Source organism: Schistocerca serialis, chromosome 10 (genome assembly GCF_023864345.2).
Source record: "Schistocerca serialis cubense isolate TAMUIC-IGC-003099 chromosome 10, iqSchSeri2.2, whole genome shotgun sequence".
Classification (NCBI taxonomy): domain Eukaryota; kingdom Metazoa; phylum Arthropoda; class Insecta; order Orthoptera; family Acrididae; genus Schistocerca; species Schistocerca serialis.
Window position 1 is genome coordinate 55,208,102 of NC_064647.1, and position 144,179 is coordinate 55,352,280.

The 144,179-nt window shown below is 43.3% G+C and overlaps 1 protein-coding gene across 1 annotated transcript; it reads right to left on the bottom strand.

Moving 5' to 3' along the window:
* Window positions 1-13,771: 13,771 nt before the first annotated feature.
* On the bottom strand, window positions 13,772-96,513 carry LOC126425229 (interferon regulatory factor 2-binding protein 2-B). Its single transcript, XM_050088185.1, has 4 exons — window positions 95,357-96,513; window positions 22,487-22,747; window positions 21,221-21,564; window positions 13,772-18,980 (listed from the first exon to the last, which is right to left on the bottom strand). The coding sequence occupies exons 1-4, from the start codon at window positions 96,228-96,230 to the stop codon at window positions 18,861-18,863; spliced, it is 1,599 nt and encodes a 532-aa protein (XP_049944142.1). The 5' UTR covers window positions 96,231-96,513; the 3' UTR covers window positions 13,772-18,860.
* Window positions 96,514-144,179: the final 47,666 nt, after the last annotated feature.

A 144,179-nucleotide genomic window follows, 5' to 3' on the forward strand; every position in this document is an offset into this window, starting at 1 on the left:
CCTGCTCCCAAAATTATCCCGGTCTAAGTCTATGATAACATACTGTCCTCACACCTTCCACCCAACAATTTCCACCTCCATTGTCCTATAATCTCCTCCCCATTCTTATCTCCCACCCTCTTTGTGTGCTGCCCTCTGCCAATGCAGCTGTCTGTCTTTCCCCACTCTTCCCTTTTTTTGCTCCCTGCTCCCCTTCCCCCTCCCAAGCTCCCTGCCCAACAACCTACCGACATTGCACCTTTCGGCAGTCGAGTCTCCGTACACTCCACCAAACACGTCTTCTCTCCCTACCACCCATACACTGTTATCCCCGCCACCTCCAGACTGCTGCTTCCATTCTATTCGACAGTCGCATTCTGGGCCAAGCTGCAGGAGATGGTAGTCATGTGTGTGTGAGATGTGCTTGCTTGTGTGTGTGTGTGTGTGTGTGTGTGTGTGTGTGTGTGTGTGTGTGTGTGTGTGTGTTTCTTTTACTGATGAAGGCTTTGCCTGAAAGCTAACATGTAATAATATTTCAGCCTGGAGTCACATTGTTTGAAAATGATGCTCCAGCATTTCCAGCACAGAAAAAAAGCCATTCTTACAGAAAAAGAATGGTATGAGTACAGGATGGCTACTGGACATGTCTACTGTCACTGCAACTTTTCAAATGGAGATCACAACAGATAATGCCAAGAGAACATGCAGATAGAGCTTATCACTAACTTTCGACTTCGAGAAAGGCTGAAACACTGGCCATGAAGACATGGTGGCATCATACTGACAGACAGTGGCTGCAGAATGAGTGGTGACAAGATGGAATCAGGGCAACAGTGTGCCAAGAGAAGATAGCAAGATTGTTTGCATGGCTATGACAAACAGATGGCTGACAACAGCTGAAATCTGGGTAGAGATTACATAATGGATGGGTGCCACCACAAACCACCACGAAACGGTTAGTGGATGCTGGGGTGAGACCTCGAGTTGCCACGCATCATTTATCGCTGATGCTAAGCCACAGACAATAGACATTTGCACGGCTTAGAGACAGAGTCAACAGAGACACTGAATGGCAGTCTGCAGTTTCGGCGACAAGTCTGACTTGTGTTTGTCGTTGTCTGATTGATGCCAATATAACTGGTGAAGGGTCACAGGATCTAGCAATTCTCTAGTACTATACCTATATGATTACTGGAATTGTGGAGTGTGGAAAGCAATTGTATATGATAGCAGGACTGGTTTACTAATCGTTAAAAGAGAGATTGAATACTCGGGGTGGCACAGGAATGGCAACCTTTTTTCATATCGTTCATGTGCCAGGTACCAACCGGCATATTCCAGCAGCATATTGCAAAACGTCATGCTGTTTTTCACACCATAAACCACTTTCAGAAATGTACAGATCCTTGACTGACTAGCTCGGTCCCTCAATTTGTCACTCGTAGAACGTGTCTCAGATATGATGGGAGGGTATATACTTTCATGTTATATATACTTCCATGTCAGGCTCCAGCCTGCAAGCTAAATGAAATGACACAGATGTGTTTCAGGCATGGCAAGAAATTCAAGGTAACATTCAAACACTGTTGGCTTCCCTATCACAATGACTACATATTTTTCTGATTGTGCCCATGGGAGTCACACCTCATACTGATGTTGACAATGGACATCAGTTACAAATTAAATGAAGGTTTAATCACTTAATTCTCATTATTTGACTGACAGCTCGACGAAGTTGGATAAATATGTGATTGTTACTTCATGATGTAACACTTTTCATTTCCATCAGTCAACACACTCCATATGTAAATGAACTCCCACATCATTGTGCCTGTAGACGGCATTTACACAGGAAAACAAAACAGCTGAGCACATGAAGAAAATAAAATAAAAAGAGGGAAATAAAGAGTACTTATTTTCTTCGACAAAGTTCATCTCGGGTGATGTCCCCACCATATTCCATCACTATGGAAACTGCAAGATTAAACTTGCATAGTGCTAGGAGGAAAGTAACTGAAGATGCAAGAGAAAGAAAGATAAAGCAGGCCATGATTAGGAAGGAAATCGTAAATGAAATTCCTGAAACTGAGTAGATTAGAAAATATGAAAACTTTTACATGAGTGAGAAGACAGTTATAAATGAAGAAGAGGCAAGCAGTACAAGCATACATAAATGAAGAGCATTAAAAGATGTTCCATCATTGATAAGTATGGCTTTTTGAAAAGAATCCTCCTGGCATTTCCCTTTGTGAGATTTAGGTAAACAATAGAGAATTTGTTTCATTCAATTGCAGGGTTCAGATGCATTAAACTTGACATCATCTTACACGGTGAGTTTATATAAAGTGAAAAAAAGTCAGCAACTTTTTCCAGTAACTAATCCTAAAAAAAAAAAAACCTTGTCTGCACCTACACCTACATCCATACACTGGCAAACCACTGTGAAGTGAATGGAAGAGGATAAGTCCCACTGTACTAGTTATTTAGTCTCTTCCTGTTCCACTCACACACACAGTGCAGGAAGAATGATTATTTAAATGCTTCTGTGGCAGTGGTACATAGGGAGTTGTAGTGATTCCTAGTCACCATCTATAGCTCAATCTTGAAACACTGTTAGTAGGCTTACTCAGGGTAGTTTGCACCTATCATCAAGTATCTGTCAGTTCAGTTCCTTTGTGCGTCAAAACAAACCTGTGACAATTCGTGCTGTTCTTCTCCAAACACATTCAGCATTCCCCATTAGTACTATTTGGTACACAGTTCCACATACTTGAGCAATATTCTATGATGGGTCGAACGGGTGATTTGTACACTGATTGCATTTCCCCAGTATTCCAACAATAAACCGAAGTCTATTACTGGCTTTACTTATGACAGACTATGTAACCATTCGATTTTGTATCTCTACAAAGTGTTACACCCAGATATTTTTATGAGTTGTCGTGGAGTCATCGGACATCACATTTTTCACTTTCTGAAGTGCACAGTTTTACATTTTTTAACATTTAAAGGAAGTTGCCATCTTTGCACCAGTTTGAAATTGTGGTGTCATCGCCAGACACCACACTTGCTAGGTGGTAGCCTTTAAATCGGCCGCGGTCCGTTAGTATACGTTGGACCCGCGTGTCGCCACTATCAGTGGTTGCAGACCGAGCACTGCCACATGGCAGGTCTAGTCTAGAGAGACTCCCTAGCACTCGCCCCAGTTGTACAGCTGACTTTGCTAGCGGTGGTTCACTGTCTACATATGCTCTCATTTGCCGAGACGACAGTTTAGCATAGCCTTCAGCTATGTCATTTGCTACGACCTAGCAAGGCGCCATATTCAGTAATTAGAATCAATTCTGAGCAGACAATATTGTAATCATGTACCGTCAAGAGCGACGTTTATTATTAATGGATTAAAGTTAAGTATCAAATTAGCTACGTCCGCTTTCTGAATTTTAATTCCTTGTCATGTTCCAGACCTCACGTCAGTATAGTCCTTCCCTCCTCACACCAGCCTGGGTCAGCAAAACGCGTGCATTTCGGCCTCCTCTAGTAACACGGTGTTGGCTCTTCTGCCAACACAACAGAAATCTTATTAAAACCTGACTGAATATTTGTGCAGCTTTTCTCAGCTCTACTTTATAGATAACTGCATCATCTGCAAAATGTCTGAGTTACTATTAATACTGTCTGCAAGGTCATTAACAAACAACATGGACAAGGCAGCCAACACACAACTCTAGGGCACTCCCGAAGGTACTTCTATATCTATTGATGACTCCCTATCCAAGTTAATATGCTCCGTCTGCCTTCCCAAAATGTCATTAATCTGGTCACAAATATCACTTGATACAAAGTTCGGTGGCAGGAAGAACAGAACTTCTGATAAGATGAATACAGGGTTGTAAACACAAAATCAAATCAAGGGAATGCAGGGGTAGGATTAATAATGAATAAGAAACCAGGTATCCAGGTAAGCTACTATGAAGAGCATACACTAACACGACACCCACACCCACAACAGTATTTCAAGTTTATATGCCAATAGGTCCACAGATGAAGAGATTTAAGAAATGTATGATGAGATGTTGTTGTTGTTGTTGTTGTTGTTGTGGTCTTCAGTCCTGAGACTGGTTTGATGCAGCTCTCCATGCTACTCTATCCTGTGCAAGCTTCTTCATCTCCCAGTACCTACTGCAACCTACATCCTTCTGAATCTGCTTAGTGTATTCATCTCTTGGTCTCCCTCTACGATTTTTACCCTCCACGCTGCCCTCCAATGCTAAATTTATGATCCCTTGATGCCTCAAAACATGTCCTACCAACCGATCCCTTCTTCTAGTCAAGTTGTGCCACAAACTTCTCTTCTCCTCAATCCTATTCAATACCTCCTCATTAGTTACATGATCTACCCACCTTATCTTTAGCATTCTTCTGTAGCACCACATTTCAAAAGGTTCTATTCTCTTCTTGTCCATACTAGTTATCGTCCATGTTTCACTTCCATACATAGCTACACTCCATACAAATACTTTCAGAAACGACTTCCTGATGATGAGATAAAAGAACTTATTCAGGTAGTTAACAGAGAAGAAAATTTCACTGTGATGGGAGACTGCGATTTAGTAGTAGGAAAAGGAAGAAAATGGGAAAATAGTATGTTAATATGGATCCCTTGATGCCTCAAAACATGTCCTACCAACCGATCCCTTCTTCTAGTCAAGTTGTGCCACAAACTTCTCTTCTCCTCAATCCAATGAAGAAGCTTGCACAGGATAGAGTAGCATGGAGAGCTGCATCAAACCAGTCTCAGGACTGAAGACCACAACAACAACATGGAGTGGGGAAAAGTCATGAAAGAGGTCACCGCCTGCTGAAATCTTGCACAGAGCATAATTTAATCATCGCTCACACTTGGTTTAAGAATCATGAAAGCAGGTTGCATACGTAGAAGAGACATGGATGGAAACACAGGAAGGTTCCAGATTGATTGTATAATGGTAAGATAGATATTTCGGAAGTAGATTTTAAATTGTAAGACATTTCCAGGGGCAGATGTGGACTCCATCTACAATTTATTTCTTATGAATTGTAGATTGAAATTGAATAAATAGCAAAAAGGTATGAAGTTAAGGAGATGGAGCCTGGATAAGTTGAAAGAACAAGAGGTTATTGAGAATTTCAGACGGACTACTAGCCAACAAGTGACTATAACAGGGGAAAGGAATACAGTAGAAGATGAATGAGTAGCTTTGAGAGATGAAATAATGAAGGCAGTAGAGGATCAATTAAGTAAAAAGACAGAAGCCTAGCAGAAATCCTTGGATAACACAGGAGAGAGTGAATTTAATTGATGAAAGGTGAACACATAAAAATGTAGCAACTAACAGAGGCAAAAGGAAATAAAAAAAGTAAAAAAAAAGTGCAAAATGGCTAGAGGACAAATATCGCTAGGGGAAAGATACAGGGTGTCAATTATTGAACTATATGAAAAAAATGTAAATTAGTTACCAGCTATGACATGTACACACTTTATTCAACATGTAAACATCACTATAGATATTCAGATTTAGGTTATGACATGTTTGAGATGCCTGCCATCCTTGGCGATGATGAGGCACAGACGAATTGTGAAATTCTGCACGATCAGCTAAAGTGTCAGAACATCAGTGCTGTCAATGACCTCCTAAATAGCTGAATTCAGCCCCACAATGGTTTTAAGGCTATTGCTGTACACCTTGTCTTTATAATAGTCCCACGAAAAGGAGTTGCATGTGCTAAGATCCGGAGAATATGGCAGCCAATCATGGTCCATGCCTGTGGCCTCTGGGTACCCCAGAGTGAGAATACAATCCCCAAAATGCTCCTCCAGGACATCAAACACTCTCCTGCTTCGATGAGATCGAATTCCGTATTGCGTGAACCACATCTTGTCGAAATCAGGGTCACTTTGGATAATGGGGAGGAAATCATTTTCCAAAATCTTCATTTACCATTCAGTAGTCATTGTGCCATCAAGGAATATCACACTAATTATTCTGTGACGTTGCACACCACACAGTCACCCGTTTAGGGAGAAGTTTCTCGATCATGAAATGTGGATTGCTCAGTTCCCCAATGTGCCAAGTTTGCTTATTAACAAACCCATCTCATTAAACCAAACCATTCATGCCCATACTATTTCCCATCCTGAACCATGGCCAACTGTGCGCTTTAAACATCCTAATGCAAGCCATTCAGAAGTTATGATGATTTTATTTCATTTAGTTCAATAACTGTCACCCTACATATTCACAGCCTACAGGAAAATAGAGAAGGCCATTGGAGAAAAGAGAAGCAACTGCATGAATATCAAGAGCTCACATGGAAAACCTGTCCTGAGCAAAGGAGGGAAAGCTGAAAGTTGGAAGGAGTATATAGAGGATCTATACAAGGCAGATGAACTTCAAGACAATATTATAGAAATGGAAGAGGACGTAGATGAACATGAGATTGCAGATGTGGTACTGCCAGAAGAATATGACAGATCACTGAAAGACCTAAATCAAAACAACATTCCACGTGAAATATCGATAAGCCTTGGGGGAGCCAGCCATTATAAAACTCTTCCATCTAGTGATCAAGATGTATTGGATTAGGAAATGAGACTTTGAAAGTAACAGTATTTGTTATTTGGGCAGCAAAATAACTGATCACAGCCAAAGCACAGAGGCTTAAAATGCAGACTGGCAGTGGCAAGGAAAACATTTCTGAAGAAGAGATATTTTTATCATCGAATATTTATTTAAGTGTTAGGAATTTTTTTCTGAAGATAATTATTTGGAGTGTAGCCATGTGTGGAAGTCAAATATAGATGATAAACAGTTTAGAAAAGAGGAGAATAGAAGCATTTCAAATGTGGTACTGCAGAAGAATGCTGAAAGTTAGATGGGTAGATCACATGACTAGTGAGGAGGTACTGAAAATAATTGAAGAGAAAAAAATTGTGGGACAACCTGACTAGAAGAAGGGATATGTTGACAGGACATGTTCTGAGACAGAAAGGGATCACCAGTTCAGTATTGGAGGTAAGTGTGGGGGGTAAAATTGTAAGGGGAGACCAAGAGATAAATGCAGTAAGAAGTTTCAGAAGGATGTAGGTTGCAGTCCGTAATTAGAGATGATGAGGTTTGCGCAGGATACAGTAGCAAGGACAGCTGCATCACACAAGTCTTCGGACTGAAGACAACACTAAATCCCCAATTACTGTAATTCTGATAATAAGGATAAATGTGGTAGTGTATCAATCACTTCTTGGAAATCCAGAAATACTGCATCTATCCAACTGCCTTGAGCCATAGTTTTCAGGATATCACGTGAGAAAACTTGGGTTTCATATGATCGATGTTTTCAGATTTTAGACTGATTGGCGTTGTGCAGTTCAATCTGTTCGACATACTTCATTGCATTTGCGATCGGAATATGTTCTGAGATTCTGCAACAAATGGATATAGGAATACTGGACAGTACTTCTGGTACACACACTGTAATGTGGGACCTAAGCCCCACTACATCAGCATTATGATGGCTAACATACTATACAAGGGTAAATTTTATTCAAGGATTTACTCACAGGCCAAGGTGACCACAAATGCCTGGTTGTAGTGAACTTTCTGCAACACCCAAGCAGCAGCACTTGTGTCCCTTCCCCACCACATGGGTTTAAATAAGCCCAACTGCACTAGCACATGGACACTTGTGGTGCAGCATTGCCTCAGGTATAGCCCCCCACTTGACATTAACTTTGGAACTTGGCTATGTCCTGCTCTTCTCTCTTACACCTTCCAGTGTTTTTCTTCCACTCCTTCACATCTACCTGTCTATTCATATAATCCTCTTTAGCTTTTCTCAATTTCAAATATTTTACAGGTTTTGTGACAATATGAATGTAAAGACTGACACGAGTGACATTGCATTTTATCCATTTATAATATTTTCGACATTCACTAAAACTTCACTGTCATCTGGTTTCTCCTCGTACACTTCTTTACTTCCATAAATCTAGGGCCTGGAAAGTTTGCCTCTATAACCTCTGAAAAGACTTCAGCCCTTAACTCTGAGGTATTCAATTTGATCAAAGCTAGTGAATCTGTCAGCTTTCGTGTCTTTCAAGTTGATGACTGCCTGGTAAGCAGACTTTAGTTTCCATTATCCATAATTGGAAGTACTTCCATTTAGGACTGTTGTCCTCTTCACAGACTCAAAGCGACATTTCTGACACACTGTGCTGTCTGTGAAACAGCTGGTCACACACCTGATTAATTAGTTATCTACTGATCTTTGGTGATGGTGGTGGTGGTGGTGATGATGAGGTTGGTTCGTGGACGCTCAACAGCATGGTGATCAGTGCCCATACAAATTCCAAATCTTTTCATTTGCACTCTCAGCACTTCCCAAATGATGATGAGGACAACACAAACACCCAGTCCCCAGGCAGAGAAAATCCATGACCCAGCTGCAAATTGAACCGGGGAACCTGTGATCCAGAGGCAGCAACATTAGCCACTAGACCACATGCTGCGGACTGATTTTTGGTGCTTCAATGGCCCTGGATAGCCATAAGCGACAGTGCCGGTATAACGAAACTGTGTTTTTGTGCTATTTTCCGCAGGGCACTGTCTGGTATCTCAACTACTAGATCCAAATCTTGTTTTAACATGTCTGTCTACAGCTTAATCATATATTTCAATGAGGAACATTTACGATGAATAGCCCGACTGCACTAGCAGATATGCACTAGCACGTGCACGAATTATATATTGATGTCCATGAAGATAGGATTTTAAAGCAGTGTTATCCCATCTTCAAGAATATTGTAAGTCAAGACACAAAGAATGATTGTGTAAGTCATGTAGGAAGTAAAGTAGACACATCTCACAAATCAGATCCTCCAGCAACGTTTACTTTTCTGTTACTTTATTTATTGTGATGTTCTGCAGCCTTTGTTCCTCCTTGCTAGCCCAATAATAAATTTAAAACATGGCTAAGATGGTTGGTTTGCATTTTATCAAGAAAACCTTAAGTTTCTAAGTGCAGACTGTATGCTCACAACCATTTTAACTCCAATAGTTATTTATAATGCTGCTGCTTCTTATTACATTTAACAGTTTGTAAGTTAGAACATTAATATTAGATACTGTTATAGAATGATCAGCTAGAACATTATGACCACCGACCTACTATCGACATAAGCCTGTCCACGCGATAGCAGTGTCACCTGGTGAGGAATGACTGCTAGTCCAGCACACGCATGGTGCATGTAGTATCAGTGAGCATGCTGTCCGTAAACAGAATGGGGACTGCACTCGCTCTATCCGAGTTTGACCGAGGGCAGATTGTGGTCGCCCAGAAACAAGGCACGAGCATTTCGGAAACTGCATAACTTGTTGAGTGTTAAAGGAGTGCTGTGGTGTGTGTGATGAAACAAAAGGGAACCCACATCCAGATGTTGTGAGGTTGGGCAACCGCCCCTCATTACCGATGTCAGATGTCACACACAGGCTAGGCAGACTGGTAAACAGGACAGGCAGTGGACTGTGGCTAAACTAACATCAGATTTTAATGCTTGGCAGAGTACAAGTGTGTGAGTGCACACAGTGCACCAAACGCTCCTAACGATGGGCCTCTGCAGTCACTGATCCGAGCCTGTGTCAATGTTAACACAACAACATCAGTAACCATGACTGGAATGAGGGCACTGGACACTACTGCTGTGGCAAAGCTGGTGCTGTGGCAAAGTATTGGATGGTCTGGTGAATCCCAATACCTCCTCCATCAAGCTGATGGGAGGGCGTGAATCCGTCATTTTCCAGGGGAACAACTCCTTGACATCTGTACTGCAGTACGGAGACAAGCTGGCGGTGGCTCCATTATGCTCTGGGGAACATTCGTGTGGGCATCCGTGGGTCCAGTCGAGCTCGTGCAAGGCAACGTGATGGTCAAGGAGTATGATACACTGGTTTAGACTACGTGCACCACTTCACAAGGACCATGTTTCCACATGGCAGTGATATTTTTCAACAAGATAATGCACCGTGTCACAAAGCCAGGAGTGTGATAGAGTGGCTTGAGGACTACAGTGGCAAATTCCAACTCGCCAGATCTGAACCTGATCGAACACATATGAATGTTGTGTCAAAGCTATCACCCCCTGGAATTGGGTGACTTCTGTGTGCACATGTGGTGGTAGCTCCATCCAGTGACCTACCAAGGCCTCATTACGTCCACACCTTGATGTGTCACCACTGTTATCCCAGCTAAAAGTGGACATACCGGCTATTGCATACGTCATAATGTTCTGGTTGATCAATGTAGACGTCCTTCAACAAACCCACAAACAATCTTAATTATGAACATTGAAAATGAAGCCATTGCTCTTCTAATAATTCTGAGATCGGAATGACAATTATAGCAGCCTATTTAACCACAGTCCTTCAGATTTGGGTTGTCAGCATAAGAAACCAATCACTGTGCCAACTAGATAATTCCACATTTCATTGGACATAGTTTCAAAACACACAACTCTGCTGTAAATCCATATAATTTTAGTTGGTTTTCTTTTTTGTTCCCCCCCCCCCCCCCCCCCAAATAACTGGGTGTAGTTGCTATCCAACACCAATTTTCCTTGTTTACTTTGTCTCAATGCCTGTTCCAACAACATCTCCACCAATATTAATTAATCAACAGAAGCAATGTTCTTGCCATTCTGATACAGTACAAACTTGCCAACAAATGCAACTGCGTGATAACTACATCCCGCCATCCCCATATAAAAATTATGAGTTTTTCATTGTTACCACTTTAACACATTTACATCACCTTGGCACAAAACATAACATACTTGCTTCCCTTTTACCTCTTATGACATTTTTCAAGATAGTAAAAGTTCACAAAGTCTATATAATCTTAAGAAATACGTCCAGTGTTGTTATTGTCTTTGTAACCTTATTAACCACAATACACTCTATCTACCTTATATAACCACAATACACTATCTCTCTTTTTTTTTCCTTCACTGAACAAATTTTCTTTTTCCCATCCCTTAACACAACCATGTGGAGTCTCCTTTCCATTTGATTGACACACAACAAAAGCTGTACACCATTATCATTCATCTCGAGTTCTATATTTCTTGCTTAAAACTGCTCACAAATAAAATTCAAAATATACACAAATTTTGAAGAAAGCACATGTCATCAAAATTCACTAAACCAAGAGACACATCCCTGTGCGAAATGAAATGCTGGGAAATATGAGATACAGTAACAACACAGTTCAAGATAAATTACTAATAAAACAGCAGACAGGCATGTTTACCTGCTGGATGTTTCATTTCAAGTGAAGAAACACACACACACACACACACACACACACACACACACACACACACACACACACACAGGGCCACTATCATTTCCAGGTGCTGTGGTCTAGGGATTGCAAGAGCTGCTGTGTGTGACCAATGACTCTGCCCAACAGCTAAAAAAACTGTTTAACTTCTACTTTTAAATGGGCCTGTCTTCTGTTTAACACTTTCTCCACGTGGTGAGTAGCAATTTATACTAATTCGTATTGTTAAACAAATTACCATGTTCACAAGTTTGTGTGATTTGTAACAGTCTTTCTTCTCTTTCCTTTTATTGCAATAACATGTTGAGTTAGCAAATTATTTACATGATTTAGCAAATTTAATATAACTGATTCTGTCACTGAAAAATCAAAACTGCAAACAAGAATCACAAAACAATTTTATCTTAAATTATACACTATTTATCCACAATGTCAAGCAGCACAATTTAAAGACAGCTGTTTTATGGATCACAGTGATATTTGGACATACAATTCATTTTAGTTTCCACAATTATAGGTCAGTTTCATATTACTGGAAATAATGCTAAACTGTGTATGTAAGACTCATTCCTTAAAATACAGTTTTGGGTAATGCGTTTTAAAATACTTGACTGCTCATGTAGTGTTAATTGCACTCAACATACAGATAAAAATAAGTTAAGTTTGTTCATTGACTGTTTTCCATTCGAAACTTTGTTTTGATGTAAGCCACACTTCCTAACCTCAAAATAGTGTAAACAGTTCAATGTCTTATAACATTTGTTCAAAGTACTTCATAGGTATAATAAATAATAGTTCTGCTCACAGCCAAAACAGAGAAAATGTTGTGTGTGGCGTATGTCCTTCAAGTAAAATTACAAGGTGACAAACTATTAGTTCCTTTATTAGGCAGGAAAGAGTGATAATATTCGTAAACGATGTGAATCAGCCACAGATTTCCTGTACCCGGAAGGCAAAAGACCTATCAGATGTGAAGACAAGTGAACACAAACACTTTTTCATGTTTTTGTCACCATTTTGTTGTTGGTATTGCATCTGCCAGTGGTGCTGACCTTTCACACCCCAAAGCAAGTACTGGCCAGACCACCACAGTAATACACTGCTGCAGGCTTGATGTATGGTATCCATCTGTTGGATTAAAAATGGGGCCTGCTGTGCCAACCAGCCTGAGTGTGCTGTTTAGGTGTAACTAGAAGAATAGCATGTAACTATTACATGATTCAAAAACATTTAGAAAAATTAAAAACATTTTTTGCACAGGATAACACCAGATGCACACACACAGTATAAACAAATTCTGTCCTGAGGATGAGAAAGAGCTGGTGAAAGCTCTACCATTACTAAACCCAAAAAATAATGTGCCAACCCCATGTGGTTACAGGAAAAGCTAAGGAAAAAGAAAGGGCGTACTGATCAGCACACCTCCAAAATAATCAGCACGACCAAACAAATTCTGTTTACCACCATAAAAATAACATCTGTGTATCAGTTAAAAAAAATAATAATAGCTTAAAGCCGACAATTTGTAGCAAAGAGAAAACATCATACGAAGTTATAATGGTACCTATAATTTGTAAGCCAAAGAATTCTTAAACAGAGTACAAAAAAGTTGCAAAAATGCATCAAAAACAGCAATCTCAAGTCTACTTTAAAATAACATTGCGCATTGTAAAGCTTCAGTGTATAATGAACTGGTCAATTCTCAACACACTAGAATCTGTTATCAAAGCTGAGGAAAACCTCTGCCATAGCTGACAGTCTGGTTGTCTTTGCTATTCAATTTTTGTCTCCATACATATTAGAATATTGCACGGTTTCATGTATACTGAAGTTCTATAACAGTGAGTCCAATACATACACGAATGAATTAGCACTGAAAGACTGGTATCAGTCCTTTTTACTAATGTAGTCAAATTAGTGCAGGCCAATTTTCACCTGCAGCAAACCTTTAATAAAAAGACAAAAGGAAAACAATTACGAACGTTATCCACATGGAAATAAGCTCTGTATTAATAGAACTGCAACTGCTCTTAACAGTTAAGATGACCAAGCAATACAATAGCACACAAAAATATTTTCTGGGAAATGTTCACATTGTAACACCCCCCCCCCCCCCCCCCCAAATACCCACACACACTCACACAAAGGTACAGTAGGAGCCCCCCCCCCCCCAATCACACACACACACACACACACACACACACACACACACACACACACAAAGGTACAGTAGGAATAAAGGAAGGGTGGTCATTTACATATAAGGGAAAAATAAATCAAGCCTCACAGCAATTGGTGACTTTAGCATACAAGATTTTTTATCACCATCTTTCTTTGTCGAATAATCCAGAAGTAAAATTGCTTCGAGATTAACACACACCAGACATGGATGGGGAAACACAAATAATGCAAATCATTATTGTAAACACCAAAAAATATTTTATTTCATGAGCATATAATTTCTTCTGCAGCATGTCAAGTATGGTTACAAGCATCAAAAAACAATAAACACAGGCTTCATGTGTACACAACTTCTCTACCGTACTGTACTAATATTACATTTTAGACATTATTCCCTAATGCAGCCTTCTAAAGCAAACAGATTGTCTAAGATAAAAATCAGCACATTCAGACCGAGAAACAGGCTTGCAGATCCTGTCTCTCAAATGGTGTTTCAGGTTCATCACAGCTGAGTCTACCACATACGACAATGAATTTTATGTACATAGCCTACTCTTATGAAACTGGCCTACAAATAACTTGTATCTTCAAACCTTAGAGAATCTCATTTGCTTTCAAATAAGTAATACTACCAGTGCCCCACCAGGAAACCTCAGCTACTGTGTTCAGTACTTTTTTTACTACGCAGTATGGCCAGCAGAAGTTTAATAACTAAAGACAAAGTAGACGTGATACACAGGTTCCAGAGAAGCAGTACAGCAAGCAATGCCCCGACTGACCACCTGCAACAATTCTGCCCGCCATCTATGCTACTGGTATCAGAAAATGAGTTTCTGGCATGGAAGTAATAACCTTACTTCCACTGCATGCACATTTCAACCACTCTTCAGCACAATCTAATAAGCTCAGGACATATGAGCTTCACTTCAGTGTCACACTTTCGTGAAATTGGGGAGGAGGGATCTATTCCAATGCCATCCTGGCACAGAAGTGGCTAATGTAATAGGATATCCAAGTAGAAAGGAAACTTAGTACCAGCAGGCAAAAATGAGGAGTTTCATGATTTTGAATGCCACTAACCCCAAAGGCACAGGGCAACAAAAGGAACCGGATGTGTAGGATCGAAATTGAACACCGGAGTGTTTTTTGTAGCAAAGGGCATACAGTAAAAAGTTACAAAGGAAGGAGGATACCACAATTTCTTTAGACTATACTTCTTTCATAATTTTTTTTAGGAAAGTGCTGCATAACACCACCACCTGAACAGTAGTTCATTGTCTTTTTTTTTCACTTTCAGCACAGTAATATGCCATACTGTGACTACACACTAGTGTCTTACTCTCTCCTGCAATTTGGCACAATCAATTTCCAAGTTAGTCTCCTGATGATAAGTTAAGGTTTCAATGCAAATCACTTCTCCTTCCACAGTCTCCTTCTGCTAAATAGCTTCTAGGTCATTTGAAGTAGAGTACAGTACTCTCACACAGATTCCTAACCCAGTTCAGAAATAAATTTAGAATTATAAATTATTCGTAGCAATTCATGCTGCACATACTGTAATAACATCATTTAACAGCACTGAAACAATTTCTTGGACTTCAGTCATTGTGTCAGTCAACTGTAGTGTGTACCATTATAGTGATGGAAGGACTACTAAATCATTTACTGCTTGCAATGATCACTGTCCACAGAGTGAATAGAACAGTGAGCGCTGTTTCTAATTGGTTCCAAAATTCATGCAGCAGAATATATTCCTAAAGTTAATCCTCTACTGCTACTGAATTTGTGTGTGTGTGTGTGTGTGTGTGTGTGTGTGTGTGTGTGTGTGTGTGTGTGTGTGTGATCTTTTAGAAGGTGTAGTTCGCACAAGTCTGCCAGAGCCAAATCACATTTTTCACTACCATTTTTCAAAACCCACAAAAGATGGTTATTGCTGTCTTGATTTCAAACAGATCAACACTGCGTGCAGAAAAATGGAATTGTCAACCCAGCCCAAAAAAGAACTACAGGCCCTGAAGATTCCGCCACGTGAACAGGCTAACATGTCATCCTCTGGCTGTGACATCATTTAAATGCAGTATGGAGGGTCCTATGGTAAGCACACCACTCTCCTCGCCATTGTCAACTTCCTGAGCCACTACTTTTCTATCAAACGGCACCTCAGCTCGCTTCACGTGGCTGAGTGCTCTCATTCCAGTTCTCCCATCCTGGAAACCATCCCTGTCAGAACTGGAACCTGAACCCAGGCCCTCTGCATAGCAGAATGACCCAACGTAACTGCTCAGGTATGGAGGCTGATTGACCCAGCGTAACAATGTGTGATTACCACAAGTTTCCAAAGTAGCGAATGAAAGGATAAATTGTGTGTGTGTGTGTGTGTGTGTGTGTGTGTGTGTGTGTGTTTTTGTTTTTCACAAGCTGTTAGTGAATTAGATGGCTATGCTTTAGAAGCTAGAAGTCATATTTATCACACCATTTATATACTTCAACTCAAGCTGTATTACAGCAAACATATTTATTTGTACAAGGCAAAAAGGAACATCTAAGTTAATTCATCATTTCAGTAACAATTATAATTAAAAATAGTCCATCTGAGCTATCACTGACCAAAAAAAACTTTACCTTTTTACAAAGATACTTGTTATACAATAGAGATAGTTTTGCTGCAAAACTACCTTTCATTAGAGACACTATTAGTACTAAGTTTTGCTAGTAAAATTTGTCTTACTACACAAGGGTTTTAATCAAATTCTGATTAATTGTTAAAACACACCAGCGAGTTTTGGAGTTCCTTTATAGGACATTGCAGTCCAGGCATTGACTAGGGTAAGAAGGTTATCTACTACACAATAAAGGGTGGCTGATGACTGCAAAAGCTACAGGAAGTTAAAAACAAAACAAATCATTGCTGCAGAAAAAAAAGCAAAATACTCCTGATAATGTGGCAGCAATGGTCTGCCATATTGTGAGAAAACTTATCATATAAGCAGTCAGTGACTGCCTGCGATCAAACAGCAAAAAATTCTATTAAGCTGCCAGACTCATTTTCTGATGCTTCTGGTCCACTGTACTGCAGCAAAGAAAGAGAATACTGGGCTAACACAGCTGTAGAACTCGAGATAACCTCAGGATCTATTCCCTTCATCAACTGGCTCATTTGACCAACCAAAGATTGTGGAATTGCCTCAAACAACTAATCTCTTTATTTCAACATTTGAAACATATTGATGTACACTGGCTATTTAAGTCTGGTGTGAAAGATACCTACATTTTGCATGTGATAATTACTTTTAGTCTACAGTACTTCACTGTACAGTCTGGCAATGACTATTTTTTATTGTGAAAAGGTTATACAAAACAAAACAACGTGATAATATGTATTATGTAAAAAACTGAACCTCTCCACATAAAATGTGCAGCACATATTAGTAACAACAGAAAACAGGAGTTTCTTATCCATTCATACACATACATCACTGAAGACAATTTTAAAAGCATTTGAAAACTCATCTATAAAATTAATTATCTGCAGCCATTATCAGAACTGCATAAAATTGCCATCCTTTCCTATACGTAAATATTTTAGAACATTCTCTTATTAACAGCAGTAGAGTTATTCTGATTCTATAGGTAACATGATCATCACAATAACAGGCCTGCAAGCGGTGAAGAGACAAGAGTACTGAAGCCATAAATGGAGACATAACATAATATAAAAATCATTCGAAATGGGCAGCCTCACATGTCAAATGAACATCAACAGCACATCACAATCCACATATGATACACAATCGACAAAAGTAAAACAAGGTATGTAGCTGAGACTTCACGAAGATCAGACAATAAAACAAGGCTTGACACACATGCATTCAACCACAGTCAATTCAACAAAATTACTCTCAAATGCTACAACATCCACACACAAAAAAAAAACCACAAAAATATTGTGCAACCCTGTTTTGAACACTGTCACTCTTTATTTCAGTCCTTCAAATCCAAAAGAGTAGCTGAACTAATACATTTGTCCAGCACATATTAGTTTGTATACAAAAAGATGAATACACACCTAATTTGTAAACAAGTTAAAAAATCACTCCTAAACTTAGTAAGTAGCTTAGTGCTAAAAACTAAGAGTCAAAAAGAGTTTATCACTGTTTGTACCTAGGAATCATTTCGGGAAAAAACAAACTTTCCAGTCCTTTTTCATGAAATGTTACAGTTAAAATTTAACTGTGTAAGATCTACAAGTTAGCCTTAATTTTAAAAAAGTCTACAACAGTTCAATGCAACACTATATAAAGGGAAATTAATATATACTATGTACAGTTCATTTATTTACAATAAATGATATATTTATAAACACTGTAACGACTCCCCATGATGTGTACTTTTGTGCACAGAAAAACTCCGTAATGCGGCTAGCACAATTACGCAGCTCAATATAAAGATCAATAAAAGTGGAACAGATTCTGCGAGGGGTAAAACAGTCCCCTCTACCTGGTACTGCACGAGCAGTGAATCCGTGGCATGTCCCTCGCATAAATACATCACATTAAGTGTAATGTGTAATACACAAAGCACTGTAAACTGCGTATTTACATTCAGAAAAAGGTATCAGTTGTTATTCTTATTATTATGAATATTAATATGTTTATTAATGACTGATTTTTATACTATATACATAATATTTGTTTGTTGTCCCTACTAGATACAAGCGCTGCTAATACAGTCAGTCCGACTAAAAACAATTCTGACAAAAGTCTCAGAGGACGTAATTCTCACCGTGCAAATTAAATCAAAAACTGCTATCAAAACTTCTGAACAGCAGTACAATTTCAGGAAAATTCTTAATACCTTCCCAAGAAGACTCCAAATACACCCTTCCGCACCGTGGAAGGTTATTCTATATACACAAAATGGTCACTGAGAACAGCTAAATGGCAAGACAGTTTGACAAACGGTCTCAGAGAATATATCACCAACATTGTTTCCATCAGCAGATTTACTTGTTTGTTGCTTTTAGAAAAGGTCTCAGCTTCGGGGTTAAGTATGACACACTGCCATTCTGTGACAGCCCATTATTTCTCCAGTGACCAGACAAACAATAGAGGTGTACCCCCTCCACTCTCTCAGGGAAGGGGGGCCGCAGCGTTAGACCAAAAAGACAAGGGAGGGCTCTCCTCAGGCCCCTTCTGGCCAGCCGCAGTAAGAAGGCAGCGGGGGTGTTCTCCGCAGGCACAGGCGCTGCCGCCCCCCCTTCGTGCCCCTGCCGAGGCTAACGACTAGCGACGACTCGTTCTGACCCTCTGCATCTGGACGTACCCCTAGGTCTCCTTCTTCGTCTTGAACTCCTCACCCAGGATTGTAGCAATCTCTCCTTGCATGAATGCCCACGGCACATTCGAGTTAGCCAGTGGGCACTTTTCACCACTCGGGCAGTATACCTGTGAACACAGATGCCAATTAAGTGAATTTTAAGAGGTCTTTCCATTCGGACATGTGTCGCATCAACTGATATCAGTTATGGATATATCACCAAATTTTATTCTAATGTACCAGTATGTAACACATGTTGTTACAAGTATGACAAAGTTGTTATAATGGGCAGCTAATTGTTTTATAGTGCACCCAAGGAAGTGTGTGAGGAAGAGTGCATAGCACAGATAGACGAGTGACAGTCACTTTTCGTAGTCCGAATTTCATTCTTGCACAGAGAAGGAATACATACATACATACATACAGGGCCGAGCACCACAAACAATTTTCACTGGCCAAAATGTTATACATTACTAATATTGAAGTTATAATAGAGGGAAACATTCCACGTAGGAAATATATATCTAAAAACAAAGATGATGTGACTTACCAAATGAAAGTGCTGGCAGGTCGACAGGCACACAAACAAACACAAACATACACACAAAATTCAAGCTTTCGCAACAAACTGTTGCCTCATCCTTTCCTGATGAGGCAACACTTTGTTGCGAAAGCTTGAATTTTGTGTGTATGTTTGTGTTTGTTTGTGTGTCTGTCGACCTGCCAGCACTTTCATTTGGTAATATTGAAGTTATGGTTTTTTGTTCTTTCATGGTTTGTTCTGTTGTGTGAAGGCAATTTTGATTTTTCAACAAAACATTCTGAGCTGACTACACTTAATTTAAAAGAAAATCTGCCATGAGAGTGAGTATAATGAAAATACATTGTGTCACCTCAGAAGTCTACGAGCAATGAGCACAGACAAATTACAAAATTTTCAACAAATACAGGTAGCTCAGAGTTGTAGACAGACACAGAAAGAAGAAGATAAAAAATGGTTACCTCACCTAGCTGCTATACACTTCCTTTACAAGATGAGTGGTTGTCTTTATTAACGACAATGTTTTTTTTTACAATCAAGAACTGAGCAGTATGTCATTGCAAACACAATCCTAACAAGTCTCCTTCCTTTAATTTTAATGAAGCCTTTACTGAGACAGTCAATGTGGCTTCTCCAGTTGTTACATATCCGAGATTAAATAACAGCACAAGAAAGGGGTCAAGTTGAATATTTGATAGTAGTTGTCAGCTTCATCTAGTGACATAATGTTAATGGCCTCTGTAACATAACATTTTGGTGCATATATTAACAGTTTTGCTGTGATTTGGCAAAACCAATGAACATGAAACTAAAACAAAACCTGGCTGTGTGCCAGACTGAGCTGTGGCTTAGCTATCTGTAGGGGGAAAAATCACAACTAATCATGAACTACAGTTGCCCCATTGTTTACAGGGTTTGTCAAAAGTTTCCCACATAACTGATCAAAGCCTTTGACTTAACTCTTATCACAAGAAAGTACAAGAAATAACGAGGGAAATAAAGAATAGAGTGAGGCATAAAATGTCAGTTTGATGAACTGAATGTTCACACCCCTTCCCAAAATTTTCTAATGTGATAAATATCGCATGTCTGTTAAGCTGTGATTGAAATATTGGGAAACTGTATTTATGTGGCATAGCAAATTGGGTGGATCCCATTTCATGAGAGCAGAACCATATACCATCATTGAAAGAAAAATATCTGACATCTGAATTTTGTCAATTTTACTGTTTCAGTTGGCTGTGGGATACCATGTTCAGTACAAATGAAATCAAATTTTACTTGTAATATTGTGAAAGTTTTCAACAGTATTATACGTATCCTGTAAACAAACTTTTGAAATTGGAAAACTGCAAGTAATAAGTGCACTTTCAACAGAAATATGCAAAAAATTATCACATTCATTGAAAGTCAGTGTCTTTGAAGCCATACAATAACAATTCAATACACATCTCTCAGGTCTGTTGACGAATCTCGCTTTCTAAATCCCACAACAGTTCACCAAAGCACCCGCTCAACACCACCAGGTGGTGGCTGCCACATATTGCCGGTTCGGTAGCAAGAGTGAGTTGTTACTTACTAGCAGTAACCGGCAGTCACCACCTGAGAATGCCTCAGAGCTGCTTTGATGAAATATTGTGAGGATTTACAAAACTTGATCTGGCAGCAGACCCAGGAAACACTGAATACATCCACTGGGCAAGCCTAAAGGGTCATAATATTAAATATGTTAAGCCAAGCTACAGCAAGGTCTGAGCATATAAATACAAGCAATAAGCTGTTCCACGTACATATAAATGGGCACTGCTGGGAAGTACTAGCACTTACCTCAGCACCTGCACCCTGCCTCTTGATGGACTCTCTGCTGCACGGGAAACAGAACTTGTGCTGTGGAACAGAAGGACACTGCACAAAGTGCGTGTCTTCAAGCCTCTCCTGACACAGCGTACACTTCAGTGTCGTGGCAGAGCTGCCGCCGGTCCCCGCCGCACTGCCGCCGGTCCCCGCCGGCGTCTGTCCGGGTCCCGAGGCCGCGGCAGAATTTCCGTCGTGCCCTGTAGCGGCTCCGCCACTACCCGTGCCGGCACCCGCACCGTCCGCTTCGCTGGACGTGGTCACTGTGGTCGAGCTCACCGTCCGGCTGCCAGAGCTACGGCGACTCCCCGTGGAACCTGAGACATCCGTTGGAGGGCCTATTTTACAAGAAAAATCGAAACTAGGTGAAGGCAGCTATATACTTCCAAAACTCAATCTTAAATGTACCTCCTGATGCGTGCACACGAGAGAGAGAACTTATCTTCCTTCTCGAACCTATAGAGGGATGGGATGGGATGGAGCAATGACTGGGCTCTTGTGGAAAAATGAATTAAGTTTTCGATATCCCACAGATTGCACCTGTCCATGCTACTAGATTATGATCGTTTCTTTCATGTATGTAAGTGTCGTGTCAGTTGTGGCCACACTTTAAAGTCAACAGAACTAACGAGAATGAAGTGTCACTAGTAGAGCTCGGATGTTTACTCTTCAGATTGCCACCATATAAGCAGTGTCGCAGCTCGGTGGTTTAAGACGTGAGGCTGAACGTAGAACTGCCAGAGCATCTGACGGGCGAGTAACGTGCCACCAGAGTGGAGATAAGACTGACAGTAAGAATAATGTATGCGTAGTAACTTTATTGCCAGGGTGAGTAATAAATGTAGTCAAAGTTAACATTTGAAATGGTAGGCAGCTTGGTGACACTGACCAGCAAGACACTACATTGGAATATTATGGAAACTGTTGACATATGGACAAAAACCCATATAAAAATAATGAAAAGCAGCACAACTGAACAAAAACTTAGTGAAGTGCAACACAATATTCAGAACTGCGATCAATTGAAGTATTACCACACAAGGATTGACCAGTGGAACTCTAAACTGCACTGGGATCAAGACATCGAGTAGCAAAGAAGTTACAAGAGGAATTTGACACGGCCTAACAACTCTGACGGTTTTATCACCAATTCTCTCTGAAGTTCAATAGTAAAAATGAGGACATTGTCTCAGTGGTACAGGTTGTACATATGTTACAAAGAAAGAAATGACAACTTACCTGAGGAGTTGGGAGAATGCTGGGAACCCCTGGAAGCAGAGCGTGGTGGCCCCGGAGGGCTGCCTCCTGCAGAGCGCGGAGATCCGGGTGGCAAGTTGTCTGCCACTGACATGAGAGCAGCCATGGGGGACTGTCCAGGGGCAGCGGCTCCAGCACCACTGCCCGCCGTGGCAGCTGCAGACTCTGGAGGAGTGTTGGTGCGTGGACCCAGCGGAGAGCCCGCTCCACCTGCACTCACGCTCATCGCCACACCTGGGTATCCTGCAACAGCAGAAACACTACTTTGTCAGAAAACACTGTCACAAACGAATCACTGAGGAAATAGCTGCTGAAGGCATAAACATTGTTTGAAAACAACTTATCATACCAAAGTAATAATCAAAAACTAAAGGTTTGAGGGTTTAAAATTTAGCACTCTCAATTCGCTTCCAACAGGTTTATTTGGTTTGGGCCAGAAGCAGGATGTGTACAGATACTTCTCTGCTATTTTCAGGTTACATCAATAACTGAAAGATTGCAAACTATTCTGTTTACTTCCAGCACGGCACAAGAATCTTATATATACTTTTCATTATGTTATTAGATTTAAAGTGTGTGTGTGTGTGTGTGTGTGTGTGTGTGTGTGTAAGACAGACAGACAAAAGCTGTCCGTTAATGAAACAGTTTTCACAATTGGTGCATGCAAACTTACTCTGTCTCCTCTTGCGAACTACCTGAATGCTATGGTGATGAAGGCTATGTCGAACAATTTAACTGTACGTGACTAATTGTATTCTAGTAATGTGGATATGTCAAAAGACAATAGTGAAAATTTAATCAGCCGTTACAGTGCATCATGTGAAAAGTCACAGAGGTACTGAAATGTTTTGTAACAGAAGCTGAAACAAAATCCATACATTCTGTCTCTAAATAATGAAGGGGGTTGACAGCTACTACAGATGCACTCTAAGAAGAATTCTGGCATATTCTCTGAATCCCCCATCCCTTTTTCCCACAGCCACCATGAGGGAAGTTCGGTACAATTTTCTTTTTATTTGACACCAGACTAGCCACTTCAGCTGCAATAATCAACAGTTTTCTTATCTGCACAATGCCCAAGATGTTAAAATGGATCCACTGACTGGCGCAAGTAACACAGCAATCATACCTCACACACTGTGTTTTACGTACATAACTTTTTTTGTTGGAAACTTGTCTATTGTGTAATACAGAACTTTTTGAACATGCCTAATAGTTTTTGTTTCAAGTGCATCAAACAGACTGTAATTACACAACAGGCTACACTACAGATGAATCTGTTGCCATTAACTTTACTTCACATTGCCATTGTTGACTTCGACAACTACCCTCCTAATCAAATTTTTACCTTCGAACCTAACCCTGACCACAGACTACGCTACAGACGATCTCGGCACAGCCAACATATATCTGGGTTTTTTTCGTTTTTGTTTTTTTTTTTTGTGGGGGTGGGGGACGGTGTTTGCTGGATTATCACGCTCTAGGCCTGCATATATGACACATTCCCAACATACACGGAAATGTAATTCTCTTTTTTTTTCTTATTTTTGTATACTGAAATAACACAACATTTCACTAATTAATATTATACCCCTGATAGCTGGTATTTTGTTCCGGTCACGACCAACATTACGCTAGCAAACTTATGTACTTAGTCACGCCGTAGACGCCCTGGTTCTGAAAACGACACGTAATTTTAAGTAACAGATACCGCTACTGAAGAGTTAGTAATGTGATTCGATTAACTCTTATGCCTTGGTTAATTTAAAATGCAATTTCTACCTCCGTAAACGCTTGATACGAAGGTACGTATCGTATGTTGGAGGCACTGCCCGAGGAAAGCGTTAAATATTCAAGGCTACTGTCATATTTCAGTAACTTTCACTTTTTATCTGTCAATAATAAGATTAGCTGAGGTGCAGGGTAAATGTCGGGCATTATTGAAAACCACATCTGAATACACGTATCGGTTAGTACAACGGATGCACGTGAGCGCTCCCGGCCGCTAGAATGCTGTGCAGGTGGCCACGGTGACGTCACAAGCCGTGACCCCGGGCAAGGTCGTGGAGGGCTAATAATACGGCTGGGCCAGCACCGCTGCCGCTGCCGACTGCTATCGCAGACACGTCGCGCCTACGTGCTCTTGCGCAACGCGTCGTGCAGGCTCGTCTTATCTGACGGGGCACAGTTCACCGCCTCCCCCTCGCCTACGTAAGACGTCCCCACGCACACAACCACCAACCCAACCGCTAATGCAAATAACAAATCTGGTCGTTTGCACAGATGACATTGATATCTCTGCCAGAATGCCGGTGTGATACAATACTTTGTATTTGGAACCATGTCGCAATACAGTTGTCCGGTAGCAAAACGGATGCACTGAGCGCCCGCGACCGCTGGGCTGCTGTGCAGGCGTCGCGGTGACGTCACAAGCCGTACTCGTTGTTGTTGTTGTTGTTGTTGTCTTCAGTCCTGAGACTGGTTTGATGCAGCTCTCCATGCTACTCTATCCTGTGCAAGCTTCTTCATTTCCCAGTACTTACTGCAACCTACATCCTTCAGAATCTGCTTAGTGTATTCATCTCTTGGTCTCCCTGTACGATTTTTACCCTCCACGCTGCCCTCCAATGCTAAATTGGTGATATCTTGATGCCTCAGAACGTGTCCTACGAACCGATCCCTTCTTCTAGTTAAGTTGTGCCACAAACTTCTCCCCAATCCTATTCAATACTTCCTCATTAGTTATGTGATCTATCCATCTAATCTTCAGCATTCTTCTGTAGCACCACATTTCAAAAGCTTCTATTCTCTTCTTGTCCAAACTATTTATCGTCCATGTTTCACTTCCATACATGGCTACTCTCCATACAAATACTTTCGGAAACGACTTCCTGACACTTAAATCAATACTCGATGTTAACAAATTTCTCTTCTTCAGAAACTCTTTCCTTGCCATTGCCAATCTACATTTGATATCCTCTCTACTTCGACCATCATCAGTTATTTTGCTCCCCAAATAGCAAAACTCCTTTACCACTTTAAGTGTCTCATTTCCTAATCTAATTCCTTCAGCATCACCCGACTTAATTCGACTACATTCCATTATCCTCGTATTGCTTTTGATGATGTTCATCTTATATCCTCCTTTCAAGATACTATGCATTCCGTTCAACTGCTTTTCCAAGTCCTTTGCTGTCTCTGAACGGAAATGGACAGTGTCTTGAAAGGAGGATATGAGATGAACATCAACAAAAGCAAAACGAGGGTAATGGAATGAAGCCGTACCCACATACCAGAAAATACACACATCAAAAAAAGGTCTGCATCGTCCCAGTTCCCCGAACTCCTGAAGATCGACGTCGACTGTGGATATTGTATCAGACACAGTCCCTTTGACTATTCAGAAACGTCACTAAACCCGCCCGAAGATGTAAACAACCATGCATGAGCAGCGCCATTAGACGGAGGGGGTCCGACAGCCGATCAGTTCCAGTCGGGAAGGAGTTACACGGCTCGTGTTGTCTCTAGTTTAACCTTGCCTAGACGGTCAATACCGCGGTTCGATCGCGATTGTTAGTTTGTGCCAGGAAGGGCTCTCAACAAGGGAAGTGTCCAGGTTATCTAGGAGTGAACCAACGCGATATTGTTGGACATGGGGGAGATACAGAGAGACAGGAACTGTCGATGACATGCCCCGCTCAGGCCGCCCACGGGCTACTACTGCAGTGATGATCGCTACCTACGGATTATGGCTGCTCGGTGGAACCCTCACAACTCCACCATATTGAATAATGCTTTTCGTGCAGCCACAGGACGTCGTGTTGCGATTCAAACTATGCGCAATAGTCTGTGTGATGCACAGCTTCACTCCCGACGTCCATGGCGAGATCCATCTTTGCAACCAGCGCGGTATAGATGGGCCCAACAACATTTCGAATGGACCGCTCAGGGCTGGCATCATGTTCTCTTCACCTATGAGTGTCGCAGATGCCTTCAATCAAAAAATCGTCGGAGACGTGTTTGGAGGCAACCCGGTCAGGCTGAACGCCTTAGACACAATGTCCGGCGAGTGCAGCAACGTGGAGGTTCCCTGCTAGTTTCGGGTGGCATTATGTGGGGCCGACGTACGCCGCTGGTTGTCATGGAAGGCGCCGTAATGGCTGTACGATGCTTGAATGCCATCCTCCGACAGATAGTGCAACCATATCGGCAGCATATTGGCGAGGCATTCGTCTTCATGGACGACAATTCGCGGCCCATCGTGCACACGTTGTGAATGATTCCCTTCAGGATGACGACCTCACTCGACTAGAGTGGTCAGCATGTCTGAGATAGATTGAAAATGGCTGTCTATGGGCGACGTGATCCACCAACCACTCTGAGAAATCTAGGCCGCTGAGGAGTGGAACCATCTGCACCAACTGTGTGCCTTGATGAATTTGTGGACAGTATGCCACGACGAATACAGGTATGCATCAATGCAAGCGGACGTGCTACTGTGTATTATAGGTACCGATGTGTACTGCAATCTGGACCACCACCTCTGAAGGTCTCGCTGTATGGTGGTACAACATGAAATGCGTCGTTTTCATGAGCAATAAAAGGGCCGAAATGATGTTTATGTTGATCTTTATTCCAATTTTCTGCACAGTTTCCTGAACTCTCGGAACCGAGATGATGCAAACCTTTTTTTTATGTGAATATTTACGTTCCGTGCCAATGTATAGAGTGGATAATATACTCCTGCGCTGCTGCTCCGCAAGGACATGCGGAATCATTCTGTAGAGTATATACACGGAAGCTTTTCATGGCGTGTTTCGTACATCCTACTGAGAACGTTTTCATGTGTACCAATGCACTCTGTGTTATCCTAGGTATCTCAACTTACCAACATAACAATAATGGAAATTAAAACATTTCTTAACAGCAGCTGAAGCGACGTTTTACATACATCTTAGTCAATTTTATTTACAGGTGAAACACTTTTTTGGGCCAAATAGATACGCCTGCACTGTATTTCGGTATAATTCTCGCCACCTGTGGCACACTGAAGGTGAGTGTGACAGTAGCTATATTATGAGGGAGACTACAAATCAATAAAAAACTGAACCACGTCCCACCACCACATCTAACAGCAGTCCCGCTTCCGCACAATAGCCTACGAGCAAATAGCAAACTTTCTGAGCGAAGTTAAGATTACAAATTCAGATCTACAGATGGCAGTTCATCGGTTCGTGTACTCTTGCCGATCATGCGTCTTTTCGTGCGGACACGTCAGATTCGAGTGGAAGTGGTAGAAATAATATTCAGATTATTTCGCAGGCAAGGCGAAAAGAGGTTGTCATTTTCCGTGGGTTCACTGCCTGGTTTACAAATTTTCCTATTTTGGTGCCACTTCGGCGGCTGGAGTGTAGCGCACAATAGTGATAATGTTGCAGTTCAGGAAATACATGACACCCTGCGACAAGACATCTCGACTGTTACTGAATTCGAATCGGCGATCTTCAGATCAAGTGTCTTATCACAGGTGTGTGTTTTGGCGAGCTATATACTTTTCTAACAAGTTTGATGCGCCCGCTCCGAATCTCGACAGCGCATTACTGACAAAACAAAATACAGCAATTTGTCACCCTAGTCTTAGACAATTTTCTCCACATATAATAAACACGCCCTTAACTGTTCGAACGCCGCTGCGCCACAGAATGACATACTTTAGAGCTCATGCGGATCTAACGTTTCACAGAGAAAATAACACGACACAGCAGTTCAGAGTCCACACTGCGATTCAATGACAGCAGGCGTTGTAGCGTAATGCCCCGCCAACGCCAGCAGAGCTTTGGCAGTCTTCTGCCAAGGAGGCAAAGTCCTCAGATTACATCCTCAAATACAGCTTACCTCGGAATCACATTCAACAACTCGTGGTGTTAGCTTAACAATGGAATGTCCCGGCATTTCTACAGCCCTTGAATGTGGAGTTTCTCGTGTCGTCTAGGTGGCCTCGTCGTCGATTGACGAACGCCCACTGGTGTACGAAAAAAGAAAAAAAATCTGAACCCTATGGAAACACCCGAAACAGTGCACGACATCAGTGGCACATTACTGACGACACCAGTATTCATTTCATATGTTAGCATATTTCGGTGGTTGATCTGGCAGTAATATCAACAAGTAAGTGCCTGGGGTACACGACCAGGCATTATGAAACCTAAGCTCTGCTAAGGCACCTGCAGAACCGTGTCAGGCGGAAGCCACTGACGCCCACGCAGCCTAAAATCCCCTGAGCCGTCGCTATTTCTGAGCCGCCGTGCGTCAAACTGCTTTGCGGCAGCTCGCTGGGTAGCGTGGAAACTTGGGCTGTTGCTGTTCGTTCAGCTTGCATCTTCTTCGACGCCGACAATTCTTCCACTGTCACTGAATTCAATGTGTAACTGACGTTGAAAGTACATACTTTAGTAAACCTGTGAACTACATCGGAGGTTGGGAATCTTCGTAAAAGCTGTTTATGATCGTCTTCCTCTCACACGTCATGTAGAATCACAGAGTGCTAAAATACTTAAAGGGTGTCGTCGGGGCTTTAAAAATCTCCATTTGTCAGTAGGATCGTCAACAGAGTCACATACCTTCCGCTGGATGAGACACGAGGGATAGGTTTTCCAATATAAACCGCAACACTGCCACTATCGGTCTTCCCATCACCAGTGGCGACGAAAATTTCTGCGAGCACCATGGTTCGAACAAGCTGCCTCCAGATAGAGTGCCGCTACACTATGTGAGTTTGCGAGTTGTGTAGTAACGTAATAGAACGACATAACTCCCTCCTTAACCTTTGTTCACGTGTGTGCACTTCAGTGCTAATGGCAAGGACCTTTAGTTACGGTGTATTTTAGAAGACGGAGCTACCTTTAATCTTCTAAGCGCACTCTCAGACTTTCGGCCACGAGGATGGTCGGAGTAGCTTAACTTCAGCTACAGTACATGTTATCTCGGGGTAACACGGCGATTAAAAGTATTATTTAGATTACACAGGCAGAATTTCGGTGAACGATAGTTCCGCGTTTTGCTTCTGCTTCTGTACAAGACGCACTGAGCAGAATTGTCTACCATTAACGCTGCCAGTGCTCAGGAGTTAAGACAATACTGATCGACACTATTCCATTTTTATAAGTGAATGTATTCCCACCAACCACCTCGCCTAGGCTAATAGTGCGCTTACAGCAGTCAAATTGGGTCTCATTACGGCTCTGTCTGACGGCGAATCTTACCGTCAAATGGGGACGTTACGCTCCACCTTTATGTAACAGCACAGTTTATATGAAGCAAGATGGTGAAGGACTTCTCCTCCGGCCTTGATACGGTCATCATAGTGAGGTATTGATTGCAAGAGGGCGGAGAGGGGCGTGAAGGCTACGTCAGAATGGTCTGACCCGTACCACATCTGTCGCCTCATTGTCAGTATTTTACTGTTACTGGTCGCTATTCTGTAGCGGGAACATCAGCAATCGCGATCGAACGTCATCGACAATTATGACGCACATCTAGTTAACAAGGATGTAGTGTGGATGCGGTCGGTTAGATGGAAGCACTGGTGCGGTGTACTTGGAGTTGGGGGCTAGGGACCGGGGATTTTCCTGGCGCGTTGAGAGGGGGAACCTCACCGGTCCAGGTCCGGGCGACCTCAGGGGAACCGGCCGCTAAAGGTCGCTATATGCTAATTCAGGACCCGGCCAAACCTGCACCGTTACCAACTGCTGCTTTCCGCGGGTGTGCACAGTCGAAATAGTAGCTGATGCCATGCTACGTCCCATCTCAGCAACGCCATACTGCGGATAAACGTGTATTTCACTCTTCAAATCTTGACAACGGCTGTTTCTGTGATGGTATGGTGTTGGACAGTTATAAACGATTCTATACAGTAGTTAATTTTGAATAGCTTCTCAAGTTCTTTACCAGAAGGATTTTCCCCACTTCTATTTCACAAATATAGCAATCTGCCGCTTCCCTGTTTAGCCTGCACATGAGCAATACCTTTATTGACAGCGCCGAAATCCTGCACTTCCAACACATGCAGCAGCAGTAGGCCTACGCACACAGCAGTAAACGCACGCACGAGCGACCACGTCAGCGCTGGCGTGGTGCCAGCGCAGCTATCAGACACTCCCGGAAACTACTCAGCAGCTTCGACCAACATACGCACGCTTTTAGCTTCTCACCTGGCGATTTGTTAGCAGTCAACGCGCAACAGAAATGGCTCTGAGCACTATTGGACTTATCAACTGAGGTCATCAGTCCCCTAGAACTTAGAACTACTTAAACCGAACTAACCTAAGGACATCACACACATCCATGCCCGAGGCAGGATTCGAACCTGCGACCGTAGCGGTCGCTCGGTTCCAGACTGCAGCGCCTAGAACCGCACAGCCACCACGGCCGGCGCCGCGCAACAGATACAGCGCTTAGGAAAGATACGAGTTATTTTGGGGAAAAAAAATACCTACAACAGAAAATATTCCTGAATCAACTATTTACGTGAATTCTGAGGTTTTCCCAGCGTTTCGATGGACGGGGCATGTTTTCGGATATATTTGTTAAGTATGTTTTCGGCGGTTGGCCTAGGTGAGTGGACTTTTCGCTTCGTAGCGTATGGGGAATGATGAGTTGTAAGTACTGACGAATGAAACCTCACAGACGATTTATACGGGGGGCACGTATGCGGAAGAACAGTATCTGTGTCTAATAATGAAGATCATATAGTAAGATGAAAACTATTAATGTACAACTACTTCCAAACATGCAAGGCAACTGATCTTTAACTGCGTAATAAACGTAAAAAAAAAAAAAAGTTAACTCCCCATGAAGGTATAGAGATTGGACTGTGTCAGTTTCGTGTACTACATGGAGAACAATATATATATATATATATATATATATATATATATATATATATATATATATATATATATATATATATTTAATAACTTGTTCTACAGCCGAACCTGCTAGTTGCTATAGCTCTTTAGTAGTACATAATTGCTTCACTATTTCCTTTTGTAATTCATATTATTCATTTGCACTCTTTTGGATGGACGGATCAAGCCGATAGATTCCGCTGTTTCTACCGAGATTGGAACATTAGCAAATGTCAACCGCAGAAAGTGCTTTAATTGGATTCTAATTTTACATATTAGGAATTTTAAGCAGTCTTTAGCAATTATGTACATATTTTGCACGTTTGCTCTAAATTCATTCGCCCGATTTGGCATCAACTAATCAGCACGTTCTACTTTGCCACGTTCGCTCAACGTGTAGCGTTGCTGTGACATGTGCGTCAGGTTTGTTCGACCTACGAAAAAAAACATTGGATACAAATCTAGCAATAGCGTTGGTTAATACATCTATATACCCTTTTGCTACCTCCCTCTGGTCCAACTGGACCTCTCATTGACTGAAAATTGTTATGTTCGACTACTCTGATACCATTTGGAGCCATTGATTAATGATTGCGCCATACTACCCGTACACGACTGCTAGCGATTGATTTGTAGAATATTCTGGACAATTCGAGCCAATGATCTGACCGATCAGATAGCCCGACATGAATCCAACTGACCGCTTGACGGGCACAATAGAGTTCAGTTCGTGCACAAAATCGTGGACCGGCAACACTTTCGGAATTGTGGACGGCTATAGAGCCAGCATGTCTCAATATTTCTGCAGGAGACATCCAACGACTTGTCGAGTTGCTGCGCAACACCGGGCAAAATGAGGTATTAGGAGGTGTCACACGACTTGCCACCATGTACATCGCGAACGCTCGGCTACGTCAGGGGCCAAGCGGAAAACAATATATTTTTAAAAATATGAACAGTCCTACCAGGCACTCCGCTGTTTGGTGTTGACAATGTAGCATGTTGCATTTCGCTCGCCGCCCTCCCTTAGCACCCAGGAGTATCGGAACAACGGCGCTGTTAGGTGAAAGTTATACGTGGCGGCACCCCTCAGCTTCTCAGTGGGTCTGCCACGCGCGCGTTGTTCAGGCCGCTGTCGTGTCGTGCGGTAGGTCGCGGCAGCTACCCTGCACACTGCATTTTATTGCTCCGCAGTTAAGTTTAACGACTGCGGTTAAGAACAACGGCGCGTGACCCGAGCTGGCAGGAAAGGTCGCAGTGCACAGAGGCTAGCAAGAGCTGACGCGATGGTTTGAAAAGGAAACAGCCGTTGGAAGTCTCGTACGGCGATTCAAAATGGTTCAAATGGATCTGAGCACTATGGGACTTAACATCTGAGGTCATCAGTCCCCTAGAACTTAGAACTACTTAAACCTAACTAACCTAAGGGCATCACACACATCCATGCCCGAGGCAGGATTCGAACCTGCGACCGTAGCGGTCGCGCGGTTCCAGACTACGGCGATTCAGATTTAGGTTTTGCGTCGTATGATTTAACAGACGTTGAAGCATCTACTGAAAAACTTTATACGCCCAAGGTAGAAGGGTGACTACTGTGTTAGCTTTCGCCAGCCGGGGAGGCCGAGCGGTTCTAGGCGCTACAGTCTGGAACCGCGCGACCGCTACGGCCGCAGGTTCGAATCCTGCCTCGTGCATGGATGTGTGTGATGTCCTTAGGTTAAGTTAGGTTTAAGTAGTTCTAAGATCTAGGGGACTGATGACCTTAGAAATTAAGTCCCATAGTGCTCAGAGCCATTTGAACCAAGTCCCATAGGGCTCAGAGCCATTTGAACCTTTTTTTTGTGTTAGCTTTCATCGCTTTAAAGCAAATCCCACGAGCTATTTTTTCCCGTAACCTTGTCCAATATTTTAGAGGGAGAATTTTCTTTGGGTTACAGCTGGACAACTTGGCTGACTACATGAACTGAGAATGGGCCTCCGCTCGCGAAACTACTCGTAAAGAAAGAAATGTAAATAAGTATAATGGAATAGAAAATGCAGTGGTGGAACTAATATTTCCAGAGATGCGCCGGGGCAGTCATAATCGAAAGGGTCGATTTCCTTCCCCAATGCGACCGTTGTTCCTTTGCTTTGTCGGCAATGGAGCGTAAAAACTGATCACTCATCATTCTTATAAGCAGCAAACCTATTACCTGATTGTGATGGTGCATGTCCGAGTATTAATGCGGTTCAATCTTCAGTTTGTTCAAACAAAGAAATGGCGACTTCGCTTCCGTGCACTACGGTGACTGATAGTTGTTCTCACTTATTGGCTTCTATCTTTACCCAGTCCGCCCCGAAAGCTGAATGGTCAGCGTGACGGACTACCGTCCTAAGGGACCCGGGTTCGATTCCCGGGTGGGTCGGGGATTTTCTCCGCTCAGGGCCTCGGTGTTGTGCTGTCTTCATCATCGTTTCATCCCCATCCGGCGCGCAGTTCGCCCAATGTGGCGTCGAATGTAAGAAGACATACACCAAGGCAGCCGGACCTGCCCGTAAGGGGCCTCCCGGCCAATGACGTCAAACGCTCATTTCCATCTCTACCTACACAGCTATCTTCACACAGTTTTTTAGCATTTAACTCTTCCAGTTTTTTAGCTAGTTTATGTAAGTTGGATACAATATTTTCAATTAAGTACATGGTGATATATATCTAGTTATAATGAAGGTTCATAATTAGATACTATTTGTAATTGCATTTCGTCAATTAAAACAAGTTGAGAATAAAATAGTGAGATAAAGTCGTGATGGGAAGTACACACTACACAACTGTATAGCTAAATACATTTACGTTACTGATACAAATATTGCCAATGTATTTCCTGCACAAGTCTTACGTAAGTCAGTTGCACTTCACTGCATTGTGTACACTAACAAGCAAATTCAAATTTACAAATTTGTTGCACCTTGATTCAACAGAGATTTATCTGATTGTCTATGTCTATACTACTATTTAATTTTTCTGCACACAAGAAGCGAAAGTGTTCCTTGTACATCCTGTAGTCTCCTGACGCCTGGAGCGTCAGTGGAGGTGTTGGAACAGAACATTTTAACGTCACCAGAGGCGAAAACTGTTGTCTTCGATTACCAAAGAAAAATTGGTCGTCATCTCTGTGATTCCACATTCGCAAAGCGCTGAGTTTGAAGAAAGCCAGAATGTGTAATGGATACTCACTCACAGCACTTGTACCCAGACAAAAAAATGGCTCTGAGCACTATGGGACTCAACTGCTGTGGTCATAAGTCCCCTAGAACTTAGAACTACTTAAACCTAACTAACCTAAGGACAGCACACAACACCCAGCCATCACGAGGCAGAGAAAATCCCTGACCCCGCCGGGAATCGAACCCGGGAACCCGGGCGTGGGAAGCGAGAACGCTACCGCACGACCACGAGATGCGGGCTGTACCCAGACACATTTCGCTATCAACAGTGAAACAAACACTTCCTCATGCAAACATTCTCAACGATGAAGTGCATATGTGCTACGTCGCCGTGAGGATTTCGTTTATTTCATGATGGCTCCTGTATCTGTGTAGCAACAGTTTTAGTACTCGGCTCTTAAAAGTCTGGACGCATTCGTTATGCAGTGCATACATTACACAAGACGTTAGGTCGTTTCTACCAGAACTGAAAAGAGATTGGCATCGACAGGGGAAAACCAAGATAACGCTGCAGCAGAAGGTATTTTTCTAAAATCGAATAACGAATGTTCCGTATCCACTGTACAGTGGACGCTACTTGGGCGACTTGGGTGTCCCTAAACCAAACCTGTCGGGGAAAGAGTATCGACAGTTTAACGGGTAATCGGAACAGCGTGTTGCTTCCATTTTTCACCAGAGACGACTGGTTACATTACAATTACGACGTTTTAAAGAAGAATTTGATTATACCTCACAATGCCATTTCTATGTGCAAAATTTCGACAGCTGCGAACGGCCCGACAAGAAGACTGAGCTCGGCAGTAATCTGTGTGATCCACTGCGATGGACGCAGAGGAACAGCTAAACGAAGCTTCCAGACGTCAGAACGCCGACGACCTGGCAACATCGCACGCGACTACGCCCGCCGCGCTCTTGCCATCGCCTTTAGTACTCAAGCCATACAGCATTCTATCGTGTTCTGGAGGGAAAATTTGTCCCTTCTGCGGTACTTTGTGAAACAAGGGATTGTTATTGACGGTCTTCTCCACTACACGTGGAGCGTCAGATTAACTTCGAACAAAATACACCAGTGATGGATGTGAAGTTGTGACAGAACGTGAACTTCCCATGATCCCACTGGAGGTGATGCGCCGTGAATTTAGGAAGTCACGTCCCCAAAGTCGCAACAACTGAACTTGTTGGAAATACTCCGCAATGAAATTGCAAAGAAACTGGAAAACTTTATATTCAAATAATGACCTGTACTCTTAAGCAAACATCAATGGATGTGACGTTTGAATGTTTACGAAAAAATATGAGGAAACACGATGAACTGTTGACGTTTGAAAGAAAAATTACCAAGAAATATTTAGGAAATGTAATCGACGATGATACAAGCGAATGTAGGCTCAGACAAAAATTGTACAAACTGCTGAAGGGGGGAAGGTTGAGCTGTATAGTAAGAGTGTGAGGAGATAACTTAATATATCACAGTTTGCAGAAACAGTTGTTGGCCAGTGGAGAAAAGGAGAACCCAGAAGCCGATACGGGTTAACATCAAGGTGACGTAGCAAAAATAGATCGAATAGTCATCAACGCATTAGATAGAAATAACTGAATGAGGCTTATGGAGTAGCCATAAGATCGATAATGCCCTAGTCAAGTGAATAACCAATAAATAAATAACTTAAACTATATATTTGAGATACACTTGTTCGCCCACGCAGGAGCAAGAAATCAACTGGAATAAGCAAGGGCAGAGTTCCTGCGAAGTTAAAACTGTATACGAAAGCGCCTGATACCCGCCGTTGTTTGGTTTCCCCCTCCCTTTTTTTCGCGCTACCCTTATGTCATGTTACTACACACATCAAGATGGTGCAACAAAAATCAAGCTTGTTTTATGCTTTCTGTGAGATAGGGAACACTCGATTCCGCCGTTTAGCAGTTTAAAATACTGACTACGCATCACTGCAAACAGCGCACAGTCTTCAAGAATGAAGCAAACATTGAGGGGAAATACTGATTATGGGGCTCTAATCTTATCGGAGCCAGTGATGCGAGTCACAGCAGCAAGTTGTAAATAGCACTATCACAGAAAGAAAAAGCTGGCCGTTATGTCAGACAGCATAGCTCTTAATGAATGGCCGAGACAGCAAAACACCGTCTATGTCTGACCTGGTCTCCGTTATCATACCTACCGTTTAGCAGAGCAGGTTTAAACCACAGTGGAAATATACTTTTAATATCTTTTAAAATAGATTTTTTATTCCTTCGCAGCTAATCGAACTATAGAATGGTAATCCAAAAGACAATTACGGTAGTTACACGATTCCAAAGTAAAGCAACAGAAGTTACTCGCACCCTGACTTAATCAAGTCTAGTTACTGTCCAGCGTGTGCATAATTCACGGACGATCGATAAGCAATTAATTGAGTTTTTAAACATACCGACAGCAGCGAGTCGCTTATACCTAATAATTTATCGATCTAATGTTCGTTATGGCAACCCGAAATACACACGGGAGAGTCAATAAACAATGCGACTGTGTGAATGCGCGGAATACTGGCCGAAGAGTCTGTTCTCACCGGTCGTGCGATCAGAATTCACTCTCGTCTTGTCTTTTCGACGAGCGTCCCACTCATTAGAATTCTGTTCAGCCTTGACAAACATCTGACACAGAAAATTATACTTTTAAACATGTATCAATATTAAACGCCGGCCGGAGTGGACGAGCGGTTCTAGGCGCTAGTCTGGAACCGCGCTATCGCAACGGTCGCAGGTTCGAATCCTGCCTCGGGCATGGATGTGTCTGATGTCCTTAGGTTAGTTAGGTTTAAGTAGTTCTAAGTTCTAGGGGACTGATAACCTCAGCAGTTAAGTCCCATAGTGCTCAGAGCCATTTGAACCAATTTTAAACACGCAATTTCAAGCGTAGTACTTTCACCAGAAATAGCTTTTTATAACTGAAAAATCGTTTAGCAACCCTCTTCCAACTTTTATTCCTAAACGGCTTAAGATGACAACCGTAAAGAAATCGAGATCAGCTATAAACATTACGTTCTCGCTCACGACACTGCGAGTAAAGCATTTAATATTAACATCAATTTCCAAAATTGCTAAATTAAGATCAGCAAAAACAACGTCTTTGAAGGTACTGCACGGTCAACATTTGAAAATAGCAAAAGAAAAACCAACTCTAGATGTCAACTTACAACACTAAGTTAATTTTATGAGACAGCAACGCTCTTGCGAAGGAAATATTCGTCAACGGAACACATTTCACATGTAGACCTATTTCAAAACACACGGGAGTAAATTTGATGCAAATGCAACAAGCATGTTTCCCAGTAACATAAAGGGCGACTCCGATGTAATGTTCTGAACTGCTTCAACTACTTTCGAACTTACATGTGATATGTAGATTTACTGACTGATGTTCGGATATAATAAACTACACCGTGTTGCGTTCCGATCAATGCTGACATCGAACCCCTGTTAGTTAACGAAATATTACGCAATTTCATGACAAAAAACTGAACTTTGGACAAAAGAATTATTACACCTTCGTAGCTGTGTAGTTCAGATTGCGTAAGCTGAAAGGAGTGGGGGACGTAGCGCGCTTGGCGTGAGAAACGGAGCCGTATCACGCCATGAATTATCCCACTCACGCCACGCAAGCAGCCAGGCACGCACGCTCGCACACACAAAGGCCTGCTGTCGCGTCGGCTCGCCGCTACCTAACGTGGCAACGCCGCCGGCGCGATCGCGCAACACCGCATGACGCGTCCGTTGGCTACGTGCCCTGCCGCTGTCGCTGCAGGCCAGACGGAGGGGGAAGCCGGGAACGTTCGTTACGCGCGGCGCAGGGACACGAAAGGACGTGGAGGAAAGGAAGGGGGCACGAAAAAAAAGAAAGAACCCGACGACCGGGGGAGGGGAGGAGAAAACGAGTGGCACGCTGCTACGTCGGCCGCGGCGGGCAGGCTGCCAGGCGTGGCGAGCCATGAGAAACGAAACGGGCTGGCTGGCGGCGCATTCCAGGCGCCGAGGCGCGGCGGAGGCAGCCGAGCGTGACGTCACGCGCGACGCCAGCGACCGCGTGACTCACATTGCGCCGCCGCAGCCGCCATCTTGCGCGTTACGTGAGGGCCTTCTCGCGGCTCTACATCTGCACTCGAGCATGTCATCGTACAGTACGTGGCAAAGGGCACAAACATGGTGTAATGGTGTACAATTATGGTTTTACGCTATACACAGCAATCATGTTTGTTCATTAAACTATGAGAATCGGGCGCACCTATTACGCAAGCAACTGTTCTTGTCAATGCCCAATGCTTCAGCACTCAATGTCTTCAGTGGACACTTTAAGTCGGTTCTGTAAAATGCACCCATGTTTAACGTGATTACTGGGCTGAAATTGCGACTAAAAACTTTTATGCCTTCTGCAATTATTAGAACTACTTGACATTCTAAAAAGTACTGAAATCATCTCAACAGGCATAAAAATATTTGGAGATAAATGTCGTTCTTTACATATGTTTACACTGTAAGAAACTGAATAAAAGCATTTACTAATGTTGGCACAAATGTGCTAAAATATATCTGAGCATTACATAAAAGTTAGCTCCGTAATAAGTGAGCATGAATTCCCATAATGAACTGCCAGTTTCAATTGCAACCTACTGTTCCAGAGGCGGGCCGGGAGAGAGAAGAAAATTTCGTATTACTCTACTTTATAAACCAGAATTTCTGTAATTTCACCCTCGTGGTCCTCACCTGATATAAGTTCGAGAAACTGATATTTCTCTACTCGCACTGGAACACGAGCTCTGCGTTTTTTGAGTACGCGTCTCCACACTGCCATTAAGCAGGTTTCATTTCCAATACGCTACCAGTTTAAGTGGAAAACATAGTGTGGTTGTCTACAATGTCTTCAAATCGAAGTTAAAATTTTTCCTTTTGGCACACTCCTATACTTTAGTTCCTAGCAGTAGTTGATAACATTTTTGCTGTAATGTGTCATTAATTCCCGTAAAGCCTCATTTTTTCGTGCTTCATCTTCAATTTATAAATTTTCTAATCATCCTGTGACCTTGTACTGATTCGTTTCATGACTGAGTAGCTTTGGCTCACTTGGAACTTATTAAAATCAATAGTGAACTTGCCGTTAAACCATTGACTTTACTTAACACCAGTTAATATTTGTGTTATATTCTAATAGCTGTACTTCCGTAAACAATAAAAATTGGACACATGTTATAACGGATGATTTATCCGAATTAGTCTGTACTACAAACTAGTATCGTCATTTGTGCAAGTTGAGGTACAGCTGCGCCCCTGGAAGGCTTCTTTGTCCTCGGGCAGTGCGCGTAGCTCCGGGTCGGCCTTTAAATTTAGCGCGGAGATACTGACCAGCGCCGTATTTTTGGCCCCAACGGACAAGTCCATCCCGTTGCGGGGCACGCCGTTCTAGTATTATGCCGGGGGTTTCCTTCACCGTGGGTGCATCATACCACCAATACAAGGACAAGTCGCAGCCCCCTTCCAGTAGCACAGTGTCCTCCGCACTTTCGAGGCCATGCATCGCTAATCGCAAGGCAGGTCTTGGAAATGTGAGAGTGGATTCTTGTGTTCTGGAGCCTCCAGAAAGATTACTTTTTCATAATACTATCAGTGCTGTAGCTGAAAAAGTAACAGGCCATTAAAATGAACGCACTGCAGAAACCTGTGTCAGACTTAATTTTTCAATTTGCCGGTTGGGCTGAATGTCTGGGAGGGAGTGCAATTACCTTATGATACGCTGACATATTAAAAAGCAGTGGCGCCGGAAGTACTAGACTAAATGAGGAAATATGTCTACGGAACTTCCGGGAACATTAAAACTGCACTATGCCAATGATCTTACAGACAGAGTTCTGGCTCACAGCTTTACCTCTGCCAATACCTCTCTCATTCCTTCCAATCCCCACACTTCTCCTGCATATCCTTTGTTACAGGAGTGGTAGTCCTGCTGGGTATATACAACTTTGAAGTTACGATTGAGATATACTACACAATAACCAATACTGCCATGTATGCAACACTTCACCTCAGGAAACTTCCTGTATGCACGAATATGAGTACCGTTACAAATGAAAACCTATCTTCGCCAATGCATTAATCTTTAATTTCGAACTCTTCAATGCAACACTGTGCTAAAATAGGGCTACCGCTGGCAGAATGTGCGTCCACTGCTCGTTTTGTTGTTATCAGTTGGATGCAGTGACGTAGCCTCTCCAGCTACTGTTGTCCCATGCCTTTCAGGCACCTGGTTTGTTGTTTACACAATGCGTCTGTACCTTTGTAGCATTCAATTCCACAGGTACAAAAGTCTTCTAATATATGTTTATGCAACCTACGAATCTTACACCGAGAGTTCACTCACTATACGTGACCCGTTAATATTCTAGGCTTGTTTCATCACTGTGCCTGATGTCATTTTATAATTCTTCACGGACTTTTAAGAATTTTCATATTAAAAATTCTGAGCTGTTACCTTTCAGGAAGCGCTCTTAATTAAAAAAATACTATGTCGGACCAATGGAAAGATTTTACGTCGTCATATGACTTAATGCCAATGTGTAGATTATTTTATGCTTCCCTCCATCTGGGAGTCGATGCGGAGCAGATTCGATTGATTCGTCACCGCAAATCAGGAAAATGGGTTAAAATGGGGCCCAGCGATGGTTGCTTCGGTAACTAAAAAAAATATATGGTAATGATCAATAAGAAGACAGTTTTAACCCCAAGGGGGGATTCACTTGATCCAGTGGACCCAGTGGTCATCCAGCACATTACTAGGAAGGGTATGATGCACATGAGGTATGCTGTTCCAGTCACTGTCCTACTCAGTATTTTGCCAACATTACAGCTCCAAATAATAACATGCACCAGAAATACATTGGAGAATTTTTTTAATCACTATTTCTGACAAGTCAGATTCTTCTTCATTTTCAGGCGGTGCCTCAGTGAAAACTCGTCTTTTGCTTGGCATTTTGAAATAGACAACTGGAGTGTGTAACATCCTGACGACATCCGAGACCATTAACAGACTGAATAACAGCTCAGTTGGGCAAGGCTGGGGACAGAGAATGGTCGTGACCTTGCAGAAACTGCGGGAAATTCCGTTTATTTGGTACTGCAAAATTACCTAGAAAGTGAAACTGGATGACTTTTAAGGGGACTAAATACCGTTACAACAAAATACTAGTACAACGTCTTAACCACGAAGCATTTGGAATTCAGCCTTCGGCTACTTTCGTCACTACCTCTCCCGAATTGCAGAAACTAAAGTGTGTGGGCAGTATTAAACTACGTCTTCATACTAAACACCGTGAAAACTTGTGATAACTACCGAGAAAGAGGCTTACTGAACTCGGCATATTCCAATTTTAGCAACATCGTCAACAATAAATTGTACTCATTATGAACCGATCATGGATGATGGGTATTTTTCATTGAATCTACTTAATACATGACATAAAAACAGATTTCAACCTAGAAACACACATTGCCTTTATCGACTTCAAAACTGCTGTCAACAGAAACTAATTATACATATTCTGGCATATGATTTGTGTTTTCCAGCCATTTATCAATAATATATACAAAATTTGCAGAACAAATTTAATCTGTGTCAAGACAGAGGGATGATTATCAGAATGGGGCAGAATGCACACAGGAGTACCTCTGATCAATCTTCTTTATTATTTATACGAATACAATCATTAAAAAGGGGTAGACAAATGCCATACTACTGTTATCAAATAAAAAATACAAACCTACGTGCTTTACTTTTGGCAGATAATTAAAATCTTATACAATCTTCTGAAGATGACCTGCGGTGTTCTGTACGCAGGTGTTACATCTAGAAATACGGCGTGGACATCAACACAGAAAAAAAAGTATGACCCTCTGCGTAAAATACCGAGTACAAACAAAATTATGTTTGTAAAAATAAAACTCAAGAATGACTGAAGGCATTCACATATTTAACCCATACACTATCCGTCCGGATGAAATAATACCTAGCTGAAAAAGCCATCAGGTACACAAAAACGTTGAGAATCATTGAAAATGCAATGAAACCACCTACAGTAAAGTAGCACACCATAGAACGACTTTACCAGACCATTTCAAGACCTCTTCTGTACTGTGCTTTGGCAGAGAAGCTGGGACAACAGAGACAAAAGGTGTGGAAAGACACAACCTGAGAAATGAAATTCAGACTGATAGCTGGTTGCACAGAATGGGATCACAAAAGGAATGAATATGCGTCTAAGGACCTACAAGTAGAACCCATCACACATTATACACGAACTACGAAAACAATTGGAGAAGACGTGTTACGAAAACAATTCGAGAAAACTTATCACGCATGAGTCCAAAGAGGATTCCAAAACCCATGGTATACTACCATGCCAACAGTGGAAGATCTCTAGACCGAACAATAAAAAGAAAAAAATTGCACGAGACAGTATCGACGGCTTAATTTTTGGAAGGATGATGACGATGATAATGACGAATCATCCTGCCGGTGGACGAAGGAAACAGACTATTCACAGTCCACTACGTAACGACTGAGGAGCAGTGGTTGGCACCTCTGAATGTTTGTGACATGAGTAAGAACTTATATCCGCAGCGAGCAATTACAATTACGATGTACTCTGGCAGCAACAGGAAAACCCACCCCGACTGCAATAGCCCAATGGCTGGAAAGTTCGCCCGCACACCCTACGCGGGCCCCAAGCGTCAAGTTCAAGTATACCAGCCGCTTAGAGAGAGAGAGAGAGAGAGAGAGAGAGAGAGAGAGCATGTACGCTCAACGGGCGTGGGCAGCGGACGGGATACAGCTGCGCGCTGGCGATCTGCCAAAGGCTTGCTGCGAAATTGTTGGGCAACCTCAACAGCTCACTGAAAGCTATACTCTCAACTGTTCACCGCGTTACAGCCGATGACACAAGAAAACGCATCAACACACACAGTTGCGTGGGAGTGAACAGCAAATGGGATATCAGTTAATCCCTTAAGCCTTAAGGCGTTAGACATCGCTAAATCATATTGGGTGAGAGCTTACAAATGCTGCACAGAGACGTCGCTGAGAGAAGAATTCTCCACTCCACTACTTGACGCAGTATTGGTATATAACGTAAGACATAACTACCTGCAAATTCGACACGTAAAGGGTAATTTCGCGTTCTGAATTTAGCTATGTGATTGCATCGCCTTTTATCTCCAGGATACGCCTGCTTTAATCTTTACCCCTACTGTCGTGTCACCGCTAGACACCACACTTGCTAGGTGGTAGCCTTTATATCGGCCGCGGTCCATTAGTATACGCCGGACCCGCGTGTTGCCACTGTCAGTAATTGCAGACCGAGCGCCACCACACGGCAGGTCTAAAGAGACTTCCTAGCATTCGCCCCAGTTGTACAGCCGACGTTGCTAGGAATGGTTCACTGACAAATACGCTCTCATTTGCCGAGACGACAGTTAGCATAGCCTTCAGCTACGTCATTTGCTACGACCTAGCAAGACGCCATTATCAATAGATATTTAACTTGTGATGCCTGTACCGTCATACCGATGTTCTCCAATTGTGGATTAAAGTTAAGTATTCCAAGAACTACGTTCTTTTCTTTATAGGATAATTTCTTTACCTTGTTCCAGACCTCACTCCAGTTTGCGTGAGCTTAAACGCGTGTATTTCGGCCTCCTCTAGCAACACGGTGTTGGCTCTTCTGCCAACACTACACCTACAACGTGCCTTCATTGTGCCGCACAGGGTAAGAGGAAAACAAAGACGCGACGTACTTAATTTCGAAAGATGATCTAACTGCGTTTGTAAGTATCCTCGTCTGGGAGGTGCCAGAAGCGTAGAAAAACGCCATCATTACACCGAAATTAAACTACGGCCAAATTAGTTCCGTTTTTTTTTCTACTCTTTTAAAAAGTACTGTGACCAACCATACTCTCCTGTAAAAGTCAGTACTGTCATAAGTCTATTTTAAAAAGCGCCACTGACAATATCCGCTACATCGTTTAGGTCAACAGAATTCTATTGCGCTTTCTTACGGCATTCTGGTCTTGTTTTCGTTTCTGTTGAGTCTAGGGTTGGCAAATGAGTTCTACAGGTCCAGAATTCAAATAGTTCAAATGGCTCTGAGCACTATGGGACTTAACATCTGAGGTCATCAGTCCCCTAGACCTTAGTTGAACCTAACTAAGGACATCACACACAGCCATGCCTGAGGCAGGATTCGAACCTGCAACCGCAGCGGTCGCGCGGTTCCAGACTGAAGCGCCTAGAACCGCTCGGACACACCGGCCGGCAGGTCCACAATTCTGTTCGGAAAAAAATGTATCTCCGAAAGTACTTTGTGTGATAATCTCGGGTACCAGTCGACAAAGTGGGGGTCGTTAATCAATGTCCTACGTTCCACCAAACTCGAAGTGAACTGCCGCTTAGCGCCTTTGCCCACGTGTCGGTCACTACGTGGCGCTCCCCACACACGTGCTCTCACAGCTGGTTGGCGCCGCTACCTGCTCATTCCGCCTTGCCGCCCGGAATAGTCGCCCGAGCCTATTACCCAACGACTTGGAATGAAAGGGGCCCCGGGAGGAAATACATAAAAAACGGAGCGCAGCCAACGCAGCAGAGGCAGTGGGCCTGGCGCGCATGCGCGAGCGGCCGCCATGTTGTCCACTGACGTCACATCCCGGACGTGACAGCCGCGTCCATTGGCTGTGGCCGTAGGTAAGGAAGCCAGTGCCGCCTCATCTGCCTTCCTCGGCACGAAATAACAAGCGATTACCCGTGACTTCAAATTTGGAATGAAATTTCCGTATTTATCATTGCGTGACATACTGACTGCCAAATCTCGTCTCCATGAAGAAAACTTACAGCGGGAAACCGATGGAAGTCTCTTACAGAGACTGATGGTTCAGTTCATTTCCTGACTACTGATCTTTTTACAATGAAGCCTTATGCATGAAGAGTTCTCCACACCCATAATTGTATGTAATATAAAACATAGCATTAACCACAACGGCTGCTGAACGTTCTGGGCAATTTTCATATGCTGTGCTATGACACCTACCTGACTATACGCATTCATTCACATTGAAATTGCAGACTATGCCTCAAACAAACAAAACATTAACATTTGGACTGTTGATCGACGTCTGACGCTAGAAAATACCCTATGCTGTGCGTTCTTTACCCACACAATTCAGAAAATACGAAATAATCTAGAAAGTCTGGAGCCTGATACATTTGAAGGCATTTGAACGGCATTGACTGAGCTTGTTCCTACAAACATCCCTGTATTAAAGTAGTAAACATTTGTTTAATGGAATTACTACGAGGGCGTATATCTGGCCATAAACTAGCAGGTGCAGCCACAAACTCACATTAACGAAAAAGTAAATACCGAATGTTGCGAAAAGTGTCTTATTTTGTTGAAGGTGGCCGAGAGAGAGAACCAGAAACGCTATATCCAAGTTAAATGGTAAATCCAATAACAAGGCTGAAATAGTCAAGCTTACATATGTCAAGTCACAAGAGGATTAAGTGATAACTGACATATCTTTTAGCTTTCCTTTTTAAAAGTCAGTAATAAATAATAAAGTTTCCCAACGATTTCATTTTCAATGTAAACTAAGATACAAATAACAACCACATACGTTATGCTTATCAAACAGCTCAGCTCACCGAGACGAAAAGCTATTTATTGGGCAGTGGAGTAAGAAGTCCCGCGAAGGGTCAACTAATAGCAGCTGGAGTCCAATGGAAATTCTGTTGCTATCGATCTCCATGGCCGTGTGGTTTCTCTCAATTTCTTTGAATCACGGCGCAAAAAGAAAGTAACAGAGGATATTTCTTGTAAAACAGTTTGTAACAAAATGAGAAAGAGAGAGAGATGTGGCAAGAGGGGAGACGCGGAATTTGTGGGATTTCTCACGCCAGAGGTTCACACGCAGACTTAGTCCCGTGGGATAGCACAAAGGCGCCCGCCCAGCACTGGCAAAGCCCACACAGATGCTCCCCGCGGTAAAACCTGCTTTATGTGAACCCTTGGCATTAATTTCCGTTAGCCACCCCTCTGCTCCATTTACGTTCTTGTCAATACTGACACACTTCGTCTTCCCTCGGTGCAAAATGCTAACTCTATTTATTATTGTACACGTTAAACACGTTTGAAAATTCGAAGAATGAAGAATTGAACTGGCATAATTTTTATAACTCCTAAATGCAATCAAACTACCAGGAGCTTTTCTCCTGAATTGCCAGAAAATGTGTTGATAAGTAAGATGGCAAAGTATTGGGAAATGTTTACAGCTGCGGTGAGAATCGAATTCTTTCTGACGACGCTAGCATTCGTCTGAACTGATTTACTAAAAGTGTAAATTGCATGGCACCTAGTCCAGGAGACAGGCGATTTGAATACACAATTTTTCTGGTCAACCTATGAGAATAATCTTCCAATGGTCTTAGGCCACTTTTCCAAATTGTGTTTCACTTGGATAGACCTTTTCCGTGTGTTTATAGAAGAAATGTGTAATATGTATACCATTTAGAAAAGTCATTCTGTTACCTCCAAAGCACAAGCCACAGGATGCCAGAAGAAAACCGTATGCATCTCGTTGGTTTATGACGATACTGGTAAACGTAACGGCGAATCCCATCGTCAGATCCGTAGAATGAAATTAGGATATATTGGGCCACTATGTTGTGACAGAGAACAACCTATTAAAATCAACACAATTACCGGTAACGACCAATGGTCTCTATATGTTTAGGATAACCTGCAACTGGGCTATAAATGTCAGTGGTTCCCCGTAATGAATATCCCTGCTCAAATCCTATCGCATTTTGTAAGGCTTTATATCTATTGATCGATTTATAATCTTCATTACGTTTTTATTTTAAATTTTTTGTTGAAATTTACAAGCTCAGATATTATCGAATGTATATGCCGCTTTCCTATGTTCGAATTATAGTAGCTTGGGAATTGTGCTGCTCCAGCTTTAGGAGTTGGAACAAATATCTCTTATTAACAATGTTTTATATATGGAATTAAAATACTGAATGTACATGTTAACGAGTTTTGCCATACAACCATTATGGCCGATTTCCGGTGTGGCTACACAATCTGTATTAATACTAATATGTACGTTCTCTGCTTTTACTATATTGTTGCAATATAACCCATAACTCCTGCAATACCAAGAAGCGGGGGGACACTTTATGTCCATCTTTTGGTAATATTGCGATCTAGTCAGTTACTTTATATTTTAAAATTTTGAAAAATATTTATCTTTTAATGAATTCTTCTATCAGATTCCGAACATGCTTTGTAGGTTCGGAACCCTAATTACATATCAGTACCTCTTTAAAGCGGCATTTTGTTAATATAAAACAAAAATTAGCGCATTTTGCTTTTTAAAATTATTTTTTGGGTGAACGTAAAGTATCGCCGCCCCCTTAGTAATTTACGTTTGGAAAACGCCTTGGTATTGCCAGGATTGATATCTTTTCATAAAATCCGTATTTGAAGTCACAGAGATCTGATGACATAATTATCAAGAAATGTGTCATGCAATAAAATTATGTTGCCGATCAAGACCATTCAGTGCCAATGTGGTCACAGATCTCCTACGGGCACATTTCCCTCAAGTGATAAAACGAGGAAGACTACGTCACAAAACAGCTGTAGGACCGGAATACGTCACTTAACCGCAGTTCGGCGGAAGGTTATGTGTGAGCCATAAATATATTCTTGGGAGTACGATAAAAGCGTCGCGTGGAAAAATTTCTCACTGCTGCAGCATTTCTCAGGTTCCGTAGGCGCGTTATTCTGCGTTGAAGCCTTTCAGGAACTGTGTCTCGGAATGTTTCAGCTGTGCCAACGGAGGATGGTCGTAATAAGTAACATACGTAGCAGAGAGAACGAATCTGACACTGGAATGCATTGCACTGATTCGTGCATTAGCTTCTTTACAACAACGTGCATCTGCTGAGCAATGGCTACAAGCCACAGTCCCAATGAGAAGTTTGAAGAGTCCGACGCGAACGCAACCTTTTAGCACAATCGTCGCTAACCAGCTTATACGCAACTGCAGCAGCCTGCACCGGACCAGACCTCGCCAAACAGGCTTAGGGCAATCTCGTTTGGACCGCTAACTCCTTCCACAAATAACTGGCTTTCTTAAGGTTCCTACCTCCAATACAGCCGTTGTTTCGACATGTGAATGTCACATGCAAACCAGTCTAACCATCAGATTGGGTTCTGGACGCAGCATGACGCCGTCGGACAGCGCAGGTGAAATTTGCAATTCCATTGACGTATACATGATTAGTGGCAACCTCAACTAACGAAGGACGTGGAACGAAATCGGCCGTGCTCCTGTAGAATCTTTCCAACATTACGCGGGGGGTTTTAGAGGCGCCCAGGAAAATTTAAATTACGATGCCACGAAGTGGGGACTACTCTGCGTAATGAGTCAATTTAGTCAATTGTCGATTATGGTCCCTCCTTTCTTAATTAAAAATCCGAAAAGCTCCTGTAGCCAGTCCAGTATCAAAAAATATTATCAACACAGCGATTCGACGCAACGAGAACTTATTGTACACGCACTAACACTAGGAGAAGGCCTCAGGTTCAGTCAACCGATAAGACTTATATTTGCCAATTGCTTGCGTACAACCTAAAGTGAAAGACTAAAATATTTTGGCACGATAGACTAAAATCCCCAGTTTTTGAAGTTGTACACAAGCGATCTGCCAAATATGAGCCCAATCGGTTGGCTGTATACGACTCCTTCGCCTTGTAAGAAAGCTTTAGGCAAAATGACATCTGCGTCAACAAAAACTAAACAACGTCGGAGGAACTGCTATCCTGTAGCTGCCACTTTAGTTAGCAGAAAACACAACGCGTGGTTCATCTATTTCTACTAAAACTGACAAGGACAAGTGGAGTTATGGTGCTCCAACGATATCATCTCATTTATCTATTTATTTATCGCGTTAAAATACACCATTGTCTGCTAGCTAAAGTGGGTAGCTACGGAAAAGCGGTCAATGGCATTCTATTTCTATCGATTTAGCTACTCCAATATGAGAAATTTCCAAGGGCCTCTTCGAGTGTGCATATCGCATAAATGTTGGCACATACATCTTTGGTTTCTGTTAAGTCGGAAGAAAACACTTGCGACCTTTGCTACACAAATTCTATCGAAAGCACTTCACTATATAAGTTAGAGTGTGTGTGTGTGTGTGTCCGGGGAAGGGGGTTAACTGGAGGGTACCTGAACACTAGGGTTGCTGCTAAGGTGGGTTGAGGGTATGTGGGAATACTGGTGAATTGGTAAGCTGTCAGTTTTTATAACGATTAGGGGAGTGAGCGAGTAGTCTTCCTGAAATAACAAGGGGTCACAACCGGTCTCACATTAGCGTGGGAAGCGTGTCTTCAATGGCGGGTGGGAAAGGGATTGGGGGGGGGGGGGGGGGGGTGCGGGAGAGATGCGGAAAGGAAGAGAGAAACCACTTCCTCTTCGTTCGCCTCCAAGTTCCCACACATACTTTAACGGTTATTGTTTGCGTTGACCCCAGTCTTACAGTAGTAAGCCTGTAATATAAACATCATGTGTCTTTCGAACAACTGTTTTAATTTTCACAGAATCAGCAAAGTCCCACGAAAATCTGCCCCGAAAGGTTGTGATCGTGAGCGACTGGAAGTGTTTGCGCCATATTGTGTTGGCTGATTTACGGTATTTGAATAAGACTGGACTATTTCCGTGAGCACGACGGCAAATTCGGGCTATGGAAACAGCGGAAAAGGAAGAGGCGTTTTGTGATGTTATAAAAGGATACCGAAAGATAACGAGGACTGATACTGGTATGCTATAAAAACGAAAAGGTTCTCGACAGAATCACAACACGAAGGAATACGTAGAAAAAACTTAACTGAAAGTATGACAGGAGATCTATAAGACTTCAGGGAGTAACTGGCACGGCAGTAGGAGGGGGTGTAGAGAGTAAAAGGTGTAGATTAAGAAAGAAGTGGGAATATATCCAACAAATAACGGTCTCTGGGAGATGATGAAATGAACACAGAGCGATTCGTGGCTTCCGTCAAGACATAAAAAAGAAAAACGTACTGCTGTCAAATAGTTCGCTCTCGTACAATCTCCCCCCCCCCCCACCCGTGTGTGTATGTGTGTGTGTGTGTGTGTGTGTGAGAGAGAGAGAGAGAGAGAGAGAGAGAGAGAGAGAGAGAGAGAGAGACGGGCGGATATTAATTGTGGTATCTAAATTCAGTCTGTTACAGTTTAGTATTACATCGTTTCTATTTTCTGGGGCCAATGCCCATGACCCCATAAAGAAAAACACCACCAGCCCCATCTGTTTATCAGCAATGGAATAAGCTAATACTGAAAGTTTGAAAGACTTTACGGGTCACAATTACTCAGTTCGAGATGGCACTATGTCAGGTCTCTGAAAGTCAATAGCAACATGTTCCATAACTTAAAACACAAGGAATCAGTTGACTTAGCAGAAACAGAGTTGCAAATTTTCCAAACCACCCCACAAAGAACACGGAGTCACGTCCTCTTTAGTGTGCTGCGACAGGCTTCGACAAATACCAACGTGGATCCTAAAAAACATTGCCCCTCTACCACATTTACACACAATGCGGCCCACGCGTGTTTACTGCGTTTTTGTTACTGTGTGTCCCCGGCCTCTCCAGCACCACCAGAGAAACACGAATCACATCTTAAGGTGGCTCGAAGGTTCCAGAAAGCTCGGAATAGCATCTTTCAGGAACACAATGTTTACCTGTGATTATATACAGGTACAACAGTATACGTTTAACGGTATTGCTTTTGCGCACACGTTAAAGCCCAATTTTTTCCGACGACTTATGAAAGCGTCTTCCAGAGATAAATTCCGAAACATGCCTGCGTGTGGCTTTCATTTATCATCTTGCTAAAACCGAAGTCAAATGTTTCAACTATAATAATCTTCAACTTCCTTTCCATGACGATATCCCCGAGTTGACAACAGACTTCATTCCAGAAATCCACCAGTGCGAGTGGCCCAACAGCATCTTATTGACCCTCCGGTCTACAAAGAGCGGTCGCGCGGTTCCAGACTGCAGCGCCTAGAACCGCTCGGCCACCCAAGCCGGCACTTAAACAGGTGGCAGGAAAAAGAAATCTAAAGACCGCCCTGACGATTGGAAGAAAAACACCAACACAACTCTGAGAATGCGCTTAGAAGCACATATCGGATATAAATGAAGTCGAAGCGTCAAAAATACTCGTCATAATCCAAGAGAGGCATGGTAATTGGATCCGATGTGTACTTCAAAGATGTGTCAGAAATCCGTTCACAGGAAATGTCATCAAATTTCTGCTGGTGACAGGCAGGCAATTCGCAACGCTGTCTGGGAAACAATGTTTTGGAATCACAGGAAAATTTACGAAATCAATCTTCCCGACGTAATTCAACCAAACGCCCTGGGAAAATCACTGGTGAATCCAGGACAAAAGGCAAGCTGGTTTATTATCTAAGAAATGATCCGGGAAAAAATCATGTCTGAAATGAAAATGTTTTTCAATACTCTTGGCGCTGAAGAACGGACCAAGAGATATTGGCTGGATAATTCCACATACAGGATGAGCCATGATTCAGGATCGTTAGGTTCTCGAGTAAAACCTAAAGCAAAAGAAAAAATTCGTAAAGGAACTCCTGGACTGTCTTCCGAAACTGCCATCAAACTACTGCAGGAAGTCATCCTCCAAGAAGCTGTACAAAGCAAACAGCTGCATGGACTCGTGCCGAAAAAGTGGTAAGAAACAGGTTTCACCACTGAGTCAGGTCATCTGTAACTTGATCTTCAAAAAGGGTAACCTTAGCTCATTTTCCCCCAAGAACGACCAATGCAACATGTGTTGTAGTTACGGGCTCCGAAACTTGAATGAAGACATGTGGAAGCAGCACATACCACAGAACGAGCAGCCAAGATTGCAGAAAGATCTAGATAAGAAACATGTCCGGCGGAAACTCTGCACTGTCTACACTATGGACTAGCAGACCATGAAGTAGCAGAACTTTTACTGACAAGTGGAGTTTATTATAAAACAAAATTGGTTGTCCATTGCTTTACAATGCATAACTTAAAAAAGTTATGGTGTAGTGTACTACTGGTTCGATGACACGCAAGGTGAATTGACTGCATCAAGTTTCGATTTGTGTATCGTGACCACAATGTCGAAGGGTATTAAGGAAAATCCTGTCCCAGTCATTTTGGGTTCTAATGGCTGTACATATCAGAATAGAAACGTGATATTATCAAACGCTCTTCTACGATTAGCGCTTGATTCAAGACTATTTATTACGCAAAAGTTTTCGCACAAAGGTCACTCAGATGGAAGTTTTCGCTAACTATGCATAGAAACGTTTGTGGCTGTATGACTCAACTGAGCCTGGAAGAGCTGCAAAGAATGTGCCCGTTAGGGGCCTGACGGCGATACTGTACCGCCCAAACGCTATTATTTACTACAAGTGCACTTTCAACGAAGTGTGGCAAGAAATATCAAGACGTCCGAGAAAAATTTCCAAAAACGTTTGCTTCCCGAAACTATACAAAGAAAGGCTGAAAATCAAGAAAGAGGAATGGGACCATTTACTACAATTTGAAGCCGCACTTTCTAACGATTGTCACTGCTATTATAGCCAACACTCCTTACGAACGATAATCATCTTGGATGTTACTGTTTCAGTAAAGACAGTGCGATGTAGTTCTTTCTTCGGCAGTTTTTCCTTGAAGAAATTTACAGACATTATCAGACTTGTATGAACAGTGTGCATATTTGCAGTCGTTTCCATTAAGTCTTTCAATAAAGTCTTTCCAAAACGTTGTTTTTACTGTTTTTCAGCGCCACAAACACGTGAAGGCGGTTAAGTCGTACAGAAGACTCAACTATCGCGTAAATAACATTCCTCTTTCATAAATACCCTGACAAGTCTGGGTATCCGCCGCGATTAAGCTTTCTAAAAAGTACTTTCTTTGTTTCACTTTTTTGTTATGATCTGGAATATCAGTGTAGTGCAGCAATGCAATTGTCATGATTTTAAAACATAGTAGGTAGTCTAGACAGTATTTTTTTGTCTCTTCTGTACAACTAGTGTTTTGTTACTTACGCGCTATTTTTTCTTCACCGACGATTTCTTCCCGGTGAAGCCAGTCTTGCCTGAGCTGCGTGCAGCGTACGAGCGGCCTGATAGGGGGGGGGGGGGGGGGGGGGACCGTTGACTGGTGTCTGGACGCGACCTACCTGTCTGTAGCTACTCCCCCCCCCCCCCCCCCTTAAAAGCGGTCACGTCAGACCGGTTCTACTGGGGAGCGGTGAGACTGGAGGGAACAGGCTCCAGTAGCCAGCCAGACTACTTCAAAAGCGAGCAAAAGGTCTGCAAGCCAAGAAAAACAACTGGGCGAGTGGCTGTGCAGCGCGTGAGTCAAGTGCGCCGCCCAGGGCTGTCCAAGCCACTGCAACCGGAAAGTCCAGATGTCAAAGGTCGCTCACACTACGCTCTCCATACGTCACTCGTGCCCTATCACTTGCAGGACGGCAGGGGTTATTCCCTTACACCTATTTCTGTGGTCTGCCACAATGACACGGTTTGGAGGCAAACATATTTTTCAACAACTGTATGCATTCACAAGTCTGTTGGGTATCAGACCGTGTTAAAGCAACTATGAAACAAAACCGAAGTTTCACTATGAGTTTGCAGCGTTCCTCTTCAGGGTGACGAAATTCTTATTGGTTGGTCTCTCACCCCATCAGTTATATTGCGCTGGAACATTTATACGTGAAAACGTATTAAACGGCTTGTCAAGGATTCTCTGATACTGTAGCCTTTTATACCGTTGTTTCCAAGGTGTCAAAACAGTCTCTTCACTACTTCACTAGCACTACTTAGAATGTCTAAACGAGCATTTTATCACTAAACACAAGAATTTTGTTGTCAGTTTTATAGTGTTTATGATCATAAAATCACAACACCCAAGCTTGACGGAGAAATCTTTATTTTGTAATAAAAATTTATGTATTATACTTAAAAACAACCGGAGTGAAGTAAATAAGTGTTTTAATACTGCTAACAAAACGGCGAACACATGTATTACATATAAAATACCAAGCATACCAAAGACAAGATGTCTAATACCAAAACGGATTTAACAAGTTTCTTATTTTTATCTAATTCGCTCAGCACTTGTGAAACTCAGTAGCTGCTTCAACTGGCGCCGAAATGGCCATTGTGATGAATTCCGAATATGTACGCCACCTGACAAGTCTCGGTTCGCCTTAACACCCTAACAGTGAAAAGAGAGAGGTGACGCAGATGGCATCACAAGCCAAGTAAGCATAATACGGAAATGAAACATGACAGATCACGCCAAAAACTGTAACAATGAATGATAGCCAATTAAATTAAAGAATTGATTAGAGACAACAGTGACTGTCAAAGCAAATCGAGTAAGGAAGGTGGAAAAATTTGTACAAAAATTAATGTTTAGTTCTTTGAATTATTGCAGATCTTGGTCTACTAGACCAAAACTCAAGAACATCTACCAGGAATTCACCTAACGTAAAGCGTATTCTATACCGCACAATGTGAAATAGTTTTCACGAGAGCGTGGCCACGACGTTGCACGACCTGTGCGTCCGACGGTGAAAGGAAAGCTAGCTCGGATGGCAGCTAAGCTCGGCAGCGCTGGAAAAAGGAATGATACGAAAAGGAGAGAACGGGCAGAAAAAATGGCCCCAACCTGCCGAGCTGGCCACCACCTGGCTTCCATTCAAGCAGGCCGGGACGGGGCCGCATTCCGCGGTTGCGGCAACACCGCCGGCGCCCGGCAACAAGCCCGGCCTGGCGTGACGTCACGGCGCGCGGTTGCCGCCTCGCGCCACTGCGCATGCGTGACTGGAACGCCGGCGCTCCCTTGTTTCCGTGCTCAGAATGCGGTCGGCCGTTGGGAGGAGCGGACGTAGCGCGCTGGTCTGCTGCACGCCCTCACCGCTGCCTCACTCCACCGCGTGACCTCATACGAAACACAATGCAAAACTCTCTCTCTATAAGCAGTGGCGTACCTGAGGAGCTGCGGAGCGACTTGCGGCCAGCACCGGGTATCAGCTCTTTGGGGGGTGACAAAACTTAAGTCCGCGGCAAGAGTTGTAAAACGAATTTTTCATAAACTCATACTGGCAGCGGGCGGGCAAGACTGGCCTGACACTTCTGTATTCACAGCGTGTAAACAAGTCGAGTTCTCCCTCAGCACTTCAGACAGTGATATCGATTAAATAGATACGCTGACATCACCAGAAAGATCGATGTTGAAGAGTGCATTGACAAGTTGACACGAGTTGGCAGAACTTTGTCATGCGCATTAGAGCATTTCGCTGTTTTAGAACACAGCAATCTGCTTAAAATCTCAGAAATGGTACTTCCAATTGCTGTTTGGAGTTCAGTTGACAGTTATAACGTTTCTTAACATGGTATCCTTGTAGAAATTCCATGCCTAAGACGATTCTGCAACTTGCCCGAGTTGGACATCTTTAAGATTCTTAGCGCTCATGGATGAATATATATTTCCTGAAGCTGTTCCCACCTTAATTTCGGGGTTGTACATTTTTTTCAGCTTTGTTTTGTTTCGGTAGCGTCATGTGAGAACTGTTTTTCAAAACTCTTAAGACCTGTCTTAGGTCCTTTGTCAATCAAACCTCGCTCGCGAAAGAAACGATTTTTATGACGCAATTTCAACTTTTGCACCACGCAAACTTTGAAGGATGGGATTCTAAGCAACATTTTGTCACCCACCTCTAACAAGATTTTGATTATTTGCACCGTTTCATTAATAATCAAAGAGTGTTACATATAAGATAGAACTGTTTACAAAATAGCTAACGTATTATGACTACCTAACCGTTGCTGTATCAAATATGCTCCGCCAAGAACCATTTTACGTTTGTATGGGACAGGAGATGGCGTGACAAGCTTATTCTCCCAAATTACGCCCGGACGTTCGTTGGATAAACTACCATGATTTGTTGCTTCGTTATGTAACCCAAACCATTACTTTAGAAGCAAAAATGACACGCAAATGAAGCAGTGACAAAATATGCATCCACCAACTTCACGCTGAGTATCACATAACGAATGACGGTACAATATTACCGAAAATTGACACTATGATAGTTGATGAGGACCAAAACCGGTTCGTAAGGCCATGAAGGCTTGTAACAAATTTGTGATATGGAAAACGCAACTATAGTATACAGTTCATAGCCAGCACCCGCTACGTCGTTCACTCAGATTTCTTTGAGTGAGACCAGGGGGGCTACAGAAGGTATACTCACGAATGTTAAAAAAATACTAAGAGGCCTATATTCCACACTATTCAATTTAAACTGCTTGCCACAAGAGTACCTGGGAGTTTTGGGAAAGCTTACATGTATGAGCAGGTAAGTTATAACATATGATAAACAATCGCCATTACGCCCACTCCACTGAAATGTTTTCGCTCCGAACAAAGGATCACATTTTCGATATTACACGCCATCCACTGTGTTCAGCATTTATAATAATGCGTATAGGTAGACATCACAAATATGCAATTGAATAAACCTATCATGTACAAGTTGGGTGGGAAATTTGTTCACCAATACTTCCACCACCAACTGGTCCCACAGAACTGGCCCACATGAGCGGTTATTGCTGCACGAAATCCTTAAATCTTAATGTTACAGTATCATGAAAATCTTCTCACATTCCTCCGTCCGCGCTGTGTTATCACTAACACACTATCTTAAGTTTTATCTGTGTGGTTCTTCGCCTTGATGATACGGAAGAAAGCATATGTGACCAATTATCAGTTATAAAGCAAATTAATTCATCACCGATAGTGACACAGCCGTTTGACCAGTGATAAGAAAGGTTCACTAAACTGAGCAAACATTGGCATGAAGTAACTGGCCTATAATAGATAACGGATTAGAAGCCTGAAGACACGTGACAGTATGTCTTTTACGCAATACTCGGGATAATATCACTGAAGAACAGCTCATGTAACCACATTTAAACTCAACTCCAAAAGTAACACCGCCATTTTGATACCTAACACACTTCCTATAAATTCAATTCCACCTGATACAAACTGATACGTAAAACCTGAAGAAATATGTAGCTGAACTTGTGATTTTCTAAAATATATAAGATATTAATTAGAAGAGGAAATAATGAAGCATATTTATAGACGCACAAATGGAGAATGAAAATTAAATTATTATAGGCTATGACGTGGAGTTACTGAAAAACGTCAATACCATGTACAAACAAGTACTGTAATAATATGAAGAATACACTTTAAGCTAAAAAGTTATAAAGCACTTTTTAAGTGAAAACTATTTTCACCTAAGACCAAGTGAAAACTATTTTCACCGGAATTAAAGCATCGTGCAATTGACAAGTGAAGCTACAAATGAATTGGTTCCTTGTTCGTGCCTGTGCTACGCCAACATGGCAAGGCGTATCTTCTGGGAGTCCCTACAGTTGGGTACGAGATACACTCCTGGAAATTGAAATAAGAACACCGTGAATTCATTGTCCCAGGAAGGGGAAACTTTATTGACACATTCCTGGGGTCAGATACATCACATGATCACACTGACAGAACCACAGGAACATAGACACAGGTAACAGAGCATGCACAATGTCGGCACTAGTGCGGTGTATATCCACCTTTCGCAGCAATGCAGGCTGCTATTCTCCCATGGAGACGATCGTAGAGATGCTGGATGTAGTCCTGTGGAACGGCTTGCCATGCCATTTCCACCTGGCTCCTCAGTTGGACCAGCGTTCGTGCTGGACGTGCAGACCGCGTGAGACGACGCTTCATCCAGTCCCAAACATGCTCAATGGGGGACAGATCCGGAGATCTTGCTGGCCAGGGTAGTTGACTTACACCTTCTAGAGCACGTTGGGTGGCACGGGATACATGCGGACGTGCATTGTCCTGTTGGAACAGCAAGTTCCCTTGCCGGTCTAGCAATGGTAGAACGATGGGTTCGATGACGGTTTGGATGTACCGTGCACTATTCAGTGTCCCCTCGACGATCACCAGTGGTGTACGGCCAGTGTAGGAGATCGCTCCCCACACCATGATGCCGGGTGTTGGCCCTGTGTGCCTCGGTCGTATGCAGTCCTGATTGTGGCGCTCACCTGCACGGCGCCAAACACGCATACGACCATCATTGGCACCAAGGCAGAAGCGACTCTCATCGCTGAAGACGACACGTCTCCATTCGTCCCTCCATTCACGCCTGTCGCGACACCACTGGAGGCGGGCTGCACGATGTTGGGGCGTGAGCGGAAGACGGCCTAACGGTGTGCGGGACCGTAGCCCAGCTTCATGGAGACGGTTGCGAATGGTCCTCGCCGATACCCCAGGAGCAACAGTGTCCCTAATTTGCTGGGAAGTGGCGGTGCGGTCCCCTACGGCACTGCGTAGGATCCTACGGTCTTGGCGTGCATCCGTGCGTCGCTGCGGTCCGGTCCCAGGTCGACGGGCACGTGCACCTTCCGCCGACCACTGGCGACAACATCGATGTACTGTGGAGACCTCACGCCCCACGTGTTGAGCAATTCGGCGGTACGTCCACCCGGCTTCCCGCATGCCCACTATACGCCCTCGCTCAAAGTCCGTCAACTGCACATACGGTTCACGTCCACGCTGTCGCGGCATGCTACCAGTGTTAAAGACTGCGATTGAGCTCCGTATGCCACGGCAAACTGGCTGACACTGACGGCGGCGGTGCACAAATGCTGCGCAGCTAGCGCCATTCGACGGCCAACACCGCGGTTCCTGGTGTGTCCGCTGTGCCGTGCGTGTGATCATTGCTTGTACAGCCCTCTCGCAGTGTCCTGAGCAAGTATGGTGGGTCTGACACACCGGTGTCAATGTGTTCTTTTTTCCATTTCCAGGAGTGTAGTATTAGATAGCGTATTTAAAATATTATACATGTGATCAGAATGAGCAAAACTGTCTTGGAAAGTTTCATAGATCGCGGTGCACGAGGGCACAAAGACAAGCGATTTTTTCCTTAGCTCCGTTCGTGGACTGAAGAGGGCTGAGACCTGCTATCACTTGGACGCAGTGCAGTCTGCCGTATATACAGTAACTCGCTACTACGGACGTAGACATTTACTGCGCACATCGATGGCTGATGGCACACAGAGTTGAACAACATAGCGTACAGAATGAAATAATTGAGACTAAATTAAAATTAGGCTGTCATCAAGCCTTAGGTTAGTTTGAACACCACAGTGTTTTGTTTGACACGGTCCTACCAAGTTGGTATGACGCCCTCTGGCTTTCACCGACATATGAAATGGTCAGTTGTATAGGTACCTACAGTTTAACGCTGACTCCAAACACCGATGCAACTTAGCATGTTGGCTGTTAACAAGTAATTGTTAGATAATAGCCGAGTGACAAAAAAATATTATGACCCACTGAAGATTGAAACCCAAATCCAGAAGAGGAAAATCGCGTTGCCATTCAGTCTGCAGGTTGATAACATACATAGTGCCGCGCTTTATGCGAACACCTGTGCCAATGTTCGCACGTGCGACTTGACAACCTGGGCCGGCCGCGTGTATCTACCAGGTGGTTCCAACGCGGCACGTAAGCAGACTCGGGTAGGCGGTTGAATAGCGGGACAGGAAACCTGGGTGCCAGTGAGAGCCTGAAAAAGTAACGGCGCATTTTTTGGCCGCGGGAGCGGCTGTGGAGACCGTTAGGCAGCCGTTAGCTATGACCGGGCCAACCGCTGGACACGAGTCGCCACACACGTGTCCGAGCCAGCCTTATAGCCCTGCTGCACTCGTCAGCTGTCCGATGTCTCACCCAAACCTCGGCCTAATTTAGGGTCCAGAGTATCAAAATGATACTTATAATTTGAAGCAACGAGGTGTATGAAAAAACTTAAAATAGACTGTACTTCTTTGACAAAAAACCCAAAATCACAAACGTCAAGGTTTACAGAAATTACGTAAGATCTACAAGAGTTTGAAGCAACAGACACATAGTGAGCAGGTATAGTCAGAGAAAAGTTACAGAAAAGTCACGGGTTTCCAGACTAAAACGAAGAGACGAGGGAGATGGACAGATCAAAAAAGAGAACAGAGATCAACAATGAAGTACTGGGAAGCCAAAGAATTGGAAAAGAACGTAATAAATCAGCTGTTTCGTGTGGTCTTGAGTTGGCCAAGTTCGAATGATAACAGTAATAATAATAATAATAATAAATTAATGAGCATTTCAATGCGATGATACATATAGAATTCAAATAAAAGTAAAAAGAAGTTGCGTGAGGCTTGAACCTCGTTGATTACAAAATTGGAACGCTGCGAAAGGCTCTATTGAAATGCTGGAAATTTTATATACATGGACGTTAAAAGACGTTTATTTCGTGTGTTTTAGGAAAGTGCATCATATTTATTTAGACAAGTCATGTCCACGCACTGACCTTCGAAGCCTATGACGAAAGTCGACGACGCCCGTCCGTTACATGCCCTTCTCAGATCGAAAATCAAAGCATAAGAAACATTTAATTATTGACGATGGTCGTTATCAAATCCCACGAATAAAATTCCACCTCTGACAATACCCTCTATTAAATGCTACTATTTTTGGTGGATTACTTTATCTTCGCGCATTTTAACTTTGGTAGAATAAACTTCTCTCGTCAAACTTGCACTACCGGTTTCCGTCAGCAATGACAATCTTCAGCTCTGTTTTATAAAAGCATGTCCTAATACAGTGGAGCCATAGCGGCACCTTCAAATGCTAAACACGATGCCATTATGGCACCAGTATATTAGGACATGCTTTTATGAAACAGATCGGAAGATGGTCATTGCTGACCAAAGCCAGTAGTCTGAGGACATACGAGTGCGTGAACTCAGACGTGAAACAAAGGAATTTATTCTAAATTTTTGGGTCACTGTTCCATTCGCGACCATGTCGCAGCTTGTGTTAACTTTGATAATTACAGCAAATTGTAAGCTATCAGTCAATTATATTTGAACCGTGACGCTAGAAACTAAGCACCATGTGAAAACTGACACTGTATGTGACGGCAAACAGCGCTATCGACATACGTTCAGGAAGAAATTCTTGCATGGACCTTTTTGCAGCAAACGTTATGTGAATGCTGGCTGCATTCGTTGCCTTACGGCTGTAACCGTCCACGTCGAAATGCCTGAAGCAGCAGCATCAATCTTGCTAAGCTGGGAGCCTCAACAAACGGGTTTTGGCCAGTATTTGAAACAACAGCACTGCCTAAATTCTCATCCCGAAATAAAATCATTGGACAGTGGTTTTCTAACTCTATAGCGCCCAGACAAACGGTATTCACAAGATATCATATTTTAATTTGAACAGTTCTCGGGTATCCGACCGGGTGGCGTCGTAATCGCTACCAGGTCGGATATCCGAGAACTGTTCAAATTGGAAATACGCCGGGAAAACTTAAGACCGCATACATCATATTTGCTCCGCATTCCTCTGTGACGAACGGTTGCTTCTGTGTACCATCTCAAATAACGAACGGCACAGATAAATGTTTAAGAGGGCACTGAAAGGAAGACATCCTTGAAGATGTGTGTGTGTCAGACCGGTTACGAACGGCACAGATAAATGTTTAAGAGGGCACTGAAAGGAAGACATCCTTGAAGATGTGTGTGTGTCAGACCGGTTCTACACTGGAAGAGCCCACTATTAAGTGAACATATCTGGTAAGTACAAAATATCTACATCAGCTGTAGTTAATTTTGTGTCACCCCCTCGCGCTGGATATTGTATTCTAAGAGCGCAAGAGTATGCCTCCAGCAAACGCTCACCCACAGTCAATGAGTTGGTCGTTTTAGATTAAACTCTTAACGACGTAAGGTCAGAACTGCAGATCTTAAGGGTTAATCCTCTGCAATTAATAGACCCTTGGTATTGTTATTCATCCGCGTACAAGAGTGCGCTGCGAACGGTAAGTATTGGAGGTACTCAAAAGACATTGGGTGGGGGGGGGGGGGGGGGGTGAGTCACAAATGGCACGGAAAGTAGAAAAGCGCCGTTGCTGGAGAGGGTAACGGCTGCGTGCATGACGTACTTTGCGGAAGTCTCTTAGGCAGATTCGGTTACTCGGGCTCACAGTTAGCGAGCGGTGTCGAGTAACGGAGGGCAACGTTCTACCGCTCGCTGCCTGCTGGCCGCGGGACACAGCCGGTTTCAGTCCACCCCTACAACACACTCGCAGCTCACAACACACCTGTTCTGCTTCCTGCTGTAGGGTCTAAACGGGAGGGGGCGGTTCTGTGCTCGTCAAAACGAAGAATCCAGTTGTCTATTGGTCATAGCACAAATTTTAAATCAAAAGTTACAATATTACTTATAGTCTCGGAAGGTACATGACAAAAACGTATAGTCAGGGGTTCGAATCTCGGCAGGTCCTATAACATTTTCTGTCATATATCACTTCTTTCGTCTCTGGAAATCGTCTGTGTATGTCAAAAATGCCAAGCAGCACTGTGGTTCAGAGACTAAATGTAACTGTAGGTACCCTACAAGTAGCTAAGTAATTCGGTTCAAAGGCAAGGGTACACCATTTCCAATAGGACCATACACATAGTAAGGCACTATTACATTCATAGCGACTTTTGGATTCAGGGTAGCTTTGCTTTTTTCTGTAAGGAAACACACCTGAACCGCCTTGAATGTCATAATAATTAAATGTTGCATGACAAATGTATGTAGAGTTGGACTGGAGGATACCACGCAATCACTTAGTGAAAAGTACGCCTACCTGTTCAGTTAATCAGCTGCCATATGACTCTCTAGATACTTCTGCTCAACAGGACCTTAAAGGTGGGAATCCAGAGTCATACCCAGAGAGTATAAAAGAATTTAATCCAGCAGATCCATTCCAATATTCGCGACATTTACTAGCCCAAGACATGATGAAACGCGCCATCATCAATCTGGCTCAGAAATGTTGATAAAGCATCCAGAACAAACGTGTGTGGGCACGATTTTCGATGCACGTGCGACAGTCAATCTGAGCAGGGAAGCATGGATATGGAACGGAATTATCACAGTTGGAGATGAGGTACATGGCAGGCTTCGGTTTCTTTGGTAGGATCTACATCTGGTTACATATTCCGCAAACCACCGTACGTTGCTTGGCGGAGGGACTTGCACCACTAGTAGTCCATTTCCCTTCCTGTTGCACTTGCAGAGTATGGGACACAAAGACTGACTATATGGCTCCGTACAAGCCCCAATTTCTCTTACGTTCATGGTCCTTCCGCGGAATGTATGTTAGCGGCAATAGGATCGCTCTGCAAAAAGCTCAATTCTCTGAATTTTCTCAATAGCGTCCCTCGAAAAAGAACTTCGCAATTCACTCCAGGGACCCCAATTGAGTTCCGGAGACATTTCCGTAATATTTGCCTTGTTTATCAAAGCTATTGGCAACAAATCTAGCATCTCGTCTCAGAACTGCTTCGACGTCTCCCACAATCCGACCTGGTGGGGGATCCCAAACACACAAGCAACACTCAAGAATGGATCGTATTGGTGTTCTATATATGGTCTCCTCAATCGCCTTTCCCACTACAATCCTTACATAATAATAGGATTCAGTCTATGTACAAGAGATCACTTACGAAACCCTTATGCCTCCCTTGTTAGAACACTGCTGAAATGTGACTCATATCAAATAGTTGTAATGTGGGATATCGAACATACACAAATATGGGCAGCACGGGTGGTCGTAAGTTAGCCTGAGCCATGGGACATAATCACTGATACTATGTGAAAGATGAACTGACGGATGCTTGAAGATGAACGTCAAGTATTCCATGCAAGTTTACTTACAAAGTACCAGTATTGAGTGGTCAATGTAGAAACACACTTGAGTCCCCGGAGTCTAGAAACACGTGTCCCCTTAGTATGTTTTCCGTAGTGGCAGAGAAGACAAGATTTGACAAATGCATTTCACAAGCACAGATGCATATCAGCGGCCATTCTTCTCGCGTTCCATACGCGACTCGAACGGGAAGAACCCTCTAACGTTAAGTCCATGCATTTTACAGCTGTTTACAGAACATGTATGTAACTTTTTACGTACTAGACTGAAATGTAATAGGCCATTACAGTTACAATGAAAAACGGGTGCCGGCCGCGGTGGTCTAGCTGCTCTAGGCGCGCAGTCCGGAACCGCGCGACTGCTACGGTCGCAGGTTCGAATCCTGCTTCGGGCATGGATGTGCGTGATGTCCTTAGGTTAGTTAGGTTTAACTAGTTCTAAGTTCTAGGGGACTGATGACCACAGTAGTTAAGTCCCATAGTGCTCAGAGCCATTTTAACCATTTGAAAAATGGGTGGTAGTGGCGTAAGTAGCGAAGTGAATGGTTGATGGATTAACATCGTTCTCTGCTGGTTTCCTGTAGATAAATCCGGGACGATCGTAATGGAAGGTGGATAGATGATCAGAAAGCAATTTTAGTGACTGATAAGGGTAGCTAAAGACCGTTTTGGATGTAAAAGTCTACGGAGAGCCATAATGGAGTGACGGTCACCAAGACCTACTTTGTCACTTAACCTCAAACCAGTGCCTCGTTGCGCGCCGTGGCGTGACTTTCCCTCGACACACCTGCGTTCAGTGCAAGAGCGATGACGAATGTGGCGGGAGCGGACTGCGCTGGCGCGGCCTCAGCTGGGCCGCTTTCTCCGGCCTGAATGCCACGCCTGGCCTGTCCTGTCCTCTGACGTCACGCGCCCACAGCGCCATATGAGCGCGTGTGACGTAACGACGAGACGCGGCCGTCGACCTCGCGCAGGTACTGCCCGACGCACTCGGCGGTTCGCCCGTCTCCAGGAGGCGAACTATGACTAGTCGCTGCCGGGGAAGGTCAAACACAATGAATTACAAGTCTGTCGCAACGTTAACGGGATACTTCAGCCGGATTACTGTGTGGCGGTTTGTAAATTATAGATCGCAGCGATCATTTGTCGTTTTTAAATTTTATTGTGCAGATCTAGATTTCGGCACTAATATTTTCGCTCAATGCATGTAATTCCCTGTTGGTCGGGCTTCATCCACATCTTATTGAATACATGCGTATTCAATGAACTGCGGATGAAGCCCGACCAACATTGACTATTCAATGAACTGTGGATGAAGCCCGACCAACAGGGAAATACATGATGCATTGAGCGAAAATAATAGTGCATTGAGAATGGCTAGCTTCCAGCCGAAATGTAGATCTTCACAATAAAATTCAAAAAGGACGACTGATCGCTGCAATCTATAAAAGTCAACATAACAGTCGCTGAGTGCAACAGCTTTCTGAATGGAAGGTAACCTGACACACCTCGTTTTTTTATCGCACCTGCTTAAACAAGCTGCTAGTTGTTTCCAAAATAGGATTTTTAAAGGTTCGGCAATTCTTTCTTAGCTATCAATTCGCGCACTGAGGGATGAGGGAGCGGAATCCCTGTATTCGCACTGAAAACGGCCTAATATATATATCATCGCTACCCGGCATATTCGAAGGTGACAACATATTAGTCTGAGTTCCTCAACCGTTTGCGTTACTTTCGTACGACCTATACACCGGCCGTCCTGTTCCTAACGATCCGAGCTGGGTCTCTCTCAACACACTGGGACAATACAGTGGACGCACTAGCGTTTCGTTGTACGCCGTCCCTTATATATCCATTGCACTGTTCTATCTTAACAAACAAATCTACGTCCGTCATACGTCTTCCCAATACTGACTTCAAGTGTTCATCCCATTGTTATCAATTCGTAACATTAACCCTAACTGCGTTTAAAAGTGCACGATGGGTCACGGATGTATTTACTGCGTGAATGCATAGCTCTCAACACGGTGTATTTCATATAATTTTACGCTGACGGCAACCGAAGTTTAAGTAATCCATGTTTCTGAAATAAACCGGTTTCAGCTGTAGATGAACTTTTACAGGAACAAGGACGGTTTCGTGGTGTTAAATCACATCTTCAGGTGTACATCTACATGATAGGGAACGTACCATCAACGTTATGACAAAAAGCAGGTACGTATTCTAAAAACCTATTCGCAGAAAACGTCCACTCGCTACGACCAATTGAAAAGGACGCAGTGCTAAGAGGATGTATTCCAGAGGACGGTGGTTCAATTCCCCATCATGCCATAGAGAATTAGAGTTATCTCTGGTTTTCCGACATCGCGTAAAGCAAATGCCGAGATTGTTCTTTGATTTCGTAACGGGCTCGCTTTTTGCGTTCTTTGTGTGAACTAGGGCCAAGGTGAACTATTTACAAAGAATAAAGAGAACTGTAATGGAACCATAGGGAGTATTTCCAACACAATTCAAGATCACAAGGGGGTCACCCAATAAAAAATAAATTTTACACCCACCTCCTTAGATTTTCATGAAATTTGGCTCAAATGGTTCTAATACCATCCTGACAACACCTGCAAATTTTTTTTGCTGTATCTCTTATAGTTTTTTTTAATAAATTTTTAAATTTTTTGTGTTTTGCATTTTCAGAACCTTCGGAAATGGTAAATTTAATTCGTATTCAAAACTTTAAAATTGCTTATCTTAAAAACTGTTTTAGATAACATCATGAATTTTTGCAGCAAGTTTATTTATTAATACATAATTGAAGATAAAAATCATACTATTAAAATGTATTAATATTTTCTATGAAAAAAAATATGTCTTTTTTTTAACGGATGTTTTGTTTTATAAGAATTGCAATATCTAGAGTCTCAGACCTGATAGAATGCTCAAATTTGTTTTAATTTACTCTTAAACATATAGGCTACTTGATAAAACAAAAATAATGATGGCTTTTTAACATGTTTATTAATTATAGTAGATTACATTAGAATTATGTACAAAGATAGTGTACTTACTACACTTATGTATAACCCAACTGATTGCTTGAAACATTGAATTTTTTGAGTAATTTTGTCTTTTTGATAAACATTAATGCTGATTCAAACTGTTTTTCCACTTCATCCAAGAGCTTTCAGTTCTTTTGATACAGTCTTTTTTGAAGTAATACATTCTTCCAGTGCTGCTTGATTGAGGTGCGTCTACTATACAGACTATGTACTCCAAAGGCACTATGCAAGAATCTTCTCTTTCAGGCCAATAAAATGATGCAACTGGTCCTAAAGTATGTAGAAACAGAATTTCTGCATCTTCTTCATCATTGAATATTGTTTTTACCAGTTCAAAGTACCAGTTACCATCATAATTTGCAGCCACATAGCTATTTATGGATGGTTCAACACAAACCCAATCAGAAGAAGAATGGAAAGAAAAGACTAAGGAAGGTTTTACACTATCTGTAGTCCTTCTAATTTCAAGGTTGTTTGTTTGGAAGTGGTTTGAAGTTATGAAAACTTCTTGTTCCAGGAATGGTCCGGGTTGCTGAAAAACGTTTTTCTAGTTTTAACCGTAGCAAATAAGCTTCTTTTTTGTCAATAAAGTGAAAATGAATGTTTTCAATATTTTTTTCACAAAACTTGTACACATCGATTGCTGTCATTATTTGTTCTTCGTCTGAAAGCTGTAGACTGGCTTTCCTTAAAATTCTTTTAATAATTCCTCCTAGGCCATCACAAATTGACTTCCCATGACTTGTTGCAAAAAAAGAGTGTTGGGCCTTCAAATTAAAGTCTCTCAAGTGTTCAGTCAAATTTTTAAAACTGTTTCTATTTTTGTACTGCCCAGCACAACCATCTGTAAAGTAGTGAAGTGAGTCAATGTCAGTATGATGTAATGACAGCCACTTTGTAATTTCTTTTTGTACAAAGTTAACAAAACCAGTGTCATGTTCTTGGTCATCACTAATAAAACAGTGGTTGGAAACAAAAACATTGTTTTCCTCATTTCTTAGAAAAACTCCAACTGGGAGTAGAGTACAACCACCTCTATTCCAGTGTTAACTTTGGATCTCATTTTGTGTAACAAAGGAATAATTTTCACTTAAATCCATCACAATAATTGCTGTTTTGGGTGGTGGGTCTTCTTTCAATCTTTTAAAGGCTGCTGATTGGGATTTTGCTATTAACAAGTGCGGGGTGAGCTTTTCCAATGACCTAACCAATAAAGAAATGTAGTCTTCAGCACTGATAGACTGTTTGAGCATTTCTGCCCTGTCTGTGTTAACCCACTGACTGATTACAATTTCTTCTTCTAAATCATAATCTTCACTTAGTTTTTCAGTTAAGTACTCAGTTAGTGCAGTATTTGCAGGACAGCTGTCATAATGATGTAGCATGCAGTTTTGGTATTCCGTGTTGCACACAAGCATCTTAATTAGGTCTTTATAAGATTCTTCAATTTTCACAGCATCCAGTAATAGTTTAACATTCTGGTGGATCCTGCATACACATACAGTGTGTGTGCCTGCAGCACCAGCAAGGATACACCATTTAGGTCTCAAGAAGCAAAATTTTGAAAATCCTACTTCTACCTCGGGATTCTCCCATTTGAAAGAATAATAGAGTTCTCTCAAGTTACACAAAATGAGTCTTTTTTGCATGTACACATTTTTTTGAACACTTACTTTGTCTTTTGTTCCAGGTAGCACTCTGGAACTTTCATCCTTTTCATAAAAATCTGTTACAAGTCTTACTGTATTTTCAGAAAAAGTTTTACCTTTTTTTGGACCAGGAGTTTCCAAAATACCCTTATCAGATTTTAGCTTTCTAGCTTGTCGCACCATGTACTCACTTACATTAAATTCTTTCATCATCACTTTATTTCGACTGCAAGAATCTGGAGCCAAGGTCAGAATCTGGATTTTTCTAGACCTCCCAACAGACGAAATCTTCTCTTTCATAAGAGAAATCATTACGTCAAAAACTTTTGCTTTCTCAACCACACTTGTATCTTCTTCGTCATCATGAGAACTTGGTGCATCATATTTTAATGCTTTTGAAACTGTCTTTTTTGGAGTCTTTTCAATACTGCTAACCTTCCTTTAAAAAAAAGACCCTTTACTTTGTTCTCACAAGCCATGAAGCTTTATCGGTGTTAAACCTAAATTATCAAGAGCAATGTTTGTTTGTACGAGGGATTCATTTCTGGATTCCAATGATACTAATTCAACCATGACTTCATCATCTGTTTCACTTTCATTGACTTCAACTCTTAATTTTTCCTCACAAAAGTTACGGCATGTTGAGCAAAGCTTTTGTCCAGGTTTTATGCTAATATTTTTTGTCAGTAATTGTTTAGAAAGATCCAAGCCTACACTTCTCAACGATTTTTTGATGGGCTTTTTGTGTTTTTTTAGTGGGTCTACACATGTTGTTTGATACTTTTCAAAAACATTTAAAAATTAGTAGCTGTGGTGTGAACATATACTCTTAAATTCACACAGATTAATTCCAGATCGTAAGTGGATCAATTCTTTTTCTTCCTCACTCAATTCAGATACCAGTTGTAACTTTTTTGTAGGTGTGTAGGTTGTTTGGAAACAGTCAGATTTTTTAAATAACCCTACGCTACATGTTTCAATATCTGACATACTGATTTCACTTTTGGTCTGATTACCGTTCTGGTTACTTTTATAGGATATTGGAAAAGAATCTCTGTAAACTAAGTAACAGGACTTACTGAAAGTTCGAATAAACTTAATGAAATACTATCCAAGCACTATTTAACAGTGTAATAATTTTTTACTTCAAAACACAGGAGTAACAAAACAAAATCCAAGCGTACATTGTTACTCCAAGAAGACAAAAACTTATTTTCGGTGCTAAAGTCACTTGGTACTTTTTATTTTTAAAATATAATTAATATTATTTTAAAAATTATATAACTATTAAACAGGTTAAAAAGCCAACATAATTTTTCTTTTATCTAATAGCCTATACAAATAAGAGTATTTTAAAACAAATTTGAGCTCTCTATCAGGTCTGAGACTCTAGATATTGCAGTTTTTGTAAAACTAAACATCCGTTAGCTAAAAAAAATAAATAAATAAATAACTTGTAAATTTTTTTTCATTTGGAAGATTTTAATATATCTTTATGGTAATTTTTTTAACATTTAGGTATAATACAGAAACTTATTCCAAAATTTCATACTGATATCTTGAGTATTCTTTAATATACAAATTTTTTTAGTTGTGAGGACACGTTTAAATTACGATTTCCGACTGCTGAAACAACGCCAAATCTAACAACTTTAAAAATTTATTAAAAAAACTATAAGAGATAGAGCAAAAAAATTTACAAGTGCTTTCAGGATGATAAAAGAAGTAATTGTACCAAGTTTCATCAAAATCTGACATGGTTGGTGTCAAGGCCTGGGTGACTTGACATGGAATGACCCAAGGAGTACCAACACTGGAGCGCCCAGCACCGTCATTTGTAGAATTTTACACGCTACACAGTTTAAGGTGTTTACCCCATAACGTAAAACCAACAGTTATCTAATTTTTATTATTTTAACAGAAACTTAATATCTCTAGCATACTTGGGCATCTTAAGAAGAGACCTTCCAAAAAATAAAACCCCATTTATATCAGGTTCAGCACTGATAGTTCCGTATTCAGCCGCTAGAAAGCATTTGGTACTACATTTGTAGCCTGGTTGTCGTGTATTGGTTGCGGTGGTTGCCACTGGATATCGTTTTCACTGTGTGCTGCTACGGATATTAGACAACAAAGCGCGTGCCTTCAGCCTCTATATGACAATTCGTCAGCCGAATGACAAGTACACGCCACTTGGTACGAGATAAATACATCCACTGTAATTCCAGTCAGTTCCTCTAAGATTTATGTTCACAGGAAACCGTTGTGTAATACAGGGTTGGACTTCACAGCTACACAGAAACTAAAAATTACTTCAAATTTCAGGATATTTTCGTCAAAGTCCAGTGCATAATCATACTCGGTATTTTATCATTGGTAATTTTCAAATTTTGTAACTCATTATTTTTGCTTTAAAAGCATTCTTTGTGTGTATGTTATATCATACATTATAGGATGTTTTTCACTGTCAAAATTTTTTTGGAACATTATTTGAAAAAAAGTCAAAGGGTGAAAGAAGAATATCAATTACAGCTGTAGCTGTTATAGAACGGGTGCAATATATCAGAAATTCAGAATGGGGTCAAAACAACAATGGAATGAGCAATTGCTGTACAGTCGAAATTGCAACATAAGTGATTCTTATCTGACTGATGTAAAGATCTTATCTGACTGATGTAAAGATCGTTTTGTTGTGAACTCCAATCTGGTTTCCTTATGCAGATCTTCATCCAGTGCAGCCTACCCAACAGGAGTTTTTCCCAATTCTTAATAGACATTCTTGTATTTTACAGCACTGATTTAAATGTCATCGGTACCAAGCTTCTGTGGTCTTCTTCAATTTTAACTTAAAACTTTCGTTTCGCTATCTTTTTCATCCAGTTCTGCAACCAACTCAGATTCCAATAGGATATGGCCGTTCTGACTAAACCACAGATTCGCGTTTTTTAAGTGCGAAAATATGTTTTGCGTGTTTTCTACGATTGTCATTCTGCCATGCCGCCAAGAGCAAGTTTCTGACGCTACAATGCGTCCTTGTCCTCTTTCAGGAATTTCCTCTTCTGAGGTATCCTGCAGAATTATCAGCTACAGTGAACAAAGATCACGCCCACTAACCTAACCGCTTCCCGCTGTCGTTAAATAGTGTGTCAGAATCTAATACGAGGTTCTTCAGAAATACTCTCGTCGCCATAGTATCAGGATACATGATTCTGGTATTAGGGTTCACGTCCGAGGTCTGTGAATGTTCTTTCCAGATGTCTTGTGATTGGGATACTACAATACGCGATGCGAATACTTTTCTCAAGACTGCACAGATATCTACTTTATATCTTCTCCCTCCTTTTACGTCGTGATTATGAAATAGGTAACTCAAATACATAGTTTAATGTTCCAAACATAATGACCTAGTTCTCTTAGTCCGAGAACGAGAAATAGGTTGTCTGGCACTTTTCTTTAGCAAGCATTCGAAGTGACACAGCCAACATGTGGGTACCGCTCACAGAGTGCAGCTTGCAGATTAGAAGCGTCTGAAAACAATGAGTTTCATGTGTATCCCCAGAAAATCCGAAACACCTTTAACAAATTGCTGACTAACAGATTTATGTTTAAACTCATTATTCATAACTTTTGGCTCTGAAATTCTATTAAGCTGATAAAACATTCAAGAGTTGCTCCATCCTTCATGTACTCTTCCAAACTGAGCTCTATGAATAGTAAATCCTGTTACAGTAGGCGGCGCATACACGAATCTTAACTTTATCGTTTTCGGAATAGCTATTAATCATGACTTCAAATTCACTACACCGCACTATCGTCGTCCAATGTTTAAATGTCAGTGAATTTCCTTAATAGGAGATTTCTCAAGCTGAGTTTAAGTAACAGCATCTTATTTACATGCCCATATGGACCTCTCAATTACGTACGTACACTGCAGAGTACTGTTCACGTCAGCTTTGTAAAAAACCTAGACGAACTTACATCCCGATCATAGAGTACACCAGCTCCTTCATAGTGATTTCATATGCTTCCAAAGGCGTTACTATGCAGCTAGTGGACCATAGACGAAACAATTGACTGACCCATACTTGTAAAGATAGTTGATTAACACATTTTGTAATTCGGTACCAGAAAACCAATCGATGATCTAGCGACAAGAGTCCGGACATAAGAAGTGCTCGGTTCCAAGCATCAAATCTGTTGAAATGAATGTGCAACCAAGGGCTATATTGGTACGTCGACCATTCGACGGAGACGCCGCTACCTGCTGGATCTCTTCAAAGTACTGACAGTCATGCCATGGTAATAAAAGGAAACAATTTTTGTACCATGTTTGCATATAAAAGGAAGTGATTTTTCAAGTGTTCAAGTTAATGTGAACAACAACGCAATGTTATATCACTTTCTTGTAGCTACACTCACAGAGGGCACTTCCATATCAGTAATCAAAGTACAGAGCGGCGATGCTCCAAGACGCAGCGCTTGCGTCAACAGGCACAGCTGTGTACGTGACGTGTCGTGCTTCTCCCAAACAAACAGGAGCCAACAATCTCCGATCACAAGCAAACAACGAGGCCAAGATAACGGCAGACACTCCCAGCTCTCCAATCGGCACGGAAACTTCCGGAACGGGAACGCGACAGCAGCGCCACGAGCGGTGGCGGGCGGAAACTAGTCAAGGACAGTAACTGTCGGCGCTGAGCTTTCTGCGGATGCAGCTTGTTGCCGCTGCGTATGTAACGAAATAAAATCACACGTAATGAGGCGGCACGTGGGGCTAACAGGTAATAATTAATTGGCAGCTCAACATTCTACATTACGTAGAAACATTCGTATCCGGTGAATCTCAGGTCAAATGGCAGTTGTCGGATTCTCTTCGAATAGCTGACGCGAACAAGGCCAGGCAGAACTGCCCATATCATTCTGATCACGACAATTCTCTCTCTCCAGATTCCCTTGAACTCTTCGAAAAATGAACGCCGGCTGGAGTGGCCGAGCGGTTCTAGGCGCTTCAGTCTGGAACCGCGCGATCGCTACGGTCGCAGGTTCGAATCCTGCCCCGGGCATGGATGTGTGTTATGTCCTTAGGTTAGTTAGGTTTAAGTAGTTCTAAGTTCTAGGGGGCTGATGACCTCAGAAGTTAAGTCCCACAGTGCTCAGAACCATTTGAAAAACGAACAAATAAGAAAGGGCTTCTAATTAACATCACCTGTAACTTATTTCCTGCAATATTACGAATTTTTTGTGTATTTTAACCGTACAATCACGCCAACTACGGCATTCCTGATCGCTTCTGCACTTTTCCAATCAACTAAAATAACCATAATTCAACGCATTTGTTGCATCTGATACCGGTTTCAATAAGTAAAATCATCGATAGTTCGCGATTGTTTCCTATTATTACTACTACTTCGGCTGTTCCAGCACCAGTCGCCAAGTTCTGCCCAGGCTTATAACAATATTTTGAAATTATTTGTAACGTACAACAACAAAGACCGCTTTACATCATAATTATTCGTAAGCTACAAAAATTAGGCGTACCTACTGCCGGTAAAACGGCCACGTCTATTGTAGAAATCACTGTCGTGTTGAAACCAACCTTACGATTTGCCTTTGTAGTGGTGGTGTAAGCGTCTGAGCATGTTGTGTGAGAATGTTCGGAAACCGTCGTTGCGTTATTATTCGTATTGAATTACTTAGGAAGGAAAATACAAACACTGAGAATGGATGCAGTTCTAATACTTCAGAAACTTACGCAAATTAAGATAGCTATAATTTTATAAGTTCTCTAGTAAAGTTAGTTTCGTTTTTTCTTAATAGACGATAAGCTATATGTAAATCATGTGAAATACGACGTGAAAGATGGCTTAGTGACTATTTGCTCTGGTGACCGCTCCTCGTATATTGATAAGAGGGCTTTCACGTTTTTTTTCTCAAACTTAACAGAATCTGTAGACCAGAACTCTGATAGCAGTTACCTAATGCAGTATTATGATATTCTAAGAAATCACCTTCGAAGATATCCGACAGCCAATTAAGTACACAATATTTCTAGCATTTTAACACGCTAGGTGAGTGCGTACCGAATGCATACCATATTTGAGAAATTCTTAGTTCGCACGACTTATAATTCTTTCTGTTCCTTTTTTGAAGTTCTATATTTCTCATCAAATGGAAATATCAATTTACAAGTATTTAATCATGCTATTTAATAAAAATAACATGCTTTAATTACGAACTGCATATAAACACGAATACAAACAGAGAGTTAAAATTTGTTACAAAACTGGGAAACTTCAACTAGAGAACAAAATGCTTTTTATTTCCTGGGACTGAACAGCATTAGTGATTAGTGATGTGTGTATTTTCATTTCGTGTTTTAATATGAATTTTTAACACATTTTCATTCGATTATTACGTGAAGTTTTTTAAAATAAAACTGCTTTCATTTGATAACATATAATTTAAATAATATTACCAAAGATACTACATGCTGCAATTGGAACTGGGACTTCATGGTTACAAGACCTACGGAAGCATTCACCTGCCGCTTACTATTTTAATCGGTTTAAGATATTTTGTACTTAACTACGCTCAGAAATGTAACGTTCAATGACGATTTTTAGGGTGTTACTAGGAATTGGTAGTAGTGTTTAAAAAAACTGATGTCCGGACACTGACTGTACGTACGGAGAAAAGGGAAGAATGTAAGTCAGAAAGATCCGCTACTGTGGCTAATAAAAGTGCTCCTCCGTCCTTAAGACTAGTTTAAGTGACGCCGTTAACGACAGCTGTATCAGAGGAAGGAAAGCCGTGACGTTGCTGGCCAGCAACAGCAGCGCAGGATCAATAAATTCAGAGCCTGCACTTCAACTGCAGCGTTGCCAGCTCTCACCGAAAATCCGCTGCCGTCCTCTTCCAAAGCATCTTTGCGTTTCTCTTCCTGCAAAGGCGAAGACGTAGCATAAACTGCGCGTCTAGAGGTGCCAGAAGATTACTCCAAACGGAATAATGCACGTTGCAAGAGAGCAAAATTTTATAACCAGTCGAACATAATGTAGCGTCAAATGATAGCACTCAAAACGAGCATCCTGTTTGCGTGGACAAATTCTTGTTTTGAGACGAACGCAGATATTTTCTCCGTTGGCACGAAGTGACTACTTCTGCATTTTTATAAATGAAAAGCACAAAAACATAGATATTCTACCGATAATGTGAAGTACATTCTTGTGCTCTATTTTTTGCTATGAAATTGTTCTACCATGTAGCGGGTGAAAAAAACTGTTGAAGATAACATCACATTCACTTAAGCCAGACGTTTAAAGATTCTTCCAGTATAGCTTCAGAAGTTATATTTCAAGTTACTGAAGCCGTCCTATTCGTGGGAGATTAGTGGTAATGATAACGTAATGTTCCAAAACGTCAAAACAAGTATCCAAATTGTATATTTCAAGCTTTTTTCTGGCGAGGTTATACACACATACAAATGAACTTTTTTAATAGTCAATATGCTGGGCTGATACATGTAACGGTAGTAAAATATTGTAATCTGTGTAGGGCAGGTGTCTCTTCTTAAGCGAAATCAGATAACCTATGAGACTTTCTTCGAAAGCACACTTTACTGAGAAGCGATGAGACATTATATGAAAAGTGTCGCAAATCGTAATTGATAAATTGCCTCCAGAAAAGTGGAAGTTGGAAACGGCTTCGTCTCCCGAGTAATTATGTAGTCTACTGGCTCTTTAAGAACGCACTACTATGTGCTGGACCTTGAAGCAATCTGGAAATTTAGGGCACTGACGCGTTATACCGGTAAAGCTAGGTGATGTATACTATCGGACTATAAATGCAATAGTCGCGCGAAGTAACGCTGGACACACATTTAGCAGATCCTTTAAGACTGTACAATTTCAGACCAACATGGCGCAACACCACGCCTTATGGAAAACGAATTAACAAAGCGGCATCGCTAGCTTAAAGCGGCGAGAATGGGTCATGAGCGTGAAATAGATGTCTTACTTGCAACTGGCGTGTTAAGATTGCCTAAGGAGTCTAGTAGAAGCGATATCGCTTTCCCGTTCCTGTAAGTTTGCTCTCAGAAGTATTATCAGTGCTCTCCGTCGTCGTGTACGTTCCGTATGTAGTGTAAAGATAGCCAACGTTGCTTACCTGTCCAACTAGCAACTTCCACCTCAACAGTAGTAAGGAAGTCCTCCGTCCTTTAAGTTCAATTGCAATACGCGTAAATTCACAATAACATGCTTTCGAAGGTAAGGTACTGAAATGACATTTCCGAATTCAAAGTTTCATTTTTGAAATGCCTTGTATTCATTACCTGTAATTATGTTCCTTATATGCCTGATGTTTCGGTCTATGGCACCACATGGATACCACTTTGCAACGCTATTTGGCAGTCTTACAGTGAATCTCTCTTGTGCTTTCGTCTATGTTGGCAATATTGTACCTGCAAGCGCACCCCCCGGCCCCCACCACACAAAAAAGCATTTGGCACACAGGCAATAACCGGTTCTTCCTTTCCGTAAAGACAGACGCACGCCACTGTGTTCGTCCTTGCTCCGTCCTTTGCACGAGCTGTTTCCAAACTAGCCACCTGCAACTGCCACAACTTCTGAATGACGATACACTTAGTAATCGTCGCCTGCCTAATACACTTCAAATGGTCGCTAATGTCTATGTTTACTTTTCTTCCAGTTCGGAATCTAATGATGCAGTTCTATCATGCCATACGCTCTACAGCTATAACTCAAGTGACACAAATGTATAGTTTCCTACATGACCGCTACACAGTATTGTATACGAAACCCCCTGCGACATGGGAAAGCTCCCAGTTGTTAGTAAGTGACGTTACCGTCGCGGCTCCTCTCTCCTCCTGCTTCTTCTGGAATTAATCGGACTTATTCCAGCTCGGCGAACTTATTTCCCGTAGTACTGGTAGCAGCAATGGCAGAACACTGCATGCGTGATGATGTGCTGGACGAGGCAACTCTAAAACAGGCGAAACATCAAAGACAACGTCTAGCAGACGTCCTTTCAGGGCGAACAGCTGCTGCGACGCGTCACGTGTCAGTAGTTTGGGCCGGGCGTTACGTAACAAAGGCCTGTGAACGAAGCGCGTAACCTTGGGACCCTGCTAGGCGCGGCACGACAGGACGGACTGCGCGCGCAGCCGTGACGTCACGCACTTCCTGGCTGCGCGCGCAGCTATGCCGCCACCAGCCAGATGTGGGTTACCCGACCGACGCGCCGCCATTTTGTGCCCTTGCCCGGCTCCGTCAGGAGATAATATACCAGCCACGCGACGCGAGGCGTGCAGTCAGGACACCATTATTACTAATGCGGCCAGCACCTCGCCTGCGGCGCTCATTATGAAGCTCTGTAGGTCGCCCAGGCTACGTCACAATGTCAGCGGTGACTAGTACGACGGGGAAGGAGGAAAGCGCGGGAGGGAAGGAGAAGAGAGGCCGCGAATCGGTTGCCAGAAGACCCCTCCCTTGGGCTTCAGTGGCCTTTACGCGAGGCAAAATTAAAATTGCCCTGGCTCGTAGCCCAAGAACGGCAGAGTAGAGAGGCAGAGAAGGGCTGCTTCGACAACATCAGAGTACACCAGGGCACTCCCACCCGCTGGCTGAGTTCCATCTGTCGATTTCCGTTCTGAAAAGCCCAGTCCTTTCATTTTATGCCTAATACATCCAATGAGTTATCTACATCAGACGGTTACCTGCCCATTTTCCGTCCTTTCCTACACTATTTTAATAATGCCACTGGGTTACTGCTCAGCCTTTTTTCCGGGTGTGGGAGTGGTCGGTATGACAAGAAATATCACAACGCCACCGGCATTGTAGTCCTATTTGAGTTCCTCAGGTCTCCAACACCACGCTTCGTACTATGTTATATTCGGAACGTTTGTCTCTCATTATCGACTGTTATAATGACTGGACAAGTCAGCAAAACCCAAGATGACGAAAGCGCTGCTCTGATTGTAATCAGTGGTACAGTTTATCCACCTATTACTACCAGCGAGGTCTGCTTTTGGCTTTTGGTCAAGTCTTCGGTAGTAAACACTTCCAAAATATGTGAAATAATACTAAGACGACGACGTAAAAAGCTACCATACTGTTCCAACGCACGTCACCCTTATTGGCTACACTATACAATTGCTGCATATAACTTCTGTAAACTCTTACCTGACATCGGTCCTCTTCAACGTACAAAACACCTTTAATTTTAACTGAAGTACATACATCCTTCACAGGACCGACCACGGATATTGATATTACTTCACACAAATGTTGGAATCTGCACTTCAACCAACGACAGAGCACTAATTTGTGCGCGGAAAATTTTACAGTTGTGAACGTATAAAAGTAAGAACTTTAACATTACTAGTAAACATAAATTAGTCTTCGCTTTCAAACGAAATATGCTCTCTCAGACAGTGGTAAAGCACAAGAACGCTTCTTCGCTGTTGCACGATGATACGACTTAACTTCAGATACTGATTTCTAACGCATCTTTCTGAAACATATTTCCAACATATCTGAATATACGGATTCACGAACAGTCCAGTTTCAAATACTGTAAGCACATTGCGAATGTACAGCAATGAGAAAACCTTTGTTTATTTTCATGTCCAAAGTATAGAGGTCGCATGCGGGCATAACTAAAGACTCCGGGAAAGGTGCAGCTGTGATGTACACAATGATGTCAAAATGGTTCAAATGGCTTTGAGCACTATGGGACTTAACATCTGAGGTCATCAGTTCCCTAGAACTTAGGACTACTTAAACCTAACTAACTTAAGGACATCACACACATCCATGCCCGAGGCAGGATTCGAACCTGCGACCGTAACGGTCGCGCGGTTCCAGACTGAACCGCCTAGAACCGCTCGGCCACACCGGCCGGCACAATGGAGTCAGCACCTACTGTGACGTTACGAGGAGATCCACTATATCGCATATTTGCCAAACACAAAATTTTAAAAATTGGAAATAAATATAACTTTTATGCTCAAGGGCGTATTTTTCCCTGGACTGGTACTACCTGTGACCATAATTCAAATCGAGTCTAAATTTCATTTGGCAGGCTTGTCAAGGTGTCGATCTCTTTTGTAACATTGACACGGAGTAACAGCAGTAATTCATTCAGAAGACTGCCGTTTCGCCCGCATCTCGTGGCCGTGCGGTAGCGTTCTCGCTTCCCACGTCCGGGTTCCCGGGTACGATTCCCGGCGGGGTCAGGGATTTTCTCTGCCTCGTGATGGCTGGGTGTTGTGTGCTGTCCTTAGGTTAGTTAGGTTTAAGTAGTTCTAAGTTCTAGGGGACTTATGACCACAGCAGTTGAGTCCCATAGTGCTCAGAGCCATTTGAACTGCCGTTTCCTCACGTAAATTAATGACTACTACTTTGTTCTCTTTTAAAGTATCTCCATTAGTCTATTCATACCAACTCCTCTGGATGTGGAGTTCATTGCCATCTGTGTAGATAATTCAGAATGAAACATTTTGTGGGCAGAGGGAAAATGTAATCTGTAAATAATAACATTCTATCCGATTGGCGTGTGTTTGTAGAAAGTTTTCAATGTACTATAACCTATATTTGTGCATGTGTTTTTATTTCTGTTTTTGAAACTTTTTGTCAAGTACAAGAATGTATTACGCAGTAATTCGAGATCAAAGACTAAATAAAAATTCTGGACGTAGTACGAACTTTATATTTCTAGTTTATTCAAACTTTACTCGTCCAAGTTTCGACCACTGTTGCTTTTACCAGAGAAAACTACTATACCAACTTTAACACGTTTGGGACAGCTTTTCCAAACATTACGTGTTTAGTTAAAATGTCACTGATTACTTTTAAACTTATCTCACACTGGAAACACAATCCTTTAATACATATTACAAGATTTATTGCCTATTCTATCACAGGCAAATTTTGCCCCCAGTTGAAACTTCCTGGCAGATTAAAACTGTGTGCCGGACAGACTCGAACTCGGGACCTTAGACTTTCGCGGGCAAGTGCTCTACCAACTGAGCTACCCAAGCACGACTCACGCCCCGTCCTCACAGCTTTAATTCCGCCAGTACCTCGTCTCCTACCTTCCAAACTATACTGAAGCTCTCCTGCGAACCTTGCAGGACTAGCACTCCTAAAAGAAAGGATATAGTTCTGCATGGTTCGCAGGAGAGCTTCAGTATAGTTTGGAAGGTAGGAGACGAGGTACTGGCGGAATTAAAGCTGTGAGGACGGGGCGTGAGTCGTGCTTGGGTAGCTCAGTTGGTAGAGCACTTGCCCGCGAAAGGCAAAGGTCCCGAGTTCGAGTCTCGGTCCGGCACACTGTTTTAATCTGCCAGGAAGTTTCATATCAGCGCACACTCCGCTGTAGAGTGAAAGTTTCATTCTTGGCCCCTAATTGGTGCCCCATATAACGTAAAATAACCTTGTGCTCCTAAAGAGATAAAAGTTCGCACAAACATGGGTGGGGCTGTAATTCTTCCTCACTGATGAATGAAACGTACAAAACATAACTAGTGTTGATTAAAAAGGTATCTTCTGCCAACACATACTGTGCGAGATCCACATGCAGAATTCGTCACGCCGCCGAAGTAGGGCAACTTTGGTTGGCAATGCGCTCCGCAACTTAACCTTTCCCTCGTTTCTAATTAAACTGTGGTGATTGAGCGCACTGAAAAGAACAGACACGGCAAAAAAGTAGAACCAGGTCACGTTTGTTTCTCGAGTGCCAGGTTGTTGCGTCCCTGAGAGTAGTTTAACGTCTCGTCACAGCCAATTAAAGTGAAGGAAGGAGACAAAGATGCACAGCTATTCTTTGTCCGGTTTGACTAGACAGCGAAACGCTGGACTACTCTTGCTCCTACCAAGCCGTCGCCGTTTGAGCTAAATTATTTATTATACATGCCTATTTCTCACTTTCATTCACTTTTATAATCACTTATTTATTAGCACGCCTATGTTGTTATACACAACTGATATATATTTAATGAGTAACATTCCGACTATAGCAAATCAAAGGAAAAAATCTCGTCATTTCACATGCACTGGGAATCAATCTTTATATATATCTAATACCAAGTGATGACAGCATGCTACCGAAACGTGTAGCGTCAACATTTGATTATTTGACATCCAAAAATCTAGGGCTTGTCAATATTACATTACTCATTTCCAAGCTAATATTGGAACTATACGAATTGTACAACTGAACTGTAGCACGCCTGTTAAAATACGAGGAACAACTATATCAGTAAACGGTAAGGAATCATGTAATGGAGGTATCTGACATAAGCTTATTTTGAAATCCTTGAAATATAAATCAATCATGCCTGGCTCTCAGATTTACGAAATTAGTTTCCTGTACAGCTTTCGCCGGTTCACTAAGCTAAAGCGACGTGGCATTTCTTTTATGTACAGATCGTGAAACGACCGTTAAACGTGTCTCGGTTATGTCGTGTAGCAAGACGTCTTTTAAAAGACAGGCGAGTTGTGAGTCACACCGTTGCTCGCAGCCAATAGTCGGTGAAAACTGTGTTATTTGCTTTTGTCAGCTTATGCTGAGACAAAAACAAATGTCAGCTGACGCTGTGGCGTAACCTCTCAGCGCACTTAAGGTAACTGGAATTTTTTCCCCCTAAAGGCATTACTGCTGCGTTAATGTCTTTGCTTGTCTTGGATAAGACAAACACAGAGACCGGCTGAGAACGCCTGCTCAAGTTTCCGTTCTCATAGGAATAAACTGACGTGTCCGAGCGCTTGTGTAACACCGCTAAGTACATCCGAAACAAAGGATAAACATGATCACCTACTACGGGTATTCTCGTTATTAATGAAACGTGTTTATTTGATAGTAATTAACAATTCAACCATTACTCGGGAGTGTAATAACTGAACACCTAAAGCTGCAAAGAATGCACATCATGATTACATATATAAACTGCCAAAATGAATTCCGGCAAAAGCAAATCTTTGTTTCGAACCTGAACGACCAAACACAGGTGAAATTTACAAACAATTAACGTTAAATTCTTACAAAGGACCCAATAAAAAAAGCTGTCATTCGACGTAACTATCTCTTATAACGATTACCGCTTCCATTATGGGTCTCAAATGGCCAGTATTTTCATTTTTCACTCATTTGACAAAATGGTCACTTTAAGTGATGTAACGTCGTAGAAAAACATCCAGACACAAATTTTTTCATACCGGGAATTACCACTACCGATAATTTTAACCTTCCCCCCCCCTCGCCCCCCCCCCCCCCCCCAAAAAAACCTAATCAAGCTCAGAACCTCTAGCTCGGTTCTGTGGCCTTTCACAACGGGTATCCTTCTTCGGTTTGCTTCTGCAGTTTATCCAAATACACAGAAATAAATAAAATAAAAGCAACTAGTAACGGATGATAACCGCGCTCCTATGTTCAACAGTTCTAAAATTGTGGTTTGGCGTTGTGTCGTGTAAGGAGATGCAATATAGGGGCCCAAACTTCACACGGGAGAAGGCGCTGTGGCTTTTATGACTTGTTTACCAGTCAGGAATAGCTCGCCAGAGGCTAGCACTGCGATTGTTTATATGCCTCGCGCGTTTGTGTTTATGTGAATGCGTGATCCTGTTGGCGTGATGCGACCCGGTGAAAAGATACTCCGATAAACATGAGAGTGAGAACAGCTGTTCTCCACACTGCATTTCGGGTCTCGAATCGTTCGGTAGTATCGTTATCTTTTTATTTTTTCTAGAAACATGCCTGGCAAAGTATTTTCCCCCCACCCCCTTTCCATTGCTCAATGCACAGGATGCGTGTCATATCTTACCAATCTGTAACTCAAATTGTCCTTCTGCTTCTTCGTGCGGGATTCTAGTCTGCCTTGACCATTCAAACAGTGGCCTGGATAGGATTCTTGTGTGACATTACCCTCCAGCGCAAGTGATTAAAACATCCACGACGCATCGGGCAAACTGTGGTTTGTATTTGCATTACACAAGGAGTTTCCATTTGTTACCAACCCTACTTTCTCATGAACGGTGCACTTTGGGGAAACACTGGATTCGACATAAAATACAGCGTAAATTGCAGTTTACTCGGCGGTAACCATTTTTTTATCTTTAATTTTTATAGTAAGATTGTAGCCTATCGCTACTATTATTCAATCTGTACAATGAACAATAGAAACCAAAAGAAAATGTGGCGCAGGAATAAAAGTCCAGAGAGAAGAAACAAAAAATTAGAGGTTTTCTCGTTGACATTGTAGTTCTGTCAGCGACAGCGAAGGGCTTGGAAGAGCAGTTAAACAGAATGGACAGTGTCTTGAGAGGTCGCTGACTGGATTGGATTAGTAAACGAGACTGAAAGTAGTAGATGAGTTCTGTTATACGGGCGAAAAAGAAAAACTGATGACAGCCGAAATAAAGGAGAAAAAAAATGTATCCTGGCAATGGCAAGAAAAGCGTTTCTGAAGAAAAATTTGTTAACACCGAATATAGATTTAAGTGACAGGAAGTCTTTTCTGAAGGTAGTTGTCTGGAGTGTAGCCATGTTTAGAAGAGAAACAAGCAGAATAAACAGTTTCGACAAGAAGAGAATAAAAACTATTGAAAATTGGTGCTACAGAAGAATACTGAAGATCAGATGGGTAGATCACGGGTCTAAAGAGAGGATACGAAAATTGAAACACGACTTGGTTAAGGGAAGGGGTAGGTCGACTGGACACATTCTGAGACATCAAGGTATCACCAATTTAGTAAGAGAGAGAACTTGGGGGGGGGGGGAAGGGGGGGAGGGAGGGGGGAGTAAAAATTGTAAAGGGAGAAGAGATGAATACAGTATGCAGGTGCAGGATATAAGTTGCAGTAGGTATTTGGTGATGAGGCTTGCACAGGATTGAGTAGAATGGAAAGCTACATCAAACCATTCCTCAGACTAAAGACAACTACGTTAATAGTTGCATATAGAATTTATATTCGTTGTCTCAGTCACAAAATGTCAACAAACAGTCCAAAGATATCATTGTACACACATGACTGCTCATATCTCAAGAAAAACTTTACGGTCGATTTTCTCATGAAATAGTTTTAGTTCCTGCCTTAACGACAAAAGTGGATTGCTGTTCGACCATTACGTAACTCTACTGGGCATTATCATAAAGAAAGTAGTAGCCTTTTCCCAAACTGAAGACTGCCAAATCTACAGTTCGATGTAGAATGCTATATAAGATGCTATTTTACTTTTCCCTGCAGACAAATCAAGGCCAGATGTGATCGTCACGCTAACAAGAAAAGGCATCATTACCAAAGGGGATACCATCATTGGCTTATTTATTAATAATTCGACGTCTGCACTATCATTAAGCCAAGGCATAAATATTTTCCAATTGGGTGTCAGCACACACATCTCATGGTTTGGACAATGACTTGTCTTCCAAGCGAAATTTCTACGATTCCCCACCAATACACATCCACAGATTCTGCAGAATGTCAGGAGTGCATGTCGACTAGTATGCGATCCGTATGAATTTAAGTGTGCAGGCAACAAGACGAAAAAGAAAAGGTGGAAACTTGAGGTCATAGAAGGTTATACAGCTTAATAAATTAAGGAGCCACCGAATATCCTAAACCAATGCAAGACATCGTTCGGTTTTGCTAATATTTGTTCCCTCATTGGCCTGTAGTTGCAGCTCACGTCACGTGGCGTATAGTTCTTCACTATCTTTACTGCGTCCGTTACAATACGTAAGTCCAGTTCAATCACATACAGCGCTTCAACCTAAGGGCTTTCACAGAGTACATCGGTTTCTTCTGGTTTAACTCGAGAATGCCAGGAAACATTGTGCAGGAAGCAGACACACATCCATTATGCAACGGCAGTATGGCAAACTGAAATACGCCGCATGCAACGCTTACACGCGAATGGGGACCGTCGGAGCCTAACTCAATACAGGTGCTCCACCGCGTTTCATGTTACCGGATTTGGGAACAGAATTACGTCGGAGCGTTCGTTTTAAACAAGGATGTGCAAAACCTGGGTATACAGCCGTCACAGGAGACCGGAAGTGCCTATTATCTTACCCACCCCGCTGCAATAGTGTCACATGACCTATCACTCAGGAGTGTAATTTATATTTCCCGCATGTTGCGCGTATCTCCTGCGGTTAACCCAGCCTGTCGAGCCGCAACGCTTAGTCGGCTGTCCCACTCAGCTCTCCATACTATTTTTCTAATAATGGAACTCTTCTGTTCTAATACGCCTCAATGCCATGCCATAATACATTCTACTAGCTGGGGTACATCTGAAAGACACAAGCTTACGAAAGAGAAGGAATTGTTTTCGCACCTCTTTAACGACGAAATCATTTGAGACGAACTCAACCTCAGACTGGAGAAGGGATGCGGCGGGTACTTGGCCGTATACATTTCAAACGAATTTATGCGATTTAGGGAGGCCTTGGAAAACAGATGCGGATGGCCAGAAGAGAATTTGAAGCGTCGTCAGCCCGAATGCTAGTCCAACGTGCAAACTTCTGACCTATCTTGGCCTTTTTTTTTACTTCAATCCACTCAGGGGACTGCTTTTTGTTCACTGTTTAGAAATGGTGAAATCGAGAAAGAAGTACTTACCCTATCCACTTAACAAACTCTCTGAAGAATATATCTGTCCTTTAATGCATCCAAGACAGTTTTAGAACTATTTATGTTCCAACCACAGTAGATTCTGTATATGATTTTAAAGCATGGTTATCTGTACTCAAATGTAATTAGACAATATTTTGGTAACCACAACGGCCGATTAAGTGACCTGAAAAAGTTTTACGGTGAAACTAATATCCAACTCTAAACCAATTGTAAGAAGCTCAACATGAGCCCTTAATAATGAAATTCCTGCCTCATAAAACATCTGCAGCTTCGACCAGATGTGACAGTTACCATCTATAGCTTCATGTTACCTCTACACACTTTACATTAAAGTAGTGGATGGCTCTTTTTTCTTTAAAAAAACGGATTTGTAAACTGCTTCAGCGATGTAACAATGGCTGATAATTTACTTCCATCCCGCAAGGATAAATAAATAAAAATAGCCAAGAACAAATTAAGTACTCTCGTTTACTGTAAACGAATTTTGCCCATTTGTCTCTAACGTTTTTATCCAATTCCCCGTTCCGAAGCTTGCAGACGTAACAGTGCAATGTGATATCGTGAAGAGTGAACTACGATGTTATTACTGACAAACTGAGTTTTGTACAGCTACAATATTAACAAAATAATTAACCAAACGGATTTTTACACTTTATGCTATTGTAATGGTAATGAAAAAGTAACTGATTCACCGGATTTCCTGCCTTCCTCCATACGAGTGGAATCAATCTTTCTTGGATGTCGTGCTCTTGGCAACCTAGCATCTGCGATAGTTTCTGCATCAACGGAGTTCTTCACCTTTGTGAACTTCGCTACAGCTTGTTTTTCCAACTCCATAAACGTTTTAAACCCTTGTTCAATGAGTTATTAATCTGGACTCTATAAGGCAAAAACATTCCATCATCACATAAGAGTCGTATAAATCTCACGAACATTTGTCTAAATAGCTCCCTGGGTTTGAACCAAGATTTTAGTCGCCGACAGAAAAGTAACGACACCGACTGCTTCGGAATACCGCAAAGTTGTAAACACTGCCTGAAGAAATTTCTGCCTAGCAACTGTTTATAAAGTCCACCTCGTAGCGGAAGGAAAACAAGTGCCCAGCGTGTTATCGCTTTGGTGACGTCACACGCTGTGGAAGCGGAGGCACTGTTCGCCTGACAGCAGTGTTGCACACGGCACATGGCTGTCGTCACCGCTCGCTTGCAAACATCCTGCCGTTACTTCACGGAAGTTCACACCTTGGCTACAACAGTTTACACATGCCCTGTACATCCTATTCCACTTCCCGTACATGAATTCCTACAGCGAAAGCCGATTCCAGGAAGCGCTTTCGTCGCATCATATATCTCACCTAGAAACTCTAATAACAGTCGGGATTCCCGGTCGAGGTACACAAACAAGCAAACACGCTGGAGTGACGAATGACTGTCTTCTACATGGCTGTCAATTGTAGTACCCGAATATTTCCCCTTCTTAAGTCATCAATCGGCATAAATCTTCCAAACAAACCGCCTGCCATCGTCTTCCGGGAAAAACAACCTTTTAAATTTGTTTTACACTAAGAAAAAACTGCTTTACGCTCGTCTAGACTGCTGCAGCGAAGTACGCGTGACGTTTAAACGAGCAAAAACGCACGAAACCTTTCCGGAGACATTTCTCAGACATTTCCAAAGCATCTACCTTGTCCATACGGGGTTTCGACGCTCGTTCAGTAGACAGTAGCGATTGCTGCCACTCTTACTTTCGGAATACGTTAACTACAGTTTATAATTTTCAATGCGATAGGATCTGCAGCTGCGATACATTTTTTGAAAGATTTCGTGATGCCTTCAGCTGCCATTCTCTTTTTCATGTACGGTTGTATAATTCCGGTCTTAGGCCATTTTCAAGTATTTTATGGATGGGCTTCTGGTATGAAACTATGCACTGTGTGTCGTTGCTCCTATGACTATGTTATGCTCGTAAAATAAATCCGAGATGTTTTACGCTCGAAACATACATGGCACAATAACGCGTAAAACACTTCGGAGTTATTTTATGAGCGTGACATGGGAGTCATAGGAGCAACGATATACGTGGCATAATTCACTACTAAAAACCATTGATAAATACTTGAAAATGGCCTACAGCCGGAATTGTACAACCGTACTTGAAGGAGAGAATGGCAGCTGAAGGTTTCACGAAATCTATCAAAAATTTATTAGATTGCTTCCAAAAGTAAGTTTCTGCTTTACATACAAATAAATGTCTCTTTAATACAAGACAAAAGATGAGAGGGAGGTTCAAACCACAATAATACTACAGCTCAATAACAGGCTAGTAGAACGATGTCCAAACTTCTTTTCATAAAGGAAATTGTTGTGGGTCCGTAGTTAATGTATCAGGAACAATTCTTCTAGCGATACACTTCATATAAATTTTTTAGTCACACTCGATTCAAGACCGACTTCTGTGGGATGGAACATGAATGGCCATGTTATTATCCGGTAAATACTGATGCCACATAATGAGGGTTGTCTTGAAACAAAGACTGGAAAAAAAACTAGCTAGAAGAGGTGTTTCATGGTTCAACTACGAGAGAAGAAGTATTCCTGAAGCCTCACCTGACCAGCACAGAATTCGTTCCCTCTGAAACTGTGAAACAAATGTACAGTTGCTCTGCATGCCAGTTTCAACATTAACTGGTCGATATGAAGCACACAGTACTTGGTAACAGAACTGTAGTCATTTACGATGGAGGTGCTTACTGCTCTAGTTTACGGTACAAATAATGAGGTTGAATAGCTACTGATCGTTCAAAGACACACATCGTTGTTGCGGGATAAAGCTTTATTTGAGCTGATTGAATCTGTCGACGTAAAGAACAGTCAATTATGTGACATTGCTACATTCTTGTAGAATGCATAAATGGTACCTTGCAATACACCCCTGAACACGTCAATACGAATAATGACACCATGCAAAAACACAAAAAGAAAATCGAATCGAAATGTGGAACACATGCCATCATGTGACGTAAAAATATCACCCCCCCCCCCCCCCCCCCCCCGAGCATTTAACAAGACATCCAATCTGGCTACTAAAGGTAGGTACAAACCCGCAGAAGTCGTGGCTGTGATGTACTTCTGTGGATTATCCGTGAACGATGGATTTACTAACGTATAGCTGATGAAAATCACGGCAGTAATGCAGTTATGAAACATAAAATAGGACAGCGGCAAATCACTAACAGAGTGTTACGGTCAAACTATCTTGCTGCATTCAGATTAAATACTGGATGACTGTGTAAAGAGTTACCGAGCTGTATACTATGAATGTGGAACGATCAATGATGCATAAATGACTGTTCAAATTTATACCATCGCCGGTAATTTCCAAGAATGACTGCCTATCGAAGTCGCGAGGTCCAAATGATACAAATCGAATGTGCGATCGCAGTTCGATCATGCGACTCTGGTGGCGGGCGTTGTGATCAATTATTTGTGATTGTCATTTTTATCTGTTTTCTGTCGTTCCCTTGGTTGCTCTAAATTACATGCCGCCGCGAATTATTTGTGAGTTGCTAGGGTATCCCAGACGATTTATGTCGTTAGCGAGTGGGATGTCTGGAAGAATACATGGTTCAACTCTTCCAAATTATCCATCCAGACCGCTGTAATGGACTTTCACATGATAACAACATCGACGACGAGCAAGGTAAGTCGTCTCCTTTTCAATTATAAGTATTTTTGTAACGCTCTTCTTTTGTCGTTGCTGTAGCGACCACCGTAAATATTATGCCCGCCACCAGAGTCGTATGATCGATTTACAATCGCACGTTCGATATGTATCGTCTGGACCCCGTGACTACGATAGGCAATCATTCTTGCAAATTACCCCATCGCCACATTAAAAATCCGTTAATTCCACGGGAATAAAATGTATATACAAACAATGGATGTGAACTACAGGCGAATGGAGTAATGTTACCATTTGAAGAAATTGGTATGTGACAAGTGAGACAACCTCTAAGAACTGAAAAAACTTTCAAAATGAGATCGACACATAGGTCATATACATAACGTTTTAGTTCCTTCGTCATACAGTTTCGTGGGGTTTTTCTGCGTTATGTACGTCGTCTACAGTTCATAAAATGGCTCTGCTAAACAACGTCGTTGCATAAATCTACCACATGGTTTGATTGTAAGCTCTGTATGCTGTGTTGCGTAAGACTTTGTGAAGATAAGCGTCCCTAGGATTAAGAGATCAAAAATTATCTCGCTAGAGAGAGCGACACAACTGATAAGTCAATTAAGTGCTGTGGCAAATGCGTCACCACTTTCCTCTTCCAAGTAGTAAGCATCAATAAAACCATCGCCGATAAGACATAGAGCTTGTTTCTGATTTCACGCTCGATTACGGCTAGTCACAGGGATCAGATGTTCTAGACAAAAAAAAACTGTAAGCAAATAGCAGTGAGCACTAAACCGCACGTCTCCCGTCAAGAATCTCCGATCCAAATATAGACAGCAACTAAATACTAATTAAATTCCATCTTGTTTCTTAGGCGAGTGCAGAGAATTTACATTCATAAACTTAAAACCCAACACGCAAGCAATTTACATACCACTGCCATCTGCAACATACTCCGTCGAGAACAGAAAATGTGTACTGCGTATCATTTGCCATGACTGGACACAATACCCTGCCAGCAAATAAAATAATTAGCTTTCAATCGCAACTATTACGTCCACAACAACAATCAGTTACGCTAATCTTCAACCAAAGAACTTCGCAGTAAATATTGCGTACACGAAGAACAACGATCCCAATACGCGAAACCAAAGAACGTCGGAACAAACATTTTACTCCTGGAACGAAAAATAATAACACTTAATAAAATAAAAAAAACCTTACAGACCTGAATGATTCATTGTCAACTTATGCCAGAAAATATGTTAAACAAATCATTGCTACCAGTGCGATTATTTAAAAACCATGTAAATGTATTAAGCCATTAATCAGTAAATAACTATATCGCTGACTCCATACAGGAACAGAAAATAATATAATAGAGCAAAAAAAAAAAAAAAATAATTTGACACCTAGTGGTGCGTTTTGCCAATATTAAGTGAATATAGCTACCAATATGCAAAAAAAAAAAAAATTAAAGTTTGGAAGCAGTGTGTAATCTTACGTAAATTTTAGATTTAGAGCAATTCGTTAATTATGATAAGCACACAAAAAATATTGAGCAATGGAGACCTCATAAGAATTACTTGTTGAGATACGACAACAAACCAATTGATTAGCACAAAGCCTAGAGTGGAACACTTAAAATCACAAATGAAATCAAATGTAAGTGGGCAGGGGTATGTAAAGCCAAGAAAGTTGATGGTGATTTATTGAGGAGTTCTTTGCTGGGCTCCGAACGACAATTTCATGAACAGTGGGTAGATGACATCAGAAAACATGAAAGATGGAAACTTACCGTCTCTTTTTTCGAAGGAACGTCCAGAATTCGCCCAAAGCGATCTACGGAAATGTCTGGAAAATTAAATTTGATGGCCGAACGGTGATCTGAACCGTCATCTTCTCGAATAATGAGTCAAGTGTCAACCACTCGCCACCTCGACCGATGATAATATTTAGGAGTGTGGCACAACAGATCTCTTATTTCTGTAATTGTGCTTTGGAGAGACACGAACAGGTAGCGCTTACTAATCCCCTTTCAAACATTCGTCCACGACCAGCTATATAGTGTTTGTAAAATATAAAATGGTCCATCTCTACATTTCGCTCTGTTCGACATGTTACAAGGAAATATTTAAATAAACATTTGCATAACTAGCACGCCACAAAGTCACATTCTACTGCTAATGATACTCACATAACAACATGACACCCATAAGCGCCAAAACTATTCTGGGGTAGGCATGGTCTGACAGATGAAGCCGCAGTCAATCGGGAATTTTCGTTTTAAATCGTTTAATTCCGCTATCCATCTCTTGAAATTATATTTTCATATGGTTACACACCTAACGCCTTCCACGATCCCTTTAAATTATGCTAATCCATTACTTCTGCTGCCAGTGCTATCTTTTATAGTTATCTTTCCCTGGGGGTCTGAGATAAAATTAATGGCAAGTCATTTTCCTTCGTAACAGTCTTTGGACCAATTGTTTAACTGACCAGTGCTACTGAGCATTTCATCTTAAATAAACAGCACAATATACCTTTGATTTAATTCCACACTCGTGGGACTCACAAACTAGTCATGGAGACGTGTCAACTGCAGTTTGTGATGGTAGCGCCCCTTGAAATACTATGGCGACACACTGATCCGTAGTGTAGCCCGAGACTTCGGTGATATTGAAAATGACAGTTTCGGTTGTGACGTGGTGAAGTGAATGTGAACTGAAGACAGTGTCATGTGAAGCTAAAACTGCAAGGTAAATTCAGAGTACCTATATTTTATATCACATAGTGGGCAGCGACCGAGTCCTTTAGTATATGTAATACACACGAAAAATTGCAAGGTGTGTGAGAAGTTCACTACGCAACTTTTTCCAGCGTTTTGACCCGATCTTACCAGTGACAACTATTATAGCCACCCAACTTCTATCTAACGCGATCGGCCAAAACCGTGAACCCCCAATAAAACGTACAGACGGTGCTCAATTCGTGAAGTGTCCAGGTGTCCCGTACCGCTCATTGCTAACCTTCTCTTGGATGTCCCATACCTAGCAGCGTGCACCATGTATGTCGCCTTGCACCCGGATCAGAACAACGAAAGTGGTTTAACAACTAGTCGCTACCCTAACAACAACGGAAAACTTCGTAAATAAAATCGTTCTGATCCATCTATACACATTACGCTGTTTCGGCTACTGTAATCTTGTGATCTTTAACGTTAAAGGAACACAGAATTAAAGGTACTTGCTGTATACCACCATGCAAATGTGTAACAGTTTCTAAATCTTAGTGAGTTAACTTCTTAAAATTTGTTTTAAATTTTAATTTCTCCATCTTTTGTTGCCACATAATTCGTTAAAAACTTTTCACTGTGTGTGCCATTAATCTCAATTGCAGATCTGTTGGTGGCAGTAGCCGAAACTATGCAACAAATGTATTGAGCGACCTAGGTCTTTATTCGCGAAGTACTCACAATGTCGCTAGCTCATTTGTGAAATTTAGTTCCTTTATTAACAACTGCACAGGCTTGACCGTGCCTTCTGTCACAGTTGTGAACCGTCCGCGCCATTGCTTTTGGTTCTTACTGCCGATTTCTTATACACACAAAAGAATCTGTTCGCGAATGGCGATAGTTAGCAGCAAAATGATACAGCTACAACGAAACTGCTAGGCGAACTCAGTATTCCAGATTAACACAAGTATTCAGTACAGCTGTTACTGCGGCGGCCATATTGGGCGTTCTGGTACACGTGAACCGGCAACACGACTTGTACTCTTCATCTGTCTCGATTTATGTGGGTATAGTAAGCAAACCAGTCGCTGTTTCAAGTTTTCATACGGATTGATGCACGATTAAACAGTCTTTGCAGCCTAATCAGATGGAGTTGTTACATGAATAGCTTTGTTGGAACGTGTGCAGGCGCTGGGGGAAATAACGGAAATTAGCTATCGAAAAGGTTATGAAACGACACGATTTACATGTTTTAGCTTACTTACACTGTACTGCCTTGCGATTTCAGTGTGTCATGGATATCAAAGAACAGTGCAATGTAAATAATCTAGAAAAATGATTATTCAGATTCATAAACCTTCCATAAACTCAATATTTATTTAACCATACTTGTAGCTGGTTGCTGCTTAAATTATAATTCTTCAAATTGTAAAGCAGGCGCAGTGTCCTGTATGTCAGCATTCGACAAGATTGCGAGGAAACAAAAGTACTTCCGCCAGCATCACGACCATAAGGTCTACATGCAGCTGTAATGTTCGTGCAACAACTCAACGTGACAACGAGCCTCCGGTGATTTGAAAACTAGTTACTAATGAAATAAATCGTATCCAAATTCAGGAAAGTGCCTGAGTGCGTCCGCAGCTCGTAGTCGTGCGGTAGCGTTCTCGCTTCCCGCGCCCGGGTTCGATTCCCGGCGGAGTCAGGGATTTTCTCTGCCTCGTGATGACTGGGTGTTGTGTGATGTCCTTAGGTTAGTTAGGTTTAAGTAGTTCTAAGTTCTAGGGGACTGATGACCTCAGATGTTAAGTCCCATAGTGTTCAGAGACAAGCCAAGCCTGAGTGCATAATTATAACACCCACGTAATTCACAGATTTAAATAATTGCGGTTGGCTATCGGCAGTGGATACAGTGAGGCGATCACTTTGCTACTCTGATCCAGGTGGGTTGGGCGTCGGAGCTTACCGTTGCTCTTGAAGGCGGTGGCCGTGTCGAAGGAAGGCGCCCTCATGGGGTGCTTGTCCTTGAAGGACCTCTCGAGGAAGGGCGGCGTGCTGATGGAGACGGCGGGCAGGGACTCCCCCCTGGTGAGCGGCGGCCGGCCCACCCCCGCGGGCCCGTGGTCGTCGGCCAGCAGCCGCTTCGAGTCGGCGCCGTGGTCGTCGTCGCCCGGGTCGGCCGACGCGGACAGGCCGCGCTTGAGGCCCCCCGGGGGCCGGTGGGAGGCGACCGCCGCCGCCAGCGCGTGATGCGTCGCCGACAGGTGCGGCAGCCGCACGCGCACCATGTCGTGCTCGGGGGCGGAGGATCGGCCGCCGCCCCCGGCGCCGGCCGTCGCGCCGCCCGGCGGGGGCGGCACCGGCTGGTACTCGGCCAGCAGCCCGCCCGTCGCCCCCGCCGCCACCGCTGCCGCGGCCGCCGCCGCCGCGCTGCTGCGCGAGTGGTGCATCGCGTACCCCTGCGGAGGCGGCGGGGGCGGCCCGGGCGCCACCTGCTGCTGCTGCTGCTGCTGGGACTGCGCCTGCCGGCCGCCGCCCCCGCCGCCGCCCCCGGAGCCGCCACCGACCCCGTGGGCGCCGGGCGCCAGCTCGACCAGCCCCGCCGTGCCGTTCTCGTGCACGCCGGCGCGCGCGTGCATCTGCTGCGGGGGCGGCTTGCCCTGGTGGGCGCGCTTCATCTGCCGCGCCGCCTCCAGCACCAGCTCGATGCGGTCGGCGCCCTCGTAGTTGACGCAGCCGCGGCACACCGCCTCTGTGAAGTCGTGCAGCATGGCCCACGGCATGCGCGGCAAGTCGCACAGGTAGCAGTGCTGTCTCTTCCCTAGCACCGACATCCTCATCGAAATTGTTCCAGTCCCTCCTCCGCGTCGGGGGAGGACGCGCGTACTGACCACCTAACGACAACAACAACAAACACACACGCCCGCAGTACCTGTCCGTGACGCACTACCTGGCGCACTATAATATCATTTCGCCCGCGAGAACGCCCCGTGCATCCCGAGAAAACACTTTTATTCGTTCCCCCCACTTTCACACGTGAGACGTATGACAGGGACCTCTGTCTCTCTCTCTGACTTCCACTGGCAGTGACGTGCAGCACAGAACTGGACGCCTCCGCCCAGCCGCAGCTAGTCGCGCCCCCCACCCCTCGGCGCCCGGCTGTGACGTGGCAGGCTGCGCCGCGCTACGGCGCATGCGCTACAACGAACTACTGCCGGTTTGTCTGTTTTAAAGCCGACGGACGGGTCTACAGTATTAGGCACGGCGCAGCGTTGCCGTTACTCGGATGTAGGCCGGCGCAGTTGCTTCTGGTGCAAAACACGAAACACTGCGACTGTCCGATGTGCACATAGTAAACACGTTATTTGGTAACACCACTACAAGCAAATATCTGAACCGAGAAGCTATTCCTACAGAAACACGGATTTTACTGTAAGAAAATGTGGCAAATAGCTCACAGAACAAACAACCACTGTACTTGTACACCGAAGCTCTTCATGTGATAGGTTCGCAACGTAAACATCTCTCAAGGCTAGGCCTGTTCCACCTGGCCGAATGCTGCCGCCCCTTTTACACAACCGACTTTCCTGTCCCAGCTGACTACTGGAGACAAGTCACACACCACACACACACACACACACTCACACACATCACTAGACCGGCAATAGTAAATCATTGGTGTCACAGTAGTCAGCACCTTAGAATCGCACTATGATGCCAGGCGCAAAAGGACGTGTAAATAGCTGTTTGTTCACTGAGAAAATTGTAAAACGGAGGTAAAATGATACAGCTACGTTACCTTTAGAGTTTCAACACAAAGGTCAATACTTGTGTCGTGTTTCGCTATAATTTTTCGTACAGCAGACGGAAGATGCAATGAAATGAACATGTGTCACTGCAAGCATAACTAGAGACATGTTACGTATCTTCGAGCATCAAAACGGATAAAGGGATTAGTGAACATAGGGTTGGCGTGACGAGATTGAATACTGTGACTCCCAAATCCTCCAAAAACAAACGAAAATATACCTGTTCAAAAAAGCAGTAAAAAATTCACCTGACGCCTTCTTGAGAGACAGTCTCCACTCATTCCAAATTAATAATATAAGTGTAGAGCAGATGTGGCTTGAACTCAAAGAAATAGTATCGGCAGCAATTCAGAGATTTATACCAAATAAGTTAAAAAACAACCGAGCTAATCCTCCTTGGTACACAAAACGGATCAGAACACTGTTGCGGAAACAACGAAACAAATATGCCAAATTTAAACAGACGCAAACTCTCCCAGATACGCGATCTATTACAGAACCTCGAAATTTAGCGATGATTTCAATGCGAGAGATGGCTATAATAGTTTCCACAACGAAATTTTGTCTCGAAATCTGGCAGAAAATCCAAAGAGATTCTGGTCGTATGTGAAGTATGTTAGCGGAAATACACAGTCAATGTCTTCTCTGCGCGATAGCAATGGGATAGTATCGAAGACGGTACCGCCAAAGCGGAGTTACTAAACATAGCCTTCCGGAATGCCTTCACAAAACAAGACGAAGTAAATATTCCAGAATTCGAATCAAGAACAGCTGCCAGCATGAGTAACGTAGAATTAAATATCCTCAGAGAATTGAGGCAACTTAAATCACTTAATAAAAGCAGGTCCAGACTGTATACCAATTAGCTTCCTTTCAAAGTATGCTGATGAATTAGCTCCATACTTAACAATCATATACCGCCGTTCGCTCGACGAAAGATCAGTAAGACTGGAAAGTTGTACAGGTCACACCAATATTCAAGAAAGGTAGTAGGAGTAATCCACTTTATTACAGGCCCATATCATTAACGTCGATATACAGCAGGATTCTGGAACATATATTGTGTTCGAACATTATCTATATAAACGATTTGGGAGACAATCTGAGCAGCCGTCTTAGGCTGTTTGCAGAAGACGCTGTCGTTTATGGACTAGTAAAGTCATCAGAAGATCAAAACAAATTGCAAAACGATTTAGACTAGATATCTGCAGGATGCGGAAACTGGCAATTGACTCTCAATAATGAAAAGTGTGAGGTCATCCACATGAGAGCTAAAAGGAATCCGTTAAACTTCGGTTACACCTTAAGTCAGTGAAATCTAAAGGCCGTAAATTCAACTAAATACTTTGGAATTACAATTACGAACGGCGAAAATGGGATGGAATACATAGAAAATGTTAGGGGGAAGGCTAACCAGAGACTGCTTGGTTCAAATGGTTCAAATGGCTCTGAGCACTATGGGACTTAACATCTATGGTCATCAGTCCCCTAGAACTTAGAACTACTTAAACCTAACTAACCTAAGGACAGCACACAACACCCCGTCATCACGAGGCAAAGAAAATCCCTGACCCCGCCGGGAATCGAACGCGGGCGTGGGAAGCGAGAACGCTACCAGAGACTGCGTTTTATTGGGAGGAAACTTAGAAAATGTAACAGATCTACTAAGGAGACTGCCTACACTATGTTTGTCCGTCCTTTTTTAGAATACTGCTGCGCGGTGTGGGATTCTTACTAGATAGGATTGACGGAGTACGTCGAAAAAGTTCAAGGAAGGGCAGCACATTTTGTATTCTCGTGAAATGAGGGAGAGAGTGACACTGAAACGATACAGTGTTTGGGATGGACATCATTAACACAAAGGTGTTTTTCGTTGCGGATTAATCTTCTCAAGAAATTCCAATCACCAACTTTCTCCTCCGAATGGGAAAATATTTTTTGATGCCGACCTAGATAGAGAGAAACGAGAACCTACTTAGAGAGAAACGATCACCATGATGAAATAGGGAAATCAGAGCTCGTACGGAAAGATATAGGTGCTCGTTCTTTCCGCGCGCTGTTCAAGAATGGAATAATGGAGAGTAATTGGGAAGGTGGTTCGATGTACCCGCTGCCAGGCACTTAAATGTGATTTGCAGAGTATCCATATAGATGCAGATGCACTATAGGCAACCCTAAATAATTAAAATAAAGATTGTCTTACTTGAAAAACCGGCAGTTTTATACTAGTTCACCTGTACATTAAGGGGTTTAATCATTGTAGTATTTTCAGACGTAGCTTAATGATGCGGCTTTAACCAGTTTTGATCAACTTCGGCTTTTCTTCGAATAGTATATTCGTTATGTAAGTGCTCCTATAAGTAGAACGTGTTTTTGTGGTTGACGACAAGTGTCTTATTTATTTGAGTGTTATTACAAAAACTAAGTCTGTTTTATACGTGTGCATATGCAACCTGATGTTCTTCTCATAACACGGTTCTTGTATGTGGTAAACTCAACTAGTACGCAAATATTTGCTCGACTGCAGAACTTATTTAGACCACCTCGTAAAGCTTATGCCATTTCGTTTCAGAAAATCATAGTAATGTCATTCACAAACTCCCTGACACCGGAATTTTATCTCACCAAACGTCGGGCTTCAGTAAAAGATACGTCTTTGCAAGTCTAGTAATGTACACTCATGCTCATAAATTAAGGATAATTGCAGAATGTGGTGCCACACAACAAGGCACTACACAAAACTGGCGCTGATAGCATAGGCACACAGATCTGTAACTCCTCGGTACTGGTGATAAGTTGAGAAAACCGCCCCGAAACACATGTGCTACAAAACTCCACTGTTTCCTGCGCATGTACCCCACATCAGTATGGGATATGATCACCATGCACACATGCACAAGCCGCACAATGGGTTGGCATACTCTGGATCAGGTGGTCGAGCAGTTGCTGGGGCATAGCCTCCCATTCTTGCACCAGTGCCTGTCGGAGCTCCTGAAGTGTCGTAGGGGTTTGAAGACGTGCAGCGATACGTCGACCGAGAGCATCCCAGACGTGCCCGGATGGGTTTAGGTCTGGAGCACAGGCAGGCCACTCCATTCGCCTGATATATTCTGTTTCTAGGTACTCCTCCACGATGGTAGCTCGGTGGGGCCGTGCGTTATCATCCATCAGGAGGAAGGTGGAACCCACTGCACCCCTGAAAAGGCGGACATACTGGTGCAAAATGACGTCCCGATACACCTGACCTGTTACAGTTACTCTGTCAAAGACATGCAGGAGTGTACGTGCACCAATCATAATCCCACCCACACCGTCAAACCACGACCTCCATACAGGTCCCTTTCGAGGACATTAAGGGATTAGTATCTGGTTCCTGGTTCACGCCAGATGAAAACCCGCCGAGTATCACTGTTCAGACTATACCTGGACTCGTCCGTGAACATAACCCGAGACCAATGTTCCAATGACCATGTACTGTGTTCTTGACACCAGGCTTTACGGGCTCTCCTGTGACCAGGTTTCAGTGGAATGCACCTTGCAGAATAAACCGCGTCTGTTCAGTCATCTGTAGACTGTGTGTCTGGAGACAACTGTTCCAGTGGCTGCGGTAAGGTCCCGAGCAAGGCTACCTGCAGTACTCCGTGGCCGTCTGCGGGCACTGATGGTGAGATATCGGTCTTCTTGTGGTGTTGTCCACTGTGTACGTCCCGTACTGTAGCGCCTGGACGCGTTTCCAGTCTGCTGGAATCGTTGCCATAATCTTGAGATCACACTTTGTGGCACACGGAGGGCCTGTGCTACTACTGTTGTGTTTGACCAGCCTCCAGTCGCCTTAGTATTCTACCCCCAATAACGTCATCAGTGTGTGGTCTTTGAGCCATTTTAAACAAACAGTCACCATTAGAACGTCTGAAAACGTCTGCACACTTACCCGCTGCAGCGTACTCTGTCATGCTCCAGCACACCCCTGCGTATGTGGACTGCTGCCAGCGCCACCGTGCGACGACCGCAGGTCATAACCCGAGGTGATTTAAAGCCGCAACCCGTCCTCCAGAGCGTTGTTTCACCATGTATCAGCATTATCCTTAATGCATGAGCATGAGTGTATGTCTGTGAGGCAGGTGCGTCTACTGCAGTTCCCCTGGCGCCTTATTCGCATACTGTCTCACCTGTTTTGGACACTCGTTATCGTTTGACGCCAGAACCAAAATTGCCGGTGCTGCGAGACTTGCCTGCTGGGTAGTTTGGCACATGATGGTGAAAGTGAGATTATGAAGGAATAATCTATTTTAAGAAAAAACGAAATCTCGTAACAAAATGTTGGAACAAGTAATGACAATGGAATTTATTAATGACCAAAACAGAATTCATAGTCGAAGTTCTTGTCAACGGTCGGGTGGTAAAATGTTCACACTCGTGATTGAGAACTGAAAGATTAGGAAAAGTTCCATCCAAACATTTCAGGACATATGCACTTATTTGCTCGAAAAATTATGGACTTCCAAACACATCATACGATGTGTGGAACGCAGTAAATAGCGTCTTTTTACTTTATCTTTGTCTGTATGTAAATGCTTTTTGCTTCCAAATACTTCGTCTCTCTAGTGGAACACTAGTGGGGGGGGGGGGGGCGAAACAGAACCTTGCGTAACTTTTCAGTGTTCTACGAAAACAAAGGAAACAACATAACAACGATTAAGAAGACATGAAAGCTCAAAACCCATTTCTACACTAGGAGTGAGCCCAACTAGAATAGAGTGGCTTCCGATGCTATTAGCAGACGCCGCCGTAGGCCCTCGTCTGTGCGCATGAGCAGTGAGCAGTATACCCGGATGATTGATGACGATGATCGTTTTGTGGGGCGCTTAACTGCGCAGTCATCAGCGCCCGTACAAAGTCCCAATTTTTACACAGTCGAGTTTGTACAGAATCCAATCTATCCACTGTGACGAATGATGGCGGTGATGATGATGAAATGATGAGGACAACACGAACACGCAGTCCCCGGGCAGAGAAAAATTCCCCCCCCCCCCCCGTCCCTCCCGGGAATCGAACCTGTGACCCCGTGATTCAGAGGCAGCAACGCTAGCCACTAGACATTGAGCTGCGGACCGCAGCATACTCGGAAATTCAGAACTCGGCACTATCTACAGATCATTGACGTTGATAGACACATTCGCGTCACGATTGCTTGCTGGTTTACAGGCAGGCACGAACTTCTAGTAGTCAGCTTTTGAACAGAAAGTCATTCGTGTAAAACGGACTTACAGGGCAATACGAGGAGCGATCCATGCTCGTGGGACACGAGATTAGCACGCCGCCAATCTCTCCAGCCGTTATTGCTAGTGCCTGTGTATGAATCCTGGACACGCTCGATTCCCGGCGGGGTCAGGGATTTTCACCTACCTCGAGGTGACTGGGTGTTTGTGTTGTCCTCATCATTTCATCGTCATTCCTGAAAGTGGCGAGTTTGGACGGAGCAAAGGTTGGGACTGTGTACGGGCGCTGATAGCCGCGCAGTTGAGCGCCCCACAGACCAAACATCGTGGATCCTGGCGATGCCGCTGCTTCTTTGTTACAGCGCCTCCTCATTTGCCTTCACGAGGCTGAATGGATCCCGGTCCATGCCTCCGTACCTCGTGAAAAAAATCGGAGGAAGTATCGGGAATGAAACCTAGGTCCTTCCACACTGAAGACAGCGAGACTTACCGGTTTTTTCTGTTAAATGTGAATAGTATCGGATATGGTTTTGTTCCAGCAAAATATTCTGTTACAAAAAACCGAAAATCACACATGGAAGACGTCACGGACCGAGGTGGTGCGGTGGTCAGTGCACTGGATTCGCACCTCGGAGGACTGCGGATAAAACACGCGTCTGGCCATCCAGCTTTAGGTTTTCCGTGATTTCCCTAAATCGCCCCTGGCAAATACCGCTTTGAAAGGGCACGGCCGATTTCCTTCCACACAGTTGACACAATCAGAGGTTGACCTCGGCGTCGACGGGACACTAAAGCCAATATTCCTTCCTTCCTTCTTACGAAAGACCTCATCAGCAGTAACTACAAACAAAAAAAAATAAAAATAAAAATAACGTTGAAGGAGGAAAACTGGAGCCTACTAGCATAATTTTACCTTATAACAAATACTGAACTGCTGCAATTCTGTCTCCATCCATTCGACTGCGGAGGCAGCCGTCCTTGAAGCGTGTCTGCAGAAAAGCAGTCTGGGACTGACGAATTCACTTCGATGTCCCCAAAACCACGCGCCGATCTATGAATCGCCTCCGGTGTAGGGTCATAGTTCGCCAGTTCGTCACTACCTACTCCCCATCTTCAAAACTAACTTGTCGCCTCCCTCACTTATAAGTAGCCACATATGCATAGCTTTTTAAAAATAATAACGCTATAGTATAATTGTTGAACTACACATTTTAAATAAATTCTTTATATCTGTACTTAGTATATAGCTTCAGCGTAACTTTCAAGAAATTGCAGTACAGATAAATATATTATCTGAAAAAGATTTGCACAAAAATTTGAAAAGCATCTGTAGCTTTCTTCTTCTTCTTTCGTTTCACCCTCTTTGGGGTACGCTGGATCAATCATTTTTTTGTGCGTTGTTCTTTTCTTAGGGCCCAGTATTTCTTCATTCTTTCTGATCTTCTTCTCCTCTCTTCTTCCGAGATGAAGGATTTGGACTTTTCTGTGGATTTGTCTTGGATCCTTATGTTTTCATCTTTAGTAATTAATTTAGCAGTTCGATCAATAAGTGAACTTTCTGAAATATTTAATTCCACTAGGTCTTTCTCAGTTTCTTTAAACCAGTTGGGCTTCTTTTTTCGGTTACGGAAGAAGTCAAAGATTTGTTTAGTTAATCTGTTGGAATTAATTCTGAGAAGATGACCATAAAAATTTATTCTCCTTTTTCGCATAGAATGTGAAAGTGTTTCAATTTTCTTGCAGAGAGTTTCATTTTTGATGTATATAATCTTATTGTTTTGAAATTTTGGCCCAATGATTTTTCTTAAAATGTTTCTTTCCTTTACCTCAAGTTTTTCCATTTGGCCTCTGAAATTCATGTTACGTGTTTCTGCTGCATACAGTGCTTCTGGCTTAATCACTGTCTTGTAATGTGTAATTTTGGACCCCCATGAAAGGGATTTTTTGTTGTATGTATTTTTTGCTAGTTGGAAGGCCAATTCAAGTTTATTTTTTCTAGATTCCATTGTTTTGCTTTCCCCAGCATTCCAACTAATCCATTCTGAGAGATATTTGAATTCTTTTACTATTTCAATCTTCTGTTCTTGAACTTTGAGGTATTTACATGAGTGCTTGATGTTTGTCAATATCTTAGTTTTTTCAGAGGAGATTTGAAGACCAATTTTAGCTACTTGTTTCTTTAGTTCAAGGATTTGCTCCCTTGCTTCTTCCATTGTTTCAGCAAACAGGGCCATATCATCTGCAAAAGCAATGCAATTTACTTTAAGGTTCTTCTTTTTGCAACCCAATCTTATACCACTCTTAATATTTGTGTTCCATTCTCTGACTACTTTCTCAAGCGCACAATTGAACAGCAACGGTGAGAGCCCATCGCCCTGTCGCACACCCGTTTTTATTTCAAAGGGTTCCGATAGTTCGCCCATAAATTTAACTTTTGAAAATGTATTTGTAAGGGTCGCTTTTATAATATTAGTTGTTTTCTTATCCAAACCCCTTTCTTCCAGGACTGATAACAGAGATTCTCTATCAATCGAATCATATGCTTTTTTGAAATCAATGAAGGAGATTACGTATGTCTTTGCCCTTGATTTTTGGTATGCCTAAATGTTTTTGAGGTTTAGTATTTGTTCCGAACATGATCTACCCTTTCTAAAACCTCCCTGGTATTCCCCGATTTGCGGATCCAATTGCGGCTCTGCCCTGTTCAAAAGGACTTTAGAAAGAATCTTGTACGTTATATCCAGCAGTGATATTCCTCTGTAATTGTTGGGGTCTGTCTTCAAACCTTTCTTGTGGATAGGGTGGATGAGAGCTGTTCTCCATTCTGCGGGGATCTCTTCTTCTTTCCAGATTTGATCGAAAACACACTTTAGGGATGTAACTGCATTTTTGTCAGCCTGTTTCCATAGTTCGGCCACTATTTGATTTTCTCCGGACGCCTTGTTGTTTTTAGGTTCTGAAATGACCTTCTGTAGTTCTTCAGTCGTCGGTGGTTCTGAATCCGGCTTCTCACGGTTGTTTGGAATGGATTCAAATTTTTCAAGGATGGGTTCACAATTCAAGAGTTTCTCAAAGTAGCCTGCTTGTATTTTGCAGTTTTCCGTGTTGTTGTGAGCGATGGTCCCATTTACATCTCGAAATTGGAGGGTAGGTGCTTTGTATCTTGATAACCTTTGTTTGAAAGTTCTGTAAAAGCTCCTTGTGTTGTTTTTAGCAAATTCTTCATCAATTTGGAGGAGAGTTTTGTTTTCATGTGTCTTCTTAATCCTTTTTATATTTTTATCTACCAGTTTTCTAACTGTAATGAAATTCATTCTACTTTCTTCTGTTTTCTGTGATTGCCAATTTTGCCATGCCTGTTTTCTTGTTTCAATGAGCATTATTAAAGCAACAAAAATGGTATGTGTTACTTACGTCTCATATTCTATACTTGTCAGCATTTTTTCCTGTCGTTCACCGCTTGGTGACGCAGTGGTTAGCACGCTGGACTCGCACTCTGGAGGACAACGGTTCAAAACCGCGTCTGGCCATCCTGATTTAGGTTTTCTGTGATTTCCCCAAATCGCTCCAGGCAAACGCCGGGATGGTTCCTTTGAAAGGCCACGGCCGGTTTCCTTCCTCGTCCTTCCCTCATACGATGGGACCGATGACGTCACTATTTGGTCCCCTCCACAAAATCAACCGAGCAACCAATCCGTCGCTCATCCTTCACTTTCACCTCCGACAATCTTTTCTAATGTGAAAACTGCCAGATTTTCGCTGTGGTCCGGACTCCACGTTATACTGCAGGCTTCCCAATATCTGTGTGGGTGAGTCAGTTCAGCGGTCAGGAGAAGGCAGCGGTATGCTACCTGCACTTGAACTACGGTACTCAAACCTACCTTCCGGTTGGTCACAGCTTTTCACACACGCTGACTTATATACCGTGTGATTCCGTGACGATGTTACCAATTTTCAGGGCTAATGGACGAGGGTAAACACTTTAGTTTGAAATAAGGGACCCTCCCCGGAAACGAACGAGTCGAAATTGTAAGCGAAAATCGTTCTGACAGTGGAATACATTCTGTTTTTAAGCTTGCAGGCTAGGAGGCTTTCACATGTATAGACGAACAAGAAAAAATGTGTCTGGTGAACATGTGTTCTAAAATGCACACCTCAAGAGCTGTAAACACTTGTTCATCTTCTCTAATGCGAAAACCATCTCTCCTACGCGACAATACGGTGGCAAGTGGCGTATACTGCTTAAGTCGTTTAATTTATGTGAAAGTGATGGTATTCAGTTATCTATTATTGTTTTTAATCTTTACTCAACATAACACTACCACGTAAACAAAATTACCGCTACGCCAGGAAAGTCGTGCGAAGCCGCTACCAATTAGATTTTTTCTTCTCCCGCGTTAGTGAAGCTCCTTTCAGAGCTATAGCTTTATTCTCAAGGCCTGTGTTCACATGTTACACTGAAGAGACAAAGAAAGTCGCACACCTGCCTAATGTCATGTAGGGACCCAGCGAGCACGCAGAAGTGCCGCAGCACTGGACTCGACTAATGTCTGAAGTAGTGCTGGAGGGAAGTGACACCATGAATCTGGCAGGGCTGCCCATAAATCCGCAAGAGTGCGACAGGATCTGAGATCTTTTCTTGACAGCACGTTGCAAGGCATCCTAGATATGCTCAATAGTGTTCATGTCTGGCGATTTTGGTGGCTAGCGGAAGTGTTTAAACTCAGAAGAGTTTTCCTGGAGCCACTCTGTAATAATACTTGACATGTGGGGTGTTGCATTGTCCTTGGGAATGCACAATGGACATCAATGGATCAAGGTGATCAGACAGGACTCGTATCTAGACGTATCAGGGGTCCCATGTCACTCCAACTGCTACCGCCCCACACCGTTTCAGAGTCTCCACCAGCTTGGACAGTACCCTGCTGACGTGCAGGGTCCATGGTTCAAATGGCTCTGAGCACTATGGGACTTAACATCTGAGGTCATCAGTCCCCTAGAACTTAGAACTACTTAAACCTAACCTAACCTAAGAACATCACACACATCCGTGCTCGAGGTAGGATTAGAACCTGCGACCGTAGCGGTCGCGCGGTTCCAGACTGAAGCGCCTAGAACCGCTCGGCCACACTGGCCGGCGCAGGGTCCATGGAATCATGAAATGGTCTCCATACCCGTACGCGTCGATCCGCTCGACATAATTTGGAACGAGACTCGTCCGACCTGGCAGTATGTTTGCAGTCATGAACAGTCCAATGTCGAAGTTAGCGACTCCAAGGAAGGCGTGAAGCTTTGTGTCGGGCAGTCATCAAGGGTACACGACTGAGCCTTCGCGTCCAAAAGCTCATCTCGCTGATGTTTTGTTGAATGCTTCGCACGCTAACACTTGTTGATGGTCCAGCATAACCATCTGCTGGAATTTCCGGAAGGGCTGCACTTCTGTCACGTTGAACGATTCTCTTCAGTCGCCGTTGGTCCCCCTTTCTTGCAGGATGTTTTTTCCGGCCGCAGCGACTTCGGAGATTTGATTTTTTTACCGGATTCCTTACATTCACGGTACACTCGTGAAATGGTCGTACGGGAAAACTGGAACTTCGTTGGAGATGCTGTGTCCCATCGCTCGTTGCCGGTTATAACACCACGTTCAAACTCACTTAAATCTTGATAACCTGCCGTTGTAGCAGAAGTAACCGATCTAACAACTACGCCAGACACTCGTTGTCTTACATAGGCGTTGTCGACCGCAGCGCCGTATTCTGCATGTTTACATACCTCTGTTTGAATACGCATGTATGTCGCTTCAGTGTATTTGCATTGGAGTCGCTTCATTTTACCGTATTCTTTTGACTACGGTACACGTATCTTCTGTATCTGAGAAAATCTGACACATTTGCACATAAACTTCAAATAGAGTTGAAAATGTTACACGTTTCCTCGTACACTTCAAATAATGTAACATGTTTTTGGCTGTGCTACACGGTTCAAATGACACATTTCGTGGGCAAATGAAGGCGATAAACTGAACCATATGTAACACAAATTAAGTCAGTGTATTGTTTTAAAGAAATGGAACTAGTTTCCTCCTGTAGTGTTCTTTATGTTTGTAAAATACACTCCTGGAAATTGAAATAAGAACACCGTGAATTCATTGTCCCAGGAAGGGGAAACTTTATTGACACATTCCTGGGGTCAGATACATCACATGATCACACTGACAGAACCACAGGCACATAGACACAGGCAACAGAGCATGCACAATGTCGGCACTAGTACAGTGTATATCCACCTTTCGCAGCAATGCAGGCTGCTATTCTCCCATGGAGACGATCGTAGAGATGCTGGATGTAGTCCTGTGGAACGGCTTGCCATGCCATTTCCACCTGGCGCCTCAGTTGGACCAGCGTTCGTGCTGGACGTGCAGACCGCGTGAGACGACGCTTCATCTAGTCCCAAACATGCTCAATGGGGGACAGATCCGGAGATCTTGCTGGCCAGGGTAGTTGACTTACACCTTCTAGAGCACGTTGGGTGGCACGGGATACATGCGGAAGTGCATTGTCCTGTTGCAACAGCAAGTTCCCTTGCCGGTCTAGGAATGGTAGAACGATGGGTTCGATGACGGTTTGGATGTACCGTGCACTATTCAGTGTCCCCTCGACGATCACCAGTGGTGTACGGCCAGTGTAGGAGATCGCTCCCCACACCATGATGCCGGGTGTTGGCCCTGTGTGCCTCGGTCGTATGCAGTCCTGATTGTGGCGCTCACCTGCACGGCGCCAAACACGCATACGACCATCATTGGCACCAAGGCAGAAGCGACTCTCATCGCTGAAGACGACACGTCTCCATTCGTCCCTCCATTCACGCCTGTCGCGACACCACTGGAGGCGGGCTGCACGATGTTGGGGCGTGAGCGGAAGACGGCCTAACGGTGTGCGGGACCGTAGCCCAGCTTCATGGAGACGGTTGCGAATGGTCCTCGCCGATACCCCAGGAGCAACAGTGTCCCTAATTTGCTGGGAAGTGGCGGTGCGGTCCCCTACGGCACTGCGTAGGATCCTACGGTCTTGGCGTGCATCCGTGCGTCGCTGCGGTCCGGTCCCAGGTCGACGGGCACGTGCACCTTCCGCCGACCACTGGCGACAACATCGATGTACTGTGGAGACTTCACGCCCCACGTGTTGAGCAATTCGGCGGTACGTCCACCCGGCCTCCCGCATGCCCACTATACGCCCTCGCTCAAAGTCCGTCAACTGCACATACGGTTCACGTCCACGCTGTCGCGGCATGCTACCAGTGTTAAAGACTGCGATGGAGCTCCGTATGCCACGGCAAACTGGCTGACACTGACGGCGGCGGTGCACAAATGCTGCGCAGCTAGCGCCATTCGACGGCCAACACCGCAGTTCCTGGTGTGTCCGCTGTGCCGTGCGTGTGATCATTGCTTGTACAGCCCTCTCGCAGTGTCCGGAGCAAGTATGGTGGGTCTGACACACCGGTGTCAATGTGTTCTTTTTTCCATTTCCAGGAGTGTATTTATTATAACATCATCTTCACATCTGATTAATCACAATTTATGAGAGGTCAAAATTCTTAAAGAAAAATGAATGACAGGGTTGTAAGCTACGACATAAAGAAACAGAAGTACAGTACATTTGTGTTAACATTCCGTGGCATCAAGCATTTTACTTCATGGACTAGTTATTGGTTGCCGCCTGAGTAATAAACCTATCAGGCACATCTGAATTCTTCGAAAGTTGGCCTAGGCGAGTGTTGGGGATGTCACTGTGAAGTGAAAACTCAAAGGAACAAGTGTAGGTAAACCGAACCAGACAGAGCGCAAGTACTGACGACAGGGGCCGTTGGGCATTGTAGAGGCTTGCTATGAAAGAACCGCATGATATAAGTGAAATGAATTGCTCGAGAGTTTCAAAGTACTACCAGCAGCCGAGCTAGCACGGTCACTGTGCGGTGGTCGGGCGGCTCCTTACAAGCTACACACACGTTCCTGTATTCAGTACTAAGCCGGGCTCGACATGGCGTAAAAAGCGACACTAGTGGGCAGCGGATCGCTGGAAGGGATTGATTCGGCATCACGCTATACCCTCTGGTAATCCGACGGAATGGTCTGCATTTGGATAACACCTGCAGATCCATCCATCGTGTGTAGTGCCAGCAGGAGGTGGTGTTACGGCATGGGAGGGTTTTTTGTGGCTAGGTGGGGTCCCGTTGGGCAACGGCCTTGCCGCAGTGGGTACACCAGTTTCCGTCAGATCACTGAAGTTAAGCGCTGTCGGGCGTGGCCGGCACTTGGATGGGTGACCCTCCAGCCGCCATGCGCTGTTGCCATTTTTCGGGGTGCACTCAGCCTCGTGATGCCAATTGAGGAGCTACTCGGCCGAACAGTAGCGGCTCCGGTCAAGGAAAACCATCGTAACGACCGCTATAGCAGTGTGCTGACCACACGCCCCTCCTATCCGCATCCTCATCTGAGGATGACACGGCGGTCGGATGGTCCCGATGGGCCACTTGTGGCCTGAATACGGAGTGCTTTTTTTTGTGGTCCCCTTGTTGTACTTAAGAAAACGCTAAATGTGGAAAGATATGAACGCATGTTACAGCATCAACGCATACAGCAGAGGAAGAGTTCGGAAACGAGGACTGCTTGTATCAGCATGACAACGCCCCCTGTCATGAAGCAGCATCTGTGAGGCAACGGTTTGTGGAGAGTATGGTCTAGCTTGCCCAGAGTCCCGAACTGGACCCAGTGGAATGCCTTTGGGATGTGTTAGAATGTCGACTTCCCTGCAGACTCCAGCGTCCAGCATCATTTTATGGTTTCGACTCCTGAAGAAGAATTACAACACAGGCATTCAGACACCTGAGTGAAAGTGTTCCCAAGCCGAGTCCAAACCGTCATAATGCCGAAGGGTGGTCACACTCCCCACTGATATGTGTCCAGATACTTTTGATCAGATAGTGTACTCACATGTCTACTTTGATAGATATTACATTTCGTGAGACGTGATCTTACGGTAAGTGTCGTCCCTGCACTTGCCTGAAATAATTGAGGAAAACTGCGGAATACCTACATCGAGATGGCCGGATGGTGCCTGGTGTCTCCAGAAGTCAAGGCGAGTCAATTCGTCCCTATTGTATAACACCATTTTGTAAAGCAGTTATTTAACTTTTTAGCCCAGAAATGTTTAAAGATCTTATTAGTTAATCTACTGCCACGCATTCGATATAAAAGTCAAGAATAATACCTGTCTTGTTTTTCACATTACATCTGATATGTTTCCTTTGCTTCGATAATCTTTATAGTCATTTACAGATTTCCATCCTTCCACAGTTTTTCGTGGGCTAGTATTTTCTCAACTATTCGCCTTTCGAATATTTCTTCAAATGGCTCTGAGCACTATGGGACTTAACATCGGAGGTCATCAGTCCCCTAGACTTAGAACTACTTAAACCTAACCAAGCGAAGGACATCACACACATCCAAGCCCGAGGCAGGATTCGAACCTGCGACCGTAGCAGCAGCGCGGTTCAAGGACTGAAGCGCCTAGATCCGCTCGTCCACAGCGGCTGGCCTCGAATATTTCTAATTTATCTACATTATACGAGGCTTACCCAGAAAGTAATGCACTGCATTTTTATTTTTTTTCTTCAACAGTTCTTTATTGAAGATAATGAGAATTACACACGAAAGAATGGTTTTCATCTACATACACTATTTTTGCAAGTAATCTCCACCCCGTTCTAAGGCCTTCTTCCAGCTCGAAACAAGGGCGTGTATGCCCTGTCGGTACCAATCCTTGTCCTGGAAGTGGAGCCAGTGCTTCACTGCGTGAATCTCCGCCTCATCGTCCTCAGAATGTCTTCCACGAATGGAATCCTTTAATGGCCGAAACAAGTGGAAGTCCGAAGCGGCTAGGTCAGGTGCGTTAGGTTTGACAGCTGTGGATAGTCTCTCCGCCCGCTGCAAGCCGTGGAGCTCCGCCTAACCGCCTTCTGATGACATCACCCTCCGTGTCCAGCGACTAACTGTACTTCTGTCGACAGCAGATGCTCCAAAGACTTTGCTCGAGCCTTTGTGAATATTCCCCACAGTTTTTTCTCTGCACTGAGAAATTCAATGTCGACACGTTGCTTGTAAGGTACGTACCTACAAACGCCGTTTTGAAACTGTCCTGCAGCTACGCTATCTGTCGGGAGTGACGGAAACTTGGCGCGCTCACTCAGGAGACTTCAAGTAATACATACGTAAAGTTTCGCGTTCGTAGCATTATTTTCGGCTGAGGAAAAAAAAAAAAAAAGAAAATGCGGTGCATTACTTTCTGGGCAACCCTCGTAGTTCAATGCTACACATTCGCTTGAACATAAACATTGTGGCTTCACTACTATATTGTTAGGCCTGTTTTTGTACTTTTAGACGGGCATTTGTTTATTGTAAAAATCTTTAGTTATACTACACACCCTTCCCATTTTATATACCTTTTCTTTTATAGCACCTTTCCCCGAAACCATTATTTTGTATTATCTACCCATAAATTTTTTAACTTTATCTATGTGGTGAACGTCTGGTTTCAGAAACTTTGGCGCATTTTTAGTGTTTCTTAAAAACATGACATTGTAATTCTGTCAGAGACAGCAAAGGACTTGGAAGAGCTGTTGAACGGAATGGATAGTGTCTTGAAAGGAGGATATAAGATGAATATCAACAAAAGCAAAACGAGGATAATGGAATGTAGTCGAATTATGTCGGGTGGTGCTGAGGGAATTAGATTAGGAAATGAGACACTTAAAGTAGTAAAGGAATTTTGCTATTTGTGGAGCAAAATAACTGATGATGGTCGAAGTAGAGAGGATATGAAATGTAGACTGGCAATGGCAAGGAAAGCGTTTCTGAAGAAGAGAAATTTCTTAACATCGAGTATAGATTTAAGTGTCAGGAAGTCGTTTCTGAAAGTATTTGTATGGAGTGTAGCCATGTACGGAAGTGAAACATGGATGATAAATAGTTTGAACAAGAAGAGAATAGAAGCTTTTGAAATGTGGTGCTACAGAAGAATGTTGAAGATTAGATGGGTAGATCTCATAACTAATGAGGAAGTATTGAATAGGATTGGGGAGAAGAGAAGTTTGTGGCACAACTTGACCAGAAGACGGGATCGGTTGGTAGGACATATGTTGAGGCATCAAGGGATCACCAATTTAGTATTGGAGGGCAGTGTGGAGGGTAAAAATCGTAGAGGGAGACCAAGAGATGAATACACTAAGCAAATTCAGAAGGATGTAGGTTGCAATAGGTACTGGGAGATGAAGAAGCTTGCGCAGGATAGAGTAGCATGGAGAGCTGCATCAAACCAGTCTCAGGACTGAAGACCACAACAACAAGAGGTAAAATAGTATATTATTTAATTACATTTAGCATCATGAGAATTATAGTAACATATAAATTTGCTACTTGATCTGCAGATAGGTGTACTAATATTATTTGCTTTGGGGCTGGAAAGTAATTTTTGGAAATTTTTAAGGAAAGGCGTATTAGCTAACTCTGTTCGTTAAGGATGTAGTCTGGGGTGCTTTTTTTATGTGTGTGTATTTCTAATTCTTCTAATATATTCATAGTGGCTCCTTTTTCTGCTAGATGCATAATTTTTAAGTTGTCCTCAATGTTTCCCACTGAATGGTTTTCTTCAGCAATATGGGTTGCAAATGCTGATTTGTTCAAGTTACCAAGTCTTAAAGCATCAATATGTTCTTTGTATCTAATTTCATAACTTCTGCCTGTCTGTCCGATGTAGAATTTTGGGCATGTATTTGAGTTTGTATATTCCTGATTTATGGTAGGGACTCTTGGAGGTATTTACATCACGGATTACTTTTTGTTGTAATTTATTATTTATGGAAAAGCTGATTGTGATATTTTTCTTCTTTTTAAATAAGTTTGCTATTTGGTATGAAAGTGGGCCTATGTATGGGAGAGTAGCATATTTTGGTTTGGCTTCTGTGGCATACTGATTTGGGTTGAAGTGATTGCTGTGAAGTCGATCTGTGGTTTTTGTCTGCATTTTGTTGTGGAATTTTTCTATTATTGTGGGTTTATATCCATTATTATGAGCAACTGTTTTAATTATATTGATTTCATTTTGTTGGTCTGTGTCACTTATTGGTACTTTTTTAATTCGGTGTAGCATCGTTCTGAAATATGCCATTTTTTGTTGGCGGGGGTGGCAACATGAGTTGCCAATACTGACATCTGTGGTGGTCGGTTTTCTGTAAATACTAAATTGATGTTTATTGTTACCATTGTAAATTTTCAGGTCAAGAAAGTTAATGCTTTTATTAGTTTCATGTTCAACTGTGAATTTAATATATTTGTGCATTTTGCTTAGATCTGGTGCTAATGTCTCTATTTCATTGCTTGTACCATCAAAAAGCAAGATTGTATCATCAACATATCTTCTGTAGTAAATTATTTTGTTTGAGATGGTTGGTTGAGAAGAATTTTTGTTCTATATGGTTGAACCATTTTCAACCAATCAGATTTGCTAGTTTAGACCTCACATCAAATTGTCCGATTATTTGAGGTGCAGTTTCTCTCTCTAATAATTTCGCTGCCAGATAACTTTGTTTCACTGTTTGAGTAAATCGTTGTACAGTTTCGTTCCTTGGTAGGAATTGCTGTTTCGAGTTTAATGTTTATTCTAACTTGTGAATTCGAACCACGATATTTCGGAAACGTTGGAGAAGCATTCGTTACAATAAGTGTGTACTTCAGCTTTGCGCACGATACGCGAGTCCGCTGAGCCGCTGTCTGTATCCTTCCTTGCCTTGTGAGTGAGAATCAGGGCGCGCTACGTCACAGTCTGTCGGCTTTGGCGGCGCAACTCTAGACCGTGACGTCACAGCCTCGTGGGCTGGCGCAGCCGTCTGGACTGGCGCGGGAGTGAGTGGGGGGGGGGGGGGGGCAGCTAAACCCGCAATCCGCCCGGCGGGGGATTTCGCAAGCCCGGAGCGCCCCACTGCTCGCTGCGTAACCAGTCTGCCACTTGGGCAAGGAAACGAAGAACAGGTTTTACGAGCGGACGTTTTGCAGAAGTAAGAACTACCCTCGACCCCTGTGCGTGGCTCCCAGCAGGACAGAGACGCGGCTGACGCAGCTTCTCAGAAGCGCGCGTGGCGCGCCGCGCCGCGTGCTCTAGTTGCCAACGAGTCCAAGGCTGCTCAGCTGACCGATATACCAGGACGCCTTCACATCACAGTCCGGGGTGCCCGTTTTACAGTTCACTCACCAGTAATTACACATCCTGCCAAAATACCGCCTCTGTTTTCACCAATTTGGAAAAGCAATTAGCGTTCGATTAGGAGAAATAAAAACCTACAGCCTTAGCGACGACGTGACATGAGCTCAGCAGTTGAAGAAAGACCAGGAAGGGTCCACTAACCCGCCACACTCCAATTCCACAGCCTGTCACGTAAAAGAGCGCTTACATTGACTGTTGAGACTGAACGAAAATACACTGTAAGAAAAAAAGAACTTGGCCTTACTCAAGAAGTTTTTCGGGTTGGAATTTATTGATAGAGTGTTCGGATGTCCTCCTGAGGGGTATCGTGGGAAATTCTGATCAACTGGCGTGGTTCATCGTCAAAATACCGAACTGGTTGGAAGGCTGTGTCCGCTATACACCAAACTTGCTCAACTGGGGAGAGATGAGGCTACTTTGCTGGCCGAGGTAGGAATTGGCAGGCACGAGGATAAGTCGTGGAAACTCTCGCCGAATGCAGGCGGGCTTTATCTTGCTGAAAAGTAAGTCCAGGGTGGCTTGACACGAGGAGCAACAAAATCCGGCGCAGGATACCGCCGACTTACCGCTGTGCTGTGAGGCTGCCTCAGATGACAACCAAAGGGCTCTTCCAGATCGCACTCCAGACCGCCACTCCCGGTTGTCCCGCCGTACGGTTGGTATCCCATCGCTGTCCAGGGCGTTTCCAGCCACGTCTACAGCCTGGAATCTCACTGACTGCAGAAGGATTGTCTTCAGTGGTGAGTCCCGCTTCGAACAGGGCCTCGACGACCAGCTAACACGAGTCTGGGGTCGCCCCAGACGGCGGTGGGCTACATACGTTACTGTCACCCGCCATCCGGGGTGGTCCGAGCTGTCATTTCATTTCTTACCGCTTTGGTTGTCATCAGCGACGCCCGCACAGTACAGATGTCGTGTTGTTGTGGTCTTCAGTCCAGAGACTGGTTTGATGCAGCTCTCCATGCTACTCTATCCTGTGCAAGCTTTTTCATCTCCCAGTACGTACTGCAACCTACATTAGTGTATTCATCTGGTCTCCCTCTACGATTTTTACCCTCCACACTGCCCTCCAATGCTAAATTTGTGATCCCTCGATGCCTTAGAACATGTCCTACCAACTGGTCCCTTCTTCTTGTCAAGTTGTACCACAAACTCCTCTCCTATCCAATTCCAATCAATACTTCGACGATATTCTACGCTCCGTTTAGTTGCTCTTCGTAGCAAGCCACCCTGGACTTATATTTCAGCAAAATAATGCATCCTCGCACGCGGCGAGAGTTTTTACTGCTTGCTCTCCTGCTTGCCAAACCCCACCTTGGAAAGTAAGGCAGCCGGATATATCTCCAACTGAGAACGTTTGGAGCATATGGGGATTTTGGCGATCTAGTGCCACAATGGGACAGAATTTAGCACAATATCCCTCAGGAGGATATTCAATAACTATATAAATCAATATCTTATTCTGCCCGAACAGGCCACGAAAGCCCAACGGTACCGACCGGCCGCCGTGTCATCCTCAGTCCACGGGCGCCACTAGATGCGGATAAGGAGGGGTATGTGGTCAGCATACCGCTCTTCCGACCGAATGTTAGTTTACGAGACGGGCCGCTACTTCTGAATCAAGTAATTCCTCAGTTCGCCTCACGAAGGCTGAGTGCACCCCACTTGCCCACAGCACTCGGCAGACGAGATGGTCGGTCACCCATCCTAGTGGTAGGCCCAGCGCGACAGCGCTTAATGCGCTGATCTGACGGGTACCGGTATTACCACTGCGGCAAGACCGTTGGGAGTCTGTCAGTCGATGCCAAGCTGAGTAACGACTTACATGAAGGCGGGAGGCGGACCAACGCAGTATTCTCTTTCTCAATTTGTGAAGCTCTTCTTCTTGAATAAAATAGGCCTAATCCAGTTTTTCTGTAGTCGTAATCTTTTGTTTTGAAGACACTATATATATATATATATATATATATATATATATATATATATATATATATATATATATATATATATTTGCGCAACGCAATCTGACTTCCAATAATCCCTACAAAAGAATGGCCCTGACTAACAATAACCTATATCTTTCATGAATCACTTACCTCACAAAAATCTTCGATACTCGAACTACTGCAATACAACGAGCGCCAATACTGCCAGCTAAATAAAAGATTCTAACTACGGAATGCACTAACTACTGATAGGCATGGTTAGCAAATGAAAGATTTTGATAGAGAACAAATAATGTATTTACCTTAATAGTGTTCAAAAGTCATAATATATATATCAGTTCATGATATCCAGTCTTACAAATTTACTCTCTCTGATGGACAGACGCCCAGATCGTCCGCTCTCAGAATTCCGCCATCTCTCTCCCCATATCCACCACTGCTGGCGGCTCACCTCCAACTGCGCAACGCTACGCGCTGTTAACAGCCAACTGCCCAACCCTACAATAGAGAATATTCTAACAATGCCAACTAGCCACAGACTGCACACAGCGCAGTCAGCGGTTTTAATACAGAGTGCTACGTGACGTTACCAACATAAAAACTTAAAAAAAAAACAGCCTACTTACAGTTTGTGTGCCCATGTACAGTACATCTTCTGATTTTCGTCCCATTCGGACAGAGTGTGTACACACATTATGTGATGAAAAGTATCCGGACACCCCCAAAAACGTTTTTCATATTAGGTGCGTCGTGCTGCCACCTACTGCCAGGTACTTCATCTCAACGACCTCAGTAGTCATTAGACATCGTGAGAGAGCAGAATGGGGCACTTCCAAAGTAGTCAGTTGACTGGGTGTCACTTGTGTCATACGTCTGTACGCGAGATTTCCATGCTCCTAAACATCCCTAGATCCACTGTTTCCGATGCGATAGTGAACTGGAAACGTGAAGGGACACGTAGAGCACAAAAGCGTACAGGCCGACCTCGTCTGTTGACTGACATTGGATTTCATGGTAGAGTGGCTGCTCATGAGCCACACATCACGCCGGTAAATACCAAACGACACCTCGCTTGGTGAAAGTAGCGTAAACATTGGATGACTGAACAGTGGAAAAACGTTGTGTGGAGTGACGAATCACGGTATACAAGGTGGCGATCCGATGGCAGCGTGTGGGTATGACGAATACCCGGGTACCGTCGCCTGTCTGCGTGTGTAGTGCCAACAGCAAAAGTCGGAGGCGGTGGTGTTGTGATACCGTCGTGTTTTTTATGGAGGGGGTTTGCACCCCTTGTTTTGCATGGCACTATCACAGCACATGCCTACATTGACGTTTTAAGCACCTTCTTGCTTCCCACTGTTGAAGAGCAATTCGGGGATGGCGACTGCATCTTTCAAGACGATCGAGCACCTGTTCGTAATGCACGGTCTGTGGCGGAATGGTTACACGACAATAACACCCCTGTAATGGACTGGCCTGCACAGAGTCCTGACCTGAATCCTATAGAACACTTTTGGGATGGTTTGAAACGCCGACATTGTGCCAGGCCTCACCGACCGACATCGATACCTCTCCTCAGTTCAGCACTCCGTGAAGAATGGGCTGCCATTCCCCAAGAAACCTTCCAGCACCTGATTGAACGTATGCCTGCGAGAGTGGAAGCTGTCATCAAGGCTAAGGGTGGGCCAACACCATACTGAATTCCATCATTACCTATGGAGGGCGCCACGAACTTGTAAGTTATTTTCAGCCAGGTGTCCGGATACTTTTGATCACACAGTGTATCTTTTTTATGGGCCGGCAGGTGAGCTCTACGTGTTGACATTTGTGACACAACAAAATCGTCTGTTACGATTGCGGTTGGCACGGGATCATTAAGACTGGAACACAGATCAATGGAAATGTTTGCCATGTCTTGCCATGTCTTGTCGTGTCTTGTCACACTAGATCGATGGTCGTGTTGAGAGCAAGCAGTATTGCTTTGTAGTGGGACGTTAACTTCCGCTTTACTGGAATATGTGGTAGTAACCGAAGGCGCCAAGACAGCTGCGAACTAAGTGAACATTACTGGGAGCTACCTGGATCCCTTCATATTAGGTGTATTCCCTGACGGCAATGACATCTACCTGCAGGACATCTGTCCGAGTCACAAGGCCAGAATCGTGTTGCATCATTTTCAGGAGCGTGATCGTGACCTCATGTGATGTCTTCGCCCGATCTCAACCCGATGGAACATATCTGGAATGTTAACAGGTGCCAATTCGGCGCCCGTAAACCGCTGCCCCATAATGCTTAGACATTTTGTGTCACGGTATTTCCGGAAACCTACCAGGGAACCTATGCCACGCTTAGTCGCTGTTCTACTGCGTTGCAGAAGTGGCGCACCAGTGTTACGCAGCTGGTTGTAATGGTTTGACCCGTCACTGTACACCGCAGCTTTCTTATAGCGTAGCTTTCTCCCATTCTTCTGCTGATTTCAAATGTCTTTCGTCACTTTGCCTTGTTGAAGTCTTTTCCAGATCAATAAATCCCGTGAACCTATGTTACAAATCAGATTTGCACCTACATCTACATGACACCTCGGCGATTCACAGTAAAGTACGTGGTACAGGGTTCGTCGAACGACTTCCACATCATTTCGCTACCGTTCCACTCTCGAACAGCGCGAGAGAAAAACGAATACTGCGAGCTCTGATTTCTCTTATTTTGCTACGATCATAATTTCTCGCTATTTAGGTGGGTGTCAACAAAACATTTTCGCATTCGGACGAGAGCGTTGGAGATTGAAATGTCGTGAAAAGATCTCACCGCAACGAGAAACGCCTCTGAATGAATGATTGCATCCCAACCTGCGTATCATATCCGTTTCACTCTCTCCTCTATTTCTCGATAATACAAAATGAAGTGCCCTTCTTTGAACTTTTTCGATGTTCTCCGTCAGTCCTATCTGCTAAGGGTCCCATATTGCACGGCAGTATTCATTCTATCAGAGGACAAAGAAGCGTAGTGCGGCCAGTCTCTACAGCAGACGTGTTTCATCTTCTGGGTGTTCTGCCAATAAAACGCAACCTTCGCTTGCCATCCCCCTTCTCCCCCCCTCGCAATCATTATCTATCCAACTTTTTCGCACTGTAATCCCTAGGCATTACGTTGAATTTACAGCCTTTCATTTGTATGATTGATCGCGTAACCGAAATTTAACGGATTTCTTTCAGTACTCATGTGGATGACTTCATTTCATTATTTAACTGAATTACTACTTGTCGCACCGTAACTATATCTAGTTTAAATCATTTCGCAATTGGTTTTGATCTTTTGATGACTTTATTAGACGGTAAAAGACAGCATCATCTACAAACAATCAAAGATGGATGCTGAGATTGTCTATTTGGGAAACGCCGGATATCACTCGATATTACTCGATGACTTTCCGTCAGTTACTATGATCTTTCCGACAGGAAATCAGGAATCCAGTCGCACAACTGAGACGATGCTACGTAGGCAAGCAACTTGACTATATGCCGCTTGTGAGGAACGGTATGAAAAGCCTGTTGGAAATCTAGAAACATGGAATCAATTTGAGATCGTGAGAATAAAGAACTAGTTACGTTTCACAACAACGATTTTTTTTTGAATCCGTGCTGACGGCGTGTCAATAGTTCGTTTTCGTCGAGGTAAATCATAATATTCGAACACAGTATACATTCCAAAATCCTACTGCAAATGGACATCTAGGGTGTGGATCAGTAATTCATCGGATTACTCCTACTCCCTTTCTCGTGTATTAGTGTGACCTGTGCAAGTTTCCGGTCTTTAGGTACGGTTCTTTCTTCGAACGAGCCTCTGTATATGGTTGTTGGGTATGGAGATAGTTTATCATCAAACTCTGAAAGCAATCTGTTTCTGAAAGGACTGAACATGCAAGTCAATGCAACAACAGATACGATCATTTACGTCCAAGTCCGTTCAGTAAATTCCGGAACTTGGCCCAGAAAATTTTTCTAGGCTTACCTTGTAGTTTTGTGCATGCCCTCCTTCAAAATTTTCTCCTCCATAATTGATACACCGCTGCCAACGCCGCTTCCATTCCGGAAGCAGTCTTCGTACGCATCTTGCTGAATAGCGCGCGCTGTCTGCGAATTTTCTTTTATTTCATCTATAGTTGCAAATCTTCGCCCTTTCAACGGGGTTTCCAGCTTTGGAAATAAAAAAAAAAAGTCCGTAGAGGCCAGGTCCGAAGAATCTGTTATCATTTGCGCGATCCAAAAGCTCCTCACAGATTGCGAAACGAAGGTCTTTCTGGTCTCGACTCACGAGCCGTGGGACGAACTCGACTGCAACACGAAACATTCCAAGATGCTGTGTGAGGATTTCACGACACGATCCAGCTGAAATGTTAAACTCTCCTGCAATCTCTCGGACAGTCAGTCTTCGTTTGGCACTCACAATTTCGAGGTCGGCAGACGTCGAAGGGCGTCCTAAACTAGGGTATCTTGTTATTCCGTCCGGCCATTTTTAAACCGAGTGATCCATTCGTAACACCGAGTACGGCTTAGGCACTCACTACCGTGGGCTTTTTGGATCATTTGGCGTGTCTCTGTAAAGGGTTTGTCGAGTTTCACGCAAAATGTACCTGGTGTACCGGTATGAAATGAGCGTTTTTTTGTGAAAATGAAACACTAATTTTGAATTGAAAAGTAAAAACTTTTTATTCAAAGTACTGACCATTGCTTTCTATACATTTTGACCACCTTTCTGGCAATTAGTGGACATCACGCCAATAGAAACGTTCGTCTTTTGAAGCAAACCAATCAGACACCCAATTTTCGACTTCTTCGTAGGAATCGAAGTGTTCCTCAGCCAATGCGTGTCCCATTGATGAAAACAAATGGTAGTCGGAAGGGGCCAGGTCTGGTGAATACGGCGGGTAGGGTAGCAGCTCCCAGCCAAGTGTTTTGTTTGTATCCCGAACCAGTTTTGCTTTGTGTGCAGGTGCATTGTCGTGTCTTCTGGCTCATTCTGGTCTTTTTTCGATGAATGGGTAGTTCAAATTGATTATTTGTTGTCCGTAGCGATTAGTATTCACAGTTTCACCGGGTTTTAGAAGCTCATGATACACCACACCTTTCTGATCCCACCAAACACAGAGCGTTGTCTTCTTGCCGAATCGATCTGGTTTTGCAGTCGATGTTGATTGTTGTCCGGGATTAACTCATGATTTTTCCCGTTTAGGATTCTTAAAATAAATCCATTTTTCATCGCCAGTAACAATTCGCTGCAAAATTGATTTTCTTTCAAGTCTTTGAAGCAAAATTTGACAAATGGTTTTTCGGTTTTCCATCTGTCTTTCATTCAATTCATGTGGCACCCATTTTCCATACTTTTGGATCTTTCCCATAGCTTTCAAACGGTCAGAAATTGTTTCTTGTGCAACATTTAGCATTGCTGCCATTTGTTTCTGACTCAAAGTATCATCTTCTTCCAATATTGCTTGCAATTCTGCGTCTTCGAACTTTTTTGGTGGTCTTCCACGTTCTTCATTTCTTACATCAAAATCATTATTTTTGAGCCGTTGAAACCATCTTTTGCATGTTGCTTCTGATAGAGCATGGTCACCGTATGCCTCGACAAGCATTCGATGCGACTCTGCAGCACCTTTTTTCAAATGAAAACAAAAAATTAATGCTTTCCGCAAATCATCACTTTCTGGTACAAAATTCGAAATTGTTAACACGATGAAAACATATGAAGTTGTTTGTTCCATGAGTTGATGTATACTAAACCTCTTTGACAGATGTCATACCAACCAAACAAAAAAAAATTAAGGCTCGTTCACAACAAATGTTCCCTATCGACACATTTGTATCTTAACGCTCATTTCATACTGGTACACCTGGTATTTCAGATGCGTTGCGCCTCTAACTCTACCATCTTGAAAATCGCAAACCGTGCGACGTTCTACTCAATACAGCACTGAACAATAACAGACATACAACAATGGAAGTTTCGGCAGTTAAACATTAAACACCGGCGTGTACGGGGATGGCAATCGCGTTTCGGTGCAACACATCATTTGCGGGAAATTGCGAATGTTCCGGAATTTCCTGAACAGACCTCGTATTTCGATCCGCGCAAACTCGCATATCGAAACCTATAGATAACACGTCTGTTCAGGATGATTCAAAATCCCTACTGCAGGCTTCTGGGGGCCGTAGAGGGGATTTAGTTGATGAAGTTCTGACAAGGAAACCATGTCCGGATACGTACCGTTTGGATGTACATTCAGTTTAAAGATCGGATCATTTCTAAATCTTCCGCTTCGCGGTTCGCACACAGCGGAGGCAATTAGCTCTGACTTATGTGCTGTAGGGGCACAAGGCACGTGCAGTGTTTTTCTGCGTAACAGCACATCTTTGAAGTCCGTAGTGAACGGCGTCCGTGAAGCACCAAAGCCAACCCTTCCAGTTGCAGCCCTGTTATACATGAGCTCTGCATAAACATCTTCATCCACATAGATACTCCTCAAGCCGTCGTACGGTGCGTGGAGGAGGGTATACTGTATCATTACTTATCATTTCCTTTCCTGTTCCACTCGCAAATAGAACGAGGGAGAGACGACTGCCTGTACGCCCCCGTATGAGCGCTTATTTCTCGCATCTTATCTTCGTGGTCCTTAAGGTGAATGTATGTTGGCGGTAGTGGAATCGGTCGTCAGTGAGCTTCAAACGCCGGTTATCTAAATTTTCTCAGCAGCGTTTCTCGAAAAGAACGCCGACTTCCCTCCAGGGATTCACATTTGAGTTCTCAAACAATCTCCGTAACACTCACATGATGTTCGAGCCTACTGGTAACAAATCTAGCAGCCTACCTCTGAACTGCTTCAGTGTCTTCCTTCAGGCCGACGTGGTACGGATCCCAAACACCCGAGCAGTACTCAAGAATAGGTCGCACCAGCGTCCTACATGTAGTCAGTCTCCTTTACATTTTTCTAACGTTCTCCCAATTAACCGAAGTCGACCATTCGCCTTTCCTACCACAACCGTCCCATGCTCGTCCCACTTCATATCGCTTTGCAAAGCGATGCCCAGCTGTTTAAACGACTTTGTGTCAAGCAGGACACTAAGAATACTGTATCAGAACGTTAAAGGTTTTTTCCCTACTCATTCACATTAACTTACATTTTTCAACATTTAGAGCTAGCTGCCACAGTCATTACATCAACTAGAAATTTCGTCCAAATGGTCTTGTATCCTCCTACAGTCACTCAGCCTCGACACCTTACCGTACACCACAGCATCGTCAGCAACCAACCGGAAATTGGTGCACGCGTAGCGTGAAGTGAGAAATTTGAAAGTGATCCGATCTTCAAACTTATTTCATATTCACACAGTGCATTTCCGGACGTGGGTACCTTCTCAAAAATTCATCTGTAAAGTCCCTTCCATAGCCCCTAGAAGCCTGTAATAGGAATCTTGCATCACGCTGCGTACATAAGTAAGTTTGCACGGAAACCTGGAATCGCGTGTCCTATTCGAACTGTCTGTTTTCCTTTCTTTCTTCTGCTTACAACAAAAGAGACCAATCAACATAGCGGCATCGTCTTTAATCGCCCAGCACTTCGGACCGAACAAAATACTGCATACATTTTTATTGAGCAGTCCAAGGATAAAGTTTAATAATGTTGCGCAACATTGTGGTACGGTGACGCTGTCTCTGGCGCCGGGCCCTCAGCACTCGTCTGATGCCACAACCTGCCGGAGCGAGGTTTTAAGGCGACCCTCACACGCTCAGTGTACTGCGTAGAAGCGCGAAGCGCAGAACGGCACATTAATATTGTGCAATATTTATGCCCGGGAAGTACACCATTGTAAACAAAATCGAGCGAATGTCAATAGACAGTGTAGGCGACTGTCTATAGACATGTATCTAGACATGTATTTGACGTAGCGGGCGTGTGAGCCGTTGTGAAGATACTGATGTGGAGTGTGTTTTGTTCGAAAGCGGTGTACGTGCCATTTTCAGTGTGCGCCATGGCGCGGCTTGGTGAGCATCGTGCGTTTGTTGTGGAGGAATTTATTCGCAACTCTGGTTCTGTGATTAGTACTCTTCGAGCATTTCGGAGACGATTCGAGCGTGATCGACATGATCGTGTCCCGGTCAGAAAAATTACTCAACTGTGGATGTCAACCTTTAGAAAGGCAGGTTTGGCACTGAAAAGAAAACCTACAGGCCGTCCTTCGAACTGCAACAACACCGGAAAACGTGGCGCGTGTGCAGCAATCACGAATGCGTTCAACCCTTAAACATCCAGCTGCCCTGGGATTATCTGGTAGGAGCGTAAGAAGAATTCTTCATAGAGAACTTCGTATGCACCCGTTCAAAACGATGGTTACCCAGGAATTAAGCGAAAGAGATTTTGAAACTCGCCGAGCTGCGTGTGAGGAAATTCTTCAAAACATTCCACCTGGCGCTTTGTTTATTTCTTCGGATGACACCCATTTTCACTTATCAGGAACTGCAAACAAACAGAATTTTGCGCTACTTTGCTGCAGAAAACCCTCGTGAAATTCATCAGCGACCACTACAGAGCCTTCACGCGGCAGTTTGGTGCTCCGTTGCTGAATGCTTTGTGTGGGGACCGTAATTTTTCGAAGAAGGTGGCCACACGGTAACGGTTAATTCAAACCGTTATTGTCAGATGCTAGAGACCTTCCTCCAACCTAGGCTAAACCAGTTTATTACAGATCGTGAAGATTGTGGTTCCAGCAAGATGGAGCAACATCCACACCTCTCGGCGTTCTACGGAAATGTTGCGTGAGTTGGTTTCTGGTCACCTTGTCTCTTTACGAGGAAACATCGCGTGGTCCTTAACGTCACCTGATTCATCCCTTTGCGATTTTTTCCTTGGCAACATTTAAAGGCTCTGCTGTACAAACATCGTCCCACAACATTGCAAGCACTTAAAGAGGCCATCACCCAACAAGAGGCAGCCACTCCAAGAGAAATGACTCGAAGACGTATGGAGAACTTTCGGGACCGACTTTGTCAATGTGTCAACAATGGAGGACGTCATTTAGGAAATATAATTTTTAAAACCAAATAATCCAAAATGGCAAAGTATGTATTTTTCATAAATGAAAGTAATTTTGTTCAAAAATATTTTGTTTTCCTGTGACAACCTATTAAAATGAGGGAGGTTTTATTGGCCGACTCTTTATACAGGATGTACACAAAGTTCGGGAACACTTTCAATTGCTTATTGCACAAGAAATAAACATTGTGCAGATGTCATAGATATTGCATTTTGAAGAGAAACTCTGAAAGGTTTTTTTAACAATCATTCGATATGCGAACCGTGAGTGACCCGGCAGACGTCAATACGGTAATCCAATTATTGCCGTACCCGTCCCAGCATGGCATCGTCGACTGTGGCAGTCGCTTCCCGTTTTCTATGCCGGAGCTCTGCTACATCACGTGGTAGAGGCGCTACGTACACCAGATCTTTAATGTGTCCCCACAGACAAAAGTCACACGGGGTGTGATCTCGTGTTTTTGTCGAACTCTAACACACAGAAAGCTGGCTCCGCACCTGAACTCTCCATGTTTGCAACTAGCGCTGACTATTGGCAAATTACAAAAGTACGCTGTGGCGGCATACAGGAAAAAAAAAAAAACTTTCAAGGTTTCTTTCCAGTATGACTTACGTGTGATATCTGTACAATGTTTGGTTCTTGTACAATAAACAATTGAAAGTGTTCCCGGGCTTTATGTACGCCCTGTATAGACAGTCTAGATACTCGGTGTCGTGTACACGCTCGAATGCTTTGTTGGGATCGCGGATTGTGCAGTGATAATAACGGATAGTTTAAGAAATCGAACTGAAAGTAGAAGACAGCATGGTTTTCTTCGACGGTACTCACTGTTACTTAATGTTTAATGGCCAGTTCTTCTATGGTCAACTTTTTCTTGTTGTGATTTTTATATTCGGAACTTCTAGCTCCCCACAAACATGATGCTGTTTCAATGTCTTCAGTTAGTTGTAACGCTTTCTTTGTTGCCCACATCTTTATAAGTCATGTTTACCAATAGCAAAAACAAAAATGACACAAAAGTGACGAAGATTTTTTCATGCCGCTAAAAGAATAACGGGAGACCATGTCTACAAACGCGTCAAAACTACGAAATATTGCGCAGTACTGTCTATTGTTGTCTTACATTCCCATTGCAAACGGTAGTCAATAGTTCTGCGATTTAGTTGCAAAATCGTGTTATGGACATGAAATATCTCTCAGTTGTCTATATACAGAATCACTCGATTGTCTATTCAGACTGTCAAGATACAAAAAGCGCTCGACTTTGTATACTAGTGTGTAAAGGGCTTTCCGGGTTCGATTCCCGGCGGGGTCAGGGATTTTCTCTGCCTCGTGATGAGTGAGTGTTGTGTGCTGTCCTTAGATTAGTTAGGTTTAAGTATTTCTAAGTTCTAGGGGACTGATGACCATAGATGTTAAGTCCCATAGTGCTCAGAGCCATTTCAACCATTTTGCGTAAAGGGCCTTAGATCTCTGCCTTCGTAGAGAAAACGTCGGGTCTCGATATTGGGAAACTCAACATGCGTTTCGACTGATTTCTTTGCCTTGCAAAAGACGAGCAGATGTTACACAGAACGGCAGAAAAAGTCGGAGAAGCTTTCTATGAACATATCAATGGATCAGGCACTCTTTCATGGCAGGATAGATTCGTAAGCAGCGACAACAACTAACTGCAAATTGAATAACTTATAAATTATCATGTACGTGTTCTGTTAACTATGTATTTCTCTACTTTAATTACTCCTCCAAACGAAATAAAATAATTATGCTGACTGAAAGGTTCCATAATCTTATGTTTGTGCTGTAGCAACTGTAGCCAGAAAAAAATACACGTGTACTCACTGGTCACCTGGCCTGATCTTATTTGTCAATTACGAAAACTTCTTTAAGTAAAATAAACAGTTCTGCTTACTGCCATGACACCATGATGTTTAGTTTCCTCTGACATAGAGGACAACGTGACATCTGGCGTTTTCTGATCAATGGGGAGTTCCTTTTCTTCCGTTCGGAGCGAGTTGAACTTCACCGATCTCGGTAGGAACCGACGAGTATTTCGCAATATCAGCCATACACAGTAAAGTATATTGCACTTTATACTGAATGAGCGTCAGTGTATAAAAAGCTCTCTGTCTTCCACATATTGTGCAAACCACCAGTACCTATCTCAGATGTTCGGTATTATTGCACAATACTCACAACAGTGCAATAAATATTGAGTATCTGAGAAGCCCTTCCGAGTTCCTCACACGTTCAATAATACAGTCAAACCGCCAGTACGTTGAACACGACATGAGACTACTGTGTTTGTCAGCTAGTTGTCAATAAATATTGATCGTGTAGGGGCCGCTTTAAGACGTGAACACAGGGGGGGAGAGGTCGGCAGTGACTCACCGAGGGGGTGGGTTTGGCAGGGGGCAAGGTTTGGGAGGGGGAGGGGTGTCGGGTATTTCCCGGCAGCAGGCTATATCGTGACGTCACAAATCAATACGGCATGGCCGGTATGCCGCCACGCCCTCTCAGTCGATCCACCTGCCCCTGGTGGGAGAGACCGACGCCTGCCGTGTCCTGTCCTTGACGTGACGCCAGCTGACGGACCCTCCCCAGTGGTGGACTCACCCCCCCTCAGGAGGCGGCTTTGTTCGCTCGAGACGTAGCTTAAGAAAGATCGTTACAGTCACCGTGTTTACATGCGGCACATCTTCCGAAAGACGAAAACCTACATCTACGTGATTACTCTGCTATTCACAATAAAGTGCCTGGTAGAGGGTTCAATGAACCACCTTCAAGCTGTCTCTCTACCGTTCCACTCTCGAACGGCACGCGGGAAAAACGAGCACTTACATTTTACTCTGCGAGCCCTGATTTCTCTTATTTTATCGTGATGATCATTTCTCCCTATGTAGGTGGGTGCCAACAGAATGTTTTCGCAATCGGAGGAGAAAACTGCCCGCCGGGACAGCCGAGCGGTTTTAGGTGCTACAGTCTGGAACCGCGCGACCGCTACGGTCGCAGGTTCGAATCCTGCCTCGGGCATGGATGTGTGTGATGTCCTTAGGTTAGTAGGTTTAAGTAGTTCTAAGTTCTAGGGGACTTATGACCTTAGAAGTTAAGTCCCATAGTGAGAGCCATTTGACGGAGAAAACTGGTGATTGAAATTTCATGAGAAGATGCCGTCGCAACGAGAAACACCTTTGTTTTAATGAATGTCACTCCAATTCACGTATCTTGTCTGTGGCACTGTGTTCCCTATTTCCCGATAATACAAAACGAGCTGCCCTTCTTTGCACTTTTTCGATGTCATGCGTCAGTCCCACCTGATGCGGATCCCACACCGCACAGCAATACTCCAGAATAGGGCGGACAAGCGTGGTGTAAGCAGTCTCTTTAGTAGACCTGTTGCACCTTCTAAGCGTTCTGCCAATGAATCGCAGTCTTTGGTTAGCTCTACCCACAACAATATCTATGTCTTCGTTCCCATTTAGGTTATTTGTAATTGTAATCCCTAAGTATTTAGTCGAATTTACAGCCCTCAGATTTGTGTGACTTATCGCGTAATCGAAATTTGGCTGATTTCTTTTAGTACTCGTGCGAATAACTTCACACTTTTCGTTATTCATGGTCAATTGCCACTTTTCACACCATACAGATGTCTTATCTAAATCATTTGCAACTCGTTTTGATCATCTGATGAATTTACAATTCGGTAAATGACAGCATCATCTGCAAACAATCTAAGACGGCTACCCAGATTGTCTCCTATCTCATTAATATAGACCAGGAACAATAGCGAGTCTATAACACCTCCTTGGGGAACGCCGGATATTACTTCTGTTTTACTCGATGACTTTCCGTCTATTACTACGAACTGTGACATTTCTGACAGGCGATCATGAATCCAGTCGCACAACTGAGGCGATACTCTGCAGGCACGCAGTGTGGTTAGAAGACGCTTCTGTTTTTGGGCATTGGTGTGACTTGAGCAATTTTCCAGTGTTTAGGTACGGATCTTTCTGTGAGAGAGTGGTTGTATATAATTGCTAAATATGGAGCTACTTTATCAGCATACTCTGAGAGGAAGCTGACTGGTATACAATCTGGACCGGAGACCTTGTCTTTATTAAGTGATTTAAGCTGCTTCGTTACTCCGAGGATATCTACTTCTATGTTTCTCATCTTTGCAGTTGTTCTTGATTGGAATTCACGAATACTTACTTCGTCTTCTTTGGTGAAGGAGTTTCGGAAAACCGCGTTTAATAACTCTGCTTTAATGACACTGTCATCAGTGACTTCGCCATTGTTATCGTGCAGTGAAAGTATTGATTGTGTCTTGCCACTGGTGTGCTTTATGTATGACCAGAATCTCTTTGGGTTTTCTGCCAGATTTCGAGACAGAATTTCGTTGTGGAAATTATTAAAAGCATCTCGCATTTAAGAACGCGCCATATTTCGAACTTCCGTAAAACTTTGCCAATCTTGGGGATTTCGCGTTCTTTTAGATCTGGCATGCTTTTTTCGTTGCTTCTGCAATGGTGATCTGACCCGCTTTGTGTACCATGGGGGATCAGTACCATCACTTACTAATTTATGTGGTATATATCTCTCAGTTGTTGCTGATACTGTCTCTTTGAAAACATCCCACAACTTTTCTACACTTACATGATCAGATCGGAAGGAGTGAAGACTGTCTCTTAAAACGGCGTTAAGAGCATTTTTATCAGCTTTTTTAAATAGATATACTTTGCGTTTCTTTTTGATGGTTGTAGGTGTTATGGTATTCAGCCTAGCAGCAAGTGCCTTGTGGTCGCTAATCCCTGTATTCGTGATAACACTCACTATTTGTCCATGACTATTTGTTGCTAAAAGGTCGAGTATGCTTTCGCAACCATTTACGCTTCGAGTGGGCTCATGAACTAACTGTTCAAAATAATTTTCTGAGAAAGCATTCAGCACAGTTTCGAATGGCGTTTTATGCCTGCCGCCGGCTTTAGACGGATAATTTTTTCAGCATATCGAGGGTAGATTGAAGTCACCACCGACTATACCTATTAGAAATGAGACTCAAGTTTTCTTTGAACTGTTCAGCATCTATATCTTCTGACTCGGGGAGGGGTGGGGGTCGGTAAAACGATCCAATTAATAGTTTAGTCCGATTGTCAGGTATAACCTCTACCCATACTATTTCGTAGGAACTATCTACTCCAGTTTCACTACAACGCAAACTACCTCTGACAGCAATAAATACTCCACCACCAACTGTATTTAATCTATTCTTACTGAACACTGTCAGATCGATTGAAAAAATTTCGGCTGAACTTATTTCCGGCTTTAGCCAGCTCTCTGTGCCTACAACTATTTGAGCTCCAGTGCTTTTTGTTACGGCTTGGAGGTCTGGTTCTTTCCAACACAGCTACGACAGTTTACAACTACAATACCAAACGTTTTTACAACTACCTTACTGTGTATTACCTGCCCACTTTTAGACGGACGTCCCTTCTGCGGTTCCCTGAGACCCTCTACCCTAAAATCTAATTTGCAAAACCGTTTATCGCTGTCATGTTAAGCTCTGAAGTGGATTTGCTAGCCCAGTTAAATGTTGCGCCTGGAAAATAGCTGTTACAGTTTCTGTTTAGTCAGCACAATCGCTATATCTCTTCAGTTAAACGAGGTGTAAATAGCTTTAATCTAATATTTCTGCTTATCCTTCACTGTACAAAAAGCCACTCCGTTCATACTACCCGAAATTTTTTTAAAAACGAAATGAAACCCTACTGCTCAATCACGCTTCAAAAGAGGTTGCATTTACATGGTAGCGAAAATCTATTGCGGAATCGGAAAGCCGACAACTAAAAGCGAATTTCCAGAATCAATTCTGAAGTGTTTACATCACCTCCCAGAAACGGTATTGAGAAATCGGCTTACGATATCCGGTTTCGTGAGCCACACGTAAATGGGGTGAATGACTCTTCCAGAGTGTCTCGAGATATACACACATCAAAAAAAGTTTTACATTGCCCCGGTTCCCAGAACTCCTGAAGACTGAATATTTTATCACAAACACAGTCCCTTTGACTGTTCAGAGATGTAACTAAACTTGCCGAAAGATGTAAACAACGACAGATGGTCAGCGCCTATTAGACGGAGGCGGTCCGACAGCCGATCAGTTCCAGTCTTTCCACCAGGAAGGAGGTACACGGCTCGTGTTGTCTGCAGTTCAACCGTGTCTAGACGGTCAATACCGCGGTTCGATCGCATTCGCATTGTTACTTTATGCCAGGAAGGGCTCTCGATAAGGGAAGTGTCCATCCGTCTCGGAGTGAACCAAAGCTGTATTGTTCGGACATGAAGGAGATACAGAGAGACAGGAACTGTCGATGACATGCCTCGCTCAGGCCGCCCACGGGCTACTACTGCAGTGGATGACCGCTACCTACTGATTATGGCTCGGAGGAACCCTGACAGCAACGCCACCATGTTGAATAAAGCTTTTTGTGCAGCCACAGGACGTCGTGTTACGAGTCAAACTGTGCGCAATAGGCTGCATGACGAGGTCCATCTTTGCTACCACGACACCATGCAGAGCGGTACAGATGAGCCCAACAACATGTCGCATGGACCGGTCAAGATTGGCATCACGTTCTCTTTACCGAAGAGTGTCGCATGTTGTGGCGTAACAAGCTTGCTACGCCACACTGGGAAGGGAGCCGAAAGAAAGGCACGCGTACACACACGCCGACTGGCGTCAAGTCTGGAACAAGATACGTTATGACTGCTATAAAGAAAATACGTAGCTTTGGAATATACTTAACTTTATTGTTTGTTGGTTTACAACGTTCTTCTGGAGACATTTATACGATAACTCTCAAACTAGGTAAGGCTAATGGCGCCTTGCTAGGTCGTAGCCATGGACTTAGCAGAAGGCTATTCTAACTGTCTCTCGGCAAATGAGAGGAAGGCTTCGTCCGTATTGTCGCTAGCAATGTCGTCGTACAACTGGGGCGATTGCTCGTCCGTATCTCGAGACCTGCCTTGTGGTGGCGCTAGGTCTGCGATCACACAGTGGCGACACGCGGGTCCGACATGTACTAAATGGACCGCGGCCGATTTAAGCTACCACCTAGCAAGTGTGGTGTCTGGCGGTGACACCACATCGCGTATGCCTTCAACAACACAATCGACGGGTACATGTTTGGACGCAACCCCGCCAGGGTGAACACGTTAGACACGCCTTCCAGCGAGTGCAGCAACGTGGAGGTTCCCTGCTAGTTTCGGGTGGCATTATGTGGGGCCGACGTACGCCGCTGGTTGTCTTGGAAGGCGCCGTAATGGCTGTACGATACGTGAATGCCATCCTCCGGCCGATAGTGCAACCATACCGGCGAGGCATTCGTCTTCATGGACGGCAATTCGCGCCCTCATCGTGCACATCTCGTGAATGACTTCATTCAGGATAACGACAACCCTCGATTAATGTGGCCAGTATGTCCCCCAGACATAAACCCTATCGAACATGCCTGGGTTTGGTTGAAAACGGCTGTTTATTGACGACGTGACCCACCAACCACTATGAGGGATCTATGCCTAATCGCCTTGAGGAGTGGGACAATCTTGACCAACAGCGCCTTGATGAAATTGTGTGTAGAATGCCATGACGAATACACGCATGCATCAATTCAAGGGGACATGCTACTGGGTATTAGAGGTACCGGTGTGTACAGCAATCTGGACCACCACCTCTGAAGGTCTCGTTGTATGGTGGTACAACATGCAATGTGTGGTTTTCATGAACATAAAAAGGGCGGAAATGATGTTTATGTTGATCTCTATTCCACCTTTCTGTACAGGTTCCGGAACTCTCGGAAGCGAGGTGATGCAAAACTTTTTTTTTGATTTGTGTACATGAGTTCATCTCAGAAGGGGCACTGAACCGTCCTCACACGGGACGTGTTTGTCATCTTGAAGCACGCCAGACGTGATTTTTAAGCGAGGTTGGTTGATGCTTAGAAACGAGCTGTTGCATCAAACGGAACGTGCTCCTCAACGCGGTTTGCGACCGCAGCGGTAGTTATCGGCTGTGTCTGGCAACAAAATCACGCAGCCTGCTTGGGAAGATAGAGAGGCGTAAAATTCCTGCATTAGCTCTATTAAAACGCACATTTCCTCCCTTGTCCATACGCTAGTTATGTTGTGCTGTCTGTAGTATACTGCTTGAATGTTTATGAGACCGACGAACTGCAAGGACTGGAAATTGAGGAAAAAACGTCCTATGAACAAGCGTCCGGAGAAGCATCGTCGCCACGGTAGGTGGCGCTGCCGAGTGACAGGTTCTCTGACCGCGTGCCGTGTCTTACCCGTGTGTTGCACGCTGTGTGAACGGCGCGGCCTGTTTTAAGCAGCAGAATGGTCGCGCATTCTCGTAGGGAACCGGCGGAGATGGTGTTTCTGTGCGATCAGCTAGACGAGAGGCAGCACGGTTATACCAAACCAAGTATCCTCACAGACACCAACCACATCAGACAACATTTCAAGCCCCTTTTGGGCCCTTCGGTGATCACGGTTCCTTTCATACAGCTCTCGACCGTTTCCATCTGTCCTGCCGTACACAGTCACCATCACGGCTGGTTACCGACTCGAACTGTGGACCATTCCGCCGCTTCCAGGAAGCTGTGACAGCCAAACAGCCTGAAACACTCGAGGATCACACGGCATATGGCAAGACGTAATTTCATTTGTCAACGCCATCTACAACGGCAAATATAGCGAGACAAACTTACAATTGAGGGGTTCAGAAGCAAAGAAATACAACTGAGATCTTCCTAGGAAAATGAGTGCATCTAGAGCATGGTAAGCCATGTCATATGGTTGTGGAAAAGTGATACAAATTCAACTCTGTGCTGCTCGCTGATGAATGAAAAGAAAATTAGCTGTAAGATGTCACGAAATAGTTGGCACAAAAGGGACACCCGTGCACTTGTATGTGAGTTTCTCACGTATGACCTAATAACAGCTGTCAGAAAAAGCAGAACTCTCACGAATGCTATTTCGTCAGTTTTGCACAGCCAATATCCAAAATTTATGCTTCCTAAATACAAAAAACCATCTGTACATGCTTCCATTTATCCTTCTTATCCATAATGGATTCTTCCGCTTGCTTACGCATGGAGGACGGACACCCAGGAAGAACAACTAAGAATGACCCATAGACGCTACAGTCTGGAGCCGTGCGACCGCTACGGTCGCAGGTTCGAATCCTGCCTCGGGCATGGATGTGTGTGATGTCCTTAGGTTAGTTAGGTTTAAGTAGTTCTAAGTTCTAGGCAACTGATGACCTCAGAAGTTAAGTCGCATAGTGCTCAGAGCCATTTGAACCATTTTGAAACCATAGACGAACAAGAAGGAGCTGATAAAAAAGAATTTCCGGAATTAGATCATGACTAATTTTGCCGAACAATTTTAAAATGATGTATCAAAAAATGCATTATGTTCAAATAGGGTTTGTTGATTTTCTATGTCGTATATTATCTATATAACACTTTTTATGATGCGTGAGAAGGGGGAAGTGACCCAGACGTTGCGAAATACCGGGTGATCAAAAAGGCAGTACAAATTTGAATATTGAGTAAATCACGGAACAATGTAGATAGAGAGGCACAAATTGACACACATGCTTGGAGTGACATGGGGCTTTATTAGAAACAAAAAAATACAAAAGTCCAAAAAATATCCGACAGATCAGATCAGATCTGATCAGAATAGCAATAATTAGCGTAACAAAGTAAGACAAAGCAAAGATGATGTTCTTTACAGGAAATGCTCAATGTGTCCACCATCATTCCTCAACAATAGCAGTAGTCCAGGAATAATGTTGTGAACAGCACTGTAAAGCATGTCCGGAGTTATGATGAGGCATTGGCGTCAGATGTTGTCTTTCAGCATCCATAGAAATGTCGGTCAATCACGATACACTTGCGGCTTCAGGGAACCCCAAAGCCAATAATCGCACGGACTGAGGTCTTGGGACCTGGAAGGCCAAACATTACGAAAGTGACGGCTGAGCACACGATCATCACCAAACGTCGCGCACAAGAGATCTTTCACGCGTCTAGCAATATGGGGTGGAGCGCCATCCTGCATAAACATCGTACGTTCCAGCAGGTGTTTATCAGCCAGGCTGGGGATGATGCGATTCTGTAACATATCGGCGTACCTCTGACCCGTCACGGTAGCAGTTACAAAACGAAAATCACGCATTTCCTCGAAGAAAAAAGGCCCGATAACGGTAGATGTGGTAAATCCAACCCATACCGTGACTTTCTCATCGTGCAATGGAGTTTCCACGACAGTTCTAGGATTTTCGGTAGCCCAAACTCTGCAGTTGTGGGCGTTGACAGACCCTCGGAGCGTGAAATGAGCTTCGTCGGTCCACAACACGGTACTCAACCAATCGTCATGCTCCGCCATCTTTTGAAACGCCCACACCGTAAATGCCCTCCGCTTCACTAAATCGCTAGGTAACAGTTCATGATGCCGATGGATTTTGTACGGATAGCATCGGAGGGTACGCCTAAGTGCCAGCCAAACAGTAGTGTATGGAATGCCGGTGCGACGTGCGACTGCACGAGCGCTGACTTCCCCGTGCATAGACGAACCCGCTACAGTCTCAATTTCTTCCTGAACTGTCTCAGCAGCATTACGCCTTGTGCTCGGTCGGCCACTACGATGTTTATCGTCTAAACGACCCGTGGCTTCGAACTTCGAAATCATTCTCGCCACAGCTGCATTTGTCAACGGACCTTTACCCGTTCGAATCCCCTTCCTATGGCGATAGGATCGTAACGCTGAACTAGCACATTCCCCATTGTAATAATACAGCTTCACTAAAAGCGCCTTTTCAGGTATCGTCAACATGCTGCGGCTGCTGGCGCATCTGATTCTCTGTCTCATTACAGCTGCTTTTACACACGATTGTCATGCACAGTCACTGACGTTTTGCTGTCCAGCGCCATCTCTCGCACATTTTGTGAACTTTGTTTTTTTTTTCTTCCAAGAAAACCCCATGTCATTCCAAGCATGTGTGTCAATTTTTACCTCTCTACCTACATTATTCCGTGGTTTATTAAGTTTTCAAATTTATACTGACTTTTTGATCACCCGGTATTTTCAGTTATGGGGTAATGACTTAAACAGCATCCTTCCTTATTTTGTTTCACTATTGTAAGCTACAAAGTGCATGGTGCTCATGTAGCAGTACGCACGAGAGTCGTTCGATAAGTAACACAACGTATTTTTTTTCTGCAAGCAGGCTGGTTTTATTCTGTATTTCAATACACCGTATTATTCCCCAATCTTCTGGTTACAAAACGCTGCTTTTCGAAATACTCTCTGTTTAGCGCCTTACTGAGAGCGCCTGAATGCCCACACGGTACCACTCCACCAGCCGACGTCGCAGCCAACGTCTTTCTGCATCAGTAACCTCCCAGTCATCCACGTACTGCTGCCCGTGGAGTGCGTCCTTTATTGGGCCAAACCCGGAAGTCGCGAGGTGCGGGATCCGGGCTGTAGGGTGGATGAGGAAGAACGGTCCAAAGAAGTTTTGTGTGCTGCTATCGGGTGCGCGAGGACTTACATTGTCGTAGAGAAGGAGGTGTCTGATTGTGATCTGTCGATGATGTCGAATGAGGGAACGCACCTTCCAATACTGCAGGAGTGACAGACAGGTGTGTGAGGCCGGCAGGCACTAGGGAGACCGGACAGGCTAGCGTGACCTTGTTGCGATGACTACATACGCCTCGCCCACCGACTCGCCGTGCTTTTGTTCCCTGCCGTGTCTCCGTAGACATTCTGCAAGCGCCTATGCGTATCTGGGATACTCTGGTTTTCCGCCTAAAGTAAGTGAATGACAACTCTGCTTTGGACTCACCTCTGTTACAGAAGCCATTTTAAAGTCTTCGTGTAGCGCCACCAAGTCTCTGAATTAATGAAACTATAGGGGCTGAAGTTGGGATAATTTTTTCAACTGAAATTGACCGAGAAAAAAAAGTGTTGCATTACTTACTGAAAGCGTCTGGTAAATGTTTTCGTGCAGCTCTAAATAGCAATTTTATAATAACTGAATTGACAACAACAATTAGACTAGTAAAACATTGTAGAAAAACACAAGTCAAACTTTCCTTAATATACGATATTCTGTAAGCAAAAAGATGCAGGTGCATACAGACTTTTATGAATTGTTATACAAAACTGATTATTTATGGTAGTTTGTCATTCCAACAAACAAACACAAACAGTATTTTACGTCTAAAACACGCACAAAAAAATTGAAATTTTACTTTGCGGCCTCAAGACAGTTCTTAAACCTCGTGAACTTTAATTTCACTTTCCTCACAACTGCAAGAAGTTAATTATACCACTTTGTTTCCGATCCCCTCAGTTGTCTTTTGCACAAGATAGAAATTATTTAATCATTTCCACGTTTTAGTAAAGTCCTAAGGTCACTGATCACTGTTTGTATTCAGTAGCAGGTACCTTGCAACATGTGAAATACAAGACCTGAAACAAGACAGTGCAAAATTTCTTGCTGCAAGTTCGTAGTTACTATATGCAAGTGTGTGTGTGTGTGTGTGTGTGTGTATATGTGTATGCCTGCATGTCTGTGCAAAAAGTCATAAACAATATGTATTTGGGGCTTATAGCAACGGCGTTGCCGCAGTGGATACACCGGTTCCCGTCAGATCACCCAAGTTAAGCGCTGTCGGGCTTGGGCGGCACTTGGATGGGTGACTATCCGCGCCGCCATGTGCTGTTGCCATTTTTCGGGGTGCACTCAGTCTCGTGATGCCAACTGAGGAGCTGCTCGACCGAACAGTAGCGGCTCCGGTCAAAGAAAACCATCATAACGACCGGGAGAGCGGTGTGCTGACCACACGCCCCTCTTATCCACATCCTCAGCTGAGTATGACACGGCGGTCGGATGGTCCCGATGGGCCACTTGTGGCCTGAAGACGGAGTGCATTGTTTTGGGGCTTATGTAATGTATGTAATTCAGAAAGTTTTATGGATAAATAAACGCTGAGTTTCGATGTTTTAAATTATTATAATATCATCAACTTAAATAGTTGATACAAGACTGCAGTCATGGACTGTGCGGGTGGTCCCGGCGGAGGTTCGAGTCCTCCCTCGGGCATGGGTGCGTGTGTTTGTCTTTAGGATACTTTAGGTTAAGTAGTGTGTAAGCTTAGGGACTGATGACCTTAGCAGTTAAGTCCCATAAGATTTCACACACATTTTTTTAAATTTAAATCGGAAATGATTTGACACTTGACTAGGTGTTAGAGGGAGGCCGGCACAGTGTAGAGGACGCAGCTTTCTACATCCCTGGTCTATGACGAGCAGTGCTGTGTCTTGATACTAGGAGCCCGTGTCTGTTGTCGTTAAATAGTTTGCAATTCATATTTAGATGCCCGAAAGAACAGACATCACTTGTATGATTCAGCAGCCGCATTTCTCTATACAGAAAGAAAATTTTCAGCTTTCAGCTGCATCTGGAAATTGCATTAAATGCAACGGCGATATGTGAAAATGTATTCCCCGCGAAGATTCGAACCCGGATGCTTCACTCCTCACGAAGCCCGAATTCCACAGGCCACACACTAGAGATGAAATATCCTTCCTCTACTATCCGCGCTCTGCTAGCAGCTATTCAAATAGTGAATATCAGATGTTTCGAGAACCACGCCACCACGAAAACAAAAGACGGTCACATACCGCAACATCAGAACGAAGTACAGGACACGAGGCATAAGTCAACCCACAAAGCATGAAGACGAAAATGTATTCCCTGTCTGTGAAGTGCATTGTGTGTACTACAACAGAACATCACTGTGTAGGACAACGTTAGAAACGAAGTAGGAAACAAAAAGTCGTTGTAACTGCAGTAATTTAACAGAGTTCAGAACTGTGTAAGAGCTTGGCAAACAGATTTTTAAGAATATCCTCAATATTACAATGACCTCTGAAGATAACAATTTGTCCATTTTATTTGGAAAAATACCTCTGCTTTAAAATAAAGCAAAACACGTATGGTCCAAATAAAATTTTTATTACAGTAGTAAAACACGGTCTGACTGTGGCCACGGAAAAGATTCATATAAGCAAAGTAGATAGCGTGCTCTTTTGAGATAGTTTGTAAATATTCTGGAACTGAACAGAATACATGTTGACTCCTTGCGTTAGCTCGAACATGGCATATTCCTTCAAATGGTTCAAACGGCTCTAAACACTATGGGACTTAACAACTGAGGCCATCAGTCCCCTAGACTTACAACTACTTAAACGTAACTAACCTAAGGTTCAAAAAATGGTTCAAATGGCTCTGAGCACTATGGGACTTAACATCTTAGGTCATCAGTCCCCTAGAACTTAGAACTAGTTAAACCTAACGAACCTAAGGACATCACACACATCCATGCCCGAGGCAGGATTCGAACCTGCGACCGTAGCAGTCGCGCGGTTCCGGACTGCGCGCCTAGAACCGCGAGACCACCGCGGCCGGCAACTAACCTAAGGACATCACACACATCCATGCCCGAGGCAGGATTCGAACCTGCGACCGTAGCAGCAGCGCAGTTCCAGACTGAAGCGCCTAGAACCGCTCGGCCACAACGGCCGGCTGCATATTCCTTCCTCTCTTTTGAACTACGATGGACGCACCGACTGTCTTCTCCGCTGCTGAACAATGCGAGTTGAAAAATTCGGAGGATAGCAACGATGGTGTCGTGACGTCGAGACATTTCGTCCTGAAACAAGACGGAAGCGCTCTTGAAAAGAAGGGTGGCTATTTCCTTTCCTATTCTGTTTGCTGACCTGCGAGAGCAAACTCTCCGTCAGTAACGATCTCACATTCGACGTGACGTAGTACACCAGTGTCTCCCCATTGTTTGGTAGCGAGCCGTGAGAAAGGCCGGGAGTTTTGTGCGTCGACTACAGCGCTTGGCGGGTTGCCTGCCCTGCACATATCAGGGGCTCCCCGCGCCAGCTACGATCCGTTCAAAGCATCTCTATTACTGGTATGGGAACGCAAATAGCGAATTGTTCGCCAAATCCGACTTGTTGCATATTGGCCAATGTATGACCGAAAGGGCTTATGATTATAATCAAATTCTGTGACTGCGTCTGAAAAAATTAAAATTATGTTTAATGACCTACCACAGTTTAAAAAAAGCACAATGGAGGAACAGCAAAACAAAATCATCAAGTTATTTATTTATGAGGTATATCTCGGAGAATGGATTAGTTGGAATGCTGGGGAAAGCAAAGGAATGAAATCGAGAAAAAATAAACTTGAATTGGCCTTCCAGCTAACAAAAAATACATACAACAAAAAATCTCTTTCATGGGGGTCCAAAATTACGCGTTACAAGATAGTGAATAAGACAGAAGCACTGTATGCAGAAGAAAAACTAAACATGAATTTTAAAGGCCAAATGGAAAAACTTGAGGTAAAGGAAAGAAAAAGTTAAGAAAAATCATAGGACCAAAATTTCAAGACAATAAGATTATACACATCAAAAATAAAACTGTCTACAAGAAAACCGTAAAACTTTCAAATACTACGTGAAATAGGGGGATAAATTTTTATGGTCATTTTCTCAGAATGAATTCCAACAGATTAACTAAACAAGTCTTTGACCATTTCCGTAACCGCAAAACTGAACCCAACTGGTTTAAAGAAACTGAAAAAGACCTAGTAGAATTAAAGTTTCAGAAAATTCACTTATCAATCGAACAGCTAAATTAGTTACTAAAGATGAAAACGTAAGGTTCCAGGATAAATCTACACAAGAGTCCAAACCCTTCATCTCGGAAGAGGAGAGGAAAAGAAGGTCAGAAAGAATGAAGAAATACTAGGCCCTAAGAAATTAACAACCCGCAAAGAAATGATTGATCCAGCGTACCCCAAAGATGGTGAAACAACAGAAGAAGAGGAATCTACATGAATTAGTCAACATACTACGACCACTGCCCACTGCGAGATGGAAAGACACCTGATGGCGTTTGAGGACTTGACGACTTGACGCAGTAAGGAAAATACAGGTAAAAAAAAAAAATTATTCGAATAGACGGAAACTGGTAGATGTGATGTACATTCACTACTGGCCATTAAAATTGCTACACCACGAAGATGACATGCTACAGACGCGAAATTTAGCCGACAGGAAGAAGATGCTATGATATGCAAATGATCAGTTTTTCAGAGCATTCACACAAGGTTGGCGCCGGTGGCGAAACCTACAACGTGCTGACATGAGGAAACTTTCCAACCGATTTCTCATACACAAACAACAGTTGACCGGCGTTGCCTGGTGAAACGTTGTTGTGATGCCTCGTGTAAGGAGGAGAAATGCCTACCATCACGTTTCCGACTTTGATAAAGGTGGGACTGTAGCCTATCGAGATTGCGGTTTATCGTATCGGGATATTGCTGCTCGCCTTGGTCGAGATCCAATGACTGATAGCAGAATATGGAATCAGTGGTTTCAGGAGGGTAATAGGGAACGGCGTGCTGGATCCCAACGGCCTCGTATCACTAGCAGTCGAGATGACAGGTATCTTATCCGCATGGCTGTAACGGATCGTGCAGCCACGTCTCGATTCCTGAGTCAACAGATGGGGACGTTTGCAAGACAACAACCATCTGCATGAACAGTTCGACGACGTTTGCTGCAGCATGGACTATCAGCTCGGAGACCATGGCTGCGGTTACCCTTTACGCTGCATCACAGACAGGAGCGCCTGCGATGGTGTACTCGACGACGAACGTAGGTGCACGAATGGAAAAACGTCATTTTTTCGGATGAATCCAAGTTCTGTTTACAGCAACATGATGGTCGCATCCGTATTTGGCGACATCGAGGTGAACGCACATTGTAAGCGTGTATTCGTCATCGCCATACTGGCGTATCACCCGGCGTGATGGTATGGGGTGCCATTGGTTACACGTCTCGGTCGCCCATTGTTCGCATTGACGGCACTTTGAACAGTGGACGTTACATTTCAGATGTGTTACGACCCGTGGCTCTACCCTTCATTCGATCCCTGCGAAACCCTTCATTTCAGCAGGATAATGCATGACAGCATGTTGCAGGTCCTGTACGGGCGGTTCTGGATACAGAAAATGTTCGACTGCTGCCCTGGCCAGCACATTCTTCAGATCTCTTACCAATTGAAAACGTATGGTCAATGGAGGCCGAGCAACTGGCTCGTCACAATACGCCAGTCACTGCTCTTGATGAACTGTGGTATCGTGATGAAGCTGCATGGGTAGCTGTACCTGTAAACCCCATCCAAGCTGTGTTTGACTCAATGCCCAGGCGTATCAAGGCCGTTATTATGGCCAGAAGTGTTTGCTCTGGGT

Bases quoted from the DNA above. Each gene is read 5' to 3' on its own strand.
- LOC126425229 (XM_050088185.1), bottom strand. From the start codon at position 96,230: ATGAGGATGTCGGTGCTAGGGAAGAGACAGCACTGCTACCTGTGCGAC. The intron at 21,565-22,486 runs GTAAGTTGTCAT...CGGATGTCTCAG, and splicing joins GCATTCTCCCAACTCCTCAG to GTTCCACGGGGAGTCGCCGT. The intron at 18,981-21,220 runs GTAAGTGCTAGT...CTGTGTTCACAG, and splicing joins GGCAGGGTGCAGGTGCTGAG to GTATACTGCCCGAGTGGTGA.